Source organism: Lissotriton vulgaris, chromosome 2_2, assembly GCF_964263255.1.
Source record: "Lissotriton vulgaris chromosome 2_2, aLisVul1.2, whole genome shotgun sequence".
NCBI classification, from domain to species: Eukaryota; Metazoa; Chordata; class Amphibia; order Caudata; family Salamandridae; genus Lissotriton; species Lissotriton vulgaris.
In genome coordinates, this window is record NC_141688.1 from 45372385 (window position 1) to 45516563 (window position 144179).

Consider the following 144179-nt stretch of genomic DNA (forward strand, 5'->3'; position numbering starts at 1 on the left):
GTGTTGTTAGCAGGAAAAGGATGGTCCAATTTCAAGTTTTGGCAGAATAAAAAAGTTAGATAGGTCTTACATGACACATTTCTGTTAATTATCTACAAGATCAAGGCGGAAGACTCTTGGGTGTCTTTGGCCCACTGTCTGTCAATACTTGGTCAAGGTAACCATAGACTTTGGGGATTGAGCAGGGCACCAATGCCAAATGCCACCCAACCCATAGATCAGGGATTTTATATGAGAAAACACCTACCCAGGAGACCTTTTGAACTGCTCTAATTAAGTATCCCCCACCAAAAGCTATATAGCAAAAGGATTCTTGCAGCACTGAAGGTTCACCACATCCCACTGAGCCCTCTTAGATTTTCCCTGGGGCTGGAAAGTGAAATGGTGAGTGATAAGATAACCCGATCCTTATGTGCCACCCTAACTTTGGCTTCAGTGATTCGTGGTGCCTGTCCTCTGGCTCTATTGTGATTACCAGGCTGTTTGACTATAGGACTACGTGGATTTGCAGTTATCTTTTCTCATGTGTTTTATTCCTGTGATCTGTGGGTCTCTTTATTCATATTGCTGCCTTGTGAGTCTTATCTTTGTAGCTTATGAATCTCTTTGCACTGTACATACTGTTGGTTCTATGGTTTTCACCTCTTTGCTTCAAAAAGATTGTTGGCTATATAGTTGTCTTGCAGCTTTCATTTGTTTTCTTCTTGCTTTCATGTTCTGTGAAGATATGTGTCCATGCCTCTGCTCTGTGAACTTTGCCCAAGTGGCCCTCGTGCTTGCTTATACAGTGGTTGTAAGCCAACACATACAGTGTCTTCTCTTTAGGACCATCCTTAGATACAGGGATGTATGAGTCTATGGGAGTGCTGGAAGACTGCAGCAGGTGTTGTGTTCACTGAACACAAGCCAAGCCATGTGAGTGGAGGCCTAAAAGCCTGCTAAAGATGGATTACATCTGGAATTGTAGGATGTTGCAAGAACTGATGAGCTAATGAGCTCTTGTGTGACTGAGGTAGCACTGATAGTTGTCTAGCAGGCTAATGCATGTGCATGCGTATGGATGAGTACAAAAATTCCAAGTAGTAAAATAGTAAGATTGTAGTGGTCCTCATGAATGCTGACTGAGACACATCCATTTCAGGCCTTGCCATAGCAAGCATTGGTGACAGAGCCCTGACACCATCACAGGAGGGAATTGTCAGTGATGGAGCAAGGTTTCACATATACCGAAACTTGCTTGTACTCAACCCTCTCTAAATAACCTGTAATATATTAACCAACATGTTTTTTTAACTAATAGTTACATTTCACGACATTTCTAGTATCTAGGGGAAGCTTGACAATGTGCTTTTACTAATAATAACTCGAATGTCCTAAAATGGGCGCCTCAATGCGGGAATTTCACTGCGCATGCGTCTGCCACACTCATGTTGTGTGACGTCTTTTCTGCTTGGTGGGAAATCTTTGCTTCTGCGCACTAGTGCCAGAAATGGGCGCTTAAAATCTCACATGCTAATGCTTATGCTGCAGCTTGTATTAAACTTGTTCGTTCTGCTTAACTATAAGCAGAATAAAAATAAAGTATTGGGGTTCGAGTAGAGATAAGTGCTCTACAGTGCATTCATTTATTTTAGTATTCTAATATGTTTCTTTTTGACTTTGCTACTAGCTCGTACTTTGGGCCTGATCACTGACACATCCTCCATCTTGAATGATGCCGTGCACGCACACAGACTCTGAAATTGCTGAAGCATTGGCATTGAACCTCGGCCAAGAAGCATCTTGCCCACGATGTGCCTGAGAACCTCACCCCATGACCTGGGAAAAGGAAGAAGACTTACCAAATGTGTTAACATTGTATGCGAACAATAAAATAATGTTAATGAGTGGATTAAAGTCATGGGATAGTAAATTGTGGGTGGAAATTCAATCAATAGGAATCGAATTGAAATTACATCATCTTAGTATGGTGTGATGACCTCTCCTCGTCTTTCCAACCAATCACTGAAGGGGAACACATAGCAACATTGCAACATTTAGGGGTGGTACATTGCCCTCGAAATGGTATAACTAAGGTAGGTTTAGATTGAGAAATTGTCCAAATTGTCCGAATAGCTGACCTGTCACTGACCACTGATCGAGAACAGAGGTGCTGGCGGAGCACTCTGTCAGAAGAATCGATTACCCAATCGGGGTACTCATTGGCTTTCCTAGAGAGAGGGGTGTGACGCTGGCGTTGCACTTAGCTGAGGTCACCTGTCCTCATCTACACCTGTCTTGTCCCGTGGGCACCTGATTAGTCAGGAGCCTAGCCCTGGCCTTTTTGCCCCAGCCTGTGACCAGGATTGGTCATTGCATCATTCTAGGTAAATATAATCCATGTGGTATATCCATGTGCTACTGTGATTTCTTACAAACTTTATGTCCTATTGGTTATATTCTTTTTCAATTTGACTCAGAAAATCTCTCATAGATAAATGTTTTAAAACTTTCCCAGAGTCTGTGGTTATTATACAAAGTAAATATGTTTAAATACTACCTGTTTATTCTAACTCTCTGATTCACAGGACTTATAATAATGTGACAAGGATTGGTAAGTCTTGGTTTACAGGTATAAGTCCTAAATCGGACCTCTGGGCAACTGATAGGGTGACTAAAATTAGTAAATGGTTAGACAGGACTACTAGTTCAAAGTATGAATGTTATATGGGCCGAATGTGAGTATGGTAAATTGAGTTAGTTGGTCCCCGCGTGCTCTATCAACAGGAAGGACCCGACTGATAGGGATCCAAGACTAAGAAGTCCAAACATTAGTCCTCGTCTGTTTTGGGCACATTCCTTATGAATCTTGGTGTCACAAGCGCATCTTCACCTGGCACAGAGGTGCCGAAGATGGAGAAGAGTTGCTCTACCTTGACCTGAAGTTGCTTGCTGGACAGTAAGTGGACAATGCACACAGAGTCAAAGGTTTATGGGCCACCATCAAGTTACTAGGTTCTGGTAGAAACACACACTCCAGTTACGGGGTTCCTTCCAATGAACGTTAGCCCATAGTTTAGCACCTAGATACCTCTGGGTCATGTTGCGCTTTAGAAATTCTTCATTTCATTTCATAGTATTGCTCCACATTATCGTGCTTCCCAGCCAGGGATCATTGACACAGCCTACCATTTAGGTGGACAGAGAAGGACATTAGTGGTACCTGTTCACACATCTGCTTGCAAGGAAATTTTTGTTTCATGTTTGCTGTACGCTTTCCCTGATCAATTCTCTAATGTAATACACCTTTGACATGCATCTTCTGCTATATTTCTGATTTGAGCTAACATTTTAAAAAGTAATTGGCAATATTATCTGTCCCTATATGTGTCTATCAATAAAGGAACATGGCCAGACCCTGCAGCATTGAATCTGGAAGAACATATTGATGAACTGGAGTTACCCTAGATCATTATAATCTCCCTTACAATCAGCTGATTCTCACCTTTTTCTTTTCATCTTCTGGTACCTCCTCTTGCAGCTCTCTAAGTTCACTTAGAGTTGCCCGTTTTAGATTCAACAAAAAAACAATTCATGTTATTTGCATCATACAATTTGGGCATTAGCTTCACATTGTTCCGATTCTTGTTCTTGTTGTTGCTCATTCGATTCGAAAGTTTCGGTTTCAAGAGCACAATATTTTGCAACTTCACCTGCATAGTGATTGCCCATGGCGACCATGTCATCACCAGACTTACCAGCAATGCACTTTACAACCAATATCTCTCCAGGCTGTTGTATAGCTTCCATCAGATTTAGAATGTATGTCCCATTACCTATTGTTGTACCAGAGGATGTCATGAAATCCCTTTTTGTTCATAGCAAGATGGTGGCGCCAACCCAACTCCAATCTCAACTATCCCCACGTTTCATCACGTCACCCTTCCCCAGGTCTGCTGTGTGCAACCATCAAGTCCCAACAGATCATCTTGGTAGAATGGCCTCAGACTGGGAAGCGGCAAAGCCTTGATAGCGCCCCCATTCCGTGGATTAATACCAGCACAAGGGAAGCTAAGCTATGCAATTAACATTAATATGCTTTATACAATATGGCCGACCAGCATTTTCATTAGGCAAATCCTTGCGTGATACGGGTGCAGCTGTCTTCCCCTTCTCAATGGGAACTGCATGCTTTCTGCATTGCTTAACAGTTTCTGGAGCCAATCAAGTAGCGGGATTCCTTCCAGCTCTGGGGCTGAGCACCGTGCCCATACGTCGTGGGCGCCCTGGCGCCCAGACTCTGCTGCCTGCCAAGGCCGCGCTTGCTACCAGACGACTGTCATCGCGTGCCGCCGAGGCGCTGGAGAGTTCTGCTTCTGGTAGCGGCCCAATAACTCCACATGCCCAGGGCTGGCCTGTTTCCCGGCCTGCGCTGCGCGGGGACGAATCTGTAAACAGCAGGCTGGCGGAGATTTTTCAAAGAAGCGAAAGCAGTCAGTAAATCAGCCGGAGCGTGCTGGCTCTATTAGGACAAGCGAGGTAATGATTGTGGGGTCCTAGCCAAGAGAAGAGTCACCCTTTCACGCGCCAGCGGACGGACCCAGACCGAATGCAAAGCGAGGAGCGCGTTTTCCATCATAACAAGGTACCATTTGTATGAGTTTGAACCTGCTCAGCAGGAGACGGATGGTTCCGGTACTTCGGCGACCTTTTCCTGGAACTAAAACAAGGTCTTGGGTGCATGGGCCGTAGCTGATTTCTCATGTTAAAAAATCTATGACTTTGGGAAGGTGGAAAGTATTATTTTCTCGTCATTGGGAGAGAGGGAGAGATCTGTGATGAGAGCCATCTGCTGGGATGACACCAGAACTGCATCCAGGATAGAACCGTGCCCACAAAGGTGCCCTAGCTTCCTCCCCTCCCTGCCCTTCCCCTGGTAGCATCTAAGTTAGAGGCCTGCTAACACCATTCACTAAGACATATGTTGATTGGTCTAGCAATATGGAAATGTAACTATGACACTAAGGGCCAGATGTAGGAGGCCAAATAGCGGCCGCAAATGCAGAATTTCAGCCTTTGCCATCGCTATTTGGTTTGAGCAATGTAGGTAACTTTAAACCTACTCGCAAAATTAGGAATTGAAAACGCTGCGATTCCTTATTTTGTGATTGCATTAAAGGAATCGCGAATTGCGATTCCTTAAATGCAATATCATGGTTACGTGCTTAGAGGAGCAGGTTCATGGCGGCCTCATCACCCTATCGGTGGCTTCTTTACAGATGAGAGTCTTGTAACCCCAAACTTGTCTCCTGGTGCCTAGTGTACCACAAAAGTTCCTTTAATCCCAGCTCTCTCTGTTGGTGCCTAGGCTACGCCCGAACCCCTTTTAGCCCAGCACTCATGCCGGACTGAGAACCACAAAGAGCCCTGGCAATTTTGTCTGACCAGCCCTCAGGAGGGAGGGGGCTGCAAGTTTGAAGCACTGCTGCTTTTATCACTGAGGACTGATATTGCGGCATAGCTTCAATACAACAAAACTGGCCCCCACCACTGTAAAAACCAGCCTCCAAACTTCCGGCCTCCCGGGTAAATGCCCAATGCCCGCTACAGCCAGTCCTGCTCTCCCCCCCCCCCCTACGGTACAGTCAAGTTTCTGTAACCCCAGTGCCCTCTCTGAATGCCCCCACTTTAACAGCTACAGTGGGGTAAAAGCTTGCAATGCTATAAGGAAGAAAGAAACATGGGTTAATGGAAAAGGAGAAGATGGATGGAAGGGTGAAAGGGAGGGAAGTCAAAAGGAAGGGTGTAAGAAAGGTAGGAAGAGTGACACTATGAATGAGTCCGTGGACAAAGGATGGGGTGGATAGATGGTGATTGGAGGGGTGGATGGGTAAAAGAGTCGCAGGGTAAATGGAAATCTCAGAGGGTGATAGATGCATAGGTAAAAAGATGGCAATCTGAGCATATGAATAGCAAAAAGTATCAATTGAAAAGACTTTATTGATGGACATGTAAATCAAAGGATCACTGTATGAGGGTAAGCATATATGGATTGCTGTTTGCATAGATGATGGATGTGTGAATGGATAGAATGATGGATAAACGAATGAATAGATGACAAAATGTAAATGTGAAATGGTAGATATCAGTGGGTGGGTGGAAGCACTGAAGGAAGAATTTATATCTGCTTTGATGATAGAGGCAAAGTAGCTCTTCTAGGGAGGGTCAGACTCACTTCCTTCACTTGCTTGATGCCATCAGAGATTTGGTTTAAAGTAGGGGGGTCTTTTCATTTTCTGGCTACTCCTTTGTTTGGTGCCAATTGTATGACGTTAAGTCCTTTAACTCCAGCATCCTGTGTTGGTGACAATGGTTTGGTTATACTACCTTTAACCTCTTCGACGCTGATGACGGAACCGCTCCGTCATCAGCCGCTGTGGCGCTGTGCTGATGACGGAGCGGTTCCTTCATGGCTCGCCTGACGCGCCTGCGCGGCGCAGATTCCGTGCCTGCGCTGGGCATTCTATTGAGCAGGCGGGGCCATGACGGAACCGCTCCGTCATCAGCACAGCTCACCCGAGGCTGGTGACGGAGCGGTTCCGTCACCAGCGTGTTAGCGCCGCGCGACCCTCCGTCCCCTTAGCGCTGCGGCGGAATATCCGCCGCAGCAAAGGTGTTAATCCCAAGCTTCTTGTAATCCTAGCATCCTCCCGTGGTGCACAGGGTACAGCCAGGGTTTCTTTAGCTTCAGTTGCCTCTCCTAGTGCCACGGTACGGTTACACTTCCTTTAACTTCAGCACCCTCAATTGGTGCTTATGGTAGAACTACACTACCTTTAACTGCAGCACACGGTCTTTTTTGTCTAAGGCACAGACATGTTTCCTTTAACACCAGTGCCCTCTCTTGTTGTGTATGGTATGACTACGCTTCCTTTAAACTCAGCACCATCTCTTGGTGCCAGGGGCACGGCTACACTTCCTTTAACCCCAGCATTAAGTCTTGGTGCCTAGGAAATGAATATCCTTACTTTAACCGCAACAACGTCGCTTGGTGAATTGGACACAAATGTGATTCCTAGCACCCTCTTTTGATGTATAGGGTACTGTTACACATTCCCTTATTCCTAGTGCCCTTTCTGGGTGCCTATGGAATGCCTACACTTTCTTTAACTCAGCTATATGCCATAGTGACTAAGGTGCTGATTAGGATGTAAGGAACATGTGTTCTATTTGTGGCTTTCTCTACCAAATTGTGAGACCTTTACCAAACTAGGGATAAGGCTATAGAAATACCACATACATATATATATATATATATATATATATATATATATATATATATATATATATATATATATATATATATATATATATATATATATATATGCAATTCACAGTCCTGTTCCGCTGCCTCAAACCAGGACCAAGATCCAATCTGCCACACCGGATACCACAGGTACAGACCACTCCACAGCGCAAGGGTGAAATATTAACAGAGTTTATTCACACGATTTCGCCAGCATGACGCGTTTCGGTCACTCCACGGTGACCTTGATCACATGACGAACAAAACCAATGAAAATGTATATAAAGGGTTACCAATCAACAAGAGGGGCGGGAGAAATGATAGAAACTGAAAAAATCACTTAATGCACATCATCCTGGAGTAGAAAACAGACAAAGAAATGGATATAAACATGCCTGATTATTTACAATCTATAAACTAATTGCAATGTTCATATGTACAATTTATGTACAATCAATCATTTCATAATATCATTATGCCATTATTACTATACATTATGTACATGTGGATCCATCGAGATTGCTGTTTCAATATTTACAAACCCTAAAACGTTCTACGTTTCGTATGTTTGCAAGATCAGATGATGATGCGCAATTATATTTTTTATTCAATATAAATTTTACCCGCTCACAAACCCGAGTCGATTGGCATATAAGACCCCTAACGTGACCACCTAGTGTGCAAAAAAAAAGGGGGGGGAAAGAAAAACCAATAAATCAAGGTGTAATCTGAACTAACCTGAGATTCAGAAAAAAGATCAAAATTTGTGATTGATATGTGACTAGTTTATCAAAATTTTTTTTTTTTTTAACACACTGGTCAAAATTATAAAAATAGGGAGATACTCATGCTTTACCATGTTATACCAATTAGGAGGTTTACATGTGCAAGAGTTAATACAACTACTCACCCTGATCCCCAACACTAAACTAAACGTGACTGAAGTACTTTGCAAAATGGATACCCCATACAAATAAATACCGTAGTATATAGACAATCTCAATCATTAGAGAAAACATTAAGACATAGTGCCTTAAGGGTATCACAACATAACAGTTTGGACATTACTTTTCAGCTGGTACACACAGAATTTGAGATGGAATCGATCAAATGTGTCCAAATTGTAATCAATGATGTATTTGATGGAAGATATATACACAAAAGCGAGGGGAACTGATATAGCAATAGGGGATGAAAACCTCAGACACCAATGCAGTACACAGATGGAATTCTTATATTTTGTGCAGGTTCGATGGTGCACCATGGACTGCCCACATTTCTTACAAGTACAATATAACTCAGATAGCCTTCCCAGAATTAGAAGCCGCTTGTCAATGGACATACGGAGGGACTAAATATTACGCCAGATATTATCAGCATAGCTGTTTCTTATGCCGTGATATTATAAAAAGCAATGAAGGTCCTCCCCCGTATTGAGGCCATTTGGGATCCTCGTGTCTAATAGTAAAATGTACTTGCTTTCCAATTGTCTGAGGGATTTTTCCCTGTTGCCCCCTCTGATGTTCTTAGGGACTCCATCAATTATGTAATAGCTCAGGTGACTTACATTTTTCTGATGTACTAGGCCAAAGTGACGAGCCACAGGGTATTTTTCATCTGCGTTTACTATGGCCCTGAGATGCTGGAGTATTCTATTGAAGGCCTGTAGTTTAGTGCTCCCAACGTACCTGAGCCCACAAGTACATTGGAGCACATAAACTACAAACTCAGATCGGCATGTATAATGCCCCTTAATGGAAATAGGGGAAGCATCAAAAGCAGTTTTGTATTCCTTAGTAGAAACTCCAAACTTGCAGGCCCTACATGATATACACCGATAGAAACCTGACTTATCAAATAGACCCTCCTTTTTGGGGATAACCTCTGGGCTAGATCTTACCAAGGCATCCCGCATCGAGGGTGCCCTCCTGAAAGTTAAAGTTGGCTCTTCAGGTAACAAGGGTGCTATTGTGATGTCAGTTTTTAATAGTGGCCAATGCTTTCTGAGAATGCCTCTCAATTTTTTCTCCTCACTATTGAAGGTGGTGATCAATCCCAATCTATCAGGGACCTCAGATGAACCTTCCTGTCTGGTTCTGACAGCTGTGGTTGTTTTTAGATAGTCTGCTCGGTTGAGCTCATTGGCCTTAGACAATGCCTCCCTCAGGGCCGTGGAGTCATAACCTCTGGCCAAGAATCTCTGGAATGCTTCTGTCTGGCACTTTTTCAGGTCCTCCTCAGAGCTACAAATCCTGCGAATACGCAAGAATTCCCCATATGGGATGCTTTTCACGAGGTGACCTGGGTGCGCACTACCAGCGTGCAAAATAGAGTTGCCCGCTGTAGGCTTTCTATAAAGCCTGGTCTGGAGTCCCTCATTCTGGACATAGATTTCAACGTCCAGAAATTGAATTTTTTCTTTACTTATTTGAGATGTAAATTTCAAGTTGAGCTGGTTCTTATTAATCTCTCTAACAAATTCAATTGCAGAATCCACAGATCCCCTCCACACCAGACAAACATCATCAATAAAGCGCCAAAAATGCGAAATTCTGTTTTGAAATTTGGCCTCCAGAGAACCCCTGAGGACATGTTCCTCCCACCACCCTACATGAAGGCATGCATAAGTGGGGGAAAAACATGCCCCCATGGCCACTCCTCTTAGCTGCTGATATACTTCTTTGTTATACAAAAAGTAATTGTTATTTAAACAGAGTTCTAACATTTTCAGCAGCATGTTACTATGTTGGGTAAAGGCAATGTCACATTTACTTAGAAAATATTTTACCGCATTCAGCCCATCCTGGTGTGCTATGCTGGTATAGAGCGAGTCTATATCTAACGCTATTAATACCGATTCATTGTCCCATAATACATCATTGATTTTGGACAAGAAATGTCCCGTGTCCTTGATATAAGAAGGTAATGCTTCCACAAATTCATGGAGAAAATGATCTACATACCGAGACACTGACTCTAACAGGCTGCCTTGGGCCGAGATAATAGGGCGGCCAGGCACTGGAATTACTTGTTTGTGTATCTTCGGTATCAGATAAAAGAAAGGGGTTATAGGGAACTCGTTTTTCAAAAAGGCATGCTCCTGTTTACTTAAAAGACCTTCACGCCTCCATTCATTTAAATCTTTATGTACTTTGTCCTTGAGGCGCAAAATGTCTATAAAGTTGCCCTTTCTGTAACAGGATGTGTTACTTAAATGACGTTCCGCTTCCGTCGTGTATTGGTCTCGAGGCCAGATGACAGTGTTACCTCCTTTGTCCGCTTTATTAATTATGAGATTGGAGTCACTCCTTAATTTCTTGATGAGTTTGCTGTATTCCTTCTCCATATATCTCATACGTCTCTTCTTACGTGTGGTGTTATTTTGTAGCTTCTTCAGTTCTTCCACCACCATGTCCCCAAATGCATCAATGTTGTCCTTTGGCATTATAGGGCAGAATGTTGACGGTGGTTTAAAGTTTGTGGCACATGGGAGATTAGTCATTATGCCTGCCCTCCTCAGATTTTGTTGAGTCATTCCAGATACAAAATCTTCTTCTAGTGCCAGTTCCTGTGCTACCACCAGAGCTTTGGTATCGGAAATAGAGAACACATTGGAGGGTTGATTGCTACTGACGATGTCGATTGCTTTAGACTGCGCACTGGACAGTTTGAAATGCTTTTTTAACTTGAGTTTCCGTATGAATTTAAATACGTCCACCCTGGTCTGTACATAATTGAATGAGTTTCTGGGGCAATATGACAGACCCAATGACAGAAGTTGCAATTCAGCTTTGTTTAGGTCCACCTCAGACAAATTGATAACAGTGTTACTCTCCATGTTGTTTGATATATGATCTTGACTGTTACAATTATCTGAGAAACTTGTGGTAAAAGGCACAGTGGATGAAAGGGAAATGGGAGGATCTACCATTTCTTTCCTCTTCCTCTCCCTCGCTTTGGTTTCCCTTTGGCGTTTGCATCGTCTCCTTGCACTGCGCTTTTTGTTTGCTGCTGCTCGTTTATCTTTCGCTGTTGCCGGGTTTGTGGTCGCAAGGTCTTGAATCTGTCCTCGACCATAATACCCAGTTCCTCAGAGGGCGTGTATTTAGTGGGTTCCGGACCCATATTGGACCCCCCAGCGATGTTGTCTTCAGACTCACTACCACTGGTGACGGAACTCATCTCAGGTTCTGACAATTCCACCACTTGATTATTGCTTGTGCTGTGAGCTGTTACCTTCTGTGCCATCGCTTGTCTTTTCACATTGTCGAATTTTCGAGCAAAAGTAAAGATTCTACCAGTCTCATAATCCTGTTTGTCGCGTGCAAACTTATATTGTTTCCGCGTGCTGATAGTCTCTTGATGCTTTGCGAGTCTGACATCAATTTCCTCTCGTGTTTTCTTGATAAATTCTTGATCCTTTTCAGCCTCCAATTCTTTGTTAAAAATCTCTATTTCCTGCAAGATATCATTGCGATCAATTTCAGCGTATTTGATCAATAAACTGACCATATTCATTGAAGCGTCAAGGTTTCCTGTTGCCCATTCCTTTAGCATTAGAGGGTTGGGATTTTCGAATGATGGTGCAATTAGTATCCTCAACCCTCTAGGGACCCTGCCCACTTCTTGATATTTCTGCAAGGACCGTTTTTCCCACCATTTTGTGGTCTCAGTTCTGAGGAGTTTTTCCAGCTTTTTTAATTTGCTTTTTAAATCTGTACTTTCATTTTTTTGAGTCACAGGTTCATTGCGTTTGTTGGGAGTGGGTAAGTTTTCAAACATAGCATCGGCTAGAGCCTCCCGGTTTCGTAAGGCTTCTGCCGGCGTGGCCATGATGCGTGTGAACAACCAATTAACTAGAGATGACCGGCTGCTAAAGATTTGCACGCAACCGGTGATCTGTTATAAAGCGCGTTTCCTTTCACTCGTCAAATGGCACAGTTGCTTCCAATAGTACAACAATCCCCATCCGCTGTCTTACCACGGAATTATGCCGGCGGTGTCTCCTCGGTGTCCTCCGACCCACAAGGGACTCACGGACGGCGGCTCCCGGTCTTCCAGCAGTGATGGGATATTTTGCCTGACGAGGGGCTGTCGGCTTACAATACTCCTTCCGGGTTGATTGCAGAGGTGCTTCCGCTTGGATCGCAAAAACCAACACGCCCAGTTGAAAGGAGGGTCTGTAAGGAAGGCAACGATCCAATACCTTCCGAATGAAATGCAATTCACAGTCCTGTTCCGCTGCCTCAAACCAGGACCAAGATCCAATCTGCCACACCGGATACCACAGGTACAGACCACTCCACAGCGCAAGGGTGAAATATTAACAGAGTTTATTCACACGATTTCGCCAGCATGACGCGTTTCGGTCACTCCACGGTGACCTTGATCACATGACGAACAAAACCAATGAAAATGTATATAAAGGGTTACCAATCAACAAGAGGGGCGGGAGAAATGATAGAAACTGAAAAAATCACTTAATGCACATCATCCTGGAGTAGAAAACAGACAAAGAAATGGATATAAACATGCCTGATTATTTACAATCTATAAACTAATTGCAATGTTCATATGTACAATTTATGTACAATCAATCATTTCATAATATCATTATGCCATTATTACTATACATTATGTACATGTGGATCCATCGAGATTGCTGTTTCAATATTTACAAACCCTAAACGTTCTACGTTTCGTATGTTTGCAAGATCAGATGATGATGCGCAATTATATTTTTTATTCAATATAAATTTTACCCGCTCACAAACCCGAGTCGATTGGCATATAAGACCCCTAACGTGACCACCTAGTGTGCAAAAAAAAGGGGGGGGGAAAGAAAAACCAAGAAATCAAGGTGTAATCTGAACTAACCTGAGATTCAGAAAAAAGATCAAAATTTGTGATTGATATGTGACTAGTTTATCAAACATTTTTTTTTTTTTTTGTTTTTTTTTTAACACACTGGTCAAAATTATAAAAATAGGGAGATACTCATGCTTTACCATGTTATACCAATTAGGAGGTTTACATGTGCAAGAGTTAATACAACTACTCACCCTGATCCCCAACACTAAACTAAACGTGACTGAAGTACTTTGCAAAATGGATACCCCATACAAATAAATACCGTAGTATATAGACAATCTCAATCATTAGAGAAAACATTAAGACATAGTGCCTTAAGGGTATCACAACATAACAGTTTGGACATTACTTTTCAGCTGGTACACACAGAATTTGAGATGGAATCGATCAAATGTGTCCAAATTGTAATCAATGATGTATTTGATGGAAGATATATACACAAAAGCGAGGGGAACTGATATAGCAATAGGGGATGAAAACCTCAGACACCAATGCAGTACACAGATGGAATTCTTATATTTTGTGCAGGTTCGATGGTGCACCATGGACTGCCCACATTTCTTACAAGTACAATATAACTCAGATAGCCTTCCCAGAATTAGAAGCCGCTTGTCAATGGACATACGGAGGGACTAAATATTACGCCAGATATTATCAGCATAGCTGTTTCTTATGCCGTGATATTATAAAAAGCAATGAAGGTCCTCCCCCGTATTGAGGCCATTTGGGATCCTCGTGTCTAATAGTAAAATGTACTTGCTTTCCAATTGTCTGAGGGATTTTTCCCTGTTGCCCCCTCTGATGTTCTTAGGGACTCCATCAATTATGTAATAGCTCAGGTGACTTACATTTTTCTGATGTACTAGGCCAAAGTGACGAGCCACAGGGTATTTTTCATCTGCGTTTACTATGGCCCTGAGATGCTGGAGTATTCTATTGAAGGCCTGTAGTTTAGTGCTCCCAACGTACCTGAGCCCACAAGTACATTGGAGCACATAAACTACAAACTCAGATCGGCATGTATAATGCCCCTTAATGGAAATAGGGGAAGCATCAAAAGCAGTTTTGTATTCCTTAGTAGAAACTCCAAACTTGCAGGCCCTACATGATATACACCGATAGAAACCTGACTTATCAAATAGACCCTCCTTTTTGGGGATAACCTCTGGGCTAGATCTTACCAAGGCATCCCGCATCGAGGGTGCCCTCCTGAAAGTTAAAGTTGGCTCTTCAGGTAACAAGGGTGCTATTGTGATGTCAGTTTTTAATAGTGGCCAATGCTTTCTGAGAATGCCTCTCAATTTTTTCTCCTCACTATTGAAGGTGGTGATCAATCCCAATCTATCAGGGACCTCAGATGAACCTTCCTGTCTGGTTCTGACAGCTGTGGTTGTTTTTAGATAGTCTGCTCGGTTGAGCTCATTGGCCTTAGACAATGCCTCCCTCAGGGCCGTGGAGTCATAACCTCTGGCCAAGAATCTCTGGAATGCTTCTGTCTGGCACTTTTTCAGGTCCTCCTCAGAGCTACAAATCCTGCGAATACGCAAGAATTCCCCATATGGGATGCTTTTCACGAGGTGACCTGGGTGCGCACTACCAGCGTGCAAAATAGAGTTGCCCGCTGTAGGCTTTCTATAAAGCCTGGTCTGGAGTCCCTCATTCTGGACATAGATTTCAACGTCCAGAAATTGAATTTTTTCTTTACTTATTTGAGATGTAAATTTCAAGTTGAGCTGGTTCTTATTAATCTCTCTAACAAATTCAATTGCAGAATCCACAGATCCCCTCCACACCAGACAAACATCATCAATAAAGCGCCAAAAATGCGAAATTCTGTTTTGAAATTTGGCCTCCAGAGAACCCCTGAGGACATGTTCCTCCCACCACCCTACATGAAGGCATGCATAAGTGGGGGAAAAACATGCCCCCATGGCCACTCCTCTTAGCTGCTGATATACTTCTTTGTTATACAAAAAGTAATTGTTATTTAAACAGAGTTCTAACATTTTCAGCAGCATGTTACTATGTTGGGTAAAGGCAATGTCACATTTACTTAGAAAATATTTTACCGCATTCAGCCCATCCTGGTGTGCTATGCTGGTATAGAGCGAGTCTATATCTAACGCTATTAATACCGATTCATTGTCCCATAATACATCATTGATTTTGGACAAGAAATGTCCCGTGTCCTTGATATAAGAAGGTAATGCTTCCACAAATTCATGGAGAAAATGATCTACATACCGAGACACTGACTCTAACAGGCTGCCTTGGGCCGAGATAATAGGGCGGCCAGGCACTGGAATTACTTGTTTGTGTATCTTCGGTATCAGATAAAAGAAAGGGGTTATAGGGAACTCGTTTTTCAAAAAGGCATGCTCCTGTTTACTTAAAAGACCTTCACGCCTCCATTCATTTAAATCTTTATGTACTTTGTCCTTGAGGCGCAAAATGTCTATAAAGTTGCCCTTTCTGTAACAGGATGTGTTACTTAAATGACGTTCCGCTTCCGTCGTGTATTGGTCTCGAGGCCAGATGACAGTGTTACCTCCTTTGTCCGCTTTATTAATTATGAGATTGGAGTCACTCCTTAATTTCTTGATGAGTTTGCTGTATTCCTTCTCCATATATCTCATACGTCTCTTCTTACGTGTGGTGTTATTTTGTAGCTTCTTCAGTTCTTCCACCACCATGTCCCCAAATGCATCAATGTTGTCCTTTGGCATTATAGGGCAGAATGTTGACGGTGGTATTATATATATATATATATATGGTATTTCTATAGCGTTAGGCAGCTGAAAGTCGGTGGAGCACTGTACATGACCAGAGGCAAGCATAAAGTCAACAAATAAACGGAGACGGACCTGAGTTTAGGATGGTTAATGCATTAATGACATAATGTCTTTTTTGGATCAATTGTCTTTATTTTAATTTAAAAAAGAATAAATATAACCATAACGTGCATTTGTAGAGTCCCGATCACCCAAGAGCATCTTGGTGCTGAATAACAAATGTTTATTGTTACCTAACTACACAGTACTCATTATTCAACCTCAGAAGGATGAAAGTCTGAGTGGACCCATCAGCATTTGAACCTGTGACCATGAGGTCATACACAGACCCCTAAAGTGGACGCCTTAGTCCACTAAGCCACCAGACACAGCTAATATAGTCCTGTAGTACCTAAAACCCAAACAGAAAACATGATAATCGCAGTGCTTAAAGAAAATGTCTTGGAAAGAGCTGTCATTTATGTTCCACTTGCACGCCCCTGTCTGTAGTGCTATGTTAAGATGTGAATCATCACATTTTTCTACACCAGAGCAACGTTGGTGTGGTCCTGATGAGTACAGGGATATTGTTCCAGATGCACTGTGCATAGATGTAAAAGGCCTGCTATATTGTTTTATTTTCATTTTACATTTCTTAGTCTGCAACATAAATGGGGTGCTGATCGTCTGAATGAAGCAGCTGGTTTTGAAGGGGGTGCGGGCTGGTAAGGGGAGTTTATGGAGTTCCATGAAGATTGGGATGATGTTATCATATTTCTTCGGGCCCTAGATGGGATGTCATGCAGCACGTAAGATGCCCCAAAGCAGTGGGAGGACAAGGAGTAGGGCATTACCACCATTCAGATCTGAGAGCATGAGGGTTTATCAGCATTTCTGCAGTTGCTTTCTGGAAGAAATGGTTTAACTTTCTGTAGAAGAGAGATCTGGTACCAGGAAATATTTTTGTTAAAGTGCTCCTTGAGGGTGAGGTTGGTAAACAGGGTGAATCAAATTAACTTGGCAGGCGGTGAAAGTTGGGGTTCGAAGTTGTCAAGGTTCATGACAGTGAGCCAGGTTTGTACTGTATCTAGTTTATTGTTTTTGGCAAATAACAAGATTTCTATCTTAGTTGTGTTAGGCGTCAAATAGGCACTGGAAATCCAGGTCTGGATGATGTGAAAGCTGTCTTTGATGCATTGAATATCTGTAGAGGCTTTCAAGTAAAGTTTAATTTACTCATTGGAAATTTCAGGTGACTGGACCACATTCAGAAATAGTGATCCAGTGCTAGGCTAAAGGACCTCAGAATATCGAAATACCTTCTTAACAGGCGTGTTTATGTTTGCAAAACTAGGCAACCATGCTGTGCCTTAAATCATGCAAACAAGATGGAAACAAGGATCAAGTTCAGGGTCCTACATGGTTCACAAAGTTGCATATAAACAACTAAACCATGCTGCATGCCAACCAATGACCACACAACCCAATGAACTTTCTAACAGTTGAAACATTAAAGTAGATCATTAGGGGTGTAAGATTCTAACATTTGAAGTGCTTTGAACCCTAACTCGACAACCAAACTACACTACATGCACTTCAGAGAACTACTCAAAACTGATCTCTTCAAATTTGCTCACAAGTAACTGCAAATGCAAAGGCGGTTACCACAAGATATGAGACAGTGTCCAACCCTCCTATTAGACTCTAAAATCTCTTTTCCCATGAGCTCATTTTGTATCTAGGATTGTGAGAGCTTTGAAGTAACCACACAGAGACATTAATACAAAACCTGCAAGTAAATAAACAAACAAATAAGAGAACAATAATAATGAATATAATAACAATAATAAAACAGATACATGTTGAGCTGAAAGGAGACAAGGAGCAAGCACATGGTGAGAAATGTGACAAGCCGCAGTGCATTACAACAAACAGTGGCAGCCCTACTCCCCAGAACCTGGGGCCAATAAACAATATTGTAGCAACAGTGGTCAGAGGCGTAGCTAGAGCTTGTGGCGCCGGGGGCTATCCCTCAGATTGCCACCCCTGGGGAGGGGGCTGGGGAAAAGGACCGAGAGACACGTAGTATTGCCGCTAATTGTTACCTCGATCATGCAAGTTACATGCATACACCAAGGCTACACAGTTAAATACACCGGTGACCGGCAGTACAAAGGAGAACACACAGACTGCCACCATACTAACACTTACGTTTGTGACATTTAATTGCAGCTCTCTCCAGCAGCTGCACCGCCACATATGTAGTGCAATTCTAAAATAAAATATTGTAGCGTGAAGAACAAACTGACGACTTAACGTCAACTGTGAGACAACACATCTTTGCTAACATGGATTTGTATGACTTGGATGCATTTCTCAGAATATGTATCTACTAATTGCAAAATGCTCTGACGTCATCATGAACATTTCTTTGTAAATATGTATGTTTATTATTTGGAATAATTTCTCACATTTGTTTGTAAAAAAATAACTGTAGAGTACTTTAACGTTGTCAGTGTGTGATATAAAATTTCAAATAAATAAATAAAAACGTAGAAATTACCAGCATTCGCAGGGTTCTATACTTTATTGAATGCTCTCTGACACCCCACTGTACAACCCGCGGCCATGTCTATGTTTCTGCAGTTGCAGGGCAATGCCTGCAATGTTCAGCTCATGGTTTGTGCACGTGGAGTGGAGCAGCTGGCACCGGAAGTACAGGTAACAACAGCAGGCCGGACATAAAGGAACTCATAGCTGCCAAGGTTTCCAATTGCTAAGTGTGACATTTATATAATGTCAGCGTAATTATGAGTGACATTTCAACAACTATGAGTGACACTTTTTTCGCAAGGAAAATCAAGCAATAAAAACAACGGAAACATAAATATCAGAAATTACACCCATTTGAGCAAAGAGAACTGTAAGAAGATTTTAAAACGTCAGCAAAGTACTAGAAATGGAAGGGTACATGCATAGCTTAGAGGTCACAAACCCTCAGCAGACTGTAATTTATCTCAAAAAGATACATTAAGCAATTTGATAAAAAAATTAATTTGCTGATAATAGCAGGGTGTGCGGCACCGCCCGTTATTTATTAACAACCTGAGCCTGAAGCTATGTTGCATTGCAAGTCTAAGCAATTAACATTGAGAACATTAACATTGAGACACAATTGATTGATTAAAGTACACATAGCCTAGGGGTCACAACTCGGCTGTAGGCAGTTTTATTTCAAATATATATACTTTTGAGAAAGTGAGCCTTAAAAAGCCTGCGCTATCTAAGAGTACTTGCACCAGTGCGTGTTATGCAGCAGGCTGTAAAAGTAGACTAAAAAATACATATGGTAGCCTAAAAAATACATATGGCACTGCACAGAAATGTTTGCTTTAAAACATACCTTACTGTCACTCGTACTGACTCCTGAAGATGAATGACTCCTTGTGGCAGCTGTGAATCGGATCAGGCGCGCAGGTGCCACGATGGGAGAAGCTTAGACAGCTCCTATACTTCTGCACAGGTTTCAGGTTCGCCAGCGACTCAGAAGGCCTGCCTCACTCGAGTAAGCCACAGGTAGGGCTGAGGTCATGGGTCGAGTCACCAGGAGGGATCACATTACCATGCTGCTTTAAGCCGCTTTCCGCGACATTGCCCAGCACTTAGCAGGCTGTTGACCAACTTAATTTAGCTGCGGCCCGCCTGTCCCGGATGGCGTGTGGCTATAGCACGCAGAGCTGCTAGCGCATAGAAGCGGTCTCCATGGGATAGACGAGTGCTCATTTATTCTTTCTCTAAGCTGTGTGAGGAATGCAGGAACTTGTTTTCACCCCTAGAAGGGCACTGGTCTGTTTCCTCTCAAACATGCGGAAAGGTGACACCCATTTACCTCTCTCGCTCTGTTCGCGGTGCGACCAAGGAAAACAGACTTCAAACCGCTTTCAATAAAAACCCATAACCTACAAAAACAACCTCCGTTTCCCCCAGAACACGTTTATTATGCCTATAGTGACGTTGACTATTCGTAGCAATTGCCCCACCTCACTGTCAGGGCCAGTGTTGCAAATAATCTTTTACCCACCCACCTCAGGGGCATTCATTTCTTTTAATGCCTTTAGTAAGCTGAATGCCTGTGCTGCTTCCCTCCTCCCATCTCCGACCAAATTATCACTGGTGACATGAAGTCATCGTGCATCCATCAACAGGTTTTAATGTGACAAACAAGTGCATTGTGGGACCTCTACTCCTTAACTGCTGCAGTAGAACCAAATGACTCACACGCTTGTACTGATGACGTCCCCCAAATTTCAAAATTTGAGAGAGCTTCGGGCTTAATTTACAAAAGGGGGTTGGTTACCTGCAGTTTGTAGGTTCGCAGGACGTAGCCCTTGACAAAGATCCGGCTGCCTGCCAGCTGGAAGCTGCTCACATTGCAGCAGCACGCTGACACTGCAGCTCCCAATCATGCGTGCAGCGTGCGTACGCACAGGCAGCAGTTGAAAGCAGGTGAGTTTGCTTGCTTGCACTTCAAACTGTGCCGCCGCGCGGGTGCAGCACTTGTGGCCCGTTGCAGCGGCATTTTTAATTTATTTGGGGGCTGGGGACACTGACTGACAAAGTGTCAGGCAGCGAATGTCCCCAAATAAATCATGAAGGCCGCCGCAACAGGCCACAAGTGCCGCGCTTGCCGCCTGGGTCGGTCATTTGTTCATTCAGTGACAAAATATTGAAACTGAAAATATCGCCGTACAGAAATATCGATGGCAAAATAATCAACATTGTATCTTTATAATGTAAATGACCAAAAATTAGGTTTGAAAATATTGTTGTCACTAATATCGTTGTCAAAAATATCATTTTTTAAAATATATATAAATATTGCATATATTAATAAGTAAAAGTAAAATAATGCACATTAAATATATTTAATTAATTTAAAAATAAATATAACAATTATACTTATTTACAAAATTAAAACACACATAATATATATAATTAAATATATTATTAAACTAATAATTTCAATCGATATTATAATGTATTAATTTATTTTAAATGTAAAAAACACCCAACAGCAAAACAATTAAAAAACATACCAATTTAATTACAAATGAAAAAGTAGACAACATAAAAAGTTACAATTTATTAAAAATACATTACAAATTAAAAACATCAATGATTATAATTATTATTATTTTAAATACACAAAAACATATTAATATACATTTAACTGTAGAAACTAAACTATAAAATTCCCAAAATATTTCCTAAACTATTCCTTCTCCAATTTATCCAACAGTAGGGAAAGTTTTGGATTCATGAGGGGTAAAATATACTGTTCCCTCTGCAGTCAGTGCAACATGTGGGAAAGTGTTGGATTGCACAGGAGTAAAGTTCATTATTCCCACTCCAATAAATGGAACAGCAAAGAAGGTGTTGGATTGCGGAGGGGTAAAATTATTATTCCCACTCCAGTTACTGCTACAGTAGGGTAAGTTTTAGCTTTCAGATGGGTAAAATGTACAAATTCCACCCCAGTCAGTTCAACAGTAGGGAAAGTGTTGAATTGTGGAGGGGTAACATTATGGGGCAGATTCCGATTTGGGAAAAAACGCACCGAATAGCCATTCGGAGCGTTTTTCCCGTATGAATCGTACGGGAAAACGTCCCCCGTACGTACGACGAAGTACGATTCGTACCAGGAGCCGTACTCCGTACGAGTCGTACAGAGACCGTACGACTCTAATCTCCATACGATTCTCCCTCGGAACCCGCTGTACGCGACATCTGTACGGTTCGTGGCTGGATTTTACGACCCAGCAAGTAGGATACGTGTTGGGTACGCACCGTAAGACCTTTTTTGTACGGGAGCTGAAAACAGCCGTAAAAGCAGAGTTCGCGCTGAAACAGGTACGGAACGGCCCCCCGGGTACGGTGCGTACCCCCCATGGTGCGTACCCCTGCGATCATGGGGTGTACGAGCCGTACCCCATGTACAATTGATGTACCCATCGTACATGGAGTACGGCTCGTACACCCATCGTACATGGGGTACGGCTCGTACACCCCATGATCGCAGGGGTATACACCGTACAGTGTGTATGTATTTGTGTGATTTTCCGTACGACTCGCCCTTACCTGATGTGGACCGTACGAATCGCGTCCTCATACCCCGGTCCGGATCGTACTCGTCGGATCGTACGGCATGTGTACGAGTCATACGGCATGTGTACGAGTCGTACGGTTCACGGTGTCAGCCTTGCAATATGTACGGATCACGACGATTCGGACGGATTCACGGAATACAGATCATACTACGCGACTCGGATGGACGGGTACGATTCGTACGGAGAAGGCTCCGGATAAAAATCGTACGGTCGTTTTTTTTCCTGAATTGGAATCGACCCCTTAGTATTACCACTTCAATCAGTGTAACAGAAGGGAAAGTGTTGGATTGTGGAGAGGTAAAATTTACTATTCCCACTCCAATCAGACCTCTCCAGGATGTTGAGGCTTTAGGTTGCATAATATGCGGCCAAAAAAAGCAAAGTTTGTCACCCAAAGCCTCAAAATTTGCGGTATTTTTGCTGTGGGTAAAAAATTTGCCTGCCACAAAAATACTGAAGGCTTGTGCTTTGCTACTGCTGAAGACTGTGCTGTATCACAGTCTGTATTGTTGCAGATTCTGCAGCAGCACAGCTCCTGGAACTGGAGGGTGTCTGATGCCAAAGAGAGTAGATTACCTACTCTTCTGTAAGAGTGCAGTGGAGGTTGGGGGACAGGAAAGCCTTTCAATGGCCTGGAGGGGGCACAAAAAATGTGAGGTGGGCTGCAGCCTAATTGCCTAATTGCTCAGAAGGGGCTAGGTGCATTTCAAAGCCAGGTGACAGAGGAATTTAACACCTTTGCTGCCTGCTGGCCTCTTGCTCACCCTCCATTTACTGGCTCAGTGGCAGAACAGAACCAGTAAAGAGGGGATGAATGGCAGTTTAAAAAAAACATATTGCAAGGCACGTCTTTAAAAATTGCGGGATTTTTACAAATGTCCTGAAACATTGAAATCGCTTGGTGGTCTATCCAGTTAGAGCAATGGCAGGTCACGTTTGAGATGACAGAGGGGGTGGGGAGGTTAAAATGTACTATTCCCACTCCACGCGGTGTAACAGTAGGTAAAGTGTTGAATTGCGGAGGGGTAAAAATTACAACTCCCACTCCAGCCAGTGCAACAGTAGGGAACGTGTAGGTTTGTGGAAGGGTAACATTTACTACTCCAACTGCACTCCATGCAACATTAGAAACAGACTAATTCACTTCAAGAAAATAAATAATGTCAAAACTATAGTAAATATAAAAAAAGATTTACATTTTAAATATCTATATACATATTTTTTTTTGAATAAACAAAATATATATTTATTACAATGTTCAATACATATCATAAATTAATAAAAATATTATTTTAATTAAAATACCAATCTATGACCCTTAATATGATGTCAGGCAGACCGCCACCGACAGGCCGCCTGTGTCAGTTCGCCCGATATACTGGCCATTGGTCCTGCCGATGCATTTCAATGCAACTGGTCGATCGACAGAGGACAGGGGGTAGGACCACTGCCTCTGAGAGGATCCAAGATCCTGTTGGGGAGGCGGTCGGGATCCTAACCCTGCGATCGAGGCGGTGCCTGCGCAGGCCCCACCGTAGGGATTAGGATGTCCCTATCCAATTGCCTTTTTATGGCGGTCTCTTTGCCATGAATAGACAGATGGAAAGGGACTTTGAGGGCCACAAGCAGGGCCCGTCCCTTGTAGGCTACTGTTCAGTGCGCAGGCCCCACCGTAGGGATTAGGATGTCCCTATCCAATTGCCTTTTTATGGCGGTCTCTTTGCCATGAATAGACAGATGGAAAGGGACTTTGAGGGCCACAAGCAGGGCCGGTCCCTTGTAGGCTACTGTTCAGTGTCACTGGGGACACATACAGTGCCCCAATGCAAATTAATGCACGGTAGGCAAGGCACCATATGGTGCCTGGCACAAGGTGCATGATTATTTGCAAAGTGCTCTAGAACCCTGCGACTTGTGCTGCATGCCTTTTTTTCAGGACCGCAGCACAAACCGCAGGGTTACAGAACACTTTTCTGCCTGCAGGCACATCGTAATTGTGCGGTTGCACTGCTGCCTGCCTGTCAGGCGGTCCCCAGACTGCCGGGGTGGCGTGCGGTGGTCCGACCGTCTGCATCATAATGATGCCCTGTATTCTCAAAATAATAACAATGAATACATACAATGATATTTACAATTAAAAAGCATAACACAATTAACACATACAATAATAAATGATATAATTTACTATTTTTAAATTTGTTATTACTTAAATAACTTCCTACCCAATACCTCTAGAAACTACACAATACCCATCTAAAATGAATAATTACATTTATAATATTTACATATTTTACCTAATTAAATATCTATTAAAATATTTATCATAATTAACTAATAATAAAATAACTATATTTAAGTACCTTCCCACCCATATATCTGTACAGAACAAACAATCCACACTTAATATATCAATTTAAATAATCTTACTAGCAAAATTTACAGAATTAATTACCAATTAAATAACTAATATGAATAACTAACTAATAATAGATTCATTGTATTGAATTCATTTTCCACCCTTTACCCATACAAATGCACCGACTCACACCTAATACATAGCTTAAACAGTTTCTTATTTACACATTGTACATAATTAATAATAATAACATATTTATTATAAATTAACAATATGTATTAATTAGTTTAATTAAATTCCTACATGCCCTTTACCCATACAAAAGCAACACATACCCAAAAAAAGGCATTACACAATTTACATAATTAATAATTAAGTTCTTAATATTAATTCAACATAAATTCTTAATTATTTTTAATTAAGTTATTTTCCACCTTTTAATCCTTCAAAACCCATGCCCTCACCTGAAGCTTAACTTAAAAAAATGTAATTAAACAAGTAACGTAAATAATTACCAATTAAATAATTACTATTAATAAAAAATAATCATTAATTAATTAGAATTAATTTACCTCCCACACTATACACCCACAAAACCCACAACCTACACGTGAAATGTAACTTAAAAAATAATAATGATATAATTAAGGTAAATAATTGTCAATTAAAGAATTAATATTAATAGAAAAATTATTAATTATTAATTATAATTAATTACTTCCCACCCTATACCCCAATATACCCCACATACCGCAACAGTACTGAAAATCAGGTACAATTATTTAATTACATTTCAAAACTACCGAAAGTTTAAAAACTATATTAAAAACATTAACAATAATGATATAAACAATTTATAACATATACAATTAAAATATATACTAACATATTTGAAAATAAATAAAAAACAATATTATTAACAACAATATTTTTGTAAACAATATTAATGATTTCGATATTGTTAATATCGGTATAACTTACTTTAAAATAGATATTCTTGACTACAATATTGTCACACACAAAATTTCTGCATGGCAATATTTATAACTCGATATTTATGTCTGACGATATTTTAAAAATGACATTTTGTCTGAATATCATGGGGGTCATTAGGATGACTGACGGACTTAGTCGCCGGCCTGGCGGATCGCCACCGCCCGCATGGCAGTGGCGATCCGCCAGACATCCTAATGGGTCCCCATATTTGTTCTGGGTTTCCTCCACCCTCTTCTTAATGTTGTCATTAACCACAGATGGAAGATTCACCCTCTTCATCCAACCAGGTGTTATCTTGGAAGTGCAACTCTTCCTTTCCATAAACAGACACACGTGTTAGTGTGGAATGTTCCGATAACTCCAGAGCATATCCTCAATTTAATTTGTGCAGTCCAAACCAGACTCAGCAGCCCACTGCAAGCACTCCTTCAATACACAATTAAAGTGTTCCAAGAGACGATATTCACAGCGATCGTAAACTGCCATTCTCTAATGATGATACCCTGTTTTTGTATTTTTATTGAAATTCCTCTGCAACAAAATTCAGACCATTTTCCGACACTAACCACTCTGGACACCCACCTCTCTTAAATACTTCATCACAGAACCTTACTATTTCCGATGCTCTTATATCCTTAGTGAAAGCCATTTCCGGCCACTTAGTAGTAATCCTCTAGTACCAAGGCAATCCAAACCTCTACAATCTAAAGGCACACATGTATCTATCCCCACCCTCTACCTTGCCCTGGAAGGAAATTCTGTAGCTGTGATGGGCATCTCAACTCTGGTATGGGGCGTATCCCTGCATACACGTGCAAAGCCATCCCGCACAAATCTTTCTATATCCCCATCCATTCCTGGCCACCAAAAGTCTTCTCACGCCCTCCATTTCATGGCAGACAGGCCACCATGTACTACATGCCGCAACTCCATCAACTTTGAACGCATCGCACCTGGAACCACCAACCTTCCGCATCTCCTGACAATATCATCCACCACCGTCAACTCAGTCTAAACATTCATATAATTCTGACGAGTCTACTTTATTGTCCCCATTGACCTGTGTCAAATTCGAAATGAGAGTTGGAGCCCTTTATCAGTTGACAATGCTTGCTTCCATTCTTGTTCAGAAATGGTACACCTACATTGTACATCCAACCCTCATCTTCTGGCTAAAGCTGACCTTGAATAGGCAAATGTGACAATCTGAATTTACATTTTTCATACCCGGAACATATTTAGTGTTAAAGTTATATTCTTGCAAATGGTCTAACCATTTGGAAATTCTGGAAGTTGACTTTACAGCACCCATGGTTGAAAACAGTTCTAGCAGTGGCTTTAGGTCTGTACGTAGCTCAAACACATTTCCGTAATCATAGGTTTTAAAATGTTGTACAGCCCATCAAGCCAAAGCCACCTACTCTGTGGTAGAGTATGTTCCTTCAGCTCATCTTAAAGTCTGCGATGCAAACAGAACCACTCTCTTGTGGCCTCCCTTCTGCTGCATCAGCACAGCTTCAAGCCACACCCACTGGCATCTGCTACCACTATGGTCTTGTCTTGGAGTCAAAGGGTTTCAAAACCACTGCTTTGACAATGGATCTTTGACATCCTCAAAGTCCATCTGACAGTCCTTGGTCCATTCATACTTTTCTCCCTTCTTCATTAGTAGGTGCAGCACCTAAACTTTATCCAAGAAGTGTTTCACAAACTTGGAATAATATTCTGTTAAACCCAAAAAACAGCAAAGCTGTTCTTTGTCAGAAGGTAAAGGTTCTTTTTCAATAGCTTCGACCAATTTAGGTTTAGGCCAAACATAAACACAAGTCAATGTGTGCACTAAGTACTCCACCGCCTGTACACAAAACTTGTGTTTATCCTTGCTCACAGTCAAACCAGCGTTTTACAGGAACCCTATTTAGCACATCACTGTGCCCCAACTTGTCAGGATCCCAAACCAGAATGTCATCTTGGAAAAACATTTCATTAGGCATACCCTTCAGAACACACTGCATCATATGCCGAAACACCGCTGATGCGGATACCAAAACAAAGGGCATGCACACAAACTGAAACGCCCCCTCAGGAATTATGACGGGGGTAAGATGTTTCTACTTGCCAATACAACTGGGCTGAGTCACTCAGATAACTATTTTAGTTTAATCACCCCAACTGTATACAATCTATCCAACTCCTCTCTCGACTGACTTCTCAGTTCCAAAGGCACATTCCTTTCCATATGTACTTTAGGAAGACATCCTTTCTTCAGAATGATAAAATGTTAAAAAAAAATAGGCACCCTAGACGGTTAGCAAATAACCTGGGATATTAGTTGCTCCAAAACTCACCGATACAATTCTCAATGTTGTTGGAGAGAAGTGCTTGGTTAGGGTGATTGGGATTTAAAATGATACCAAGGGCTTCCTTCTCCTTCCATCCCAACATCGTTTTCCCTCTCTCAACCACATACACATTTGCCAAAGCAGATCGTCCCTTATACTTCAATGTACCCATGAATTATCCCAACAGAGGTAGTTTAACACCACAGTAACCTTCGGGCTCAGTGTCTGCCGGGCACAACTCAGAGACAGATGTCCGTCTCCACATGAGTTGATCTGTAAGGGTGTATGGTCCACATGAATCAGCCCACATACACATTTTCTCACAATTGATCTTTACCTTACCTTTTGGAGGACGCTATCCCTCCTTAATGTCTCCAGCCACACACTGCTGTTGGCTGCTGTCAAACGCCTGTAATTCACCACCAAAATCTCCACTTCCCCCTCGTCAGATAAATTCTCGTTCATACTTGACCCACAGGCCATATCTTGCACCATATTATCATTCTTATTGCCACTGCATCAAAATCAAACTTATGAAGAGGGCAGCCTCTAGACAATGCATGGAGACAGGAGCAACTCAGGACACCATCCCAGAAGACTGGGCCTGGATCTCAACGGCTCTGCACACCAAAGGGAGGACAAATCCCTTGCACACAAGAAGTTAAAACAAGAACAAACCTTAGATTAATAAGCTGGAATGTTGAAGGCCTCAAATCAACCTTAGCAAACAAGGAGGCCATAAGCCTACTTAAAACAGGAGACATTTTATGTTTACAGGAAACATTGACGACATCACCAATCCCCATTAAAGACTTCCAGGCAATACACACTTTAGCCTGTAAGAAAAACATATTTGGAAGATCTATTGGTGGGGTATCAATCTATGAAAAATTGAACCTACACATACAGATGGAGGAATGTCCCACAAATTCACCCGATATCCAGATCATCAGCATAAATGGTATAACGCTAGAGGGAATTCCAACCACAACTGCAGTAATTAACCTATACATTAACCCAAATAATAAGACAAAAACAGCGAACATAAGGATGCTCACTAGCCTAATTAGAGAATATCTCTACAAAAACCCAGGCCATGAATGCATTATCACCGGGGACTTCAACATGAGAGTCCTGTGCCACTTGGCCAGACGCAAAGGAGATAAAAGCCAGAACATTATGGAAGCTTGCATCAATTAATTCAGCCTGGAGCCGGCAAATCAAGTGGTGCAGCCAAATGCAAAACCACAACCAACTTTCAAAAACATCTCTATGCTGGACTACATCTTTTTGAGGCAGGTCTTACTGAGGAGGTGTGAAGACTATAAAGTGATTAGCACTACCGCGAGTGACCACCATCCATTATCCATCCATGTCAATATAAGCACAACAATGTACTTTGAACATTTAACTGCGGGAAAGAAGCTTCATACAACCATTGATACCGCACCGATAAAACGCGTAAAATGGGGACCTATAAGTCAAGAGAAATATTACACCTTGAAACAGGCCACATGCATAATCAGTCCACATTTGGATATCATTATGTAATTATCCAAAGCTTTGACCTCAGAAAAACAATTGGCACACAAAGGAAAATGTCGTAGCTATGGCCAGCCAACCTCGCTGACTTCATAGAATTTAAAGAGAGCAAAAAACAGTGTCGCTTGGCGGAGCAACAGTATCGGAGCAAAAATTGTTCAATGTCAGAATCACTACTGCAAGCAGCCAGAAGATTGCATAAAAACAATGTCCGGCATTTGAAACAGACCATCATAGACAATAAATGGAAACGCATTTACGCATTGCTTGCTCCCAGTAAGAGCAGGGAATTTTGGAGGTATGTCAACAACCTCAATGGTGGAAGCTACATACACAATGCGGTACCCGCTGAAGAATAGGCAGCCCATGCAACAAGGCTATATGTCGATCAGGATAAATCCAGGATAAAAACTGTGGTGGTTGAAAACTATGGTCCAGAAGGACATCACAATGAGGATTCTCATTCTCAGTGAAAAGACAGTCCTGAACATACTGAAAGGAATAAGGAAGGACGGGGCTCCAAGTCCTAATGGGTTACCGGGAAGCATTTTTAATGAAGATCTGGCCTTTTGGGCCCCCTACATGTACTGCCTATTTAACTACTGCTATAAAACTTCTGAGGTACCAGACTTTTGGAAAGGCTCCATTCTGCAACCGATCTATAGGAAAGGCAATGCCTCACAGCCAGAGAATTACAGATTAATTGCTCTACTAGACGTTGACGGGAAGGCATGGATAATTGGCAATCAAATAATTCTACAAAACCAGACAGGATTTCGGCCGAACTCATCAACAGTGGACAACGCCATTGCAATATCATACCTGGTAACTAAGGGAATAGAGGGCGTAACTCCACCCCTATATGCCTGCCTCGTCGTCTATAGTGCTGCTTTTGATGGCATCGACCACAACATATTGTGGGCAAAACTTGCAAAATGGGGTATACCGAGGAAACTTCTGGTGGCCGTTATGCCCCTCCACACCACATGGGTCCGCACTAAGCTCACACAGACACACGCAACCACCAAAATCTACACAAACAAAAGGCCACAACAGGGATGTGTGATCGCACCAACACTGCTTAACCTATATACTACGGACCTGGGAGTTGCACTTTTGATATCCAAAAGTGGGTAACCTCAGAATACCAATCATGCAATAGGCGGACGACCTGTCATCCTGGACCAAACCAGAATAGGCATGAAAAGGGCCTTGGAGACTCTTCATCTTTACAACTGGGAAACCAAACTTCAAACTAATGCAAACAAAACCAAAGTATTGGTTTTTGGACATAAACCAAAAAAATCCTTGCTGGGCTGGAACATCGGACCACTAAGAATTGCAACTGCAAACAAGTATACCTACCTGGGAGTACAATTCTCAGATACTGGTAGAACAACACTCCAGGTCAAAACACTGGAGACAAAAACGGCCAAGGTCACACACGCCCTATGCAAAATACACTAGAAGGTTGTGAGCCACTCAACGGAGGGTATCCGAAGAGTAATACAAGCCAAGCTATTTTCAACAATTAGCTATGGCCATCTGGTCTTCCCGGACTTATTGTCCGATAAAGTGGAGCACTTGTATATCATGGCTTTCAGAAAGGTCTTTAGGCTGCCATTCTCGACAAGGCAAACACTGATCCGACTTGAGTTTAATTTAACATCTATGGACATAGAATGCAAAAAGGATATAGTGAAGCTGTATCACCATGTGATCAAGGCTAGCCCGGGCACCTTGAGGGACACAGACAAATCTAGTCGATGGGATAGGTACCTTGATTCAGCTAACAGCACACTATGCCTATTCGCTGACTACAGAACGGTACTTCAACTGCCAATGGCTAGCCTAAAAAACCTGTTAAAAAAACAGGGAAAGATCATCCCAAGGAACCAGGATGTGGAAACTATCAGAGCCATCTGTGGCGCAGAGGACCTTGCCAAATCTCATGAAGTCACTCTATGCAAACCACACCTGAAAGCCGATCTGGGCAGACAAGCTCTTCAAAACGTTCTGAAGACCAGGTGGCTAATTTTACCAATAAAGGACTAAAGGGCACATTGGAAGTCCACACCAGCTGGAAACAGAGGATGTCGCCTTTGTCAATATCACACAGAATCAGCAGAGAATGTAATCTGTTGTTGTCCAGCCTTGGTAAGCCCGAGGCGTAAATACTTAAGGACAATGTTCAACCAAAATAAAGTAAGAACATGCAAGGAGGCAATAACGTTCATATATTCTACAACAGTACCTATGGAGCTTGCACGTGCCGGGAAGTTCTTTGCCGGTGCTGGGAAGACTTTATGTCAAACTCAATGAACAACAAAAAAATAGTCTAATAATCAATCTACCAGCCGACTATTACCATCAGTGATCTCGCACTAAGTCCAATGGTCAAGATCATTGCTATTTTCGCTGAGCAATAATATCACTGCATGTTATGGCCATTAGTGATCTTGCACTAAGCCCAAACAGCTAAGATGAAATAATATTAGGGCCTTTCTTGATCAACAGATGTATATATTATTAGATGTTTCACCATTTAAATACAACCTTATTTTTAGATGCTTATTTTTACTAATCAATTGTTTTAATTATGAAAGTAACATGTATTGTATTTGTAAATGATTTTAGATAATCATACAATAAAGTATTAATTCATTCATTATTGCCACTGCGAGCTTCCCACTTGCACATCCTAGAAAAATTAAAAATTTTTTTACACTTGAAACATCTGGCTTTAGTAGCCGACAAAAGTCGGACTCTGCCAAATGTCTCATAGTCCCACAACGAAAATAAGAATGTTTCGCATATTGCCCCTTAGTTGATACCTTACCACTGCTGCTATCCTTCTGTGAGCTTGAGGATTTCAGCGTTTTTTTTACCTTCGTTAAGTTCCTTCACTAATCTCGACATGTTCTCCATTCGTCATGTAATAGTGATAGTTTTATCTAGTGAAGGATCCTTCAACTTTGATAAATTGTCTTGTATTTTCGAACTAATTGTTCAATTTATAAATTGGTCTCTTATAATGTCCTTGTGTGAATCCTTGAACAAGCACGTAACCGCTAAGGTTCTCAATACAGAGACATATTGCTCTACACTTTCTCCCGGTAGTTGAGCAAGAGAGAAAACTGTATGTCTCTCCACAACAATGCTGGTTTTCTTACCAAAATTCTCCCCTAAAGCTCTCATGGCATCACTATACTTGTCATCAGGCACCTCATCGTCATCATTACTTTCATTGCTAACAGGTATAGAAAAGGTTTTCAGCACATTCCTTTCATCCAAATACAAAATTATGCTTCAAAATAGCCAACTTCCTCTTCGAACACTAAAACATCACCTCCCACCACCTTTAAATAGGTTTCAAACGACTTCCTCCAATCCTCTCATGGCATCACAGTGCGACTTGGGCTTTGCAAGAACTTAGGAGGAGGTATTATTGAATGTGCCTCCATCTTGAAAGCTCACTTTAACAGGTTAAACACAAGCAAAACTAACAAACTAAAATAAGGAAAGTTGTTGCCATTGTCCAGGATCAAAAATAACAACCTAAAATAATTAAAGTTGTCACCATTATCTTTGCCAACACTGTGCACCAAATTTGTTGCTTCAGAATTGAACAATAAACTGAAATACCAAAAGTAGCCATGGTTGTCACCCAAGTTTACCCAGTTAACAATGAATCAAAACAACAAAAGTCATCACCGTTCACTGTTTTCTGTGCTTTTTTTTTCCTCTTGCTTTATTCCTATTGCACCCCTGGAATTCTTCTTTAAACCATGCTCTCGGCACACAGAAGTTGGGTACTCTTTCTATGACCATGCCACATGCATGCACTTGCACTACAGAGATTCTTCGCCTCCTTCACACTCAAAACACTGAGGACTTTAGTCCTCTCTCTATGATCATGCCACAAGTGCATGCCACCAGTGGTTCTTAGAGTTAGAAATGGATTCAAAGTCCTTCTACAATGTCTACGGAAACGTGGGTCGAGCATTAACTTCCCCATCACTGTAACAAATGGAAAATATGTCAAAACTGCCTTCCTCAACAACCCTCATGATGGCCTTAAACGCAGGTGAGATATGGCTATTAACTAAATTTGAACGTGCTGATTGCATTAACTCGAGCGCCACAGCATAGGTGCAGAGTTGTTCCACCTACAGACTGACACCAAGGACACAATAAGAGGCATCACTTGAATATAGACCGCCGGGACCCCGACCGGCTTTCTGCTACACCATCTCCAATCTCATCACCCCCCTAGCCATCGGCTTCTACCACTACGTCCTACTCAGCGACCTCAATTTCCATGTTGAGGACCCCAACAATGCCAGCTCCCCCACCCTCCTGGAGAACCTGAGCAACATCAGCCTCACCCAAGTGGTCACCAAATCCAAAGCTGGACACACTCTCGACTCCATTTTCCCCTCTAGCGACAGAATCAAATTCAGCCACGTCACAGAACTCACCTTGGCCGACGACTTCGTCGTTCACTTCACCATCTCCGATTCTCAGCACACAATTAACAAGCATCACATCTCTTCCCACCGGATCACTAAAAAATATCGACCTACAGGAATATCGAGTCATTAATATCGAGGGCAAGAATATCGACATCCTATCCACAACATCGTAAATACAAAAATATCGATGTTAAAAATATCCTTTATTTTTCTTTTAAAATATAATTGTAAAATAAAGTAAATAACACTAATAAATAAAATCTACATAGTTAAAAGTATCTAATAATGTTTAACATTAATAAATAATACATATATAATAATAATACATTAATTAAATATATACAGTAAATATATAATATATATGTACTGAACAATAAGGTGTAATAATTATTTTACTAATTTATAAATTAATAAAATATATTCTAAATTACAAATACATTTACAAACATAAAACAATAATATAAATAAAATGTTAAAACTATAAAAAATTAAATATACTTTTAATATTTTTACAATTAATTATATAAAACGTTGGATAGCGTAAGGGTAAAAATTACTATTCCCACTCCAGAGAGTGCAACAGTAGGGAAAGCGTTGGATAGCGTAGGTGTAAAGATTACTATTCCCACTCCAGAGAGTGCAACAGTAGGGAAAGCTTTGGACAGCATAGGGGTAAAAATTACTATTCCCACTCCAGAGAGTGCAACAGTAGGGAAAGTGTTGGATAGCGTAGGAGTAAAAATTACTATTCCCACTCCAGAAAGTGCAACAGTAGGGAAAGCGTTGGATAGCGTAGGGGTAAAAATTACTATTACCAATCCAGAGAGTGCAACAGTAGGGAGAGCGTTGGATAGCGGAGGAGTAAAAATTACTATTCCCACTCCAGAGAGTGCATCAGTAGAGAAAGCGTTGGATAGCGTAGGAGTAAAAATTACTATTCCCACTCCAGAGAGGGCAACAGTAGGGAAAGCATTGGATAGCGTAGGGGTAAAAATTACTATTCCCACTCCAGAGAGTGCAACAGTAGGGAAAGCTCTGGATAGCGTAGGGGTAAAAATTACTATTCCCACTCCAGAGAGTGCAACAGTAGGGAAAGCGTTGGATAGAGTATGAGTATATATTACTATTCCCACTCCAGAGAGTGCAACACTAGGGAAAGCGTTGGATAGCATAGGTGTAAAAATGAATATTCCCACTCCACAGAGTGCAACAGTAGGGAAAGCGTTGGCTAGCGTAGGAGTAAAAATTACTATTCCCACTCCAGAGAGTGCAACAGTAGGGAAAGCGTTGGATAGCGTAGGGGTAAAAATTACTATTCCCACTAGAGAGAGTGCAACAGTAGGGAAAGCGTTGGATAGAGTAGGAGTAAAAATTACTATTCCCACTCCAGAGACTGCAACAGTAGGGAAAGCGTTGGATAGCGTAGGAGTAAAAATTACTATTCCCACTCCACAGAGTGCAACAGTAGGGAAAGCGTTGGATAGCGTAGGAGTAAAAATTACTATTCCCACTCCAGAGAGTGCAACAGTAAGGAAAGCGTTGGATAGCGTAGGGGTAAAAATTACTATTCCCACTCCAGAGAGTGCAACAGTAGGGAAAGCGTTGGATAGCGTAGGAGTAAAAATTACTATTCCCACTCCAGAGAGTGCAACCGTAGGGAAAGCGTTGGATAGCATAGGGGTTAAAATTACTATTCCCACTCCAGAGAGTGCAACAGTAGGGAAAGCGTTGGATAGCGTAGGGGTAAAAATTACTATTCACAACTCAGAGAGTGCAACAGTAGGGAAAGCGATGGATAGCGTAGGGGTAAAAATGACTATTCCCACCTCAGAGAGTGCAACAGTAGGGAAAGCGTTGGATAGCGTAGGGGTAACAATTACTATTCCCACTCCAGAGAGTGCAACAGTAGCGAAAGCGTTGGATAGCGTAGGATCAAAAATTTCTGTTCCCACTCCAGTGAGTGCAACAGTAGGGAAAGCGTTGGATAGCGTAGGGGTAACAATTACTATTCCTACTCCAGAGAGTGCAACAGTAGGCAAAGCGTTGGATCGCGTAGGAGTAAAAATTAGTATTCCCACTCCAGAGAGTGCAACAGTAGGGAAAGCGTTGGATAGCGTAGGTTAAGTTAAGTTAAGTTAATGACATTTGTTAAGCGCCTGGTTGCACAGAGAACAGTGCGTCCCCGCGCTGACAATCCTACCAACATCTCTTCAGGTAAAAATTACTATTCCCACTCCAGAGAGTGCAACCGTAGGGAAAGCGTTGGATAGCGTAGGGGTTAAAATTACTATTCCCACTCCAGAGAGTGCACCAGTAGGGAAAGCGTTGGATAGCGTAGGGGTAAAAATTACTATTCCCACCTCAGAGAGTGCAACAGTAGGGAAAGCGTTGGATAGCGTAGGGGTAAAAATTACTATTCCCACCTCAGAGAGTGCAACAGTAGGGAAAGCGTTGGATAGCGTAGGGGTAACAATTACTATTCCCACTCTAGAGAGTGCAACAGTAGGGAAAGCGTTGGATAGCGTAGGAGTAAACATTACTATTCCCACTCCAGAGAGTGCAACAGTAGGAAAAGCGTTGGATAGCGTAGGTGTAAAAATTACTATTCCCACTCCACAGAGTGCAACAGTAGGGAAAGCGTTGGCTAGCGTAGGAGTAAAAATTACTATTCCCACTCCAGAGAGTGCAACAGTAGGGAAAGCGTTAGATAGCGTAGGGGTAAAAATGACTATTCCCACTCCAGAGAGTGCAACAGTAGAGAAAGCGTTGGATAGCGTAGGAGTAAAAATTACTATTCAAACTCCACAGAGTGCAACAGTAGGGAAAGCGTTGGATAGCGTAGGAGTAAAAATTACTATTCCCACTCCAGAGAGTGCAACAGTAGGGAAAGCGTTGGATAGCGTAGGGGTAAAAATTACTATTCCCACTCCAGAGAGTGCAACAGTAGGGACAGCGTTGGATAGCGTAGGGGTTAAAATTACTATTCCCACTCCAGAGAGTGCAACAGTAGGGAAAGCGTTGGATAGCGTAGGGGTAAAAATTACTATTCCCACCTCAGAGAGTGCAACAGTAGGGAAAGCATTTGATAGAGTAGGGGTAAAAATTACTATTCCCACCTCAGAGAGTGCAACAGTAGGGAAAGCGTTGGATAGCGTAGGGGTAACAATTACTATTCCCACTCCATAAATAAAAGCTTTTTTAAATAATAAAAATATAAACTAATAAATAAATATAAACCATATACAATACCTATGCATAATTATAAAAAACATGATTAGCTAAATATATTTAACCAAAAATAAATGTAAAAAAATACCATTTTATAATATTTAATTACCAATTAATAATTAATTAACAATTATATTATTAACAAAACAATTAATTTAAAAACATTATTACTTAATTACATTTAAATTACTTCCCACCATAATCCCCTATAAACCCACTACCCGCAACAGAACACATTTATCTATTTATGAATTAATTAAAATAATTTACCAATCAAGTAAAATGAATAACAATTAATTAAAATTAATTCACAATTAATTAAAAATAATTTATATCTACTAATTAATAATTATTTAAACATAATTAAATAACTTCCCACCCTATTCCCCTATAAACCCACAACCCGCTGCAGAACATCTATTTCAATTAATTAATTAATTAAAATGAAATACCAATTAATTAAATTTATTTACCAATTATTTAAAATTATTTATTAATAACTAATAATTAATTTTTAATTTAACATAATTAAATTACTTTCCACCGTATTCCTCTATAAACCCACAACCCGCTACAGAACATATTTATCAATTAATCAATTAATTAAAATGAATTACCAACTAATTAAATGTCATTACCAATTATTTTAAATTAATAATAATAACTACAATTATTAATTAATTTAACCTAATTATATTACTTCCCACCCTATTTCCCTATAAACCCATAGCCCGCTACAGGACATATTTATCAATTAATCAATTAATTAAAATTAATTTCCAATTAATTAAAAATAATTACAAATTAATTACAATTTATTAATAAATCCTACTAATTAATAATCAATTTAACATAATTAAATTACTTCCCACCCTATTCCCCTATAAACCCACAACCAGCTCTGGTACTAAAACATATAATTTGCTTATAAATAAATGTAATAATATATAAAATTAATACACATATAATATTAATTATTTTAAATACTTAAGTAAAACATATAACACATACATAATAAAAAACAAAAAAATAATACAAATATTGATATTAGTGTCATCGAAATTAGTAACATCAATATATATGCTATTGATATTACTAACTTCGATATTACTTACATCGATATGAAGAATTTCGATATTACTTACCTTAGGGTCGATATTCTGTCCAACGATATTTTTGACATCGATATTTTGCACTTTCGAAATTTCAAACACGATATTTTGGTAGGTCGATATTTAATACTCTATATTTTGACTGTGTACCCTTCCCACCGCAGCTGGGGCAAGGTAACTGAAACAGTGGACACAGGCCCTTAGCTCCATCCCATCCAAAGCTTCATTGCACCATGACCAGGCCATAAAAAACCTCTCTGCATGGCTCGCCAAATGCACCAACAGGGTCGCCCGATGAAACCAGCAAAAAAAAACAAAAAAAAAACATGCCAGCTGGTAGACTCCACAGCTGAGAACCACCAAGCATAACTACTACTGAATCAAGAAACAATGGCACGCCGCAAGAAACCCCTCTGACAGAACTGCTTACATACCAGCCCTCACTAACTACCACATGTGCATCAATGAAAGGGTAATTGTGCCGTCAAGGGTTTTGTTGAACTGTAGAGTATTCAAAATTATATATTATTTTGTGGTCCTAAGCATTTGACAACACTGATGCACAATTTGTGTCAGACAAAGTTTTTAAACAAATAGAGCTAATACCAAACGGTAATAAAAAGAGAGAGCAATAGCAGGGTGTATGGAAAAGTTCTGTTTGTTTTAATTATTCACAAAACAAAAATAAAATATACATGGGTTCTCTGCCGAATTGCTGCTGCCTGTTGAACTGCGAGGATCGCCTTCGACCTTTGTTTAACCAGGACCGCCGTTTTAAGTGAATTTCATTTAAAAGTGATCGAGGGCCTGCAAATCGCTTAAATACACAGAAAACTGAAGTATAGACTGTCTGTGCATTTTCATCAGCAGCGCTACTTCCGAAGTCACACAGGGAGATATAAAATCAGTTGATTCCTGTCTTTACAGATGATTGTACTCATCGCTACCATCTACTTGAATTTGAGGCCTATTAAACCTCCATGAGCTTCATTTATCTATAAGAAAGGGTATTCATGATTTGATTTGTATGTCCTGAGGATGGTCTCCATAACGCAAGTCTAGAGACCGAAACGTCGACTGCGCTTATTCCACTGCTTTTAATGATATAACTTGTAAATAGGTGGATAAGCTACAACAATTGCTGCAAATAGGCTGTTTTATTGATATTTTTTCCTATTGTAGCTTTTGCAACAAATGGTATACCCATGTATATTTTATTTTTGTTTTGTGAATAATTAAAACAAACAGAACTTTTCCATACACCCTGCTATTGCTCTCTCTTTTTATTACCGTTTGGTATTAGCTCTATTTGTTTAAAAACTTTGTCTGACACAAATTGTGCATCAGTGGTGTCAAATGCTTAGGACCACAAAATAATATATAATTTTGAATACTCTACAGTTCAACAAAACCCTTGACGGCACAATTACCCTTTCATACCTACCGCCCAAGCCCTCAAGGGTATATTGGGTTGCTCATTCTTAGTTGACACATGTGCATCAAGGCAACCAAGAAAGCAGCCATCACAGTCCGCATTAACACAGCGGCCAATCGCACTAAAGATTTCAAGGAATCCTCCAACCTGGCAGCCACAGAAGGCACAATCCACCCCTCCCAGGAACTCTCAGCACTCTCTACGACTGCATCCACAGCAAGATTGCCACCATGTACAGCAACTTCAACCCAGAACACTGCTCACACCCTTGACTGCCTCGATCTACCTGCGCACAAAAGCAGACTGATCCCTACTTGGACTCTGCTCACCACTTAGACCACCACGGCCAACCTGTCATCCATCCACTCCGGGGCACCCATCGACCCCTGCCCCCACAATCCCTTCAACCTCAGATCCAACCCAATCAGCACGGTACACATCAGCATCATCAACACCACCATCACCACAGCAGTCTTCCCTGAAAGATGGAGACACGCAGAGGTAAGGCCCCTCCTAAAAAAAAATCAGTTGACTCTAGCAAACTCAAAAATTGTCAAAGATCTCCTTGCTCCCTTACCTTGCCAAAGTACTTGAGAAGGCAAATCAACAGCTCACTGAATACCTAGAATACAAACACCTACTTGACGCCTCCCAATCAGGATTCCATGCCAATCACAGCACTGGGATTGTGCTCATTTCTGCCACAGACAGCATCAGAACCCTCCAAGACTTCAGGGAGAAATTTGCCCTGATACTCCTCGACCTCTCTGCTTCTTACGACACCGCATCCCACCACACCTTCAAAAACAGACTCTACAACATCGGCATACAGCAAAATGCCCTCAGGTGGATCACCTCCTTCCTTTAGAGGACAAACACAGAGAATCAGGCAGTCTCTCTTCTCATCCAAACCTAAGGACATCACATGTGGCATATCCCAAGAGTCATCCTTCGGTCCCATCTTGTTCAACATCTACATGATCCCGCCCACAGACACGAGAAAGACCATCACTCAGGCCCTGGTGGGCGGAGTTGGCAGAGGGCCGCTACACAGAATTCCACAGAGTTGCCTAAAAATTTAGTGGAACTCCACTCTGCTCCGCTCTACTCCGCCCTTAAGCATACGTGGAGCGTTCCTGACCCCCAGACAGCCATCAGCTTTACAGCTTCTTTCCCGGGTATGGTGTTCTCCGCGGTGCCTGGGCTTTTCTCCTCCTGGTCTCCTAGGTGCAATAGCAAAACCCCTAACAGTATGACTTGCGAGGACTGCGTATGCCCACACATGCGCGCATGCATTGTTCTCCCAAGACGTACAGCGTATAGGGTTTGCTTTTGCATAGAGAAGACCAGGAGGACGACAGCCCAGGCACGGCGGTGATCACCTGAACCAGGTAAGACCTGGTCCTCCTCACCCCTTTACTCTTTCCACAGAGTGGGTGGCAGGGGCAAACTCCTCCATGCTGCCGAATCTGAGTTTATGCTGCACTCCGACAAAATTCTGCTGGCAGAGCGGCATTGACCATCCACCCTTCCTCGTCACTAGCTGCCCCAACTATTGCAATGCTGTCTATACCAACATCTCCTCCCTGCTACTCAGAAGACTCCAGGTCATTCAGAGTGCTGCAGCCAGACTCACCTTGGACCTCCCCAAACGGACCCACATGACCCCCCCACCTCAGAAACATCCACTGGCTCTCCATCCAGGAGAGATGTCAGTTCAAGTTCCTCAAGCATATCTACAAAGCTTTACATGATCAAGGACTGACCTACATCAACTCAACCACCGACTCAACTTCCATCTAACCGCAATACACCTGAACACCTCTACTAGCTCATGCGCACCCCTGCATCTGTCACAGCCACAGCAGAGTACGCCCCTTGTACGTCACCACAAATACCTTCAAAAACCTACCCCTCCATCTTCGAATGGCACCTTCCCTGGCGGACTTCACAAAGAAACTCAAGATCTGGCTTTTCAACGCAGACTTTTCATCCACAGCACTCGGATACCCCTACAGATACCCCTAGGGGTAACAGTGCTGCACTATACAAATATTGATTGTTGAGATGAAACCTACAATTATTCTCAACAGTAAGGCTTGGAGTCAGTACTTCTCACTAGTGCCATCTCTTGTTTTAAAGTGCCATTCCTTTCCTTGTCATCCAGAAGATTGTCAGTACAAGTATAGGTTAGTAGCACTATCCATCTGGACACTACTAACACACTTTAATTCGGCGGGCTAAAAGAGAATATCTTTCTTTTCCAAGTGGAAGAGAAACTCAGCTATACGGACAACCCTAAAGAAATAGAGCTCCTTCACCCAACCCTATAGCCATTTCTCTAGTTCCCTTTCAATGCCCAAATCACCTCCAATGTCCTCAATCTCACACAGAAATACAACTCGCAACAAGCCTTAGTGACAGCACAACAATATACATTAGGATACTCCCTCTAGTAAGCCAACCAAAGCCAACTAGAAGGTACAAAGTCCAATGGTTGCAGCTATAGTTCAAACAGCCTTTAAAGATCTACACACTGTGAGCTAGCACATCACTTTAGGAAAAACATATTTTCTGCATTCCCTGTGACAAACTCTTAACAGGCTAGAGTGATAAAACGTTATTGCGTGATTACTTAAAATCTTTACAAAACATGTTTGCATTAAAATACACAGTTTTCCTTTTCTTTAAAAAAAAAAAAATGAGCAACATATAAAATTCCGCCCAGGAAAATAACTAAAATCAGGCACTATCTTGACGCCAGAAAGGTTCCTAGTGCTAGGAGCGAAAATACATCAACAAAAGCGATTTCACTTTTATGTTTTAGTTTAGTTTTGTGGACTTACTATACATGAAAAGATAAGCCTAATGGTACAGTGATGAAATTATTACACACAGATATATAGTTCAGAATCTCTTGCCTCAATGGCCTTCATATCTGCCATATACTGGAGCCAGAGCTAGCTATACCAAGTAATTACCATTCTGCATACTGTGAAGTAGAGTGTAGGAGGATAGAGTACCAAAGTGGAGGAGTCTGCACAGAGAAAGTAACTCTTCTTTTTCAACTTTCCCATCATGTAATTTAAGTTATCACATCTCATTGAATGAGCAGGAGTGCACTGCATCCCTTCCTTCTAATATAATCAGGGGAAGCCCAAAGATGTTGGTAGGGATTATGAGCAGCACCACATCCTTCTACTTAATATGCTGGTCGAGAGGTGGGCAATGTAGTTTGCTTAACCTGGGTGGAAATAAAATAATCTCAATTTTGTTGGGAGTCAAACTACAAGATATTGGACCCTAGTTTGTTAGTCCTAAATAATGAGAGTGTCTGACTTATGAGTCTTCTCTCGAGTTCATAACTTTCATGCAATATAAGCATAAGTTTCAAATAATAAAAGCTAACATTTGCTCTGATTACACCTATGGTGCCAGTGTTCAGCTTGGGTTTTATACAAACCAATGTGTTTGCCACTAGGGCAAAGAAAGAACAAGAGCCCATCTACCTGGGCCAGAATGAGAAATTTCAGAGCTCAGTATTGACAATGAAACCTGCACCTCTTCTTTATCAGAGGGCAGCCTCCAGCACAGGATTGACCTCCAGTCACTTATGCCATCACACATTCCTGGACATTCCACAGTAAGTTGTCCTCCGTGAGATTGGATATGAGGTGCCATACAACCTCTCTGTCCAACACCTTCTCCATGAAAATCACCACAAGGAAGGCAATAGATATAAATTGAGACGAATCTACAGAATTTCTGTTGAGACCCTGCCCTTTGTGTAGGGTTATCCCCAAACATTTTACCTTCTTCCTTGTATTCTTTCTGACATGTTTTTGTTAGCTTTAGGACTCTGGCTAATTTACCACTGCTAACCAAGTGCTAAAGTGCATATGGCTGAGATACCCGCCACCCCCTCTCAACACAATCCCCAAGAATTGGGAAACCGGAAACAGTTCTTGAACTTTTGGAAGGCGGGAAGGGAGTTACCCTTCCCGGCCGTATTTATTAAAATATGAAACAAAATCAAAACATTAAAATAACAGTTTCATATCATGTACAATTTCATATCCACATTACGATGTTTGGCTAACCTTAACATATATCTAATACAAAGGTTCTCCTAGCCGATACTAACATCCTTACAAAAATTGCATTTCAAATTGAAATTGTACATCCTAACGTTAAGGGCCAACGGCAAGGTCGTAACCGGTGTCAGATCCCTAAACCAGAACTCCCCCCTCACTTGTGAGGGGCGGTCGCACAGAGGACTTCACCTCGTGTGCCATACCAATTTCCCTTGTCTTGACGGGGGCCCCTGTTAACTCGACGCCATGTACGTGGTCGTCCGAGGACTCGTGTGAGGTGTCTAGAAGGTAGCGTAGACCCCCCTCCCCACCCTACACAACTTACCACATCTGCCGTCGCAGATGTCCTGGCCCCGGGAAATTCCCAGGAGGGGCCCGTAGCCCCTCCTATCCAGGGAGGGGCCTTGACCGCCTTCCCTTTCCTTTAGGCGTCCCGTCCTTAGAAGGGACCGCCTCCCCGTTGAGGGGCCAATGGCCACCTCCCCCCGGGCGCTCCCATCCTTAATGGGTGACGCCCGCCCCTAGGGATCTTCCAATGACTGCTCACCGATCATGACCTTACCGCCCGACCAAACAATAAATACGACAAGATCAATGACTAAAAACAAGAGACATACCTAATTAAAACGAATCACGTCTCTACCTAAAACATCTAACACATACTAATCACTCTGATGAAAGTCTTTAATAAAAGTATACGCACAGAATTATCCACTTTATTGCAACCGAATCATAAACTTTATTCAGAAACAACCTGCAAGAAAAACCTAATACGAAAAAATGAACTTTATACCACAACAACTTGCTGTCTTCCGGGGATGGTGGGTGGGTTAAAAAATGGCTCTTCGTTCCGTCTCGAGCTCACGTGCAGCGAGGAGGTGCAGCTTCAGAGCACAGGAACAAGAGGATGCTTCCTTGGCTTGTGGCTCCTTTTATTCTTCTCGGGGGGGGGGCGTGAACCCGCCCCCTTCCGCCTCCCTGGGCGTGGCGGACGGCTTCGGTGTCTAGGACAACCCACTCTTGGGTGGGAAAAAAGCGCGCCCCGGCTACGCCGCTTCGGGCATACCAGCCGAGACGCGCCTCCCGCCCAAAATGGCTTCCCGGGGGGGATCGGGGCACTCCACCATATGTTCGGGGGGACCGATTGGTCGCCCCTTTCCATATGGCTGAGATACCCGCCACCCCCTCTCAACACAATCCCCAAGAATTGGGAAACCGGAAACAGTTCTTGAACTTTTGGAAGGCGGGAAGGGAGTTACCCTTCCCGGCCGTATTTATTAAAATATGAAACAAAATCAAAACATTAAAATAACAGTTTCATATCATGTACAATTTCATATCCACATTACGATGTTTGGCTAACCTTAACATATATCTAATACAAAGGTTCTCCTAGCCGATACTAACATCCTTACAAAAATTGCATTTCAAATTGAAATTGTACATCCTAACGTTAAGGGCCAACGGCAAGGTCGTAACCGGTGTCAGATCCCTAAACCAGAACTCCCCCCTCACTTGTGAGGGGCGGTCGCACAGAGGACTTCACCTCGTGTGCCATACCAATTTCCCTTGTCTTGACGGGGGCCCCTGTAAACGCGACGCCATGTACGTGGTCGTCCGAGGACTCGTGTGAGGTGTCTAGAAGGTAGCGTAGACCCCCCTCCCCACCCTACACAACTTACCACATCTGCCGTCGCAGATGTCCTGGCCCCGGGAAATTCCCAGGAGGGGCCCGTAGCCCCTCCTATCCAGGGAGGGGCCTTGACCGCCTTCCCTTTCCTTTAGGCGTCCCGTCCTTAGAAGGGACCGCCTCCCCGTTGAGGGGCCAATGGCCACCTCCCCCCGGGCGCTCCCATCCGTAATGGGTGACGCCCCCCCCTAGGGATCTTCCAATGACTGCTCTCCGATCATGACCTTACCGCCACAGGCCGGATAGTTGACCGGCTATCCGGACCCCCCACAAAACTCCTACCTAAAGGTCATGTTGCAAACTCCTTAACCAGGCTACGAGGTCTCCTATTAGTAAAGAATTCCCCACCGGGACAAATGGACCCCATCCTCTAGATACATATTGTCCCCCCTGATGGAATCGAATGCAAAGTACTGGTACGGAACAGTCTACCAAGCTTGTTGTTAATCTTTTTCACTGAATGATTTATAGCAGACACTGAATTAGCCCCCCGCCACACCTTTCGTGGAATCATATGGGACCATGCAATTGTGCACCCTGGAACCCTCCTCGCCAACCAACTTACTGTGGATAGCATCGCCTCGAGAAGCAGTCGTCTACCAGTGGTCACCAAATCATTGCCCCCAAGATGTACTATGATTATAGCTGGCGGTGACCTTGTCCGCCCTAACAAACCCTCAAGAAAAGATTGAAACTGGTCAATACAGAGCCCGCCCCTTCCGTAGAAGGTCACCCTGTACCCGTATTCCCCAGCTGTGTGAATCATGTCACCTGCTTTGAATACGTCCCCGGCACGCCTCACGTATGAGTGGCCTACGACCCACACCACTTTTTCATCAGCCGGTGATCTCTGACCGCTGGTTCCCAGGTGTCGGGCCGACTGCACAGTCCGCCCCGCCTCGTAGGTTTGCGAAACTGTAACCAAACAAAAAACAAGAAGCGTGAGTACATGATATCAGCTTCACAACATGTGCAATCGCACATATCTTTTGTAACAATTCGAGGACCAACGCCCCAACTGTTTCACTTTTTCAACACTCAGACCCCTGGCTGTAGCCTCTGTAGCAGCCCCTATCCGGAAGGAATGAGTCCCAAACTCGCCCGGGTTCAGGCCCGCGGCCGAGATTGCCATTGCAAGCACCCGCTGGAACTGAAACTTCGTCAGTGGGGTGGCATCTGCATGCCTCAGCAAGGTCCCTCCCCATGATGCCGCCCTCTGCGCCAAATATTCCTCGACACATGCAACCGGGCACATGGGAGATCCGGGGATCCGCTGGACTACTACACTATCCCCGATCGCGCCTTGATCGGTCTTGGACCTGACAAACGAGACAATCATCGTCTCCCCCTTTACTTGAACGTGCTCTCGGCACAGTCCACCCCCCGTATCCTGCTTATTCTTTGCCACCAGTTCGCTTACCCGCATAGCCCCATGAAATGCTAATGCAAAAGCGGCCCGGAATAACACTGTTTCTGCCTGGGATGAACAAGTAGCAGGAAGTACGGACAGTAATAGGGCCAACCTATCCAGACCTATCGGGTGCCTAACATCTACTCTGCGACCCTCAAGGCATTGCCACCCACGCAGCGCTTTCTGTACCAAAAAAGACGCTGTAGTAGGGTCCTGGATCCCATGAGCCCGCGCCATGAAGGAAATGGCAGCCCGATGCCTCTGGGCCGTGACCACCGATTTGCCTGCCCTGCGTAGAGACAGTAAAAACTTTATGACAAATTCTTCCTGACCCCAAAGCTCTCCCCTAGCTGCACCCAAAAAGGACCAATAGGAACGGATCGCCCCTTCATATGCCTTCCTTGTCCTGGGTGCTAAACTCTCTCCCACGAGGTTTTGTAGTTCGGGGCACCGAGAGACCAGAGAGCTTCGGGAAATGGTGCCGCCACCGGGTCCGCTGTGGGCAGAAAACCCCAGAAGGCCTGCATACGGAAACGAGAAAGCGCATCAGCAGCCTGATTCCGTACCCCTGGCACATGCCTCGCTCTAAAGAGCACGTTCAATTGCATACATAGTAAAACAATTTCCTTGAGCAACCTCAGGATCCACTTGCATCGTGCTGCCTGACTATTGATACACTCAACCACGGTCATGTTATCAGACCAGAACACCACAGAGTGATCCCTAAACCCCTCAGGCCATGTCTTCAAAGCCACCAGAATAGGGAACAGTTCAAGGAAAGCAATGTTACTTGTAAGTCCACACTCGTGCCACCATGACGGCCATGTTTGAGCCGACCAGTGATTGCCAAAGATGGCGCCAAAGCCTATACTCCCCGCCGAATCTGTCCACAGCCCCAACTCTTCGGAGGACACCGCCGGCTTCGTCCAGACAACCCGACCATTGAATTCCGCCAGGAATGCCAACCAAATGCGCATGTCCTGGCGAATCTCGGCCGAGAGCCTCGTGCGGTGATGCCCCTCTTTAAGACCGACCATGGCTTGTGCAATCGAGCGGGAAAAGGGGCGGGCCATTGGCATCACTCTAAGGGCGAAATTCAACTGCCCCACAGTCTGCTGTAATTGATGCAAGTTCACCTTAGTTTCTCTAATACATGCTTCAAGGTAAGCCCTAAATTTCCGCACTTTTTCTTCTGGCAAGCGGAAGCAACCTTCTTCGGAATCGAGCTCTATTCCAAGAAACTCGAGCGAAGTTGAGGGCCCCACAGTCTTACCTGGTGCTAATGGCACACCAAACTGTCTCATCAAATCACAAAATTCATCTAGAGCCTGTGCACATTCTGTGTCCCCGGCTGCCCCCAGAAACAGAAAATCGTCCAGATAATGCATGACATGCTGAAACCCCGTAATCCTTGTGAATGCCCATTGCAGAAAACAACTGAATTTTTCAAAATAAGCACACGATATGGAACAGCCCATTGGCATACATTTATCCATGTAATAGTGCCCCTGAAACATAAAGCCCAGGAGACGCTGATCATCCGGGTGTACCGGGAGCAACCGGAAAGCGGACTCGATGTCGGATTTGGCCATCAGCGCTCCGGGCCCCAGGCGATTCAACATGGCGACTGCATCATCGAAGGATGCGTACCTCACCGAACAAAGCCCTGGGTCTATTGCATCATTAACTGACAAATCCCTCAGTGCTGACAAATTATGTATCAGTCTAAACTCACCCCGGTCCTTCTTGGGGACCACTCCCAAAGGTGAACAAACGAAATTAGGAACTGGTGGCGTGTTGAATGGTCCTGCCACCCGACCCCGGGCTACTTCTTTCCCAATCTTTGCTTGCACCACCGCCGTATTATGCAGGACCGAGAGTTGGTTCCTACACTGTGCTTTCCCCTGAAAATTCCCCACCGGGATGCGGAAACCGTAAGAAAACCCATCTCGCAGCACCCCAGCGGAGACATAATCAGGGTATTCGCTGAGCCAAGGAATCATTGCAATGGTATCAACCGGTGTAGGTAAAGCCGCCCCTTGGACTATGTCAGACCTGTTTGGCGCTTCCCCTACTGCCGTTATCACCAGTTTTGGCTCTGCACATGGTCTCGGGATGCGAAGACTGTCCACACCCCCCACATTCATGTCTAAACTTGCATGACCCGTGGGGCCTCGTACACTTTCCCCTGTTAAAGTTCCAGCATACCCCTTTTTTACCTGTATTGCCGTTCGGCTTTGGGTGATGCTCGTTACTTGCTCCTGTCCGAAAGGGCGCCCCGGATGATTGGTGGGAAAGTTCACCCCCGCCCCCCCCAACAATGGCGCCTTCAACATGCCTGATTGTTCCATCTTTTGCCAAGAAATGGAGTCATAACAATCCCACGTCAGAGACGCATCAAACTCTTTGGCCTTACGAAAAATATTATCATAACAAAACCACTCATTGCCACCATATGTCTGCGAATATTCCATAATACGTGACTGGTACACAGGTAACTCGGTCAACAAATCGGGTCTCCGTTCCCCCATAATTGAAGTGAATATGCTAAATGCTCTACCCCAGTTACCTATCGTCTCATCGACTCTAAAGGCGGCCATTTTTGCGCGCCAAACACTCGGATGCATGAGTTCCTTCTGAACTTTCACATGCTCGATCTCATAGTGGTCGGTTAGTAAGGAGAACATGTTTACGTATTTCTCAGCCCATATCCGTTCTTTTAACTCCATCGGGATATGCTGAGCCAATCTCTCCCTTCTCGAGGGTACCGACCCCTTCCCCGCAATCGGCATTAGCTGCTTACCTGAGCTAGAAGCTGTGACCGCCGTTGCTGCCGAACTTGTGCCCGCTGCGGGTTGCTCTACTGGAGCCTGCGGGGAAATAAACGGACAAGGAGGTTTCGCGGCCTCTCGAGACTGCCGCAACTGCCTCATTAATTGCTTGGCTTCCTCAGCCGTGTCCCCCGGAACCACGGGACGCCCGCTGCTATTACCCAGCCATGCCGCCAACTGAGCGGCTAATTCCGGGGGCATGTCCCCTTCGTCCACTGGGGTAACCACAACGGGGATCTGCTGACCCTCGGCAGGAGCCGGCGCGGGAATCTCCGCTGGTCTAGGAGGGCTCATCGGGGGAGCCTCCGGAACTGGGGCCTCGTCTTCGTTTGACCCATTCCTGGCCCTCTTCCTTCTGCCGGCCGGGGCTCCGTCGGGCTGGGTCTTTTTGGCCTTCCCGCACCGTCCCTGGCCGCCATTTTCCTTTTCATCTCTGCCATGTCCTTCACCAACATCCGGAGCATCTGGTCAGTGCTGACCTTCTTTGCGACTCTCTTGCCCGGCATGATTTGCAGTGCTAGAAGAGAAAAGAGAGAAATTACAAATTTCAAAAATGGCTCTTCGTTCCGTCTCGAGCTCACGTGCAGCGAGGAGGTGCAGCTTCAGAGCACAGGAACAAGAGGATGCTTCCTTGGCTTGTGGCTCCTTTTATTCTTCTCGGGGGGGGCGTGAACCCGCCCCCTTCCGCCTCCCTGGGCGTGGCGGACGGCTTCGGTGTCTAGGACAACCCACTCTTGGGCGGGAAAAAAGCGCGCCCCGGCTACGCCGCTTCGGGCATACCAGCCGAGACGCGCCTCCCGCCCAAAATGGCTTCCCGGGGGGATCGGGGCACTCCACCATACGTTCGGGGGGACCGATTGGTCGCCCCTTTCCATATGCTGTCTGTCTAAAATGTATTGGTGATTGGTTTATACATGAATGGCATATTTAATTAACTGGCAAGTCCCTAGTAGAGTGCACTAGGTGTGCCCAGGGCCTGTAAATCAAATGCTACTAGTGGGCCTGGAGCACTGATTGTGCCACCCACATGAGTAGCCCGGCAAACATGTCTCAGACCTGCCACTACAGTGTTTGTGTGTGCAGTTTCAAACTGCCATATCGACCTGGCAAGTGCACCCTCTTGCCAGGCCAAACCTTCCCTTTTACTACATGTAGGTCGCTCATAGGGTAGACTCGATGCAGCCACATGGCAAGGTGCAGTGTATTTAAAAGGTAGGATATGTACTGGCTTAATTTATGTTTTTCACTATTGCACAAACTTTCTTTCCCATAGGGTAATAAAGGGATTACCTTGAAATATCTTTTAAGTGTAATTCCCCATTGGGAGCTGATAGAAACTTGGGGTCTCTGAACTCACAATTTAAAAATTCATCTTTGGAGCAGCTGGTTTTTAAATTGCATGTTTGAAAATGTGACTTTATAGAAAGTGGGCGTTTTCTTACTTAACCATTCTGTGCCTCTGCCTGACTGTAGAATAAACATCCGGGTTGGCTGACAGTTGGGCCCTTGTGCATTCACTTTAGACGGTCAAACAAAGGGAGCTGAGGTGTGCCTTACATATCCTGAAGTTTGAAAACTAAGGAGTTATGTCCGTACAAGGAGTGGGGGAGGCTGGACCCTATTTTTAAATTGACAAAACACAATTTGCCAACACCCACCTATTTCTTTAGAAAGAAGTCAATTATTTATGAGCAATAGGACAAACATAGTTTCTTTATATTTGACCTGGTATATTTATTTATACCCATCAACTTCAGTATTTCTATTATTTTATACATTTTTTATCAGAGAAGGACAACATACATTCACTTGTTCACAATAAATCTGTACAATACTATCTACAAAACACTTAATATATACAATTCGATTATACACTTGACAAACATTCTACATGTAATACAAAACACAAACAAAAATTGATTCAGAATACTGTTATACAAAATGATCAAATCAATGTTCATACAGAAAAAGAAGAGACAAAGTCAATGAAGGAAGGAGTAATAAATTATTGTTTGAAACGTTTAGCCTTATAAATAACTCCCTCCAATCTGCCTGGATTCTCTGTATGAACATTGATTTGATCATTTTGTATAACAGTATTCTGAATCAATTTTTGTTTGTGTTTTGTATTACATGTAGAATGTTTGTCAAGTGTATAATCAAATTGTATATATTAAGTGTTTTGTAGATAGTATTGTACAGATTTATTGTGAACAAGTGAATGTATGTTTTCCTTCTTTGATAAAAAAAGTATAAAATAATATAAATACTGAATTCGATGGGTATAAATAAATATAACAGGTCAAATATAAAGAAACTGTGTTTGTCCTATTGCTCATAAATAATTGGCTTCTTTCTAAAGAAATAGGTGGGTGTTGGCAAATTGTGTTTTGGCAATTTATATATCCTGAAGGGCAATCACCAGGCTCATGGGCCTTCCTGAGCAAGAGTGGCTCACTGGTTAGAAGCGGCAGACCATGATGCACAGATCAGGCCCGGGACCAGGGTTCAATTCCCGACGCGGCAGGGTCTTGGGCTTAATGTCTGTGGACTCGATAATTCTCTTGCCTCAGCGCCTACTCTAATCATGGGTCCCACGCTGCGACTCTGGGCAATAGCTTGCTTAATCTCCACAACAGCCCCTACAACGCTGGGATGCCTGGCTTCACCTTGGGGGTGCCCAGGAGGGCATCTCACAGGGAGAGCCAGGAAGAGTTCCACAGCGTTATACAGCGCCGGGACGCCCCGTTGCTGGGGCAGCTGTGCGCTTAACAAGTATACTACATTTACATTTACATTTACATTTAGGCGTTTTCACTGACACACCTGAATAGAGCTGTGCCTGTCCTCACACAAAACTGTCTCCACCTCCTGCAGTGTGTCTGGAGCCAGGTCAGGGAACGGCAGGGTTGTGTGCATTACAAAGACTTTCCTTTGAAGTTTGCCTACCTCAAAGGCAGAAAGAGATATATGTATTGGACCTCTGACACCTCAAAATTAGAACACTTCTGGACTGAGGACATTCTGCCTGGAAAAAAAGCTGGAAAAGTTGTCAGGAGGGACTGCCACTTTGCTGTTTGCTTTACTGTGTTGGCTTGCCACTTGCTGCTTCTGTCCTGAGATTGAAAGGTATGGACTTTACTTCTGTATCCTGCTTCCAAGATTCCCCAAGAGCTTGAGTAGAGATTGCCTCATGTTAAGAAGTCTCAGGGCCATCACAGACTTCACCTGCCAGTTCCAGGGCTCTTCTGCTGAGAGCCCTGACTTGCCAAGTGGTGACAAATCCAGTTCTTGGGCCCTTGGAAGTGAATTCTGGTGATTTCAAGGAAAAATCCATGCATTGACTCCCAGCGCCTTTCCGATCCAGTGCATCACTGCAAAATATCGAAATTCCTGGCTCCATCATGCAGCACATGATGGGTGATCACTTGTAGAAGAGTCTCTGATCTAGATATCCAGTTACTAATTCAAAGTATTAATTGTGCATTTTAAACACACTTTACAATTACATGCAAGCTTCCTCATGCACATCCATTAAGAAAAGACTGATTGTTTATATAGAACATGAAACTCACCAAACGTGTATTTGTAATTCTTCATACACACTCGTTTCTGCATTTCATTTAAAAAAGCAATTACTCTGTAACAGATTAAATTGGAGTTTTCTTGCAATACAGTACTAAAACCCCATTCCGTGGGGAAATTTCCAACTGATTCAACAATTCTTTCAAGTATGCCTCCTGCACAGTGGAAAATATTTGGGCAGATTAACAACATGTGCTGGTGAGGCCCGCTGATGCAAAGTTACCTCCTGGGCATTGAAAAAATGCCCATATCATTAGTTAGGAGTAGGGTTCAGCTCTAAGTGTGTGAAAAGTTATTCTGTTCCTTAGTCACGGATGGATGTTCAAACATACAACATTAGATTCCAGGATCTTTTTTCAGTTTTTATATTATATTTTACCAATTGATTTTGCCCGGGGGTCTCTTTGTCTTGAACATTGCTAGATCCTTACCTTCATGTTACATATCAACTTAAAACCTCATGGTTGAATTCAAAGCATTCCTGAAACGTTTTCAAATTGCATTTGAACTAGCATACCAAAGAACACCGCTATAATTTCACCAGTAGCAGCCCGTGCATGTAAGCACGGTAGAGAGGTGGGGCTTGGTGGGGGATTCGACAGACGACGACGAAGGAAAATTAAATAAATAATTAATTTTCCCTCAACGCAGTCGGTCGAATACACCCCCACCACCACCACCACCTTAACCTGGCCCCACTGCGCTTACCTGCACAGGCCACTTCTGAATTTCACCCGGAAGCCGTGTCCTAGTCCGCTTATGTTTGCGGCATGCGTGATCGCAGCAAAAGATGAAGTAAATCATACTAACAGTGATGGTGACTCTGCCAGCGCCTCACAAGGCTATAGGACAGAGATGCATTAGGACAAAGCACATGCACTTACATAGGGTGTCCCAAGTCTAGGTGAGATTCATAGTTGGTGATGGAACAGGGGAGAGGAGAATACTGTACAGCAGATGTCAAATTGGAAACATGGTTAAAAGAATGTGGTCAGGCTGTGCCCCCTTTAAAATCCCTCCCCAAAGAGATTTGGACTGAAGAGTATGAACCAGCTACCCGAGCCACACATCATAAAGTTGAGCAACAAAGCCAGTTGTACCTCGCAGTGGAGCAGTCTGTCGGTCAAAACCATTTCCAGTCAATCAGATATGTAAATTGAATACTTTATATGTCAATTTACGACATTAGGTGTCTCATACACCAAGGCTTTTGTGACTTTAAAAGTAGTAACTTGAGGTGATAATCATGTCCTAAGATTGGAATGATTCTGTTGTAACGCAAGGCATTACGAGTGTTGCTTCCATTGCTGTGGCACTCTAATACAGACAAAAGCATAACTGATCTTCTCAGCGATGCAGCAGACATGACAAGGTAACAGCGTTCCTAAAAACACAAAGAGACCCTAATTACGAGTCTGGCGGGCTGAGGATCGCCAAATTTGCGGGGCGCAGCGGTGCCACTCTAGCCACTGTAGCATCGACGGTCCGACCACCCTATTAGGACTTTGGCGGCCGGACCACCATTGCACCGCTGCAGCCACGAGAGAACCGATGTTCCCTGGCGGTCCCGTGGCTGTCTGAGGGCCGCAATATGCTTGGTGGTACCCTGAGGCATATTACAACTTTCCATACTGCCAAAGCTGTCATGTAGGTTCTTCATCCACGGAAAGGATGGTGATGAGGAAAGAAGGGGGGCATACAGGGCCCCTCTTGCCACTGTGCACGGGGGACGTTGTGCCCATCTGTATTTCCTCACTCACAGTTCCTGCACAGGAAGATATGCACAACATGGTGAATTTCTTCCTGTGCAGGAATGTCCACTGGCGGTACTGCGGCAGTGCTGTTTCAGGCGCATTACGCCGCACGCCAGGCTACAAAACACCTGTAATCTGGTGGGCGGCAGTGACGCTTGGCGGTGCGGGTCACGTCAGTGGCGAGCCACAAGCCCTTGCACTGCATAAAGTCGTAATAGGGACCAGAGTAGGAAATTCAACTAGAAGGGTGAGGGAGACAAATGGCCAAGATTTTTCAATGTCCTCAGACAAAGTTTCCACTACAATCTTGCAAGGCAGACCTCAACGGAGGGAAATGAAAGGACTCCTTGAAAGATCTTTCCCCTATGGTTGGGTAGCAAGCTCTGAGCGCATGAGATATATTGTGAGGGTTGTGTATTTTAAGGAGTGCAAAATACAGAAAAAGCAATACAATTAAAAGAATATAGATAGTAAGGTCCAAACTAGGTTGATGGAATGAAAAAATCGTTAATTAACTTCTCAAAAAATTTAAGAAAACCAGTGAAGGAAAAATGAATAAAAATGTATTTAACTGCTTCAAGTAAGCCACTCGAGTCAACTGCTGAACTGGAAATATGTGGAACACATTTTTATCGAATCAGGAAAAGTGTTGCTACAGATCTTTTCACTATTTTGAATAAAGTCAAATTTGTCTGTTAGGTTTGGCTTGATGAGCAAATTTATGATAGGACTTAGAACTATTTATAGAGCTCGAACTTCACTGCAAGCCACTCATGACTTTATTCAAGCAGACCTTATTGAGGTATAATATACTTGTTTCATTTTCTGGAATGAAAAGAATAACCTTCCTTTCACAAAGTTGACTTTCTTTTGGTGGCGCTAGTTATGAGGCTGCCAGATATGTTGAGGGATTCAGTCATCAGTTATTCATTTGAGGTCTAGGTGAGTTTCCTGTGACCACAGGCTGAAACCTAGAGCTCAGTTTAAGCCCGGCTTCAAGTTGTTAGATCTGCTTATTGCAACTTGGCATGAGGAAATTTGAGTGGACAAAAAAGATCTAACAGCTAGATTCATGAAGCATTTTGTGGGCGCAAACGGTGCGAATCGCTGAATTCGGCCGTTTGCGCCAGCAAAAATGGAATTTGGAATTCATCAATGGGTCATGAACTCGCAATTTGAAAAATCGCAAAAAATTTCGATTTTTCAAATTGCGATCGCATTTAAGGAATCTCAATTTGAGATTCCTTAAATGCTATTCATGAAACCATTAAAAAATTGTGATTTCGCAATTTTTTCCCGCTATTTACCGCGAAGTCTGACTTTGTGGTAAATAGCGAAAACTGAGAAAAATGCACTTTTGTGCATTTTTCTCAGTTGTATGTTACACACACACATGTCCTTTGGACATGTGTGTGTGCAACATAAGTCCAAATTTACATTTCAGGGGTGCTACAGGGTGTCCTTTGGACACCCCTGGCACCCTTGAAATCGCATCCTTATTTGCGATTAGCAAATTGCTAATCGCAAATAAGGAATAACTCCCCATTCATTCCTATGGGCCTTTGGCCTTTGGCCCATAGGAATGAATGGGGAGTTATTCCTTAATTGCGATTAGCAATTTGCTAATCGCAAATAAGGAATGTGTAGGAATCGCAATTTATTTAGCGATTCCTACATGAATCCCGTTTTGCAAGTCCTTAATAGCGATTCCTTAATAATCGCTATTAAGGACTCGCAAAACGGGACAATGATGAATCTAGCAGTAAGTGAGGTAAAGTGATGGTGTGAACTTCAAAGGTAGTGGTGGTGCGCTCTTCTCTTTCAATCGTTCTCAGAAGAATTGTAGGTTTTAGTTTTACCATTACGTGGTATTGAATGCTGCTCGACAGAACCTTACATTTGATAATTTACTGAGCTTGATTTCTGCAAACTTCGGGTTGATCTCTTTCTCTTTATCTTGCTATCCCACTCCCGTTATTTATTTCTCTCATTCCTGCTGTAAATAGCCAGGCATTGCAAGAACTTAAATTACAGCGATTATTGGATGTTCGCTACTTCCTGAACTCCAAAGGCACCATATCATTTAGACCTCTTGGCGTCTGCTGATAGACAGCAGGCACAAATTACACTGACTGAATGCTAGCTTTGCTGAATATGAAGATTACCTAATCTTGATTTCACCTTGTTAGAAATGGGGTTTCTGGTTGACTAGGGTATGCACTTAAGCCAAGTACATGGCACCACTCTAGTAGGGATAAGGGAGTTTTACACCCAAGATAACCCCTGTTCACCCCCATGGTAGCTTGGCAGAGTAGTCATGTTTATCCCAGGGGCAATGTGTCAATCGTTTGCGCATCACATACACACACCAGTGATACCCTGGGCACACCATAAAAAAAGAGACTCCATACAAGGTTATATAAAAATATCACTGTATTATATAGAAGACACATAACCATAAATCACTTTGTAGCATGCAAAGCACATTAGATCACATTCACATAAATCACATTGCCAACTAGGCAATGGTCGCGATATCACACAGGTCAAAAATCACTTTGCCATAAGGCAAGCGTCATAAGTAGCACAGGTACGGCAATACATGTATATGGGCCCAGTCATGGGGCCATATACATGGTAAAACATGTATATGGCCCAAGTCACAAGAACATTATTACTGTGCACGCTCACTGTACGTTATGGTGCAGTTCCCCAGCATAACATTACTGGTCATTCTGATCATGCAGGAGACAACATTAGGGCATAAAATACAGTAGTTAGGGGGTACCTCAATCTTTCGAATTGCATAGAGCAGATCGCTCTGTACTTATAACATGCCTTCGGTGCTGTGATTCCCCCACATAGGCCACAGGGCCACCTGCCCACCTACTGCAGTAAATTGGCAATTTAGGAAGAGACGTAGGGCTCAGGCTGCAGGGTTGCCTGTGTGCTACCCCCGGGAGGGTGGGAATGCTTTAACCAAAGGTGCTTCCCCTTGCAAGGAGAGTTGCAGCTACCCTAATCCATACCTCGGGATTTAGCACCTCTGTGATAACTGGCCGAAGTCACACCGACCTGGTTTGCAGGCGCTGACCTGCATGTTTGGGCCGCCAGCCCGTGCCTTGCTTCAAAATGAGGATGTACTTCCCCAAACAATATGGCCGAGTGGGACCTCTGTCGAGGCTTCCTCCCTGCTTGGAAGACTGGCACTAAAGGTGGGTAGGGCTCACCTTGACTTTGGCTGCAACCAGCAGGTCCTTGACAGCAATGCCTCTGCTGCTACATGGACCGGGAGTATTGAGGGCTTTTCTCTGCTGCTGACTGCAGCACGGCTGCGAGGCTCCCGGTCAAGTGGGAGTATACTCGCTCACATCAGCCCTTGGTGCAGCGTTCTGCTGCATGGGTCGTGAGGAAGCTGAGGAACACCATAGCTCTTCACCTGCCACCAGCTTCAGGCACATTGCTAGCTGACGCCTAGAGCCCTTGAGGCACCTGCTCCACTAACATGCAGCCGCCTGCGGTCTCTCAGCATGTCCTGTAGCAGCAGGGGCGGGACCCAGAGCTGGGCTGTTCTTGGTCATACTACGAAAGCACACAGGGGTTGCTAGATCAATGAAATCCTCTGCAGCGCAAGGGAGTTCAGCACAACACTAAGGATTTCAATGCAAAGCGAAGTGCCAGAAATCCCAGAGTAACACGAAGCACCAGAAATCCTAGAATAAAGGGAAGCTCCAGAAATTCCAGAATAAAGCGTTCTTGAAGGCTTCTTTTTAAACAGGAAGTGAAGGACAATCCAGTCCTTCTCCTGCTCCAGAAAGGTGCAGCAACTGCAGGCTGGCCCAGCTCTCTTACATCAGGGGCAGCGTTCCTCACACAACTTCCATCACTCCTTCTAGGCAGATTACTTTAGGGTCCAGCAAGGATCTGTCTTGAATTTGTTTATCTCTCTGACATTTCGAACAGGAGGAAAGCACACACAAGCCCTTGGAGATTCTTCCCAACAGAATACCACAACAGGGCAAAAAGAGTAAGTCCTTTTCCTCCACCACAGACAGAACCAGCGACTGTAGGCCAACCCACCCCTCACTCAGAAAAGGCAGTGCTCTTCACACAGTCCTTCTGCTCTTCTTCTTGGCAGGGTTCTCTTGTTTCTTGAAGCAATGTAAAGTCCTGGGCCATTCAAAAGACTGGAGCATAGTATCCAATGCATTCTCCAGAAGTCAATGTTCCATTGCTTATCAGGGATTCAATCCGAAGCAATCAGCGGTCCGCATCAACCAAGCCGCATCAGCTGACTAAAAGTCCAATCTTTTGACTGACCCCAATTCTATTAAGTAAACAGAGACTTCACCACTGCATCCTGCCACGACTCTTCTAGCGTGACCTAGAGCCCACACCTTGAAACGACCAGTGGGTGTGCGATTAGGCCTCACATCCTATAAGGTTGACCTACCCAGTCCAGATGAAGATCCGCACAGCCAAGGCTTAAAAGTACCTGATGGCTATAAGACGGATCGAAATATCGACGAACGCCCCACCCAGCTAAGGGCCTGGACCCTGCACCCACCCCCCATGTGCTATACAAATGATACATTCCATGTATATCAAGAAACATTGTAAAATACTGCATACAAATTGATTTTGGCCAGGCTTTGTAGTCCTTCTGTATGTAAATAATATAAAACATTTTCTCCTATGTCACCACTTTGAGTTTACCTTCCTACCACGTTTCACTTGAGCACTTTTCTCCTTTTGCACGCTTTCTATCTCCTTGAGCAACCTATTCCTAATAACATGACGTGTTTAAATATCGGTCTCACCATCTTGAAATAAAATATTTGGTGATTTCAATTACAGGGAGTTGCACATGTTATTTCCTTTTCTTTACAAATGATGCATTAACCCCTTCAGCGCGGCACACATTTTTGCGCTTTGCTAAAGGTTCTATTGAGCGGGCGGGGCCGTGACGGAGCGGTTCCGTCATTAGCACAGCCCAACCAGCGCTCATGACGGAACCGCTCCGTCATGAGCACCGAAGGGGTTAAATACTAAAGAACTGTCGCATTGTTTAAAATAGCTCTAGAAATAGTAGATAAATATATATATATATACAAGGGAATTGATTCATGTTTCTCTAAATACATGTCAAGGACCATTGTTTTTTTGTATTACCCCATAAACTATTAGCATTTGGCAACGTTTTTAATTTCGTAGTTTACATACTTAACAATAATGTTTACTATAAAGTATTTATATCACCATATATATATTTTTTATTAACTATACCATTTTTTTACAATATTTAGTGGCACACATTTTCTAAACATATATTTTCATCTACACATTTTTTAATAAGAATATGTTTCAATAATCACAACAATTTTATTACATAATAGTTTATTTTTAGTAACAAAATTACATTTTCCAGTTATAGGACTTTTAGTGTACAAACATTTTCATAAGTAGTTATTACATTTTATTTAAACATGTTTTAAAATAATTATTTCACACATTTTCTTCACATTATTTTTAGGTATGTAATATATTAAAAAGTACTGTAAAAATGATTAGTTTTTGATTCCAAGAATTTTGAAATGTACATATGTACCTTACATAAATGCTCCAGGAAAAGTAAAAAAATCGAGGAAAAAAAATCATTTTGGTTAAATAAATAACATCTTTTTCCTTGGAAAAAAAGCATCCAGATGAAACACAGTAGAAATGCATTAGAAAAGATCATACACCCATAAAAAACGCATACCAAATACATAAAAATAATATCAATTAGGGTGTCAATAAACCTAAAGTAAATAATACAGATATCAAGAAAAAACAACAAACTAAAATAACAATAATGAACAAACGCTATTCAAATTCTTAATATCTCTCCCCTCCAAATACTAACTAACCACTTAGAATGGGACTGTAAATGACTCCCAACCTAACGGGAGAGAAAGAACTGGAAACCACGACCCGTGGCCTCAAACAACCCTAAAGTAACTAATACAGATTACACTAAGAAAAAACAATATAATAAAATAACATTAATTAATAAACACAACTCTGGCTCTTAATACATCTCCCTCCAAACACTAACTAATTCCTTAGAAAGTGAATGTAAATTACTCTTACCAAAACCGAACAGTAGGAAAGAGAAACCACAACCGTAGACCCCATGAACAGCTCAAAATGATGAAGACAGAGTAACAAATCAAGGACCCAGTAATAAGCTCATGACAGACAATGACTATAACATCCAGTAGGAAACAATGGGTGGAAAAAAATATATATCTTTTAATTGATACTTTTTTGGAACAGCCTTTTTTAGATTGTGAATTCATTACAGGAACTTCAGCAACAAATTCGTAAGTGTAATTTTAATTTATATATTTATTTTATTGGGTGGGAAATGTTGATTTGTGGATAGTGTTTATGTTGTGTTATTTTTTTAATAAGCTTTTTAGTTTGATTAAAATCTAAAAAAAGAACAACACTTACCTTTTGCTCACCTCATCAACGACTCAATGATGCAAGGAGCTCAAGTGAGTGGTTTTCTTTTTTTTATTTTCGCTCTTCGTCGTCTGTTAACTTTAACCCTCCCTATCCCCTGCCCCACCGCTCTTACCAGCACCGGCAGCGACCACCTGGCGCTGGAACCAAAGGAGCCCTTTTGCAACGTCATCAAGAGAAAATGAGTAGAAGGTCATGGGTCTTGTTTTATCACCATGACCCTGGACTAGAACACCTAGAGCAGATGAGCAGAGGGAGGAAATCAACCTTTCATAGTTTCAAGAAGCTAGAAACAATAGAAAAATGTAACAACATATTGAACTAGCAAAGATCCTTCAGGAAGTTGACAGTGCCCAGATCCTTCTTGAAAGCCTGTGAAAAGATGGAAGGCTACTCTGTATACCTGTGGGGGTGACAACACTACATGAATTTCCCCGCAACAAATGTAACTGTACCAGTATGCACAGAGATGAAAAAGAAAGCAGAAAACAAATGTGCAAGAGTTATCTGCAAGCTATCCTGGCTGATGACGGCTGATAGCCAGAAACCAGTCCTAGGATGCTTGATTCCGGTCCAGGGAAGACATGGCTTGGCAGTTCGAGCTGGACTGTTCCCATGAGGCACATGGTCAAGACTGATTTGCATATGGCCATGTCTGAACTGGGGTGGCGTGGTGAGCAAAATAATGTTGGATTGAACCCAGATCGGTGACTGGGGGTGAATGTTTTGCCAATGTGCAACATTCCGTCCATCATCTTGTGTGTTTTGGAAGAGTTATCCTTGCCACAGTGACCAATATACATGACAGAATGGCAGCAAGATTTAGTACGACAGAAAACTGAAATTGTCAGGTGATAAAGGGATAAAGCAGTTTGGGTAGGTAAGTGGGGTCACTTTCTATCAGGAGTTAAAACTGTGTGCATAATCCACAGTATAGAGCAGGAGGCCATGGAAGAGTACAGAAAAGGGAGGACTGATGTACCTAGGGCTCTTAGCTCAGAGCCTAGCCAATTGATGTATGAAAGAAATGCACTTATCTAGCCGCCCAGAACCTCTGCCAGCCACAAAAGCCAGTGATTGGTTCTCTGAATGCAATGCGGTCAATGTACTAACACAGAAGAACTCTACTGCCTTCCTTCATGAGAACAGATGAGAAAGAGTGATTAGATCCACCCGCACCACTTTAACCCTTCTACCACATCACCGCCACAAAATGAGCTATGGCACAAGGCCAGCAGATGGCTAACTGTGCACCTAGTTGAGAATTAAAGTGTTGTAAGGAAATGGCAGAGACATCAAGTAAAGAATAAAGCCCAGCATTAGGGGCTCCCGTCCATGGAATATACCTCAAGATTGGAAAAAGCAGGTGCAGGTATATTGAAGGCTGGGTCAAGAGCACTAGCAGGGAGTTCAAAAAATATTTTCTTTAAAAAGGTACTTTCGACACTGAGTGATTGAATAACCTCCAGAAATGGAGGAAGGATCCTAAATATCTGAGTCATTCTAAATTGGCACAGAGAAGCCATAAAGCATAAACTAGAATCTCTGGGGCAGGGATTGAAAGACACCCAGGAGAAACGGAGATGCCAGATTAGTCATTTGAAGGGCAGGGTGTGGTATCTCCCTCTTCCTGCCTCCCCCGGCGGCTCTGCATGTGATGGTGCTGCTCGCGGTGACATCACTTAGAATGTCACCGCGACCAGCGTTCCAAGGCGAGCGCCGGGGACACACTGAGGCGAGGGCAGTTCATGAGGCTGTGGCTGAGGTCACGGGTGTTTATTACTTAATAATAAACAGTTCCTTGGAGTTCACCATCCCGAGTCCTGTTCTTCATTTTGTGAATTCCACACTGGCGACGAGGGTCAAAGCCAGTGACCTCAACACGCCGAGAAAACACGGCCGCCGAGAGAAAATCGGAAAAGCAGCAGCAGACGCGTGTGTTCACAGCCGGCCGACTGGGAAGTAACCTGACACCTTTAATAGAACTGTAACGCGAGGGGCAAACAGATGAAAGGAGCAGCACAACAAGGGGACGAGACGTCGACTCGAATGAAGACAGAGGAGTCGTAGGTGCCTGGAAACTAACGTGAAAGTCTGCTCCTGACAGGCGCGCAGGAGGTGAGGTACAGCTGTTTGTGCCCCAGCGCGCTGAAGCCAGACCTTCCGCCGTTGTGCGTGGCGAGCCATCAAGTTGTGTCATGACAAGGTGAGGTACCCCTTCCTGCGAGCAATTGTAGCGCCACCGGAGCAGTGTCATTAAGCAGGAGTCCGGCGCAGTGTTCCCAGCCCTGCTCTTCAGATTTTCAACGCGCGCTCTATTTGCCAGCAGCAGGGCAGCGTTGAGTATTGTTGGCAAAGGGGCGTTTGAAGCCTGGCCTCGGGTGGTGAATTCCCTCTGCTTCACTGCCCAGAGCCCCTGCGTTAGTGGCGCGTGGCTTTCAGCACACAGGTGTGAAGAGCACACACGGAGCAGCGCTAGTAGTGAACATTAGAAGTGTAATCCTGCCGCTTTGGATGGTGAAGCAACGCGGTTTTGGGCTGTTGTCAGACCTGAACTTGCCAGGGCTGCAGAGAAGCTTTAGGCGTATTGGCTGTTTAAAGGAACATGAGTGGAATACCCAGGGGCCCCTGAGAGCGCGACGTGGAAGGAGAAAGGGGCCTACGAGCGCAGCGGAGTGGCGTTTCTCTGTCAGACTAACCCATCCTTGTGCCTGAGTGACTGTGGGTCCTACTGTCAGGACGGCGTGGAAAGTGGAAAACCATCTTGTGATCGCACTTTTGGGAGCACTGCAGTGAGACCACTTTGTTTGGAGTACTGTCCTGACATTCTGCACCAAGGAAGCATCTCCATCTTGTGACCTTGAGAGCAATGTATTGAAATTTTGGAGGGACAGGTTTTATCTTTCTTCGTGTACATTTTGGCAAAGTGGAAGGTGTGCAAGGGTGGTTAGATTTCTGTTCCCTTATAGTGTCTCCACTGGTGGTTCAATTCCTTTTCCCTCTAGTCACATTTAGTCAGCTCAGATTTCAGGTTCTCACTGAACGCAGTCTGCTACTCGAAGGGTAGGTGCCTACTTGAAGGTTAGAGCTTCTTTCTGTCTATTGTGTATTTAACATGCAAAGTGTGACCCCTCCACCCTTCTTCCTGACCAGCCCAGGGGACCCCACCATCCTGTGGAAAAAATGGAAAAAAGTGTTCCTCAATTATGCTACTGTGTGTGGGCCCAACTTGGGTCTAGAAAGGAAGGTTGCATTACTGGCTTATTACTTGGGCGCAGAGGGGGAGGAAGTCCTAGACCATCTCCCGGATTTAGGGGCACAGGAGGCAAGGGGTCTTAATGAATTTGAAATTAGTCTAAAGAAGTTAGACTTGCACTACCTCCCCAAGACCAGCACAATTATGGAGAGGTACCATTTTGGTAAGAGGGCACAAAAGGATGGGGAATCTATAGAAGATTTTGTGTCTGAGTTGAGGAAGTTAGCTGCAACGTGTAAGTTTGGGGGAGCGAGCGAGGAGAGAATTAGGGACCAGTTTGTTTTGACCTGCAGGATGGAGCGAGTGCGTGAGGAGCTTTGGCTTAAAGATGACCCGCCATTGAGAGAAGTCCTCATCATAGCCAAGCAGGTAGAGCACATGTTGCAGTGTGTCAAGGAGATTAAGCAAGATGCAGGGGAGAAGAAGAACGATGACAAGACCAATGTCAGCGAGGTGGTGACCGAAAGTGAGACTGTGTCTGTAGTTAAGGGTCAGAAGGCAGTAGGAAAGGAGCAGAAGGAAAGCAGACCGGGAGGGTCATACAAAGGTACCTGCTACAGGTGTGGGAAACAAGGGCACCTAGCCAACGACAAGGAGTGTCCCGCCCTCAGGTTCACATGTAACAGGTGCGGTAAGAAGGGCCATTTCAAGCAATTTTGCAAGAGTGGGCAGGGGGCCAGTAGACAGAGTAGAGACAGAACAAATGTGGTGAGAGACGAGTTTGTTGTGCAAGTACAAGAGTTGAAGGCGCCAGGTCCCAGAAACCCCTTATGTAACGAAGTTACAGCACAGGTTGAAGAGGAACAAGTTGATAGTCCCAAAGACACCATAAAAGTTGGGAATGTTGACCTAGATGCATTGTTTGACTCTTGTTCTCGTATAACTATCATTAATGCCAAGGAGTTCTCACGTGTGTCCAAAGGCAGGATAACCTTGAGGAGGTTAGACCTGAGACCAGGAGGGTAAGCAGGGCGCCCCATCTCCATGAAAGGGTACTTCCTGAGTAAAATTGAGTACAGAAACAGGTCTACTGTGTCCAAAGTATATGTGTCCACTGTAGGGGACAACATTTTGGGGTGGCGTGCTCAAAAGGGGTTAGGAGTGTACCTCAATCCCAACAGCAATCCCCAGATCTTGATACAGGAGATACAAGAAGGTGAGGCTGACATCACAAGAGATTTTGAAGATGTGTTTAGGGAAGAGCTTGGGTGTTTGAAGAACTACTGCCACAAAATCAAATTGAAGAAGGACGCCAAGCCCGTTGTGGCAAAAGTCAGAAGACTCCCCATAGCCATTCAGGAGGAGGTCAGAACTGAACTGGAGAAACTGTGCAAGGCTGGAGTTATCGAACCTGTGGAGGCGACCGAATGGTTGGCGCCCATCGTGGCAGCGAAGAAGAAGGATGGGTCAGTCCGGCTCTGCATTGATTTGAGGGCACTCAACAAAGAGGTCGTCGTTGACCGATACCCCTTGCCTAACATCACCCAAATGATGAGCATGCTAGAGGGTGCCAAGGTGTTTTCCACCCTCGATCTCACTTCGGCCTATTTCCAGATAAAACTTCACGAGGAGTCTCAAGAACTCACTGCTTTTGTTACACCCATGGGTGCTTACAAGTTCAGAAGGATGCCTTTCGGCCTAGTCTCGGCGGCTGCCGTCTTCCAAAGAATCATGGGCAACATCCTGAAAGGCATCCCTGGCGTCATGTGTTACCAGGATGACGTGTTGGTGTTTGCTAAGAACCAAGTTGAGCATGATCAGAGACTGAGATGTGTACTGAGGAGATTTTTGTCCCAGGGCCTCACCGTGAAGAAGAACAAATGTGTATTTAGCTGTGCCGAGTTGGATTTCCTGGGTCACAAGATCACAGCAGAAGGCATACGTCCCAAGGTCGAACTCCAGGACACCATTGTGAATCTGTCACCCCCCAAGAACAAAGACGAGATCAAATCATTCATGGGGATGTTGGAGTTTTATGGGAAGTTCATCAGAAACTTAGCAGGCAGGACTTACGCCATCAGGATGTTGCTGAAGAAAGAAAGCGAGTTCAAATGGAGCCAAGAATGCCAGAGCGAGTTCGAGGATGTAAGGAGAGCTCTTGCGGGAGCCCCTAGTTTGAAGTCTTACATGCCCGGCCGGGCAACGATCCTTACCACTGATGCCAGTGCAAAAGGGTTGGGAGCGGTTCTTACCCAGAAAGGTGCGGAAGGAGAAGAAACTGTGGCTTTTGCCTCAAGGTCACTCCAAAAATCTGAGAACAACTACTCAGTCATTGAAAAGGAGGCATTGGCGGTATCCTGGGCAGTAGGCAAATTCAGAGACTTCCTGTGGGGTACGCAGTTCACCCTCCGAACCGACCACAAACCGCTGGTAGAAGTGTTCAGCAAGAAGGGTTTGGATGCCATCTCCGGTAGGATAAGGCGTTGGGTGGTCAGTCTCCAGGAGTACACATTCAATGTTGAGTATGTCCCAGGAACACAAAACCTTGCAGCTGACTGCCTGTCCAGGCTTGTCAGTGATGTAGAAGCAGGTGAAATGCGAGACAAAACCGATGAAGATGAAGAAGGATACATGGTTGAGAATGTCTGCACCATCCAGAAGGCGTTGGGTGAAGAAACGTGGAGAAAGGCACAAGAAGAGGACAAGACCATGGAAGAAGTTTGCAGAAGAGTGAGAGATGGATGGAAGCACGGGGACAAACGTGATGAAGACCTGCGGCCTTTGCAGGCTGTTAAGGACGAGCTAACCATCGTTGACGGATGCCTGTTCAGGGGAACAAGACTCGTACCACCAGCTACTGTGAGAGACAACCTGGTCGAGCTAGCTCACGAAGGGCACTTGGGTATCACCAAAACCAAGCAAGGGCTCAGGGAGAGTTACTGGTGGCCGAACATGGACTTGGCAACCGAAAGGAGAATCAGGGAATGCATCCCGTGCTGCAATAGTGACAAGGTTTTGAAGCAGCAGACTCCACCCATGGTATGTAGGCCGCCCCCGTCAGGACCTTGGGACGAGTTGGCGTTGGACATCGTGGGCCCAATGACTTGGGAGCTGCGGACACCTTACATGCTGGTGCTCATGGATCTGTATTCTCGGTGGCCGGAGATAAAACACGTCAGTGAAGTCACGACAAAGACCGTCATCGGGTTCTTGCAGGAGGTGTTTATCCGAGAGGGACTCCCCAGCAACATCCTCACTGACAACTGAGTGCAACTATGCTCAAAAGAAATGGAGGACTTCCTAGAAGAAAGAGGCATCAGACACAAGCGATGCGCACTATACCACCCAGAAACCAATGGCATGGTCGAACGCTTTAACAAAACCATCAAGGAGAGCATCCAGCTGGCCAAAGCCAGTGGCATAAGTTGGAAAGAAGAAGTGTGGAGGCGCCTGGAAGCATACAGGTTCACGCCACATCAGACGACGGGCGTCACCCCGTTTGAATTGCTCCGCGCAAGGACACCCAACACTAAGCTTGCCCCAGGGTGGATGGAATGGAACAAGGGGTGGTCAGACCGAACCAAAGAAAAGGACAGCCTGAGGAAACAAGAACAAGCCATGAGGGTGACGAAAGAAGGTTATGACCAACGCAAGGCCACGCGAGAAGGGGGCTTCAAAGTAGGTGACAACATCAAAATCAGAGCTCCCACAGGGAAGGCAAGCTGGTCAGAGTACAGCAGTCCAACAAAAATCACTAAACTTTTCAAGAATGCAGTCAAAACCCAAGAAGGAAAAATATGGAACCTAGGGAGAGTTGTAAAGTACCACCCTCCAGTAGAAGTCCCTGAAGGTACAAGGGGGGGGGAGAGTGGTCCAAGACTGGATAGCGGGTTAGCCAGCAGGAGGCCGTCGGGCGTCCCTCTCCCAGGCCACAGGCCCAACAAGAGAGTGATCAGACCTCCCAGACATTTCAACCAATATGTAATGATGTAACCATTGATATTGCTGCCTAATGTAAGCTTTTCCTCTATTTCAGTTTCCTGCTCATTGTTTCATCTAATGTTTTCTATTTCTGCAGGGAAGGGGGATGTGTGGTATCTCCCTCTTCCTGCCTCCCCCGGCGGCTCTGCATGTGATGGTGCTGCTCGCGGTGACATCACTTAGAATGTCACTGCGACCAGCGTTCCAAGGCGAGCGCCGGGGACACACTGAGGCGAGGGCAGTTCATGAGGCTGTGGCTGAGGTCACGGGTGTTTATTACTTAATAATAAACAGTTCCTTGGAGTTCACCATCCCGAGTCCTGTTCTTCATTTTGTGAATTCCACACAGGGTTAGGGGTTTATTCCTCCCTCCCACTAATACGTTTTCCCAAATTACAAGAGAGAAGTCTGAAGCGCCAGAAGAAAAGGAGGAGGGTTTGCTAGACTTTTATAATGTTTTAAAACCGATTGTAAATGCTGGTGAGCACTGTAGGAGACCCATGAAGATGGAGCAGCGCCAGTCAGTGGCCTGGCCAGTGGGGGGCACTGGAAAATACAGCACAGGCTACTTCAATGACAAGCAACAGAGTGACTGACGTGAGGAAAACATGAGAATCTGACACAATGACACTCCACTTGCCACCCTGAATATGGTCGTACTCAGCACCTCACCATTTTTAAGGAATGCATTGGGCTCGCAGTCCGACTTTCACTCGATAAAGTCTATAGAAGACCGCAAGGATTAGAGCAAGGGAAACCAAGGGAACACCCCAACTAGAACAGCCTCCTTTCTTGGGTGGGGAAGAAAATTAAGACATTAATAACATTACCCATGTTGAACCTGAAGCCCTTCTGTCCCTATGTCAATTTCCAGGACAAATGTGGTAGGTTTAGTCACCATCCATGTTGCCTGGTCCCCAGCTGACCTAATTAATATCAAAAGTCAATTCTTCAATATACAATAAAACTCTCAAACTTTTGTGAATAATTGAAAACTGTATTTGACTGTACAAAGGCAACTAGACTGATGCGAATCAACTGTTAATTATGATGCCAAGTGCAGCTTATGAGAAAAGGCTATTTGGAAAAGCACCCATAGATGCGGCTGCTCTGATTGCTGCAAGGAATGCACTTTTGGACGCCATTATTTTAGTATGTCCTGTGAAAGCTGTCTGAACCAAAAGTAATAGTTACAAACAGAACCACGTTCAAACTCCTGCTGATTATCTGAATCATTACAAAGATGTGTTTGCTTGTTATTCTGGTATTGCCAATGCTGCTGGAAATGCTCAAGAAGCTGTTACTGCAGCATTTCTTCAGGGACTGAAAGTGCAGAAGCCACTGTGAACCAACCCCACCGGAGGACAGACTAAAAACCATTCTGACTTGTAACAAATCCTTGCATTGCTGTGCAAAAGAATTCTCAACTAATGTTAGAATATTCCTTTAATGGTGGTATACATGTATAATGTGTAGGTAAATATGTACACTGTGTATGTATGTTGTATTATATTGCGTTATTCTAATTAAAAAGCAACAAAGCATTGAATAACCCACACGCTCATGTACTTGCATGTTGAATGTGAGGCAACACTTGAGATGTGCACCTGAAGAGTACTGCATACATTCATACACAATAATTTACTGAGCATAAAATAATAATCACATGTATATCTGCTGAGCCTTTGAGTAACACATTAAGTAAAGAAGTAATTCTTGTTAGAAGCTATGCATTTATTTTGTTATTATAACACATCAAATTAATTTCAGAGATACCTTAGTGTTATGCTGTATAAAGTGTGTGATCATGCTATATTTCTATAATTTACCTACGCCGAAGAAGTATTGGATAATAATTACTGGCTCGCCTTTGACAAGGCTGAAGGCTGGTTCTTCCGCCAAATTTGTAATCTAAATTCTCTGGCCTCCCCTCATGTTTTATGCTTGGAATTTGGTTTAGTCTCCTCTTTTATTTTAGCTTTGTCTGCGGTCCTGAGGTGGGGGAACGCTCTCCTCTGGGGAGATGAGGGCTCCACCAAGGCTGCCCTCAGAGTGGAAATTTTTGACAAGCTAAAGGATTATTCATCATTTTTTAGACCATTTGCATATGCAAATGATCTATTTGGGCTCAGTTTAAATAGTAATTCTCCTATGCCAAAGTCTGCATTGAAGCTATTCATAAAGAACTCTGTAAGCTCTATTAGCATTGCAAGAGATATTGCTGTAAGTAAATCTGAGTCCCAAAATGAATTGGTCTGTGGTAGTGCCTTGGGGAAAAGGCCTCCACCTTATTTAATCTGGAAGCACCCACATGGGACTAGAAAACTGATGCTTCTTTTGAGAATTAATCTGTTGCCCTTAAGAGATGTTATTGCCATGTGGGATAAAATCCAGAAAGAGGAGAGAATTTGTGAATTATGTTATACTAAAATCCAGGATCTTAATCATGTTTTATTTGTGTGTCTGGGATTACAAAGGGCAGGGCGCTTGTTTTTAAGACCATCATTTATAAAATTTAATATTCATTCAACCCAGGAGGCCAGAAAGTTTGTTTTATCGCTGTAGTGATTGAGCCATTTTATATAGAAACAGCTCGATTATGACCGTTGCCCACTACCATCTCAGTATATTTTGCTCTAATATAATGCTTTGTAGGCCTGCATAATATGAACTAGCTGTAAAGTAAGACTGAATAATGTTCTATCTATGTCTGACTGTATCTTGCTCAAAGGCAGGGCTTGCCTATTGGCTTTGGCATACTCTCATGCCATCTTGCATACTAATTCGGACTCTTTGCAGGAATATGCTTAAGCGACTCCATTTTCTAAGCTGTCGCCATCTTCTAAGCTTTTCTGGGTGAGGAGTCATGTTTTACTTCTCACTTGTTTTCCGCACTTTGTATGCTGGTAAGAACCGGTTCTTGTCGGAGGAATGTGCCCGCTCTGCCCCGGAGTCATAACAAACGCCTAGCTAGCTGATGCTGTGGCCTTAGCGCGGAGTTTCTTGTGTTGTTTTACTGAGTGGCGTTGTTTTCCCGAGTTGTTGTTGTTGTCATCACTGGTATTGATTCTTGCGTTGTTGTTGCTGTTTGCAAGCTCTCCGGCAAATGCCATATATGTATAAATAATCATTAGTATTAATCCTTTCTTGGGTAAGTATTGTGAAGTGTTATATCCTTTTGGGTCCTGAGAGGGGATAAGGTAAGTATGCCCTGGTGATTGGCAGAATTATCAGGCCATTACAATCGCCACCAAATGAAATGGTCTGTTATAGGTTACTCCAATTTTTAAAAACTTTTTTGGCTCTTTGTTAGTGTTTATTTAAAATCTCGCTATTAGTTGCCATTACTTTACAAAAAGTATATTCACCCTTCTGCTGCATTTTTTAATCTATTGTTGTATTTTAGGGAAAAAAATGAAATATGTTTTATATTGTATTTAAAATTGTCTGTTTTATTGTATTGATGCATTTTGTGGACCTCCGTTGGAGTTCCTTTTTCGAATAAAACTGTTTGTATTTTGTATTTGCCGAACCTTTCTGTAACATATTAAGAAAAGAAGTGATTCTTGTTAGAAACGCTATGCATGTATTTTGTTATTAAAACACATCAACTTAATGTCAGGGATACCCTAGTGTTATGCTGTATGAAGTGTGTGATCATGCTATATTTCTATCAGCGCTTTGCAGCAGCTGCCCAACTGCATGAGTGATAAGGGAAAACCACTGATACAATAAGCACTACCACACTCCACAGAAATGCACAAACTGCATGTATTGCTGCCACAGGCAGCGTTTTAAAACTGAGATGAAACAAGCTCATATCATTTGAAAGTTTCACTTCATGCTGCGGTCGCTCAGACAGTTCTTTTTTTTTTCCCTGCTATACGTGGCAATAGGATGATCGCACTCTGGTGCATAACATTGGAACATTGGAATCAAGTGTATTTAATACAATGGGGCCGATTCACAGAACTAACTTAAGACAAAATCCTAAACTTACTACTTTTGGTATTCACAGAAGTTAGGATTTTGTCTTAAGTTTGTCTTAAGACAAACTTAAGACAGACTTAAGACAGACCTGAGACAGAATCCTAACTTAAGTCTGTCTTAAGTCTGTCTTAAGTTTGACTTAAGATAAATTTAAGACAAAATCCTAACTTCTGTGAATACCCAAAGTAGTAAGTTTAGGATTTTTTCTTAAGTTAGTTCTGTGAATCTGGCCCGAAATCCACAGGCTGATTCCTACATTACGGATTCTATTTTCGTTTAGCCATAGCAAGGTTCCAAATGAAACACATGACATAAATGCTGTCTCATCACAACAGGTTGTAAGAAACCATTTCTCGGAGCAAAGCATCCTAGGCTGTAGGGCAAGCATGTCCAACAGTGGCCTGTAGGACTAGATACACAACAGACTTTCAGAATAAACAATGACTTTGTAAATGATTCTCACTCAGATTCAATGTATGCAACTTTATCTTATGTGTATATCCTGAAAATCTGGCATGGATTTGGCCCTTTTGCACATTTAGAACATAGGAGATGGCAGTACCTGTGAGACTTCAGGTTTTGGAAAATTTATCACACAACACCATTCCACCATTCTCAGCCTTAAACATCTGGGCTGTCAACGTACAAGCAGAATCAAGTCTTCCTTGGGTATTGTGTTTGTTATAGCTATAGTATCAAGCTCACTATTCTGGGATAAATAGATGTCTTGGACCAAACAGGTTTTTGTTTTTCAAAGGGCTAGGAGCTTCGGTGGTGTTTCCTTTACCAAGTCAGGTTTGACTCAGCACAGACTTGTCTAGCTTGTGAGACTTGAGATATAAATAGCAAATCTTCCTTTCTTGTCACTGGCATGCTGTAAGAGTATCTCCAGATGGTCACAGCCTGTATGGTCGTGTGTGTGCTATATGTTGTTTGATCGTGTCCTCTGTGTCTAAATATGTATGTATGACCCACAAACTTTCAGGAAGGCTGGCATCTTGGTGATAGGCTACCAACTTCTAACATTTACCATTAGCTGAGTGGACGTGTGTGCAAAAACAATGACACTTTTTGCTGCCAATACTTACCTTTGTTGCAAAGTACTTTGGAAGTGAGTGTTTTAAATGGCAACCTCTATAGTTTGGTTATAGTTGTTTCTGGGCATTTTGTTAATATTGTGGGAAGCAAAAGTTGATTATGGCAAGAAGGCTGATCCACTGTCATGAATGAACAAGCATTTGCAATGGAATAGGTTTCTCAGTTACACGAGTTTGAGCTATTGACATTGCAAATAACAATGCCTTTTATTTTTGCTTTCGTGTTAAAAACATAAATAAAAAGCATTGTCATTTACAATGCCAATAGCTTAAACTTGTGTAACTGCGAGACCTATTGCATTGCAAAGGCTTGTTTTTTTTTAGGGAGCAACTACTGTCTCTTAACTGGCCTGGGAAATACTAGAAGCTGATAATACTGGGAGGAGTAGACACCCTTTTCCTGTTCAATTCATCCAGAAAGGGTCCTACATGGGAGGGAAGTGGATGTGCATGGAACTGTCCTTTTGGACTACAAAGACCCATGAATCCATTTTGAATCCTCTGTGCCAGAGGGATTCATAAAACTGGGGAAAGAGAAAGCTTGTCAGATAGGATGAAGACTGGAGGCAGACCCCAGAACATTAGTGAAGACCAGGGAGTGCACTAGGCTCCAATAAAAAGAACGAGAGAGAATAAAGCCACTCTGAAATGCAATGCTGGAATCCTCCCTCTTACTAACTCCATTCTTTTCTAGAAGTGTGCACATATGGGGTTATGTATCAAAGAAGTGAGGGAAGTACAACTCCTTTAGGACTATTTACCTTGCAAGACCCACTCAGGCAACACCCGACTCCACCCACCTACCTGCAGCATTTACAGCACAGTGACATATAACCAAGGAGCTATGTGTGAAAAGAAATGCTCCCCTGAAACCAGACAACCCATAAAAAGTCAGGCTGGAAGAATATACATCTCTGGCCTAGAAACAGAGTACAAATATGTGATGGCCTCCCCAGAACAGTGTTTGAGGCACTTCTCATTCATCAGTGTGAGGGGGACCACAGCAGCAGACTGGAGGGGTGGTGCTTTTAGGAATCAGTTTCCTTCTTTAGTTAGAAACACAATCTCAAGTCCTGCTACAGCTTTGCTTGGATTAAACCCGAGAGGGGTTTGAAGAAAGGGTCTATCAATGAGCCGAAGCGGGTACTGAAGGTGACCCCAAAATAAGAACAGCATCCAGAAGTCCAAAGAGAGAAAGCTGTGCCAAGAAGCAAGATCATGAAACAATGAGGTAATAAGTTGTCAGGTGATATGTGTTGACCTTCTCTCCACTGCTTCTGCACCATTTAGTATTTACCTTAGTAGGCCCATGGGTCATCTTCAGCAAGTGCTATCCCAACGTAGAAACCCCACTACCTAGAGGACTTGTGAGTGTGTAATTTCCTGCATGCCATGACTTGTGTCGGAATGAACCTAAACCGCAGAGCTTCTGATGAAATTTCCAGCAACCAAAGCATGTTCATAGACCACTTAAAGATGGTACCGGTGTGACCGAAGGTCAAACTCTGGAATTCTGGTGCACAGGCACTGGGTGACTTCTCTAATCCCCTGTCGGATACATGTAACAATCTCGCCTAAAAATCTAGCATTATGATTTGTTTGGAAATGGCTCTACACCCATTTTAGTAGTTGGTTTGGGTGGGCTCGCATGACCACCTTCGTAGGTCACCAACAGCTGCATCACCAACAGATGTGGAGGACGGCAACTGGCATTACCCATGGTCACTGAAGCCGCTTTATAATATGTTCTCTAACAATGGCAGCTTGCAAGCGAAAATCGCTGTCTGCCTGCATGCACTGGGTCAGAGCAGAAGAACTGGCTGAAATATATCAGTTGTGGCCAGCACACATGGGCAGCAATGAATGGTGGAGAGCATAACTGTAAAGAAACGCCAACTAAGCAAATAAATTTGGGAGTGCGCTTGTATGACCGTAGACGCAAGGGGAAGGGTGATGCAGAATTGGACGGGTGCAAATTAGTAGAAGGGGGACTGCCCGGACGACAAGTTCCAGAGTGCACCAAGACAGTTATTTAGAGACCGGAAGAAACTATGCAAGGGCAGCCTGCATACACCACAGCAAGAGAAATTGTCAAGGTTGGGGCAACCTTACTACAGTAGCAGGCACGCTGGGAAGTCATCAGTGCATGAAGGTTTTGAGTATTCCCTTGGAAGCAATTAAAACGTTACCTATGGAGAAAATGGAATTTGAGGCAGGCTCAAAAAGAAATAATAATAATTAAAAAAAGGCAAACGTTTACTTGCAGATTTAATTTTGTGCTGGGAGTAATTTTATGACCTAGTGTTTCAACACAATTTCTATCATGCCTTGCAATCCATTTCAGGACCTGCTGCAAGATCCGTACCTTTGTCTTCATGCTGCACTTCACTGTGGGCTCTGAGGTCATCGTGCCTGTGTCGCTAGCCCGAAGACGAACTGGAAGAATGGTAAGAATAGGAGGCAGAACTGCCACGATCTCTGGACGTAAAATACTTTATTATTGCCTTGGTCGGCAGATCCGCTGTCAGATCTACAAACAAGCCATCACTGTACCTGGTCATGTTAGTGAGGGATGTTTTATCCTGTCCTGCATGCCGCACGCTCCCTGTGTAGTGTAGTGTAGTTCCTATATTCCCAATAGGCTCTGCGCATTGGAATAATATCTCCTATAGATTAGATGTAAGACTGAGGTCAACTAGGTCTCTATCGAATATACTAAACTTAATTGTGTGTGTGCCAGCTAACTCAGAGGTCACTAGAAACTTTCTCGAATACAGAAGAAGGGATTAGTTTCTATCAACCGCATAAACATGAGAACTTTGTTTCCCAAGAATAAGAATATATCTCTCAGAGTCACAGAAACAATAGTCAATCGTGCATGCTCCATTTCTACAGAGGTACAGAGAAATAGAGAGATGGGCGTTTCCAATAAAAGGGTTTATTGAACAGTCTTCTTTCTCATGCAAGAGAGGTGAACTGCTACAATCGTTATGCAGAATGCAAAGTATAATGCGTATAGTGTAAACAGTAATATGAAATAATACTGTAAGAGCATTGTATGGTTTCTAAGCCATACAAAATACATATATAAATAACATAGTCTAAAATACTCAACTGGTGCTTCTAAAATACGCCTACCCCAATGTACCTAACCTTAGTCTAGTACGAGAGAAAAAGTAAGTATTTGTCGTTTAGCATAGGTTTCGTTTTTCTTGCCAAGAATCTAGCAAAGGTTTCTCTAGGTTCTAATCAGCTCCATACCTTGTTTAGAATGAAAGAGGTCTGGTATCTCTGTCTGGGGACTCGATTTTTCCAGACCCCGCAAGGGGAGCCGGAAACACTAGCTGGATTCTCGGCAGGAGAAAGGCAGCTTCCTGATCAGTGCGTCAGCTGGATATTCGGCTTCCTCGGCACTTGCTGTAGCGAGCTGCGTCGGGCAAGTAGGTCTTCGAACTGCTCTGAACCACAGTATCTTGCTATAGCAAGTGAAGGTATATTTATACCTTGAAGGTGCTTAGGGATGCCATAGTTTGACATAAAGTCAGGCATATCAACGTCATGAATGAACCCCTAGGGAATAGTTGTTCATTGTAAAGTAACTGAGTTCTTCAAGAAATCAATATTCAAGCAAGGGGAAGTTCCCTAACGGCTTAAGCTGGTTTTCCAAGAAATCGTTGTGACGTTTGGTGAACGGATGGAAGTAGCCATGCAAGTATTTGGGTAGCATGGGCTATTCCTAAATAAGGGCTGGATTTCTATGCCTATATAAGGGCAACAAGAATTGTACCTATATAAGGGTATGTATCGGGAAAATCCATTCGGAATCTAAAACGCCATACAACACCTGGATGCGGCTCTATTGTTCTGTGTGTGCGGGGATGGTGATTGCAGAGTGGGTGGAGTCTTGCCATGCGACGACTTGCCGGTGTATGGCGGGCCTTGAGCAAAACAGGGAGGGGATAGGAGCGGCATGTTCCACACTGGATTCTACAGATGCAACATCTCTGCCAAGTGCGTTATTGGAAATGATGTTGGTCCCTCACACACACTCGCGCACACCCTTTCCACCTCACAAGAGCAGGTAACGAGCATTGGCAAACACAGGTAGTACACCAAGACAAAGCGTTGAGCCGGAGGCACGCGTTGTATTAGAACTACGTGATGGCGCTTTAGAAAACAAAACATCAAAACAAAATGTAAACAGTGAGATCGGCAATGTCCAAACACACAGCTCTGACTTGTGCAGCCAGGATTATCTGTCCCCAGTAGCCCCATCCTGCAGTGCGGTATCCGGAAGTCCGGGTAATAAGATACAAGTGTTCACATATGCAGGAACAGGACAGGCTGTGGGGGTCATGGGGGGGGCGCAGAGACAGTGAGCAGGCACAGAAGTAAAGAAATAGAAAAAACATCTATTTCTTTGAAGTGGAGAAGTGTGGCTCACTGGTTAGAACGGCAGACTTTGAAGCAGAGATCAGACTCTGAAGCAGAGATCAAGCAGAGATCAGGCCCGGGACCAGGGTTCAAGTCCCGACGTGGCAGGGTCTTGGGCTCAATGTCCGCGAACTCGATAATTCTCGCCTCGGCGCCTACTCTAATCATGGGTCCCACGCTGCAACTCTGGGCAATAGCTTGCTTAATCTCCACAACGGCCCCTAAAACACTGGGATGCCTGGCTTCACCTTGGGGGTGCCCAGGAGGGGCATCTCACAGGGAATGCCAGGAAGGATTCCACAGCGTTATACAGCGCCGGGACGCCCCGTTGGGGCAGCTGTGCGCTTTACAAAATACACTACATTTACATTTACATTTTTCTTTACTTTTGCTATAAACGCGGCACCCGCGCTTTACTTTCAACATTGAAAGAGAGTGGGCTCAAAACATTTGAGCAACTCAAGGAGCAGTTAGGGATTACTTACTGAAAGCCCGTTGGAATATGCAACCTAATCCCCTTATTGAAGCAGTTAGGAAAGAGGCACGAATACCCTAATGTTTGGTACAATGCCTAATGATCTGGCAGCCCATAGCTGTAAATGGAATAATAGATTAGGATGTCAGGGTATACAATTGGAGACCTCTATTGACTTGGCTGGATGACTTTTTTTTGTCTGCCAATCTTTATGCCCAACACTACAAAACAGTCTTTAATTTATACACCTGATAAAATTGCTAAGGGGGGGGGGGGTGCACGAGGGAAAATGTTTTCGTTGTGGACTCTTAATGCGGCTGATGTGGTTCATGTTTTTTATTCATGTCAGCAGCTAAGCAGGCTATTTGAATATATGGATAAATTCCTTACAGAAATTTTGGGCGAGCCTGTACATTTGTCAGCTATTCAGACCCTGTTGGGAGTAGAGATGGGCGCAACAGCAGACATGGTACCTAGCAAATCAGGCTATTTAATTTTCTTAGCCACAGCTGTGGTTAGGCTTTGTATCGCCTCTAGCTGGTTGCAAAAAGACGCCCCTTCATTTGAAGCATGTAGGGCAAGGTTCCTTGCTATGTTTAACATGGAGTATAGTTTATATGCTCTTAAAGGTAGGCGGAAAAATGAAACTCGGTCTCCAAATTTGGGACTCAGTTATGACTTATATGGACATATACATTTTAGGTTTCGGTACGGTCCGCTGTCTTGCTTTGTTTATAAGTGTTCATTTCCTTTGCTGTATGTTATAATCCCTTGTTCGTAGGTCCTTATATATACTAATACTGCTGCTTTACTGCTTTACTTTGATCTGTTTGGAACTAATTACTTATCCTATATGTGCTGTGTCTTCTTTTTTTGTTGGTTGCTGCTCTGTACACATGTATTGTCAATAAAAAAAAAGTAAAGCGCGGGTGCCGCGATTATAGCAAAAGTAAAGAAATAGATGTTTTTTCTATTTCTGTACTTTTGGTAGAATCGCGGCACCCGCGCTTTACTTACCACATTAAAAGTAAAGCGCGGTGCCGTGATTATACCAAAAGTAAATAAATAGGAAAAACCATCTATTTCTTTACTTTTGGTATAATCGCGACACCCGCGCTTTGCTTTTAATGTTAAAAGTAAAGTGCGGGTGCCGCGATGATAGCAATAGTAAAGAAATAGATGTTTTTTCCTATTTCTTTACTTTATTTATAATCGCGGCACCCGCGCTTTACTTGCAATATCAAAAGTAAAGCGTGGGTGCCGCGATTATACCAAAAGTAAAGAAAAAAAAAGCACGGCCCACCGATTTCTTGTCTTTATGGGGCCCTGTGTTTGAAACACATGTCCCCATACAGATAAGAAATCGCTTACGACAGCCGTAATCCAGGTGAGGCCGCTCAAGTGGGATGACTCAAAAAGAGAAAAGAGTACGTCACAAAGAGCTCTTTCCCAATGGCTGGCCACCGTTTAGCATAAACGGTGATGCAGGCCAATGGGAAAGAGGGGCGGGGCTTAAGACCTGCTAGTGAAAGCTACCTCTGAACATAAAATCTCACCAGCTAGACTGCGCCTGCACAGCCTACGCAGGGTCAACCTAAAAAAGATGGTCTGGAATGCAGCTAAGAGCATGTGCCAATGGCTGAGAATAATTCAATCATTCCTTCCATCACCTTGTTGTTTTTGTAGTAGATGCCCTAAGTACAATGGTTATGGCTGGTTGTGGTCAAGTGCTCACTGTGCCAGACTCAAGCTATACCTCACTGGTGAAACCTAAGTAGGCCAAGACTGGTCTGGGGTTGCTTGTTTTCCTATTTGGAGGGGACTGGTTCTTGAAATTCCAGCTGGACTGTTCCTATTAGAGCAGGACCAAGACTGATTTTCATAGGGAGCACAGCAGGCAAAAAACGATGGTCTGGAATGTGGCCCAGAGCAATTACCAGTGGCTGAGATTAATTCAAGCATTCTCTCCATCACCTTGCTGTTTTTGTATGAATAAAAACAAAGGTGCTTTTGTGTACTGAAATAAGTTTTTAGGATTGCCATTGACACCTTTTTGGTTTCTGGGAAAAACTGAATGAATTAAATGAACCACATGAAATGCCAGAATCTACCCAGTTCTCTGGTTCGTCTGCAGAGTGGATTTGGGAAGTTTGTATCACCCAGTTTTGCTTCACAAGTGGACTTCAATTTTACCGCTTTGGCTAATTGCCAATATTTTTTACCCACCTCTAACTGCAACCACTTACAAAGTCAAAAATGTCATGCTACTCATATACGAATATCCAAACCAAATACAGAATACCCACCGCAACATTGTTATTAATAAACTGCTATAATTTCAGGTCTGCAGAATACATAACATCTTATTGTTGTTCATCTTAGTAATATTCTCACCCCTCCTCAATATTCCTTTGCATGAAAGTTCTAGAGCCCTGTGTCTCCCTGCCAATTATTGAAGCTTTGACGGAGTGGCATCATCTAGCACTCAACTGTTCTCTTCTCAATACTTTTGATTTCAGCACTTCAGAATTTTCAAAGAAGAATAAGCTTCTTGCAATTTAGGTCCTCGTTTATATTTTGGAGGTTTCTATCGCTCTGAGAAAGTGCTGACGTCCAAATTTAGAAATGTCTGCAAGGCCCAGCGGATCTTTCTAGCATCGGCAGGAGCTGCAGCCATGGCAGATCCTGTTAGTGCATTGCAAGTTTAACCCCTTGCATGCTGCCGCGATTCTGCGCCTAGGCGGCACATTTCGATCATGGGTGCGGTCATGACGGCCTGGAGCCGTCATCAGCACACGAGCACTGTGTGCCATGACGGCTCCCGGCCATCATCAGCATGCAAGGGGTTAATATGCGGCTCCATCAACATGACAGAGCCGTACGGAAAACTCACCAAATTGTTTTTATTTTCAAAAATGGAATCTTAACGCAGGACTTTTTCCCAATGCCGAGGAGGACCTTGAGCACATTCAATGCCGCTTACTGCCAGGTTTTTCTGGAAGTGGCGGGTTTTGAAAAAGGTTATATGTCGCCCATCTAAATTAGGTAGGTGGAGATATAGCCAAACCATTGAGAGCCCTTATTCCAGGAGTTGTTGGAGAAGTTTGATCACAGCAGAAAAAGAATAGTCTCTGCCATCATCAAACTATGGTCTGACCGCATTTAAATTGGGCATTTAAGGTATAGTCTTGGTGGGAGTCATCTGTTGCAACAGTTCTCTCTCCGCCAGGATATAAATCGAGCCATTTGATCGTATCAGTATAATACTAATCCCATACCATGCCGATAAATTTTGGACTACAATGTCTTCCCCATTTTGATACAAATGTTTCCTGGGAGATCTGCTCTGCAAGGGCACTGAGAAAGGTAATTGCTACTTTTTTCATTAACTAGCTCAGGGCTTCAGGTGGATACTTGGCCTGGCGGCTTGAGACCGTACAAAGTTAATTAAAAGAATGTTCCTGTACACTATGAAAACTCTGCTTCGATACAATTTATCTAGCTTTTTGACATTTCCAGGCCTACAGAAATGTCTTCTTTTTCACACAATATTTAGCTTTTTACATTATACATAGAGAGATGCAAATTCTAGTATGCACAGCTCATCCAATTGGACGCAGTGCTGTACCTCAGCCCTCCATATCCAGTGCCTCCTTGATGAACCCGCTGCTCCACGAGGTGCTCTTGTGGAGCACTTCACTCAGTGCCCCACAGAGGTGAATCCAGCCGTACTGTCATTAGACATAGCACACTGTGCTGTCCTACGGTGAATTGGTAATGCATGTCAGGACCTTGCCTTCTGCTCCCGTGCAGTATCTCTTTAAGTGCCCATTTGGCCTCGTGCCCACTGCTAAGTCTCATCTTGTGCTCTGATTATGCACATCATCCTTCCCACCCTACCCCACAGGGCTAACCATTACTTTAAGTCTGTGGGTAATAATGTCTGTAGGTTTGTCGGTCTTTGTTCACTGTGTGTGTACATGCTTGCAGGTGTATTTGTGTGCATTAGCGAGCATGCACTATAGGAAGGAAAAATAAAACAAATTAGTGTTGTCAACATTTCTTAATTTGAAATGTATGTTAACTGCGCTTTATCTGTGCCCTTATCTTGAGAGGCCAGGACTTATTTTTAATCATTAGACTTTGACCTATAGCGCGAGAGATAAAGGATGAGAAGGGGAAAAGAAGTTGGAAGGGATAGACAGGAAAACAGTGATAAAGACAGGATGAAAAAGATATTGCAAGGATGAGATAAAGACAGAGAACCTGCAAGAGTGACTAGAAACCTAATAGAAATCTTTCAGGCCTCAAAGCTCCGAAAGCCTTCCTGTTGGAAGAGGGTGGTGTACACACCCTACAGCCCCCAGTTAATTGTTGGGGTTGTGGGCTACATGAGCTTGTCTGGCCTTCCACACGGCCTGCCCTACTCATGGTCATGGTACGCATATGAGCACTCCTACTTGAGCCTGGAAGTGAGGGTGCCTTTGCTGTGGTACCTCAAGCCTTATATGGTGGCTGTAGGGAAATATTCTCTGCTCCTCCCCCACTGCCAAAGCTGTTCGTGGTGCTGCAGCATGGCTTCCTAGCTGCACAGGTACTGCTTTGCACAGTTTATTTGCACACGCTTCCCTTTCTCCAGTCTCAAGTTCAATGAAGAAGATGGAAGCCTCCCAGGGTATGGGCTACATGCAAGTAAGATAGAGGATTACAGGAGGAGTTGGGTGCCCCGTGCTCCAGATGAACCCACTCTCTCTGGAGCACGGGGCTCCATTCTGTGTGAAGTAGTGAAGGACCTCCTGATTTTGCCAGTACTCTTAGCTGATCAGAGGTACAAGGGAGTCTTCATAAGAATTGAACTGAATACTTCAGACACAATTATCAAAATCGATCCAGCGCCTTGAGACCCTCACGGCTGATTAGCGCAATTTATAAACCCCTGATTGATTGATTGATTGGTTGATAATACTTTATTGGGGCAATTTAAGACTCATTTGTATTTACCTACACAACTTCACACAGAATTACAGGATCACTCAAAGAGAAAGAATACTTTGTCCTGAGGAAGTCTGCTGTAACATGAACAGCTAGAGACGAAACACATGTTGGCAAAGGGGCTTCGATATTCACAAAGAAATAAAAGAACTACTGATACCACCATATCAGTCTCATCTCTGTGTGCCTGGATAATTTTTTTTATTGTTTCTGGAACCTTTCCTGTCCTGATTGAGGAAGAATGGATGGCTCTTCCTTTTCCTGAGCACCAGATGATATTTGGACATTAATCTAATAGGACCTTGAATTTGTCTTTACTAATATGGTAGAGTGCACCATCTTTCCCAGCCATCTCAACCCATTTTGTTTTGGATACCTAACAGTGTTTAACAACTTAAGGAACCCGAAATTCAAGAGACGAGATAAGAACGTTTAATTCTATCCATGGAGGAGGCTCCGCGATCTTTACATTTGGAGTGAAGGAAGATGCCCCATGTCCTTGATGAGGCTGTGAGAGTAATTCTTTCTAAAAATGGGAACAAAGAGTGTCTTTCCATAATATCTATATATTTTCATAATTGCTAAAAAGGGGTCAAAGAATATATTTGCATACATTTGCTTAAAGCCATCTTGAGGATCAACTGCCTGGAGCCATGCTGTGAAGCATCATGCTCTGAGCATCTCAGCGGTCTAACATATATGCGGGTGGGAGCACCCTTGCACTACCGTCCCTGCTGGGCAGCATTCTTGTCTCTTGCAGTTTTGTGCTGCTTTGGAACATAGCATCTTGTTCGTCTATCTCCTCATCACATTGCAGCATCCCGGGAGGTCATATCGCCTGTTCATCCTCCATGTTCCCCTCTACAAACATGCAGAGCAGATTCTTGCTCTTATCAAGGGGGAGGAAAGGTCGTAGTTTTCATTGGCCCCTTTCAGCAGTCTGCTGGCTACGATCAGACTGTGCAAGGAGCATAACAGTCTGTCAAACCGAACGAGACCTGACCTACGATCTCTGTAGTTAAGGAAGTGGTTAATTGAGAATACACCAAAACACAGGGTTCTACCCAGCGCCGGTGGTGTCAGAACTGAAGGCGCTATATATGCGTGACTTATGCAGTTTAGTGTGGTGATGTGGACCACCACACTAACATGAGTTAGACTCACCACTGATGCGTGGTACTCTGCAAGTTACACACGCAGACGAAAAGCACGCACACATGAACACACGTATTAACGTCAGAGCAGAGTTCTTTCAATCACGTTTTGTGCGCTTCACTTCAGCCTGTAAAATCTATCATCATCGACTGTGTGGTCTTATTTTAATTCAAGTGCACGCCCGAGGAGCCGTTTTTCTCCCTGAATAATCAAACAAAGGTATTTTACAAGATGCACTGGGAGAGGAGATAAAGTGGAATCAAACTGATGTTTTTTAATTCAAATTTTCTAGGTAACTGAAGAGGAGCGATTGCTCAGGAGGCAGTGAAACTGTCTGCCAGAGTGCAGCGACCAGTCGTCAAACCTTTAGGTTTGAAAATACTTTCTTTCACCTGATTTAGTACTGTACAAAATAGCTTACAAATACCTTTGCTTGGAAACATGGTGTAGGGTGGCGGCACAGCAGGTACATAGCATGGACATATTTGGTAGGAAAGTGGAGGCTGCAGTCAGTGGCGTAGCTAGCCCTTATGCGGTCCATGCTTTTGCTGCCCGGCTACTGGTAACAGCGGGGAGAGGGGGGTGCTGGTGATACCTGCGCAACCTGTGACGGTCACCGGTAAGTGCGGGGGGGGTCTGGGAATTCCTCTGCGACCCACAATGGCTGCAGGTAAAAGCAGGGGCAGAGGGGCCACTGCCCTGAAAATTCATTCTGCCTGGGACGACCGCTCCCTCTTGCTACACCACTGGCTGGGGAAAATAGGTAGTATGGTATTTTTCATAATAGATATTGGATTGAGAAGGCAACACTTCTGTGGGGAATTGGAAGAGGCAGAAGGAACATTAGGTATGCTTCACCCCACAGCACTCCTGCATCCCTCCAGATAGGGTGTGGGATTTAACCTGGTAGGTGGTTATTTATTGAGGAGATTATACACAATATAAAACTGTAGATGGCTCTCTATCAACTAGGGGGTATTTTTAACTCAGCCGTTCTTGGTGATATCACAGGCAACTCACGCATAGCTCTCTTTATATTTGACGTCACTAAGGAACCCAGGTTCATATTTACAAGCGGATTATGCTACAGAAACTCCACTTTTATCAACATTTCTGTAGCACAATGCCTTGCTCCACATTTACAAAACGCAAAAAGAACAACTGATAGACAGAATGCGGAACAATGTCATACATTCACCCCATTACAGAGATCTGGGCCTAAATCCATCATTTTTTTCCTCACCATTTCATTCCAGTTTGAACCCAGACATATGCAAATCAGAGTTGACCCGGCACCCAATGGGAACATTCCAGCCCGAACTGCCAGCCCAGCTCCTTCCTGTACTAGAAACTAGCATCCTTGGACCAGTTTCAGGCTTTCAGCCCTCATCAGCCAGGACAGCTTGACTCCAGTGGCATGGAGAGCACGGAACCCACGTCTGGGCATACCCGTCTCACTCAGGGTGACAGATGCAAAAAGAACAACTGACGGACAGAATGCAGAACAATGTCATACATTTACCCCAGTACAGAGATCTGGGCCTAAACCCATTGTTTTCTTGCTCACCATGCCATTCTAGTTTGGACTCAGCCATATGCAAAAAAGTCTTGACCCTGCACCCAATGGAAACAGTCCAGCCCGAACTGCCAGACCAGGTCCTCCCTGGACTGGAAACAAGCATGATAGGACCGGTTTCGGGATTTCAGCCCTCATCAGCCAGGACAGCTTAACTCCAGTGGCATGGAGAGCACGGGACCCACATCTGGGCATACCCGGCAGACCCGGCCCACTCTGAGTGACAAATGCATAAAGAACGACTGATGGACAGAATGCAGAACAATGTCATACATTCACCCCAGTTCAGAGATCTGGGCCAAAATCGATCGTTTTTTTGCTCACCATGCCATTCCAGTTTGGACCCAGCCAAATGCAAATCAGTCTTGATCCTGCACCCAATAGGAACAGTCCAGCCGGAACTGCCAGGCTGCCTCCTCCCTGGACTGGAAACAAGCTTCCTAGGACCAGTTTCGGGCTTTGAGGCCCTCATCAGCCAGGATACCTTGACTCCAGTGGCATGGAGAGCACAGGACCCACTCGGGGTGACAAATGGAAACCGGTTCCCTTGGGGAACAGGGTCAAGATTGAGTTGCATATGGCTGTGTCCAAACTGGGGTGGCCTAGTGGACATAAGAACAATGGATTTAACCCAGATCTTTTGACTGGGTAAGAATGTTTGCATTGTCAGCATTCAGTCCATCATTTACTTGCTGTAACACTTTTTGCCCTAAGTGGGATGGGTATGCCCAGACGTGGCCCCCTTGCTCACTGTGCCACTGGATTCAAACTAGCCTGGCTGAAGAAGGTTGACATACCTTGAAACCGGTCCCAGGATGCTTGTTTCTGGTCCAGGGATGACTTGGCTTGGCAGTTTGGTCTGGAATGTTCCCATGGGGCACAGGGGCAAGACTAATTTGCATATGGCTAAGTCCAAACTGGGCTGGCATAATGGGCAAACGAACAATGGATTTTACTAGGGGTGGGCGGCCAGCTACGCTCCGTGCACGGAGTGTGCGTAGTGCCGCCTACTCCGCATTTTGCGTAGCGGGCGGCACTACGCACGCTCCGCAGACGGAGCGTAGCTGGCCGCCACCCGCCTCCCTCCCGCCCTCCCTAAATACTTTAATTAAACGTTTAAATTAATTAAAAGGCACTTACCTTGCCTGCTGCTGCCCGCCGCGTCCCCGGGGCTCGCTATCTTGTTTGCTGCCGTCTTGTTTACTAATGCGCATGCGTGGGCGGCCGCGCATGTGCATTTCTCACGAGAAAATGCGCATGCGCGGCCGCCCGCGCATGCGCATTAGTAAACAAGACGGCAGCAAAGAAAATAGCGAGCCCCGGGGACGCGGCGGGCAGAGGCGGGCAGCGGCGGGCAAGGTAAGTGCCTTTTTAATTATTTTATACTTATAATTTAACGTATTTAGGGAGGGCGGGAGGGAGGCCTGTGGTGCGTAGTGGGGCTACGCGGAGTGCGGAGGTGGGCGTAGTTTCTCGCCCACTTCACGTAGCTCCGCGAAGCCCCACTACGCCCACTACGCCCAGGGCTAGATTTTACCCAGATCTTTGACTGGGGAGAATGTTTGCATTGTCAGCATTCTGTCCATTATGTGTTTGCTGTAACACTTTTTGCCCTAAGTCGGATGGGTATGCCCAGATGTGGGTCCCTTGCTCACTGTGCCACTGGACTCAAGCCAGCCTGGCTGAAGAAGGGTGACATACCCTGAAACCGGTCCCTGGATGCTTGTTTCCAGTCCAGGGAGGACTTGGCCTGTCAGTTCAGTCAGAACAGTTCCCATGGGGCACAGGGCAAGACAGATTTGCATATGGCTGGGTCCAAACTGGGGTGGTGTTGTGGGCAATAGAACAATGGATTTTACCCAGATCTTTTGACTGGGAGAGAATATTTGCATTGTCAGCAGTCTGTCCATCATTTGTTTGCTGTAACACTTTTCACCCTAAGTGGGATGGGTATGCCCAGACGTGGACCCCTTGCTCACTGTGCCACTGGATTCAAGAGAGCCTGGCTGAAGAAGGGTGGCATATCCCAAAACTGGTCCCAGGATGCTTGTTTCCAGTCCAGAGAGGACTTGGCCTGGCAGTTAAGTCTGGACTGTTCTCACGGGGCACAGGGTCAAGACTTATTTGCATATTGCTGGGTCCAAATTGGGGTGGCATAGTGGACAAAAGAACAATGGATTAGCCCAGATCTTTTGACTGGGGGAGATTGTTTGCATTGTCAGCATTCCGTCCATCATTTGTTTGCTGTAACACTTTTCCCCCTTAGAGGGATGTGAATGCCCAGATGCGCGTCCCTTGCTCACTGTGCCACTGGATTCAGATTGCCTGGCTGGAGAAGGCTGACAAACCCTGAAACCGGTCCCAGGATGCTTGTTTCCGGTCCAGGGAGGACTTGGCCTGGCAGTTCGTTCTGGATTTTTCCCATAGAGCACAGGGTCAAGACTGATTTGCATATGGCTGGGTCCAAATTCGGGTTGCATAGTGGACAAAAGAACAATGGATTTAACCCAGATCTTTTGACTGGGGGAGAATGTTTGCATTGTCAGCATTCCATCCATCATTTGTTTGCTGTAACACTTTTCACCCTAACAGGGATGGGTATGCCCAGACGTGGGCCCCTTGCTCACTGTGCCACTGGATTCAAGAGAGCCTGGCTGAAGAAAGGTGGCATACCATGAAGCCGGTCCCTGGATGCTTGTTTCCATTCCAGGGAGGACTTGGCCTGTCAGTTCGGTCTGAACAGTTCCCATGGGGCACAGGGCAAGACAGATTTGCATATGGCTGGGACCAAACTGGGGTGGCATATTGGGCAAAAGAACAATGGATTTAACCCAGATCTTTTGACGGGGAGAGCATGTTTGCATTGTCAGCAGTCTGTCCATCATTTGTTTACTGTAACACTTTTCACCCTAAGTGGGATGGGTATGCCCAGACGTGGCCCCCTTGCTCACTGTGCCACTGGATTCAAGAGAGCCTGGCTGAAGAAGGGTGACATATCCCATAACTGGTCCCAGGATGCTTGTTTCCAGTCCAGAAAGGACTTGGCCTGGCAGTTCAGTCTGGACTGTTCTCATGGGGCACAGGGTCAAGACTTATTTGCATATGGCTGGGTCCAAATTGGGGTGGCATATTGGACAAAAGAACAATGGATTAGACCCAGATCTTTTGACTGGGGGAGATTGTTTTCATTGTCAGCATTCCGTCCATCATTTGTTTGCTGTAACACTTTTCACCCTAACAGGGATGGGTATGCCCAGACGTGGGCCCCTTGCTCACTGTGCCACTGGATTAAAGAGCGCCTGGCTGAAGAAAGGTGGCATACCATGAAGCCGGTCCCTGGATGCTTGTTTCCATTCCAGGGAGGACTTGGCCTGTCAGTTCGGTCTGAACAGTTCCCATGGGGCACACTGCAAGACAGATTTGCATATGGCTGGGTCCAAACTGGGGTGGCATATTGGGCAAAAGAACAATGGATTTAACCCAGATCTTTTGACTGGGAGAGCATGTTTGCATTGTCAGCAGTCTGTCCATCATTTGTTTGCTGTAACACTTTTCACCCTAAGTGGGATGAGTATGCCCAGACGTGGCCCCCTTGCTCACTGTGCCACTGGATTCAAGAGAGCCTGGCTGAAGAAGGGTGACATATCCCATAACTGGTCCCAGGATGCTTGTTTCCAGTCCAGAAAGGACTTGGCCTGGCAGTTCAGTCTGGACTGTTCTCATGGGGCACAGGGTCAAGACTTATTTGCATATGGCTGGGTCCAAATTGGGGTGGCATAGTGGGCAAAAGAACAATGGATTAGACCCAGATCTTTTGACTGGGGGAGATTGTTTGCATTGTCAGCATTCTGTCCATCATTTGTTTTCTGTAACACTTTTCGCCCTAACAGGGATGCGTATGCCCAGACGTGGGCCCCTTGTTCACTCTGCCACTGGATTCAAGAGAGCCTGGCTGAAGAAAGGTGGCATACCCTGAAACCGGTCCCTGGATGCTTGTTTCCAGTCCAGGGAGGACTTGGCCTGTCAGTTCGGTCTGAGCAGTTCCCATGAGGCACAGGGCAAGACAGATTTGCATATGGCTGGGTCCAAACTGGGGTGGCATAGTGGGCAAAAGAACAATGGATTTAACCCAGATCTTTTAACTGGGAGAGAATATTTGCATTGTCAGCAGTCTGTCCATCATTTGTTTGCTGTAACACTTTTCCCCCTTAGAGGGATGGGTATGCCCAGACGCGGGCCCCTTGCTCACTGTGCCACTGGATTCAGATTGCCTAGCTGAAGAAGGGTGACATACCCTGAAACCGGTCTCAGAATGCTTGTTTCCGGTCCTAGGTCCTAGATCATCCGAAGGGACCGCATCAACCACACCGGAGGAGGCATCGCCATCGTCCACAGAAACACCATCGCATCACAACCAACACCGACGACACCCTCGAAACCGCCGAGCACCTGCACTTTCAGGTCCACATCAACCCCAAGAACACCCTCAGAGGCACCCTCATCTACAGACCGCCGGGACAACGCACACAATTCAGCGAAGACATCGCCGACTTCATCAGCCCGCACGCCCTCTGCTCCGCTGACTACATCCTCCTCAGGGACCTCAACTTCCACGTGGAGAACAACAACGACCGCAACACCACCACCCTGCTGGACAACCTCACCAACCTGGGACTCAAGCAGCTGGTGACCACCCCCACCCACTACGCCGGACACACACTCGACCCCGTCTTCTCATCCAGCAAGGACATCGCCTTCAGCCACGCCACCGGACTCCACTGGACGGACCACAGCTGCGTCCACTTCAGCTTCGCAAGGACCACGATCCACCAGCACCAGCAACAGGCTGCACGCAGGACCTGGAACAAGATCACAGCCGACCAGCCCGCGACCTCCCTGAGCATGAACCCTCCCGCCAGCACAACGAACCCTAGCCAGGCGGCCACCAACCTCACGAAGTGGATCAGCGACTGCGCAGACGAGCTCGCCCCCCTGAGGACCCCGCCCAGCAGACCCGGTAGCAAGAAAGCCCCATGGTTCACCGACAAACTCAAGAGCTCCAAGAAGAACTGCCGAGCCCTCGAGAGAACCTGGCGCTGAGACCCAACACCGGACAACATGACTGCCCTCAAGCTCGCCACCCGAAAACACCACCAACTCATCCACGCCACCAAGAAAACTGCATTCAAGGAACGACTGGACAACAACGCACACAACAGCAAGGAACTCTTCAACATCGTCAAAGAGCTCTCCAACCCCAACGCCGGAAACAACGACATCACCCCTTCGCAAGACCTCTGCAACTCCCTCGCCTCCTACTTCCACAACAAGATCGCGGACATAAACAACAGCTTCAGCACTCAACCGACGAACACCACGACCGAACCACCGCCCCCCACCACCACCCTCCGCGCCTGGACTCCGATCAGCACCGAAGACACCGTCCGCACGATGAACTCCATCCACTCCGGATCTCCGACTGACCCCTGCCCTCACCACGTCTTCAACAAGGCCGACGCTGTCATCGCACCCCACCTGCGGGACATCATCAACACCTCCTTCGACACCGCTACCTTCCCGGAGAGCTGGAAGCACGCCGAACTCAGCGCTCTACTCAAGAAGCCATCGGCTGACCCCAGAGATCTGAAAAACTACCGCCCCATCTCGCTGCTCCCGTTTCCTGCAAAAGTCATCGAGAAGACCGTCAACAAGCAGCTTGCCGCCTTCCTCGAGATGAACGGATCCCTCGACACCCCTCGCAGTCTGGCTTCCGGGCCAACCACAGCACCGAGACCGCCCTGATCGCAGTCACCGATGACATCCGAGCGCTGCTCGACAACGGAGAAACAGCGGCCCTCATCCTCCTCGACCTCTCCGCGGCCTTCGACACTGTCTGTCACCGTACCCTAGTACAACGCCTCAGCAACGTCGGAGTCCAGGAGAAGGCACTGGAGTGGATCATCTCCTTCCTCGCCGGAAGGACACAGAGAGTCCACCTCCCTCCGTTCAGATCTGAAGCCACCGAAGTCATCTGTGGCGTCCCTCAAGGCTCCTCGCTCAGTTCAACCCTCTTCAACATCTACATGAGCCCCCTCGCAGACATCGCATGCCAGCACAACCTCAACATCATCTCCTACGCCAACGACACCCAGCTGATCCTCTCCCTTACCAACGATCCCGCCACCGCCAGAGCCAACCTTCACGAAGGGATGAAAGAGGTAGCCGAATGGATGAAGAACAGCCGCCTGAAACTGAACTCAGATAAGACGGAAGTCCTCATCCTGGGATCCTCACCCACCACTTGGGACGACTCCTGGTGGCCCCCCGCCCTAGGCAGCGCACCCAAACCAACAGACCACGCACGCAACCTGGGCTTCATCCTGGACTCCTCCCTCTCCATGACCAGACAAGTCAACGCCGTCTACTCATCGTGCTTCAACATCCTGCGCATGCTACGTAAGATCTTCCGGTGGATCCCCACCGAGACCAGGAAGACGGTCACCCAGGCCCTCGTCACCAGCCGTCTGGACTACGGCAACACCCTCTACGCCGGAACCACCGCCAAACTCCAGAAGAGACTCCAGCGGATCCAGAACGCCTCAGCACGACTCATCCTGGACATCCCCCGTCGCAGCCACATCTCCGGACACCTGAGAGACCTGCACTGGCTCCCGGTCAACAAGAGAATCACCTTCTGTCTCCTCACCCACGCAGTCAAAGCCCTACACAGCCAAGACCCAGGATACCTCAACAGCCGCCTCAACTTCTACGCTCCCAAACGCCAGCTTCGATCGACCAGCCACACCCTCGCCGCCGTCCCCCGCATCTGAAGAGCCACCACAGGGGGACGGTCCTTCTCCTACCTCGCCGCCAAGACATGGAACTCCCTCCCCACCCACCTACGCCTGACCCAGGACCACCTCGCCTTCAGGAAGCAACTCAAGACCTGGATGTTCGAGCAGTAGCAGATCCCCCTCCCCCAGCGCCTTGAGACCCTCTGGGTAAGTAGTGCGCTATATAAATGCGATGATTGATTGATTGATTGATTAGGAGGACTTGGCCTGGCAGTTCGGTCTGGACTTTTCCCATGGAGCACAGGGTCAAGACTGATTTGCATATGGCTGGGCTCAACTGGGATGGCATAGTAGGCAAATGAACAATGGATTTAACCCAGATCTTTTGAATAGGGGAGAATGTTTGCACTGTCAGCATTCCATCCATCATTTGTTTGCTGTAACACCATATTTACTAAATGGCATTATGCCACATTTTGGGGTTTAACAACACTTTGTAAATATGGCACTCTTTCATGCAGATTTCTGCATGAAATGGTCGTGCAATTGGTGTTGCTGTGGGCATTCCCCCGCAACACTGATTGCTTTTTGACACTGCTCCAAATTTACAAGCATGTGTAAATCTGAGGCAGCACTAAAAACTAGTGCCATGCAAGAGAGGTGCTAGAATGGTGCAACAAGGAGAAATACTTTTATTTCTACTCTTTTTTGTTCTTTCTATGTGTGCTGCACACACATAGAAAGAGCAAAGCGTGATTAATGATTGTTTATGTGCGGAAAGGTATAAATTCTTGTGCATAAACAATCATTATATAATGAAGATTTGCTACTTCTAGTCTGCAGCACACATAGTAGTAACAAATCACCATTATTGATTGTTTACATGCAGGAAGGGACATGTTCCTGTACATAAACAATCATTCACTTTAACACAGGCACCCTTTCACTATGGCGCAAGGGTGTCTGTGTTGGCACTATGCAGCTATTCTTTGCACCATCTCTAGGGAAAACAGAGAGGTGTGCTGTATTGTTGCAAAGAAGGTGCATCCTTGTGTTTTGGAAATGGCGGAGTTTGGCGATGCAAATTTTGCAGCAGGTGCACGCTCCACCATTTCTTTGTAAATATTGCCCCGTTTGTCAAAAACATCCTCGTTGTTGAAACAGATCTATATACCATATCTGGATTAGTTATAGGAGTGGGTTAGGCTTATTTTTTACCTTCACACTCAGGTAAAGTATGGAAAATTCATCTTGGTGAGCTTAGGGGTAGATTCCTGACTTCACCATAGGTCCAATTGTAGAACGTCTTTCCTGCTGCAGGATGTCCCATGGCCAAGATATCCTGTGCCAAAAATCCTGATATGAGCTCCTACCATGGCAGATATTGTACTGAATTGTAATTGCATTCATATAGTGTTTCATACACTTGGAGAAACCTTGAATGCCATTGGCGATTGGATAGGGAGAGCGTAGTCTGAAGCATTTTGGTGTCGAGTGGAGTGCTTAATTTGTAAACAAATGAGTGCCGGTGCCCAAAGCTGCATTCAGAAGCACACAGGTGGCACTATTAAATGTCATTAAGCCAAATGGTAGTCTTGACTCCTCCTCAGACTTCTTTTATCAACTACCAAACACACCCTTACTCTTTATCGCTCTCTTGCAGGATCCCGCTTCCTCCTTTTGCTACTGGTTCTCTGTCTTTCTTTTTCTCCTTATTTCCCCTTTGAGTGTGTTTTCCCTCTCTTTCTCTCGGTCAATGGCAAATGAGAATAAATAAGTGATGGTTTCCAAAAAAGAGTACCAGTGGTTCCCACCGGAAAACACTGGATCAAATTAAGCACTGGTCGAGTGTAATTGACTCGAGTGGAGCCTGTTACACAGAACAGAGTTGCAGTACCTAGGCAAGAAGATGGGGGAAGCAAGTTAGGGAATCACTGAATGCACTTCACATTAATTGATAGTTGAGCCTAGATAAAAGGATGTGGGCTATAATGTAAATGTAAATGTGTTTCGATTTATATAGCGCAACACTTTAACCCAGGGGTCTCAAGGCGCTTGCTTAGGGAACCCGTCCTGGTATTCCCCTGTGAGATACCCCGGCCGGGTATCCACAAGGTGAAAGCCAGGCATCCCGCCGCGAGGGGCCGTAGTGGAGATTAAGCAAGCTATTGCCCAGAGTCGCAGAGTGTGACCCCGTGAGTCGAGTAGGCACCGGCGCGAGAATTAACGACTCTGTGGATTTTTGAGCCCGAGACCCGCCGAGGCAGGGAATCGAACCCTGGTCCACGGCCGATCTCAGCTTCCGGGTCTGCCGCCTCTAACCACTGAGCCACGCTTCTCCTATAAAGTGTCGCCTGGGTGGGCAGTGTTTTGGTGTTGTGTTTGGCTGCCATGCATGCATAGTCACATTTTTTCCATGTCACTTTGATACTGTAGTTGCACTTATACCTGTGAGCAAAAGATGCATATGATGTTTATCTTACATCCTAGACAGGGCAAATGTTACAGTTCCTCGCAGGGTTTGAGCCACAGAGGAGCAGCATGCAGGAGTGCACTGGGTTACAGGCATGCTTGGAAAATCCTCTTTTGAGCCCATCCAGTAGCAACAGACCCCTTGGTATGCCCACGTTACAGGCATCCATGTAAATTGATGTGCATTGATCATGCAGGAGTGACAGGTGAGAATCCACCGCCATGTAGTGGGTGTAGGGTCTTGCTACAAATCACGACAGACCATTTTTATCTTTTAATGGAGCCTTTATTATGTGCTACTGCCCTCGTGCCTGTCCCTACTCTAACTGCCCCTTTCTTGTCTCTGCTCCTCCTCAGCCTCTGGCCCTCTAGCTCCGCCTACTCCCAACTGCTAGAATGCATCACCACAATATTACATCTCCCTCCCCTCTTGTTAACAAAATGAACTTAGCATCCAACATATTTATAGTTCCTCGATCAGCCATACGGGTCAGCAAGCAGTTTGTTTGAGCTATGGAGACGCGTCTCCGTTTCCGTTGTCTGGCTTTCTGTCGCCATGACGAGAGCATCCTTCACTGCAAGAGTGCATCTTTGCAATTGCACGACGTCTCGTGTGATCTGCGTATGCTCAGATTCGTGGTGGTTTTCAATCAGCTTCTGGGTGATCCACTCACCTTCAGTGTCTGAGGTGACTGTGAAGGGCTCAACTTGATATCGGCAATCTGTCTTCCTTTGTGACTCTTGTTCGATTGACGCTCGATCTCCTTTCTGAGGGGATAATGTTCTGGTTCTCTTTGAGCACCCGCATGTACTTTTACTTCTTTTTGTCTTGTCCGGTTGAAGGCAACACTGCCCTCCTGTTCAGAGTCATGTATGTCAGACGGTAAGGTACTATCTGAAGAGATCGTCTTGGTTTGGTTTGGGGACTCATTTGCTGCCTCTGGTTGCCTCATCCACTCCCACTCGCATTTGGGACTGGTGAACCCTTGGACCATCTGTGCATATGTATATTTCTCTCTCATCCAATGATGATCTGTCTCTATTGACACGTCTGGCTTTCCTTGCAGATTGACTGGCTGGTCCTTTTACATCTGGTGAGTAATGTCCACTATATCTGTTTTCCTTTTGTAGGCCCTTTGAGTCAGCCTCGCTGCCCCCATCAGGGGTGACGGTGTATTATTTATGTCTTGATATACCTGTGACTGACATGACAGGTTGTCTTGTGGAGTGATTGAGTATTCAGAGACATTGGTGTGAGACAGGTTGCTCTTGATGGGAAGAATGTCCCTTGGTTCTATGGGGTGTTCGGGTGGTTGATGCCATGGCCGCTGTCGGGACCATGACTCGGTCGACTCGAGGGATCGAACAGACGTGCTTTCTGAATCGGAAGAGTCTTTTGCTGTTTTCCTTTGAGAATGTTCCTTTGAGTGTGTCCTGAATGGTAAATTTCTGAGATAGGTTTTGATCCCAGGGTGCTTCATATTTGCCTCTCTCACATGATGGTAATGACCTCCTCTCAGTTTCCTCGTTATCTCGGATGTCATGGATGCGTTTGTCTTCCCCTTTCCGGTGTCTGAGTGAACTAGTCCATCTTATGCGGTTGGCTTCTTCTTCCCGCTTGCTTTGTGCACTGACATCTGTGCTATGGGTGTGATGTGTTCTACTGCTTAATGCTTCCTCTGACGCATCTACAGAATTTGGCGAATAGTGGGATGCTCGGGGGTGCTTGTGTGCCGATTTCCAGTGTTGACATGATTGTTCCCATCTTCTGTAGTTTGTATTTCTTGCCCGCTTGTTGGGCAGACTGCCATCTTGTACAGGGGTGAGATCTGTCCCACTTGATGCTTCATCCTCTTCAGAATAGTTTGTGCCATGCTCTGAATGACTCCTTGAGGTTGTGTGAGTGAGACTGTCACAATCCTGGATTGTCCCGGTCTTTTGTATTGTTGACTCGGAGTATTCCATGTCCCTTTGTCTCTCCCGCTGTCTTATCTCTGGTCTGCCTTCACCCTTCCTCTTTCTGGTTTTGTTTGTTTCTTGGGTTTTGTTCCCAGACATGAGGGATGTCTCTTTCCTGGTATCTTTGTGTCTTGCATTCGGGTGCAATTCTTTTGATATGTCTCTTGCTTTGACCCGCACTCCAACTTCGGCCTTTCTGATGATTTCCTTTAGCGACCAATGCCCTCAAATGATCTTGCACTCAGTGTTAGATTTGAACAGCCTTCGACTATCCAGGGCCGAACTGCTTCCTCATTTGTAAATGTATTGAAATGGCAGCATGGTACCAAACTTTGCAACCGGGTGATGAATTTTGGCAATGGTTCTCCTGGTTCCTGCCGTGCTGTGTTGAAGGCGATGCGATCACCATCCACGTCTGCCTGTGCATGGAAATAGGCAGGTAGCTTCTCTTGGAGTCTTTCGTAGGTCTCTGTGTCCCTTTCAGGAAATGTTCTGATCAAACGTCGGCCCTCATGACCTACCAGCTGGAGGAGTAGTATCAGACATTTTCTATCTCTTCGCTCGCCAGTTGCTTCAAGAAAATCGTCCAGTGATTCCAGCCACCGGTTGCATTCGAGACCCAAACTCCTAGTGTCGGTCTGTGTCACTGGGGACGGCACTTCAATGCAGGGATTGGACCGTTGTGTTGCTTTTCCCACCTCAATGAGGGAGGAAGATTCTGATCTGCTACAGTCACAGGACTGTTGACTTTGCTCCCGTCTTCTTCGCTGACTCTTTTCAGCTGAGATCCTTGGTATGGTTGTTTCCTTTGAGGTTGGTAAGCTTCGCAACTGTCTCGATATGCGCCAGTGAATGAAACTTGGATTTCTTGACTTCAGGATGGCCACCACTCAGCTACACTATGCTTGACTCGTGGCTCGCTTTCCTTAGAGTCGCATGTTAGCTGGAGGTGGTTGGTGGCTCTTCCGCGATGGTGCCTGGTACATTTGACATCTTGTTCGCTCATGTGACTCTTTCTGGACTAGTGCAGGTTATCCAATCACTTCGTTGATTAGAGAAGGCTTCCTTGACATTCATCTACTCATGCTTCTGAATCATTTATTTTCTTAGCGCCCGTTACTTTTACTTGTTTGTCTTCACGTGGTGCTGAACGTTTACTTTGGCACTTGTCTTTGCTCGTGCTCGTTACATTCGGGATCTGCATTTGCTTATGTTCGCTGACTTCGGAACATGTGTTCATCCGTGCTTGTTCATATTCAGTGCAATCTTCGCTTGTTTCCGGCACTGGCTTGTGCTTGGCGCGCTGTAAATCTTGCATGTGCCAGTGCTCGTTGCTAACAGTTACTTTTGTTCATTCCCCTTCTTGTCACTTGTATTAGTGCTTGTTTGTGTTCACCGTTGTCTTTACTAGTCTCTAGCATTTGCTTGTGCTTGTTCTGTTGCGCTGTTGTCTTCGCTTGGTCCTTGTATTTGCTTGTGCTTATTTCATTTGGCTGATGCATATTCTTTCATTATGTTTGCCACTGCTTGTTCGCTTGCGTTTATCAATGTTTGCTCCTTCACGTTTGCTAACATTTGTTCATTTACATTTGCCAATGCTTGTTCCTCCAAACTTGCCAAGGCTGGTTCCTTATTGTCCACTTGCAGTTATCAATGCTTGTTTTATTTCAGGGACCACCAATGCTTGTTTGGTTTCAGGTACCAATATTTGTCATATTTCCGTTACCAATGCTTGTTTTATTTCCCCTACTAATGCTTGTTTCATTTCCTTTGCCCCTGCTTGCTTGCTTGATACTTGTTTTGTCTTTGCTGATGCTTGTTTGCTTGATTCTCGCTTTTGCCAATGCCAATGCTTTCGCCCTGCATATGGTCAGATCATCACCTGTTGCAGGGGAGAATAGCATTCCCGGGGCAAAGCGTATCTCCCCCCGCTGAGTGGCAGGTCGTGAGAAGCTGGAATAAAATTAACACTGACACACTGGTCTCCACTCTAGAGAAACTACCCTCTCCCTTTAATAGACTATCAGAGGATGACGTTGAGACGACTAGCCTTAAACTGTCATAAAAACTTAAAAGCGCCATTGAAGTAGTGGCTCCAGCTCGAAGGGTAAAAATCGGAGATAAGGGTAAAGGTGCGCCCTGGTTCAATGACGCACTGAGGCTCCTGATACGCTCCCTACGCCAGAGTGAGAGAGCCTGGTGTAAGGGGTATGATCCCAGTACTCAAGCCATATATGCTAAAGAGTTCACCATCTACAAACAAGCAATCAGGGCCAGGAAAGCTGAATTTTATGAAGATAGAATCGCGACAGCACTCAATCCCCAGAAAGAAATCTTCATGGTCCTGTCAGAACTGAGGAAAAAGAAGGAACAGCCCCCCTCCTTCTCGCAAGAAGACTGCCAAAAATGTCAGTCATTCTTTACCATCAAGATAGCAGACCTCCTGACAGAAATCAAGACCACCCCCTGACTAGACTGCCTGGGAGTCATCACAAGAACCATCCCAACAGTCACTCAGGCCCTAATCTCACTGCCCCTACTCACCAAGGAAACGGTGAAAATAGTGATGGGTCGAGTCAAATCGGGCTCACCGGGAGACCCGTGTCCTCCGAGGATTTACAAACAAGCCTGGTTGAGTCTGGAGGATAACATACTATCTCTCCTGAACAGCTCATTTACAACTGGACAGGTTCCTTCCAACTTCAAGGAGGCCCGGCTGATCCCTCTCATAAAAAAGGCAGGGGCAGATACTAAGACTTTGAAAAACTACAGGCCCATCTCACAACTACCTTTTTTAGCTAAAATTATGGAGCAACATGTGTTGCCCACTCTCTCACAGCATCTTGAAAACAACCTCCTGTTGGAACCCAACCAGGCCGGTTTCAGGGCCCATCATAGCACGGAATTGGTCATGCTTTCCGTGCTGGACGACCTGAGACTCAGAGCAGATAAAAAAAACCTGTGTGCCCTGGTTCTGTTAGACCTCTACGCGGCATTTGATACGGTCAAGCATGACCTACTGCTGTCGCGGATGTGGGACCTCGGTATCCAGGCACCGCCCATGCCTGGCTGACATCTTTCCTTGGCGATCGAGTTCAGAGAGTGCAATTAGCTGACCTGGTATCTGAGGCAGTGGGTATCACATGTGGAGTCCCTCAGGGCTCAGCCTTGTCACCCCTACTGTTTAACGCCTACCTGCAGCCCCTGATTTCAGCACTAAATCAGATGGACTGCAGCATATACAACTACAACGATGATACGCAGATCATCATCCAAATTGGCAATTCTCTAATGGCATATCAGAGAATGCAAAACATCCTAAAATTTACTGTCAATTGGATGACGGCCAACTCATTAAAAATAAATCCCGACAAGACCGAGGTGCTTGCAATTACGACGGCATCCAGCCCATGGAATGATCTCTTGTGGCCCACTGAACTAGGGCCCTCCCCAGTACCAGCAGAAGCAGTGAAAAGCCTAGGCCTATTCATAGATGCCAATCTCACTATGTCAGCCCAGGTCTCAGCCGTAGTGGGCACATGTGTGGGCCTAAGGAGACAACTGCGTAAGCTCTCCCCCATTCTGACGGTTGACACGCTCATAAGAGCAGTATCAGCTCTGATCCTGGCACGTCTGGACCACGGCAACATCCTGTATGTCGGTATCCCTCAACAACTGCTGGTCAGACTACAGATAGTCATGAATGATGCTGCCAGACTATTCTTCAATAAACCAAGAAGGACCCATGCCACCTCTCTCCTTCACAAGCTCCATTGGCTGCCGGTAAAACAGCGGGCTATGTTCAAGGGCCTATGCATTACGCATAAAGCCTTGTACGGGCAAGCCCCAAAATACATCAAGGAACGTCTAGTTCCGTACGCTCCCAGCAGGAACTTACGATCGGCAGATGCTGCACTCCTGGTCTGCCCTCAGTTCAAACTATCCTCCCTAGGAGGGCGTACTTTCTCTTATACAATCCCCAGTGCATGGAATAATCTACCAGAGAGCTTACGCAAAGAAACAAGTCTACTACCCTTCAGGAAAAAGCTGAAAGCGGTGCTGTTTCGGGAGGCATGGGGCGTTGTCTAACTGGCCCTCCTAACAGAACTGTGTGCACCCTCTGACAAGCGCTTAGAGACCCCCGGGTGATAAGGCGCTCTATAAATCCAAAACACAAATACAAATACAAAAAATACTTGTTTGCTTGCTTCTTGCTTTTGCCAATGCTTGTTTTGTATTTGCCAAGTCTTGTTTGCTTGCCTCTTGTCTTTGCCAATGCTTGTTTGGTCTTTGCCAATGCTTGTTTGCTTGATTCTTGCTTGTGCCAATGCTTGTTTGCTTGCTTCTTGCTTTTGCAAGTGCTTGTTTTGTATTTGTCAAGGCTTGTTTGCTTGCCTCTTGTCTTTGCTAATGCTTGTTTGGTGTGCACCTGTTACAACGCATTTTTTACAACGCACTACCGTTACAACGCATCTATTACAACGCAGGTACTGTTACAACTCATGTTTTTACAACACATTTTTTTACAACGCAGGTACCTTTACAACGCATACCATTACAACGTAAGTATTGGTAAGTATATAATTATTTTAAAATGTTATATGTTTGGGGTAAAGGGGTATTTTTAGGGGTTAGGGTCAGTTTTGGGTTTTAGGGTAAAGGGGTATTTTTAGGGGTTAGGGTCAGTTTTGGGTTTTAGGGTAAAGGGGTATTTTTAGGGTTCAGGGTCAGTTTTCAGTTTTTGGGTAAAGGGGTATTTTTAGGGTTCAGGGTCAGTTTTTAGTTTTTGGGTAAAGGGGTATTTTTAGGGTTCAGGGTCAGTTTTCAGTTTTTGGGTAAAGGGGTATTTTTAGGGTTCAGGGTCAGTTTTCAGTTTTTGGGTAAAGGGGTATTTTTAGGGTTCAGGGTCAGTTTTCAGTTTTTGGGTAAAGGGGTATTTTTAGGGTTCAGGGTCAGTTTTCAGTTTTTGGGTAAAGGGGTATTTTTAGGGTTCAGGGTCAGTTTTTAGTTTTTGGGTAAAGGGGTATTTTTAGGGTTCAGGGTCAGTTTTTAGTTTTTGGGTAAAGGGGTATTTTTAGGGTTCAGGGTTAGTTTTCAGTTTTTGGGTAAAGGGGTATTTTTAGGGTTCAGGGTCAGTTTTCAGTTTTTGGGTGAAGGGGTATTTTTAGGGTTCAGGGTCAGTTTTCAGTTTTTGGGTAAAGGGGTATTTTTAGGGTTCAGGGTCAGTTTTCAGTTTTTGGGTAAAGGGGTATTTTTAGGGTTCAGGGTCAGTTTTCAGTTTTTGGGGTACAGGGGTAAAGGGTTAAACTAAATTAAAATTAAGTTTATATTAAATTAATTTATAGAAAATAAATTAAATTAAATTACATAAAATTATTTTTGGGGTTGAGGGTCAGTTTTGAGTTTTTGGGGTACAGGGGTACAGGGTAAAAATAAATTAAAATTTATTTTAGTTTAAATTAATTTTTTAAAATTAAATTAAATTACATTGCATTAAATTATATGTTTTAAAAATAATTTACTATTATAATATTAATATTAATATATACTTACCAATACTTACGTTGTAATGGTATGCGTTGTAAAGGTACCTGCGTTGTAAAAAAATGCATTGTAAAAACATGCGTTGTTACAGTACCTGCGTTGTAAAAGATGCGTTGTAACGGTATGCGGAGTAAAAGTCCGCGTTGTAACATCATATATCCGCTTGTTTTGTCTTTGCCAATGCTTGTTTGCTTGCTTTTTCAATGCGTATTTATGCTCTTTGCCAATGCTTGTTGATCCCTTAAACTGACTGACCTGAAAATGGCCACTTGCAATCTGCACATAGGGGATGTCTTATTGGCTGCCTGATTCAAAGATGGCCGGCGCTCTGAGAATCTCGTTTCCCACGAGATCTCAGTCTTATTCAGACCTCCAGACTCACGTCTCTTTACTCGGCACTCATCGGCAGCTGATTTCCAAGGCAGACAGCACTTCCAAACACACCCGGGAAACCAGCGTGGCAGGTAGGATCGGGGTGGGCTCCTGACCTCCGTTTCTTCAGCAGCCCGCCACTCCTCACGCATCCGGGGTGAGCACCCAGTCCAAGAGCTCGGTCGCGCTTTTCCCATCGGGGCAGATCCAGCGCTCGACAGCGCTCACCAACTTGGGCTCCACGCGACCAGCCGATCGCGGAACAGGGGACATTCACCGCTGGCCTTCTCACTTTCGGCTGCGGTTTCCTTTCAGCACACGTGTCACAACAGCGACTTACAGCGTGTGCAGCGCGGGACGGGTCACAAGTCTATGTGGGCTTGGGAGGTGATTAGCTGCACCATCTCACCCTCGTCGCCAGCTGTAGTGTTGTGCTACAAATCACGACAGACCATTTTTATCTTTTAATGGAGCCTTTATTATGTGCTACTGCCCTCGTCCCTGTCCCTACTCTAACTGCCCCTTTCCTGTCTCCGCTCCTCCTCTTCCTCTAGCCCCCTAGCTCCGCCCACTCCCAACTACTAGAATGCATCACCACAATATTACAGTGGGTACAGGCAGACATTGAATATATCTTTACAGCGCACCAGGGGTGAGGCAAGAGCAGCCTATGTGCATGGACTGGATACAGGTAGCCTTGACAAGTGATCAATATAATCCAAATGATCTATGAAATCCACCCAGGGATGTGCTGGGTACATGCAGGTATGTTAAGTTATATAAAAAGTCCCTCCTAGAGTGACCATGTGGTAACTGTTATAATAGATACTCCCTTACGCAAACCAAGTCATCGCCAGTGTTATAATAAGTCAGGACGTGGGTTAAAGAAGAATAGATCGTCTCCACTGCTCCACAACACATCTGCAGTGTCGCCTCATCTGCGCATGCCCAACTTTCCAAGGCACGCTCACAGGCAACTGTCGGAATGTTCTAAAGTTATAAAGGGAAAAGGGGGAAGGAGCATACCACTATAATTAAACATTATTAGAACCGTAACTAAGAGGTATGCACAGGAGAAATACAGTCCTAGTAAAAGCTCTTTCGAGACTACGCAAGAGCGAAAAGAAGTAATCCGCAGTTGTGCTCTGGTTATAGGCAGTGAGAGTCCTGTGGCCTGATTGTGCATGTCGACCCCTCAAGGCTAAGTAGCATGCGAAGCAAAGAGACATACAAATGAAAAAGTTTGCAAATCAAGGACGTTATGGCAAGCTCCTTCAAGTTACACTGAGCCCTTTATCATTGGCAATTAATAGCGCCAGGCAACTTAAGTTATTGAAAAAGGCAACATAGGTGCATCCCACATGAGTGCACCGGTTACAGGTCGCCCAGGTGTCTGCTCTGTTGGATCCACCCATAACCGACAAGGGATCAGCCACCAAGATTGCAATGGTTGCCGGCAGCCTGTGTGGGTGCTCTGCAGGGAGCTCCCAGGAGCGGCAGATGAGTAGACCAAAGGGTTGCGATGCTTATCGGGATATGAGTACGGAGTGGACAGTATGGTGGCACGAGGTTATAGGTGCAGGGAGGGGTGCAGCAGCACTGGACATCTCAGTGCAGGGTGGCGGGAGGGCTACACTTGATGATGGGTTCTGGATAAATAGATAGGGTACTAATAATGGGGGGCTGCAGTCTACTCCGAAAGCTTATGAAGTTTGAACATGCAAAATTGCTAGTCTCAAATCTTTGTACTTTCAGATGCTCCTAGTCCCATATACAGTCCCTATTAGAAACACACTTTGATACATATAGTAAATCACTGATCCAGAGTCACGATGGTGTGAAATAGAACACCCTCAAACTTGACCTCTTCTTAATAGCAAATGGACTGCACCACAACTAATACTATACAACACCATTTTCTGTAATAAAAGATATTTTTCCACCTAAGTCTTGAAATTCGGAGCAAGCATACACCAGATTTGATGAACTACAAACAAAAAAGACATCTTGAATAAAATCTGCGATTTTAAACGTCAAACTAGGGAAACTAAAAATAATCATGAAATGCTATTGCAAAAAAAACTAACTATGAACAACTGAAGGCTTCAATTAATTATTATTAATATAAATATAAAGGGGGTCATTATGATGGCGTGAGGATCGCCACCGTCCGAGCAGCGGTTGCGATCCGCATGCCATAACTCCCTGCCCGACTTCCAATTACCCTCGCCATATTACCATGACGGGGGTCCTGCAACTGACGGTAAGACGGTCTGCCGCTTTTCCACTGGCAGGCAATCGTCACAATTGCCTGCCAGGTGGAAAAGGCTTACAATATGGTGGCGGTGCCTTGCAGGCACCGCCATCCATATTATGGTGTGTGCGGTGGTCATGCCTTTACATGGCGGAGGCTCCGCCATGGAAAGACATGCAGAGAATGTCATTGGGAGCCCGTTGGGGGCCCGCGGGATGTGGGTGGCTGCACTGGGGGGTACATATGGTACCCCCCCTTCATAGCCATACACAAGGTGGTAGGCCTTGCGCGGTGCCTGTCACGTTGTGCATTGCAATGCACAACGTGACAGTTAATGCACAACATGCACCTTTAAGATTGTGGCAGGTGCTGTTTACAGCACCACCCGCCGCAATGTTAAAGGCAAGAATGTGCCCATAAATGTGGCGAGTGCATCCTAATTTTCCTCGTGGGACCGCTGCACCTTTGGAAGTCCCACCCGCCATCGTAATGGTGCCCATAGTGTTTTTATTTGCAAGCATTGCACAATTGTTTTCTTTTATATAATAATAATAAAAACACATTTTTATTGCTGATAATAACCACGTGATTCCTTTAGAAAGTCATTAAAAACCCATTTTTTAAAAATGAATGGCCACTAGAGTTGCTATACCACTTAGTCGCCTTTTGGTTTTTAGAACACTATAAATGAATATTACGTTCTATTGTGTGTTAAGTGCGGATCCTTTTATGGTTATTATCAGCAACGCACCTTTATTTTCTGGTAAAGGAGGGTATGTATGTATCCACGTTGTATTTGCATAGCGCTTACTCAGCTGAAGGGCAGCGAAGGAAGCGCTGTACAAGGTTAAAGCCAAAATTTCAGTGAGTTATTTTAGGCATAGATTGAAACTGAGAACAGAGGTGAACTATTATAGCATTGTAATGTAATGTTTTTTAAATAGGAGTATCAGCAGTTTTTTATTATATATTGTTGCAGGTTTGTAACAGTCATGTCAGATGTCGTTTCAGATCCTTTGTGCCTAGGTGGAGAAGGCCTGTTACCTTGCTTTTTAGTTTTTTGCAAGTCTTTATCTCCACTCTGATGGTGTCCTGGCTGGGGGCCTGCCAAGAATCACTTGAAATGATGAGCTTGTCAGCCACATAGACAAGGCACCTTGTCAGGATAACCTTATAGATGATGCAGCTCTTTTTGAAAATAGAGTGGGTGGTGTCTGTTGGATAGGTAGCAGGAGAACAAGTGAAGGACATGCCTAGTAAAGTTCAACAGGGTGTGAATGAGTGATTTTCAGCAGTGTTGAATGAGCCTGAGAGGTCCAGCAGCATAGGAGGCGGTGTTCATCTTGATCTGTGTTCAGGAGGCCATAGTCTATGATTTGCAAGGCAGCTCTTTTGATACTACAACATGTTCTGAACCTGGATTGGTAGTCATGCGAGAGATTGTTGATGTGATCTTGAAACTGAGTGTAGATAAGTTTTTTTAATAATCCGGTTGATGAAGGGTAAACGAGTGTTAGAAAATATCAGCTGGCAAAGTCATCAGGGACTAGTGTGAATTTCTTCAAGAATAGGAAGATATGTAAGTATTGAGTTTCTAGGAAGAAGTCTTGAGAAAGGGAGTCCTAGATCACAACTAAATCACATTCTACCTTCAAACAGAAGAAATGTCATCTATACTCCTATACTCCTCCCTTTCTCATCCAAACCACACTTCACATAAGCAAGGGTCCCTCAAGACTCTATTAGCTCACACATGCTTTTCAACATCTGCACAAAGTTATTACCAACAATGATCAACGACTTCAGCTCACAATGCAAATGATATACAAATACATTGGCAACTCACAAAATCTTCAATTGCCTCAGAGACGTTGATCAGTGGATGGCACGGAGCCATCTCAAGTTGAATGTTTCCAAAACTGAAGTACTCGCATGTGGTGATTGGAAAAATTGTGACCCTCTCTGCGCCTGGCCTGATCATCTGGGACTGCCTCCTAAAGTATCTAAGGAAGTAATAAACCTTGGAATTACTATTGACTCCAAGTTATCAATGAATGCCCAAGTGGACAGATACGCAAGTTAAAGCTTCATTACTATGACAATTCTGTGACGCCTCTTCCCCCACCTGGGATTTCCACACAAGGTCCAGGCTACTATCTCTCTTATACTGTCTGAACTTGACACCAATGGTCTCTACCACGGACGGATCATCTTTGTCAACTATAGAATGACTACAATTGATTCAAAACTATACTGACAGACTCCGAATGTAAAGGCACAAACCCACATCTCCCCTACCTTGGGGGCCCTAAATTGGTTACAGTTTGCCAGAAGAACCACCTTCAGGCAGCTCACTTTTATCAGGAATACAATCACCACATACATTCAACAAAGGAACCTCCACTCAAGAGTGGCATGTTGCCTCAAAACTCCACCATACAAGAAAAAGACCATAGATGGTATATCTTTCTCTATTCAAGCAGCCAAACTATGGAATTCATTACCCAAAACTTAAGATCCATGAATAACTATCTTATCTTCTGAAGACTTCTCAAGACTCAGAGTTGGCTCTTTCCTACATAACCACCATACTCAAACACTAATGTACAGTATATGCATGTCTAACATTTTTAATTTGCTTGATGCGGGGCAAACGGCGGCGCTGGTGCTATTAGACCTGAGCGCCGCCTTTGATACCGTATCGCACCCGATCCTTCTGCGTCGATTAGAGGAGGTTGGTGTCACCGGCATTGCTCTCCAATGGTTCCGGTCTTTTTTAGCCAATCGGGCCTTTAGCGTGACCGTCCCGCCTTACCAGTCCAAATACCATCCGCTGGGCCTGGGGGTCCCCCAAGGCTCCTCCCTGAGTCCTACGTTGTTCAATCTATACGTAAGGCCGCTAGCTGAGGTTGTCAGGCAATGGGGTATGGCAATGGTGTCATACGCCGATGACACCCAGCTAGCGGTTACGATCAGCGGGGATGCCGATGTCGATGCCCCCAGGTTCCAACAAGGACTGCGGGCGGTCGCCGGCTGGATGACGTCCAACTGTCTCAAGCTGAACGCTAGTAAGACCGAGGTCATGATTTTTGGCAAACAACCGGAACTTTGGGGAGAGAGATGGTGGCCAGGGGATCTGGGTCCTACTCCCATCCCAGTTGCCAAGCTTAAAAACCTCGGGGTCTGGCTGGACCCTTCCCTTACGTTTGCTTGTCATACCAAACGTACGGCGGCTTGTTGCTTTGGCATCCTGCGCGGGCTCCGTCCAGTGCTCAAGTTTTTTGATGCCCCCACTAGGCAACTCATGATCCAAGCCACTGTCATCTCTAGGCTGGATTATGCGAGCACCCTATTGGTAGGCCTGAACCAGGCAGAGATTGGGCGTCTACAACGGATCCAGAATGCCGCAGCAAGATCGGTGGTAGGATTGCCTAGATCGTGCCCCACCTCTAGTACTTTGCGTTCATTGCACTGGCTCCCGGTGGCCCAGCGGATCCAGTTTAAGGTCCTCTGTGTCGCCTATAAGATTCTGAAGGGGTCCCCAGCTATGATTCTTGCTACTCTTCTGGCCCATTACATTCCAGCCCGAGCTTTAAGATCTGCTGATTTAGAACTAACTGTTGTCCCGCGCTTTAAGCGGAGCAGGGCCGGCGGGCGCTCCTTTCAAGTGCGTGCGGCGGTTCTTTGGAACTCCCTTCCCCCGGCGATCCGTGCCCTTGGGGATCTGCTCTCCTTTCGCCGTGCGGTGAAAACTTTTTTATTCCCTTAGTTTAAATTTGTCTGATTTATTGTTTCGTTGTGTTGTGCAGTTGCCTTGTCGGGCGCCAGGACGCTCCTTGGCTGGAGCATCTGTGCGCCTAATAAAAACGCATAACATAACATAACATAACATAACATATGTATGTATCTAGATATATGTATTTCTTTGTACATATATGTTTAATGACTATGGTTTTTAAAATATTTAGATTTTTTTTATGTCTGCTTAGCAAAGGTATATATTAGTTATGGTATATATTATTTATATATTATTCTATGTTTATCATGTTTTTAGGTCACTGCATAGTTTGTATATGTTATTTGATTAGGTGATTATGGGTCTCTGTTTTATTTATCTAGCACAATATGTAAATATATTTAGACATTTTATGTACAAATAATTCACAGTTAAAATATTTAAGAAAATATAAAATAAAAATAAAAAAATGTTATAAAAATACACAAATAAACTAGCTTCAGGTACAGCAAAATTTGAACATCTGAGATAATACAACTTCAAATCTCAATATATTATCTTCCTTATACATGCATACCCTTTCTATGTAGTAGTGGATGTATATATTAATTACTTTACTCCTACTGTAGAAGAAAGAACAAATATGCCCTACTCTGCCTCACCCTATTCCTCTCTCAATATATCCTCTAATTCCCCTCTCTGACTCATCCCAAACCTCATTCTACTACTAAGATCGTCAAAATAGCCCTTTCTAGCCTCTTCCCTCCAGACTCACCCCACGCCTAGTTTTACTACTATGAGCTCCCTAATCCCTTTCTAGTTTCTTCCCTCTTCTATCCCTTCAATATCCTATTTAATCCAAATAACAGGTTCACATGTTCACCCCTAAAATTAACTCATATTTCTCTTGTGTGTCAGAGAAGCATGCTACTCCCTGAAAAGTGCATTGACGCCTCGTCTGGGGTAGTAACTTCTAAATACATACAATTAAAATAACAAGATATGAGTGGTTAGGGGTGAGAGAGCTCCTTCTCAAAACCCTTTGATTTAGGTAAGACAACATTTCCCTAGGAGGTGACTTCAAAGAAGTCGAGCATGTCGACATGGTCTGCAAGAGGCAGGGGTTAGGATTCACATGACTTATTGCTTTAGCATGGTACTAAATGGTAGATGGGTGACTGTACACAAGGTAGATATTTTTTCTTCAGACTTTTCGACTGACATCAAAGATATAGCAAATGTTGCTTTTGTTATCTATCATGCCACTCAGAACCTCTCAGTGAAAGACACTCCGCTTTCTGCAGTGTACACCATTTGCACATGTATTACTTGCAAGATTCATATATGAGCAAGTATGTATTATTTTGTTTTGTAATTCCCATTTATTATGTGCTTAACAATGCAATCTTTCCAACCTATGGTGATGTTAGAAGCCGTTGTAAAATACCATTGATATGAACAATATATATGTCAAGATGCACTATCAAGATCCATTGGGAGCGATATGTGGTTCCACAATTCTCTGACCTCACTGCCAACCATACAATGACAATAATTTGGTTGGAAAAGGGAAATGTGACAAAAGAAAGAAAGAGAGTCCCTGGATATTGTGACACAGTCTGGTAGCTCAGCTAGGCTTGATCTGTACTGCTGTAAAATTGATAACTAAAGACAAGAAATTACTTTTAGTATTGCTATTAAACTGACTGTGGCATCTAACTTCTGTTATTGTATATGTATACCTTTCAACACCCTCTTTATTTTCCAACCCTCTGTAGTTGAGTGTTTTTCTAGAGCTGAATAACAGTTAGAATCTATGTAATGTCAATAGCTTTATGAGCTATTATGTGTTGTCAAAAGATAACTACCTACAGAGTTATGCAAAATATTCTTCTGTGGTTCAATTTACCTTCAACATAACTAGTTCATAAACTATAATATATTAGGTGTTCAATAACACCATGTAGTTTATCTGAACAGTCTACTGTTACTTGCTTTTTAAGCAATACCTTAATACTAAATGTTTTTAAGAAGATTATTAATGTCTGTATCAGATGAGGTTCCAATTGTTCTTCTTGTAGAACAAGGGCACGATACGAGTTTGTAATCTTTAATGGATGACTCTTTCTGCAAACAAACGAGTGCAATATAAGAGTAAGTCATCCTAATGAATGGCTTCTTGTGAAGACAAGTGCAATACAAGAGTTCACAATCCATAATGAATTACTCTGAAATAATGTTTAGGCTTAAATTAAAAATCCTTAACCCCTTCGATGCTCATGACGGAACGGTTCCGTCATGAGCGTCGGTTGGCCTGTGCTCATGACGGAACCGTTCCGTCATGAGCCCGTTGGCTCATTAGAACCTTCAGCACAGCGCGAGAATTCGCGCCGCGCTGAAGGTGTTAAACATGAAGAGTGTGAGAATGCTTCCAGACTCCACTACATTCTTCCAAGAATATCAGGTTGCAGGGTTTCCAAAATTCTGACTAGTCCTGTCTACAGCAACAATATGTCACAATTACCTAGCAAGGATGCTATCATGAGGACCTTATACTCTAAGTATTGAAGACGGCTGTAAACTATTTCAGATCTTGTGAGAGACCTGTGACTCTGAAAAACATGTATCCGATCTTGGCTTCACGCATGTCTTCAGTGTAGTGTGCCTATCAGAGATGCGTCCCTTCTTTCCTGGTGGAGCTCATATTCCTTGCACCCTGACATCCTGTTCTGCTCCTGAAGACGTCTTTATAGAAGAGATTTGGAGCAATGCGACTCCCCGCACGACCAGCATGAAATGATAAGCGTGTCCTGTGCATTTCGAAGCAATATGTGATGGACAATATGCAGAAAAAACGGTGTTAATTCTCACTGGTCTTGTGCTTTTAAGGGATTAAGATTTCACTTGAGGGTACATGCTTTGTAAATGATGCCCTCTGCTCCATGTTCACCGTATAAAAGTGAGCTTTGCCCCAGTTTTCCAGTTGCAATGCATTAGGAAGATTAACCGACCACACCTGTCCATCAACTCCATACATCTATAGTCCCACTTTCTGCCATTCCAGATTAATTATACTATCAGGCATACTTCCACCATTTAACTGTGACACTACCTGCAGGGGTTTTCTATGACCTGGCAACATTGGGTCATATGAGCCAAGGACTTGGTTTAGGTTTGCTTTATTTCTCACAGATTCCAGGCAGTCACCGGGAGCTGCAGGACAAACCTGCAGTTTTAGACAGTTTTGACAAATACACATCTTGCCTCATTACCACTTTTTACCCTCAAGAAGAAGGAGATCTGCGTCAGAAATTGAACAATGACAAAATCCAGGGATGGTGACAAAAGTAAGGGCTCCTGCTACTCCTTATAGGTAATGACCTAGGCTTGGCAGTCCTACCAGAATTTCAGCTTGTGCATGCCTCCTATAGAGTATGTTGAGCAAGGACATAAACTACTGCAGGTGTTTTCTGATGTTAATGGCAAAGAGGATCACATATATAGCTTGCCTTCCTCAGCATCTTGGATGAGGTGTATGGATCTATTTACCAGTTGCGTAACAAAGGCCCCTGCAGTGCGGGGGTAGGGAGAACTCCAGGGAGCCTCCTCAGCACAGTACCTTGTCCTGAGAGCTCATGAGAAAGTCTGGAAGGAGACAGCAGCATGCATTTGGGCTGAAACCAGTGGATTCTAGTGGATTCCAGTGGACCCTCCTGCATCAGCCTCTTATGTGATTCAATTAATGCTCTTAAACATGCTTTCGAGGGTCCTACTGATTTTTATAGCTGGTGATTACCAATGCTTGGGTGGGAGTTCACTCCACTGATTTGCCTGCAACTGTCCATCACAAGTATTCCTGTTTAGCAAACATGTGGCATGAACTACAAAACGTTTACAGATTGTGTATAATGGTGGGAATACAACTATTGAGCAGTCAGTCGGAAGACGATGGCGTTAAAAATGTTGTGATAAATCTCAAAAAATGTTTTCTGTAGAATCTGTTATTACCAGCATCAATTGGGATTTAATCAGGGATGACTCTGGAAATTCACTGTAGAGGACTCTCCTTGTCAGTATATCTAATACCTAAGCATAATTCCTAGGCCTGTTCAATGGAGAGTATGTAGTAGTGTTCCTTTTCAGAAAGGAATGGAACCGCACAATCAGTGAATGTTTTACACTTGACAATCAGATTGTGAAAATCTTTTTTACACATACTTTTCAAATACAGTTGGGGTGCTATTCTTTCCACACCTACTACCAAAATGGTGCAAAAGACACAAACAAATGATTGTGTTCATAAAGTTTTAAAAAATTGAAAAAATGTTCAGCACACCCTTAGTTTTATCAGAACAATTAGAGACTATGTTTCTGTCAAAATTACAATCCTTTCTTCTTTAGAGCAATGATCATTCCTTAGTTGTAAGACAAGAGAAAAAAATGGAAAAATTCCCATATTCAATCTTGAAGACAGAGTCCACATCACTTGACATAAATATCCAAAGACGCTCCCTGACCATTATTCCATCAAGTCTCATAAAGTCGGAGACGATTTCCCCACTCAATCACAGTTCAAATTTTCACTTGTGGAGCACAGTACCCATCTTTCCATAAATGACACTAACACCAACTTGGACCCCTGTTCATATCCCTTCCATCCGTAGATGAGAATATCTTTTACAGAAATACCATTTCATATAACTATTGTGTCCTCCATATCATTTACAAAAATATTGTCCCTTCGGTGTAGATTTTCTATCATTACCTGCAATGATAACGATATTCTCACTCAATATTTATGGCAGATATTTTGATAACATATCTTGGAGGTTGGAAAGCAGCACTTACTTATTCCATTTGGGCACCTTGAGTGCTAAGCATACCCATTTGATTGAACTCAATATTAACTGTAAATCATTTTGTCCTGCTCCAAGAACACACCACTAGCCTCTCTCTGCAGTGGTACGGGAAACTGAGGGCTCTCCTCTAGGGCGACTAGGTAGCACCTCTTCCAATGAGTACCGGTCCAAGCCAAAAAGGCTAAGCCTCTGGTGGTATTGACATTCACAGCGCTGTACCGCCAGGTGCGCCCCCGTTTTGTGGAATGATCAGGGTATTCTGTGAGTGACGTAAGCCCCAGGTAATAGCTAATGATGATAGAGATGGACTTTGTTACTCATTATGCACTCTTCAAGTGGCAAGCTCCCCAAAAGCCTCATTTCCTGGAGGCCGCACACGAACCACTATATTGCATGCACCTTTTTAATTCCTCCTGGCCAATTTTTAAAGGCTATGTCAGTTACCTAGGCTCAGAGCAAGACCAATTTGGCAATTCATCCCATCATGCATTTCCCTGAGAGGCTGGCGTCATTAGAGGTTGAAACTGCTGCTGGCACCCCTTTTACTACCTCCCTGAGATTCATTTTAACAGACAAAGGAGTAGATTTACAAACATTTTGCACTGGGTTGATGTCACAAAAGTGGTGCTCACCAGCACAAAATGCTTTTGCCTAATTTGCAAGTTTTGCTCTGGAAAGAATCTTAAAAGTATCGCATAGCGGCATCAAGCACTGCTTGCCATTACTTAGCGCTAAGGAAGCGTTACATGGGTGGTACATTGGCGTTCCCACTCTAGTAGGGGCAAAAGTAGGGTGTGGCATCTTGTACTTCCTAGTTTGTGTTGTTATGGTGGTATTGTAAACATGACACCTTGACCATGGTGACGTTCCATCATGACCATGATAATGTTCTACACTGTGTTTCCTAGGTGTTAGAATGTATTTATTTGAATATACAGTAACTCTGACTCAGACTTCTTTCTCCTTGGAATAAACCTGCTTAACTTTTGCCACATCCTTGTGTCCTGCGTCATTCTTCCAGCTGCATAAGGATCTCACACTGGTGTAGTCGGCAGCTGGAAAGAACGAGGACCCAACAACCTCAACAATCAACAATCTCATTTACTTTATGCTGAATTATATGTGCTGGCAACACATATCAAGGTACTGTGCTGTTCTATTTACATAAGGGACTGGGAGCATTTGCCGCATGTATACACCCATTATCCCTGTGTCTAAAATCGACGCGAGCTCGTCCCTCGAACTTTGCCCTAAATTCTGGGAACTTGTTGGTCCTGTGGCACAGATTATTCTAACCGCGTTTTGGCATTAAAATTGGGAGTTGTGCTGTGTACACCTGCAGTGACTTTATCGCACAATTGGCTCATTTTGTGGAGAGGTGATTCATCTCGATAAATTTTAGGAGATGATGCTTTAACTTTAGGGGAAAACACATGAAATTTGCGTTTGTGTATGTGTTTTTCAACAAACTTTACATTGTGTACTTTTAAAGAGTCAAACATAAGACTTGCCCAAGTAACGATGTTCCTCAGCTCGTGCTTAACGCGGACTTCTCCATTCTTTGGGCCGGCGCAGGTTCTCTGTTCCATGTTCCATTATCAGCCCGGATCTTCACGCTGATTCACAAGCGTAAGCTGCGTTTCACATGCTGACAAACATCTTACGTACGCTGCTGCCATCTTCATACGCTGTGTACCATGTTGGTTCTTCACATTTCACATTAAGTATGCTGCCTCCATCTTCATACGCTGCGTTCCACGTTGGATCTTCATATTTATCGTCACATAGCTACTTCATCGGAACCTTGTCTGCGCGCCACGACTGTGACACGCACACATCTACGCACATCATCTATTTGGGTTTGCGATCTCATCGTTCCAAATACTCACACTTTATGAACTTTGGGTGAGAATTTCTGAGCAACAGTTGTTGTTTCTTTTTGTTGGCTCCACGGTAAGCCTTGTCTGTACTCCGGTGACAGGCACACCTTTCTTCATATACTGTTTCATGGTGCATGTTTAGATTTCAATGACTTGCACGTCTCTTATGGTGCTTTGTTAAAGGGCATACTCAGTGGCTTGATGACTTTTTCTTCATATACTACCTGTGTTTTCTATACCTCTGTGCCACATCTGTACACATTTGAGAGTCATAGTTCTCTTCAGGTTTGTCTTTTTAAATTTAGTTTATTAAGTCATGCAGAATGTGTCAGCTCCTCCCTTCTTTTTGACGGAACTTGGCAAACCTGCAATAAAATGGAAAAAATGGAAAAGGGTTTTTGAGCGGTACGCTAAGGTTTGTGGGGTAAGTATTAATGCTGAGAGGATAAATTCTCTTCTTTTACATTGCCTTGGCTCGGAAGGGCAAGATGTTTTCGATCACTTGCCTGAACTTACTAATGCGGAGAGCAGAGATCTCAATGAATTTTAGATCTGTATAAAAAAACTAGACAAGCATTATCTACCAAAGGTAAGCACTACACTTGAATGGTACCAATTTGTCAAGAGACTTCAAAATGATGGGAAATCAGTGGAAATGTATGTCAGCCAGCTTAGGAAAGATGCCTCTTCCTGCAAAGTTGATCAGTTGCTCAATTAGAGAATTAGAGATCAATTTATGTTGCGGTGTAGTATTGAAAAAGTTTGTGAGGAATTCTGGCTCAGGGATGAACCATCTTAACGAAGTGTTACAAGTAGCAAAAGGGATCAAACATTCTTCAAAGTGTGTTGATACATTGAAGAAAGATGTACAAGCTTCTGTACAAGTTGTCAAGGAAGAAGGCAAGACTGTATGAAAAAATTATAACACTATCAAACCTAAAACTAAGCAGTTTTTCCCAAATGTTTCAGGTGTGACAAAGTTAGGCATTTTGCCAATGATAAAAAGTGCCCTACTTTGAAGGTGATTTGTGCAAAGTGCAAGAAAAAAGGTAATCTTTCTGTTGTGTGTAAGAGCAAGTTGTGGGGGTCTAATGTTAAGTCCATCGAAACTGATTAAAAGAAAGGAAGACTTTGTGTGTGGACAAATTGTTGCTCAGATTAATTATAATTTAGAACAAATTATTTCTAATGAACAAAAAACTTGTCCTCTAGACACAATACAGGTAGAAGGCGTATCTACAAAAGTACTTTTTTATTCGGGGGCAAAAATCCCTATAGTGTCCAAAACCTTCATCAAACTAAACTTACCAGAAAGGTTACCCTTCTGTCGGCTAATGGGTGTATGTCACCAGGGAGACTTAGGTGCTAGACACAAGTAGTTCGTCTCCTATCATTCATAAGCAAAATGTTCATGCCATTCTTCTTAATTCTGATGGTAATGTTGAAACACATATTAGAAGAAAATTTCACTAAGTTTTTAGAGAAGAACATGGTTGTCATAAAGATTTCAAATTGCACATTCCTTTACGCTCAAACTCGCAACCTTCTAGTTGCAAAGTCAGAAGTGTACTATTGGCTGTAAGAGAGGAGATGAAGAAAGAATTAGAGAAACTCAAAGTAGGGGGAATATTTGAGGAAGTCACTAGCACTGATTGGCTTGCTCCAGTAGTGGCTGCACGCAAGGCAAATGGTTCATTACGCTTATCTATGGACTTGAGGCAACTTAACAAGTGTGTGGTAGTGGATAAATATCCACTGCCTAACATTTCGGAATTGTTAGCATTGTTGGGAGGTGCCAAGGTCTTCAGTACAATCGATTTGGCATATGCTTACCACCAAATTGAGCTAGCAGAATCTTCAAAGGATCTTACTTTCTTCATTACACCGTTTGGGACCTTTAGGTTTATCAGGATGCCGTTTGGCCTGGTGTTGGCATCATCCGGTTTTCAACATGCTATGGAGAGTGTTCTCAAAAAGGGTAATGGCGTTTCTGTCTACCAAGATGATATTCTGGTGTTCGGTAAAGATCATGAAGAACATGAAAAACACCTCTATGATGTCTTGGGTAGGCTTGAAGCTGCCAATCTCACCATAAAGTTAGAGAAGTTTCATTTTGCGACTTCTTCTATTCATTACTTGGGGAACACAATTTCAGGAGAAGGTATTGCGCCTAAATCAAATTTAATAGACAATAAATCTCACATGCGAACGCCATCTTGTAGAGAGGAACCTATGAAGTTCTTTGGTATGGCTGAGTACTACAATAAGTTTATTGAGGGTTCTGCTGAGCATTGCACCAATATGAGGGGGCTCTTAAAGAAAGGTATTGAGTTCAAGTGGAGTGAAGATTGTAATTGTGAATTTCTTTCTCTTAAAAAGAAGCTCAGTGAGGCTCCTAATCTCAAGAGTTTTAATCCCTCAAAAACCTCTGTTGTTACCACTGATGCCAGCACTAAGGAGTTGGGTGGGTACTCCAACAAGAAGGTGAGAAAGGCATGGAAACCATCACGTTCATATCTCGAGGGCTTAGCGATCCTGAGTCATGTTACTCTGTGACTGAGCGTGAAGCTCTTGCGGTATTTTGGTGCGGGGACTGTCTTAGTCTTATTTACTCCCACAGTCACATAACTGGGGGGGGGGCAAACAGCTTGCTGCAGGTTGGGTTGCAAAGGCGAACACCCCTGCGTGGCCTTCTATATTACAATATGCAGTGGCCCTCGCTATTCACTGTCAGATGCACAGTGCATAAGTCTGTTGCTGTGCAGCCTCCCTCTGTCAATGTCCTTTCTAAATTAGGGGCTTGTCAAGCCACTGTGGTTAGTGCTGCAATTGTGATGCCAAATTATAGCCTGTCAAAATCTGGAAAAATCAAAGCTCCTTTCTCATATTAAAGTTTAGGAGTAGCCAGCTTGATTCTGTGCTGTGTTTCGCACCCCCTAAACGTATTTTGATGATTCTATAAAGAAGAGATTGGGCATCATTCACATTGTGCCTTGAAAAGCATACATACACCTGGCAAGTAAGGGGGGTGTTTAATTTGCAAAAGAAAGAGTGACGGTGCCCGAAGCTCCTACTCAGAATCCCGTGACCAGTGCATAAACGTTGGCCTCTTTACTACCAGACGCTCCTTGTGCATTCATCTCACATTTGCAGGTTTCTGCTTTCCCACTTTGTGACAGTTTTCCATGTTTGTCTTCCTCTCTTTTTCTGATTTGTGTGTTGTTCTCTCTTTTGCTTTTGGGAAATATCTGGTATAGCAAAATAAGTGCAGGTCCCCAGATAAAGTGCCGGTGGTCTTACCAGCAACCACCAGCTCAAATTAAGGACTGAATGGGCCACCCTACCAAAAAGGGGCAGCAGAAGTTACACCAAAATGGAATGGAACGTCCCATGCCCTGTTACATGTTTTCAATATTTAGGTCCTATTTGGTTGTGTGACCCACATGTATCCCTAAGTACTTGAAGGACTTGGGCTGCTACGTCATTCACAAGTACAGGACATGCTTTATCGCTGTGCAGTCTATGGTTCTGATGGAGAAATGGAAATTTGTCTAATCTGTGCTTAGGGCTAAATAGAGTCTGAGGCCCTCCAATGAAAGTTGTAACCATGGGACTCATCTTCAGGGTCTCTCATATACATGAATGTGTTGTCAGTGTACAACAATACTATGGACGCCATCGTGACAATTGCTGACCGGCTGAGAAGCGGTGGACGTACTTTCCGTCCACCGTGTTACCCTCCGCCATGGTGATTTGGCGGGGGGGGGGTAAATGTGGTTGTGATGGTGGGTGGATCGCCACCTCCAGCCGGGAGTTGGCAATCCACCCGCCATCATATTCACCCCCTTGGTCAGTTGTGTGGTGTATATAGATGCTTCATCAGTCAATTCCACCTTAAGTGTGGCAGCCAATGTCTACAATGCAAGAGCAAATAACAGGGGTGACAGTGGGCACCCCTGTCTCGGGCTCCTGCTTGGCTCCAATTTCATGAACTCCATATCCCCTGTTTTGATTCAAGCTTCAGGTCGAGTATGGAGTAACTTAATCCACTGCAGGAGATATGGGCCGAAGTTTATCTCTTCCAATATTTTAAACATAAATTCCTATCCTACTGTGTCAAAGCCTTTCTCTACATCAAGATATGCCACTGCAGTCTGCTGGTCGTCATTGTACAGGTAATAGTTTATGTGTACTAATATGTAGAAGTTAAATATAGTATTGCTATGTGGTATAAACCCTGATTGATCCTCATGCACCAATAAAGGTATAATCATCAGAATCCAATGCACCAATAACCTACCTATACTTTTAATATTAGCATTAATCAAGGACAAATAGCAGAGAGTCATAAGCACCAATCTCTTTGAGATCTTTCCCCGCCTTGGTGACAATCAGAGCTTCCCACATCAGTCTGAATGACAGCCATCATGATTGTCCTCCTTTGCGAACTCCAGAAGTGCCACCTTATAAAATTCAGGAGGTTGTCAGTCCGTTCCAGAAGTTTTTTAATTCTGCATTTCGCCAAGCCTCTCCTTCAATTCCCCACTTATAATTGGTTGGTCTAGTTCCTCTCTAATATCTGGGGACAGCCTTGGAAGTCTTGCTCTTTTCAAGTATTTGGTCGATATGGCTAGTCCCCATGCGTAGATACCATCTGGTGGTTTGTAAAGCACTATTTATAGTGTCCTGCATCATGTGAGTCTGACCATTCCTTGTCTGTAACCACCAGAATACTTGTTTTATTGGTCTTCTGCATCCTTCCAAACTTATTCCTTTTCCTGTGAAGTCTCTGCCTGTTCGCTTTGTGTAAATCCATATCTAGTCAGAGCTTCTATGAGCTAATATGTCTGCAAGGTTGCCCTGGGATTGGGGTGGCTGATGCTTCAGCACTTTCCCCCCATCAGTTATGTCTTTTCAGAGTTGTTCTGCAAAACAACTATTTTGCCAACAGCAATAGCACCACTTTTAAACAGTACTTTTATTGCCTTTCAGCTGTTCTTGTATTTCTTGTCCCCCAATTCGCTCTGAAGTAGTCATCTAACGTCTGATTCATATTTGTGACAAATTTCACATCTTGCAGTCTCCATCTGGGGAATGGAGCCCTACTACTCATCTATTATGCATCAGTCGCAATGGACAGTGATTTGAAAGGCTTCTTCCCCCCCAAAAAACTTCTGTGCAATCTACACACAATTCTTGACAAGGACAAAATAGTCAAGCCAGGTGTAAGAGCCGTGAGGAGGCAAGTTGAATGAATAGATCAAGTGATCTGGGTGTTTAACCCACCATAGAACTACCAGGTGTCGAAGTTGTACAATATTTGCTAATGTATGAGTGAGTCTACATCACAGGCATTGATGTGGGAGTCCTAGCCTGTTCAGGTGACAGGACACAGTTAAAATCACCTGCTCATAAAAACTGGGGACCCAGCTGTGGAAGCACTACCTTCTGTAAGCTAAAGTGGAAAACCATGTCTACCGTGTTAAGGAGCATACACATTTATCAGGCATAACGTCCTGCCATTCAGGTTGCCTCTGAACTTACAGTATCTGCCTTTAGGATCCCGTGTCTCATTCACCATTTCAAACGAGGATTTACCATGTAGCCAAATTGACACCCCTCGGTAATATGAGGCGTGTACAGCTAAATAAATGTGTCCCTTCCACTTTGCTGTCAGCCATTTTTGTTCCAGCAGCATCAGATGAGCTCCTGAAGAAACCCTATGTCAATGTGATGCTGCCTATTATAGGAACAGATTCTATGTCTTTTCATGTAGTTCTTTATTCCCCTCACATTCCACATGACCATTTTAATATACTACATCTCGGTTAACTCACTGGGCCAATCACTAAACCTCCGTCTGTCTCTGTGCACCATTCTTTGTCCTATTTTCTGCTCCTCATATGCTCTATTTAATGGAATATGACCTATGCTGTGTAAACATTCTCAACCTTTCATTCTCTATTGCATGTTCCACCCTTGGGATCCTCTGGTAGCCATGCTTTGGCACGTTGTATTAGCTAAACAGTGAAACATTACTATGCGGTGCTATTGTAGCACCAATAAATATAAAGCTCCATGACCTCTTTCACACTGGGACTGATTCACAAAACTTACTTAAGAAAAAATCCTAAACCTACTACCATTTTAGTATTCACAGAAGGCACTAACTCATTTTGGTATTCACAGAAGGCACTTACTCATTTCGGTATTCACAGAAGTTATGAGTCCTAACTTTAGGACTCCTAAATGCCTTCTGGGATATCCTATTCCTGAACCTCGTTTTAAAACATAACCAGTTCAAAATGTTCCCCTTGCTTTTCGTAGTTTTATTCTGCTAGAAACTGTGCATTAAGGTACAACATTCTGCTTGTGTAATGCTATGAATCTGTTTATCAAAATTAAATTCAGATGCGTTAAAATGAGGTGAAATTATGTAACATTAACATATTGTCCATTGACAATCAATAAAACAATGCTCGAAATAAGAGCTGCCGAAAAACAGCATTATAAAGGCATGGAGAATGTAATAGATGAACATTGATCTGGCTGTCTTGCTACCACAAACACAGCCATACTTGATGCACAAGTAGCTCTTTGCTATCCTTTAGAAACATTCAGGTCCGTCTCTGTTGATTCTATCTGTTTAGATTACAGCGTCAAGATACCCGTAGGGTGACAGTTCGCGCTATATAAGAACGAAATACAATACAATACAATACAATACAATACAGTAAGTATATTCTTTCTCATGTTACACATAGCAACTCACAGTAAGTTCCTACCTGCAATGCAAAACAGAACACGCAAAAATCAAAGTGATATGTGCAGATTGAACGATCAAGAACATATTTCCAATGACATATGGAGTCCCCGACTCAGCTAAATTCTATACCAACCACTTGTTCCATAGGCCCTCCCAGATATCTTGTGACCTCTACCCACGCCCTTGATTATACAGGACTGCCTCACGCACTGTACAAAGGACGCTTGCCATGACCTCCCTTCCCACATCCCACTACCCGACGGCAAACCAATGTCCCGACCACATGTGTTCTTAACCCCCCCTCCATGAACCTCCAATGGTACGTACCAACTCCCAGTACCCCAGCATCCCCAATAATGCACTATACCTATCCCAGGCCAGATACATCGTCTCAACAAGTCCCAAAAATACACAATGATACACAATGTATGACAGTGTGCAGCTGGAATGGTTTGTGGGTCGTCCTTTTGATACCAGCAGCGAGCCGCGCGCTGCCATTCCAGATTTCAGTGTTTGGTGATTAAGCAGCGCTCAGCTTGACAGGTCAGGCTCAGGCGCTATTATGTGTGACTTTGCATTTCCGTGCAGTGATGCGGACTACCACACTGAAATGCATTAGTCTAACGCCTGATGCGTGGCACTTGGCAGGGCTGTTGCTGTTTGTCTTCGTATTATGTTCTTTCTTCTTTTGCCTTTCCAAAATGCCAATAAAAAGATTTAAACACAAAGAGATATAGCTTCAGGCATGAAGGAAGTCTGCAGAGAAGATCCCGCAAAGACGTGCTAAATACCACTAGAATTAAGCACCTACTCCTGGCTTATGTAGTCAACTGATTACGTATCCCGGAACATTTAATCCCACTTTCGCCATTCCAAGCAGGCCCCAAGGTACAAAGTGATATTGGTTAAAAAACAAAAGTTAGGGTTGTGCCTCATAAACAGGTATGTTGTGCATGCTCTTTCAAATAAGCTATTTGCTGGACCCACAGCAGCTCAGATCTTTAAAACAAGTAAAGCTTTCCTACATGTCATTTGGGAACACATCAAAGGGAAATTTAGAAATTAAAGTGGGGTCTAATGTGGATTGTATTCTCCTATTAACTTGCATTGGAGTCTCAGGCCTAAATTGGGAGTGTTTACATTAATGATGATCCTCAGCCACGTCAAACTGAGCACCAGAATATGGTCATTAAAAAGGAAAGCGTGAAACCAGATTACGAAAAGCAGGAGCAAAGGGTATACTGGATACAAAAAAATTCTAAACTTAAATGCAGCAAATTTACATATACACTTCATGTGAACTCATTGAAATATTACATTATTAACATTTAAAATGCATGCTATAAAACAGACTTGAAGAAATGCTTACACTGTGGAAAATCTCAAGCATTTCTCCGAAAAGTAACTATGGAGCTTTGAGGCAGCACGACTTCACCGTGGAACTGTGGGTAGAAAGTGAAAATGTACGTGCAAGGGCGTTACTAGTGTCCAGCTCATATATGGATTTTTATAAAACACAATGGGGCAGATTTACGAGCCCCTTGCGCCACTTTTGCGTCACTTTTAACATGGGAAAAAATGACGCAAAAGTGGCGCAAGGGGCCTGTAAATCTGCCCCATAGTTGTGTTTCACAACACAATCCTTACTAGAACAGTCCCAAGCCTGCAAAACGGTAGGTTTAGTTTGTTTTCAACTTATGGTTGCCGTTGAGAATTTGAAAAACTAATCACAGACCTGTGGCCCTCAGATGGGCTTGGAGTGGGGGTGGAGGGGGGGAGGAGGGGAATCTGTCTGTCCCACTTGTGAAACTCTGCCTCAGACATCCCAACTTTCCCTAAAACAGCACCAGTCTCTGAGCAGGGAATTTCTAAGACTTCTTAATTCTGTGTTGGTATCACTTCCCACCTCAGTAGTAGGCTACAGGTTGTACAGAACACATGCTCGATGCGAACTTGCACCACCGTCCTTTCATCATGGACCTCTATGACAACCTTCACTGGCTACCTGTGCACAAGTGTGCATCCTTTAAACTTCTCTTTTACACTACAGCGCACTCAACAATATCGGTCCCTCCTACCTCAGCAGCAAAATCCCCTTCCAATTCTCTTCCAGACATTTACGTTTGGTGTTCCCCCCACTTCTCCACAAACCTCGCATCTACCATCCAGAGCAGGAGGCCCCTCCTTCTCTTACCTAAACCTGACATCCTTGAACAAACTACCACTCTTTATTCACTCTGCCAGTTCTTTCTTGGGTTTCCGGAATAATTCCGCCTCTCGACCATTTTCGCCCTCCTGGCCTGAATTTCTTCACTGCAGCAGCATAGCCTTTTACGTGATATGTGCATGCTACATATAATGCTGACATAAAAGAACATCACCTCACCGTCAGGGGCCCTTAGATGTCTATCAGTCCCTCCCTTCAACATTCCGCCCCAGAGACTCTTGCCATTGCTCTTTGATCCTACCCAAAGGCCTTTGAAAATCCCTCTTAGATCCCGCAGCCACCAGGTCTTAGAGACCCTCTGCCTGCCTTCCGTCATCTCCAGCCAGCTCTCCAATACCGCTGGTGTGCCCCTTCTGACCAACTCTCATACATCCTTTGGCCTCGTTCAGACAGGCTCCCTCGCACTGCAAGGTGAACACAGATTGTCCACTCAGTCTCAAGGATTCTGCATCAGCGGATAAAGAGTGTGCGCCTCAATAAATGAAAATCCCATCTTTTAAAAAAAAAGTGTTTTTTGTGCGGTTCAGGGAGTCTCATGTTGCAGCGGCAGCTCCTCTGCGATGGCGGAAGAGTGTCGCCCACACCCAACAAAAAAGGCGGTAAAGGGAAAAATAAGACACTCATCTCCTTTTCTGCCGAGTCTTGGGGGGAGGAGCCTGGGGGTGACGGCACTGAGGGGAGTGGTAGTGCACTCCCTTCACTGCGCATGATGATTTGGCCGGCTGTCTCACGCCGGCCAAACAATTATGCTCTGTGAACCTCTCTCCAACCCCAGCTGCACTGCTGGGAATGGAGAGAACAGGCACAGACTGCCAGTCTGTCTTGGAGTCAGGGCCGGACTGGGAACCAAAACCGGCCCTAGCAAAGTGCTCAGCCGCCCCTCCCCGGGGCGGGGGGGGAACAGGGGGGGGTGTCCGCCCAGCGCTTTGCCAGGGTCGGTTTTCGGACGATTTTGTTACAGGGCAGATTTTGCAGCTCTGCTGTAAAAACGGTCCTGTAACAAAAACGCCCCCCAGTGGCCCAAAACCGGCCCCCACCCATGCGGTGCACCGGGGGATTGCCCGGTGCCTGCTACGGCTAGTCTGGGCCTGCTCGGAGGTCAATCCTGAAGATGCGCTCATCTGAGAGCAGCGTCAGGATTGACCGCAATATGGGAGCTAGTGCCTGTTTGTAGCAGCAGGACAGAGGAGCACAATGCGGTCGGCTTAAGGTAAGTTTATTTTTAAAATTATTTTTAATTTTGCCCCCCTTCCTTTGAAAGCCCTTTCCTCGCCGCCGTCATTTCCCCCTGCCCCACTTGTCTCAAACACGGGCCGCTACTGGCATATTTTTGCACTTGCTTAACAGGTAGTCACCGCAACCAGCACTTTTGCCAAGAGGCAGAGCTTTGCTTTCTGTGCTGTCAACTGGGGATAATTATATTTTTATTTTTGTTATATCAGTGCTGAGAATCAAGCTCACTTACGTAGTTAGGTGGATTCTGCTTTCATGCACTGTGCCAAAGCTCCACACTTAAAAGCCTACCTTGTTTTTGCACTGTATCACTAATAAGTAGGGCTGTGCAAAATTCACTACATCTGGTTTTGCCTTATGACGCAAAATACAAATCAGTCATTTCATGCTGTATTGTAGCGCAAAGTGTGCCCTCTGATTAATTTTTGGCACAAGGACCCACTTAAACAAAAGCACCGCAAACAACAGCTGCTCACGTTCTGTTGTTCCCATGCGTTGACTGTAACATTCGCTGTAAATGTTTACCTGGAACTGCACACAATTATGCAAAGTGGTGCAATGGCATCATTTGGGGAATTCCGCATTACAAGCATAAAGCAAAATCCCCAAAATTACACGAGTTATTACGTTGGTGTGATCTCACTTTCACCCAGGCCTATTAATAAGGCACTCAGAATTTTTTGTGAAGTAAAGCCACTTTCAAAATCTTGCCTTTTCAAATAGAACCGCTATTTCGAATCTAGCAATATATATAAGTGATCCTACTTCTTTCTGGAAGACATTCTTGCTCCATAAATAGGAGAAATGGAAAAATGTGTGGAGAAACATAGGGTACTGGGCAGTCGTTTCTCCACTCATTTTCCATTTCTTTTTACATGGTACCCACTGCCATCCCCCCACCGAATCGTCTATAATTAGAATATGAGACAAACACGTTTTCCTCATATTCTCCCTATTATTTATTTATGAGTTTTGTAAAGCACGAACTTGACCCGTTAGGGTATCAGAGCGCTTTACAGGAATCAGCAGTAGTATACACAAGACTTGGAGGGGGGGGGGGGGCTAGATGCGAAGGGATAAAAGGGACAAAGTACAATTCACATTTACATTTTACGAGAAACAAAGGTCCCAAGGTTCATGGAGGGATGCCCAGAGGTGCCAGCAGGATAGTGACTGTGTACTCCAGGGGATGCATTAGAGAGGAAATAGAGCAAGGTCTCTTGGTGAAATAGAAGGCAAAATTTAGGCAAGGAATTTGCCAATTATGAAGGTTTTGGCATCCTTTTTGAAGCGAGCCAAAGAAGGGATTCTTCTGATGGTGAGTGGGAGTAAGTTCCATATTATTGTTGCAGCCCCAGAGAAAGCCCGATTGTAAGTTTTCTTTTTCATAAAACATGCAGGTTGGAGGAAGAGGTCTCTGGTGGACCGCAAGTTTGTGGTTCCTCCGGATATCACGAGTTTCTGGGCAAGATATGCAGGGAAGTTTGAGTATAATGCCTTGTGTGTGATATATGCCCTTTTGAGTTGGATTCTGGCCTGTAGAGGAAGCCAGTTCAGAGCTTTCAGATGTGGTGAAATGTGGTTGAACTTCCTTGAGCCTGTTAGTAGCCTGGCGCCATGTTGAGACAGGCTTTTAACCCCTTCGCTGCGGCGGGAATTCCGCCGCAGCGCTAAGGGGGCGGTGGGCCCGAGCGACGCTCGCATGCTCGTGACGGAGCCGCTCCGTCATGAGCCGCGGTTGAGCTGTGCTCATGACGGAGCGGTTCCGTCATGACCCCGCCCGCTCAATGGAACGTCCAGCGCAGGCGCGGAATTCGCGTCGCACAGACGCGCCGAGCGGGCCATGACGGAACCGCTCCGTCATGAGCACAGCTCAACTGAGGCTCATGACGGAGCGGCTCTGTCATGAGCAAAGAAAGGGTTAAAGGTGAACAGGACACCCAAAACCGTTATATACTAGGGAAGCTTCCAGTCCCGGTACCTCCCCAGTTGGCTTGGACGCCGGCAGAGAAGTACCGACAGACAAGTAAGCATTTCTCCCGAGCCTATCTCTCTTTAGCGGACACACTTAGATCTGTCCACAGCTTTTTAAAGCTTTTTTGAGCTTTTTTAATCTTTAACTCACACGCTGTCTCGAGCGCTGCGCTTGTTGTCATCAAAGCTATAAACTAAGCGTGAGGGCAAAATCCGTTCCGCTCTCGGATTTCGCGGATTTTCGGTAAATCTGTAATCCGCGAACTCCCCCGAATTTACCAAAAATCCGCGAATCCGCGAGCGGCGGATTTGGGGGGCAAAAGTTCAAGCCTTCAAGCTTGAAGTTGTTGTTGTAACTATTTTAGGATGGCGCCGGCAAGCTGCCAGCGCCATCCAAAATAGTTACTAAGTTAGCTTCAACAGGAAGCACTAATAGATAAAATAAAGCAGGTGCTCGAGCACCTGCTTTATTTTATCTATTAGTGCTTCCTGATGAAGCTAATTTAGTAACTATTTTAGGATGGCGCTGGCAGCTGCCGGCGCCATCCTAAAATAGTTACAGCCCAGGATGATGGATGGACAGCTTACTCAAGGGACCCCTGCGCCCTTCGGGGCGATTGCATAGTAACACACACATGGCCGCTGGAACTAGTTGAAGCTCAAATTCAGTGACTCATTCATCAGCTCAAAAACAATTGTGAGCGTCGTTGAGGCTGGGCAGGTGTGCCGCCCTTCTTCCCAAATCTACCGTCGAAAATCAGCTGTGATGCTGGATAGAGGCCTTTGTATCCTTGACTTTCACGAGCGCAATCCTCGTGCTGTTCCTTTGACCAGGAGCTTCTTTCTCTTGATCTGCTGCTCTGATCAGTCATTGACCTTTTAAACACACAAGAGGCATGTGAACTCGCATGGAAGCCCGCCCATTTGGCCCCACTCACACACTCGCGGTGGCTGTGCACCGTCTTCCTGCCATTTACCCACTATGATGGACAGCTCACTCAAGGGACCCCTGCGCCCTTCGGGGCGATTGCATAGTAATACACACATGGTCGCTGGAACTAGTTGAAGCTCAAATTCAGTGACTCATTCATCAGCCCAAAAACAATCGTGAGCGTCGTCGAGGCTGGGCAGGTGTGCCTTCTTCCCAAATCTACCGTTGAAAATCAGCTGTGATGCTGGATAGAGGCCTTTGTATCCTTGACTTTCAAGAGCGCAATCCTCGTGCTGTTCCTGTGACCAGGAGCTTCTTTCTCTTCATCTGCTGCTCTGATCGGTCTCTGACCATTTATACACACAAGAGGCACTTGAACTCGCACAGAAGACCCCCCCCATTAAAAAAATCCGCAAAATCTGCGAATCCGCAAATTCGCAGATTTTGCGGATCCGCGAATCCGCAAATCCGCAAATTCACAGATCCGCCCATGCTTACTATACACTCAGCCCTGAGGATTTCTAAGGACGGGGTCGGGTTCGGCTTCTGTCTACTACATACACGGTTCTCATGTGGGCCATGTTATGAGCATGATTTGTCGACTCATTATCTTTTGTGAGTCTCTGTTCTGCTGTGGAACACACTACTTGGCCAGTTACTATGTGGGATATTTCTTTGGCACCAGGCGTGTTTTACCCTATGATTGGTAGGGAGCTTGTTCTCATATTTGTGTTTACTTGCCCCCTATTTTAGAGCGATGCTTCACTCATTACCTGAGCCGCAGCCAGGTGGGGTGAGGTCTCTACCTCTTACGAGTCTGGTAAGATGTACGCTTTCCCCTTCATGGAATATAACTATATATCCAATGAAGAGTCAATAATACACTATGTTAGCGAGTGTATGGTGTATACTTGCTTGATACACTATGTTATGGTACATGTTTAGTGACTTTCATTCTCTATATATACACAGTGAGGGTTCACCGTCACTCCCACCTAATATCACTTTTCTGTGCTTTCAGTGACACACACGACTTGCGAGGCAAGACACGATGTGGACGCCTAGAAAATTCAGGTGATCTCTATGCTTATGATTTCTTTATTTATCACAGGAATCACATTCTATTTTGTTTATTAATGTTTGTTTACAAGTTCTTGCAGTAGCCACAGTTATATAGGTCCTGAAGAAAGCAAGGACATATGTGTCCATAAGAATTGCTGAAACATGTTGACCTCGCATTACATCTAGGCAGTTATTCTATAAAACTGCCACTGACTATTTTTAATGTTGGAGGAGTGAGTGGCACCAGAATAAAACGTTTCAGTACTCCCTCACCCAATTTTAACACACTTTTCTTTTTACACAATTTTTGCACTGCGACATCAGTCACTCTGTTCCATCTATATTCTCGCAACAGAGTAGCAAGACTATATCTGAGTAGGTGAGGGCTTTTACCACCTTTGTCCTCATCTGTGAAGGACAGGGGCTCTTTCATATTGGTCATAAAGGAATCCCAAATGATGAAGGGCAGTTCCATGTGGTGACTGATGGGTATCCTCAACTGACCGATTGGGGGTCTGAGGTTAGATATTAGACTTTTGATTTAGATATACAGAATAGGTATAGTGGTGGTTTTGGGTGTCCTGTTCACTTTAGCGTATATATTTCTGTGTTGTAGACCCTTTGATACTTGTGTTTAGAAAAGTATTAGTAGGAAACGTGTCAAAGCTTGGTCTTAAAAATTCCCTTGGGCCCCAAAGTGATCGTTGTGTTATTCCCAGGCTTTTAAAGGTGCCAGGGAGATCTTGGGTAAACCCGAGAGGGTGGAGCAGCCATTTTCCAGTCTAGAGATGACAAGTGCCTGGACTGCCATTTTTTAGGTGAGGAGTATCAAGAAAGGGTTTCAGTTTCCTTAGATAGCCCAGGTGGAATCTGGCTAATTTGGCCATCGAGTTGATGTGGTCCCCCATGTTCAAGTTGCAGTCCAGGGTTATTCCAAAGGATTTGGCCGAGTCCACGATGGTTGGAGGGCAGTTAAGGCTGTGATGGCCGTAATCCATACCTTAGTCTCAGGGTTGGTTTTGGGTGGGGAAATTAGAAGAAATTCTGTCTTCTTTGTCTTGAGTTTGAGTTGACTGGAGGAAAACCATTGGATAGTCGAATTCAAGGCTTCATTCAGGGAAAGAACCTTCTCGAGAGAGGAGATCTTGATGTAAAAGTGGATCTAAGAGGTGGGAATTGTAGCTTAATTTTTCACATGTAAAGGGGAAAAAGGTCTGAACATTTGGTGAAAGGGTAGCCAGTATATTGGTCATTTTTTTGCAAAAGAAGATAGCCAGATCATCACATTCTATCTGTGAAAGTATGTTAGAAGGATCGATAGTCGCGGGATTCGTTAAGGATTTGACAATGTGAAATAACATTTTGGGACAATTAAGGGCTGAGGTGATTTTATCAGAGTAGAAGAAGGCCTGGGCAGATGGGCATTCCTTGTGGTACTCTCCCAGGGCATGCTTATATTTCAACTCATCCTGATCACAATAGGTATTGCACTAGGTCCTCTCTAGACACTTACAATTCTTTTTGGACCCACGTAAAGAGTCATTAAACCAGGGCACAGGGGGAAGAGATCTGGGGTTGGTAATGGATTTAAGGGGGAGCACAGACTTAAGGGATGACCAAATCCAGTTATCAATGACATGTGAATCGGTATCTACCAATTGACTAATATCTGGCATAATCGACTGTAAGAGTGAGCTGAGAGTGGTGGATTGAATTTGAACCAGTGCTTCGACCAGGAAGCAAAACCACAAGACTGAGCATTAGGGATACTAGAAATATAAATGAAAATGGTATTGCAAAGTGATCGGTCGAGACCAAAGGGAGCGGCCGTCTACGGACAATCCCCTCAACTTAGTGAACAGAGGGTCAAGCAGATGTCCTGCTGTATGAGTGAGAGAGTTGTTAAGTAGATGAACATACTAGGACTTAAAATCATCCACCAAAGGATGCACAACAACAGTCTGGATCATCAAAATGAATATGAAAACCACCTAAAACATAACATTTCGAACATTTGAGAATAAATGGTGAAAGGGTTTCCGACAGCAGAGAACACCAACTGCTTGCCTGTCCAGGAGGACGATAAATCAAAACACCATAGAAAGCTATATTTTTTATTAGAGACAAAGAAAAAATAATAGACTTATAACATAAAAATGGCAACTTATCCATTTTACACAGGTAGTGTGCCTTAAAAACAATCGAAACCCCACCAACTATCATGTCAGAATATTCCTGTCCTACCAAACTGTACTCCACTGGTAATGCGGCAATGATATCAGGGGTGGAGGCACCATTGAGCCAGGCTTCTTTTAGAATAATGGCATCCAGTGAGTTATCAATTAGGAACTTAAAAACTTCTAACTGATGCTTGACCAGGGAGTGACAGTTAATATTGAGAAAGCGAAAATCATTCTGGTGATCAGTGCATATCCCCTGTCAGCTCTTCAACTACCCTAGATGGTTCTTAGACACTACAAAAGACCACCAGCCTGCATTTAAATACCACCAACTGGTAATTAGACACTATTCAACGGACTCTTAGTATCCCCTTGACAAACTCTTGACATTTTCCCTGCATTACATACTCCAGCTTGCCCTTAAACTCCTCATGTTGGGCCGCAGAAACCCTCAGCACTTATTTAGGGACCTTCACCGTGCTCTTAGTTACCCACAGCTGTCACTTAAATATCACTAACCTGCCCTCTAAAGCTTATTATTGGTCCCCAGAAAAACTCCAGCATGCCCAGAAAGAACACAAACATGCCCGCTACCTTAGCTTAGCTTTAGAGAGCCTTGAGTGGCTCATGGACACCTCAAGCACATATTCAAAGAAACTAAGAATTTCTCAGAGACTTACTGCTGGCCTTTAGACACCCCCTGCTGATTTTCATCAATCTTCAGCTCACCTTCCTACAATGACCATTAAGAACCTCAGCCAGCTTTCAGTCAGCGACAGCTGGTCCATAGACACACCATGTGTGCATTGAAAAGTTTCAAAGAACCCAAATGACCCGCAGACACCTGAAGAAAGATGTCTGAAAGTGCCTTTGGACCCATAGCTTTCTATCATACTCTCCTAGTTGGACATTCAGCACCACATGATTGGCCTTCAGAGACCTTTGGAATGCTTCAGAAAACCTCAACAGATCCTCTGAGACATAGCCAGACCATAGAAACCGTCCTTGAAGCACCATTGGTCACATCCCACTGTCAAATACTGCTAAAACCCCCTATAATTGTCTCATATACCCTCAACCAGCCATCAATGACCCTCCTTTAAAGCTTAGCCAGCCGTCAGACATCACTACTTGGTCATTATCTACCTACAGTAGCACCAGTCCCATCATCAGACACCCCAACTGATCATTTGATCTCTGGAGATTTCCTTCAAGCACCCTCAGCCAGTAACTAGGCACCCTCATTCCTCATCATTTCTCACTGCCACTGTTTATGAGGCACAGACTTGGTGCTGTAATTACCATATGTTTTCTCTTCGAAATATCCCCCTTTTAAAGTTACAAATGTTAATTATTTAGATATTAATGACAAATAGAATGCATGTTCATTTATGTATTTTTCATTGCAACGAGATGTGTACTTCAATATAGTCACAATATTTAATTAACATGTACTCATCATCTTGCACCTCTACATCAACATATTCATATAACCATTTCTTACCTTAGTTTTCCTTACAATACAATGCTATCCATCTTCTGTTCCATTTTTGTTCATTGTTCAAGACCATGTGTCACCCATGCACCTCTTTCCCTTCCACGGGATTGGAAAATGTGTTAATGCCATCTTCGTTTCTTCTAAATGTATATTCTTGTTATTTTACTTTCTATTAAGCATTGATGTGTCATCTTTGTTTTTATTTCGATCCCTCTCATTTTTTTGAAAGTTGTTTCACCTGTAACTCCATTCACAGCTGTTTAACACACCCACACTACTCCTCCACACACTTCTTAACATCTTGTTTACCTTATACTGCCATCTATATAGTGCCCCTCTGTACCCAATTCATGCGCTCAACCATTCCGTTTCCTTGGCGATTTTAAACAGAGGTGCGTACATGTCTTATACCATTCCTCTTCAAGAAACTTTGCAAAGTGTGAGACGTCAATTGTCTACCATTATCAGTTATTAATACTCCCGAACAACCTTTCCTCATAAGAGTAAGTCTCAATTTCTTAATTACATTTTCAGTTGTGATGTTCCTTAAAGATTCAACAACAACCCACTTTGAATGAATATCCTCTAACACAATAGTAAACATTTTTCCTCTCAGATCAAAAATCCATGGGATCAATAAAATGTAAGCACATTTTTCTCCAGTACAACCACTATCATTCCCACTCAATAAAATCATACCTTGTGTTCCATCCTTTAATCTTTTCACACTTTCTCTACACAGTGAGCAATTCTCCAACAAGACTTTCAACTCCTCTTCCATAGCAGGCCACCAATATTTATCTTTAAGACATTTCTTGCTAAGTGTCTGTCCTGAATGGCCTTCATCTGCCAACAAAAACAACTTCTTCCTCACACCTTCGAAAGGTACATATCTCTCACATCTTAGAACTAAACTGTCAGTAGCTCCAATACTGAGTTCTTCCTGTAACTTGACATAATTTCTCAAAACCGGTCTAACGTCACCCTCTTGTCTTCAGCCGACTCTAATGCAGCTCACCAACTCTTTAAAGACATTAATTGCTGTTCTCTGCCACTTTTCCATAGTAATAGACTTAAATACCTATTCCGGCGCAGCTTCAATGCTTGCCACTACACACACCACTTTCTCTACTTCCAAATCTTCATCTCCACCCATGCGTGGCAGTCTAGATAAACAGTCAGCCCACACATTTTCTACCCTGCAACATAATCAATTTTCCACATGTAATCCCATATCTTTGTAGCAAAGTGCATGAAAAATGAGGAACCTTTGTCTGCTCCTCCCACTCCCACCCCCAGGCTCAGGATGTTAACCAACAAATCGTGATCAGTCAGCAAAATCACTTACAAACGTGGCATAATACTCTACCAATCCCATAAATGACTTTAACAAATCCTTCTCTGTAGGGGTAGCAGATAATTTATTAGATTTCAGCAAGCCCTCTTTGCGTTCAACTTCCCGTTCTGAGATAGTATAGCCTAGATAATCTATTTCTTTCAACAAACTTGTATTATCTCAGTGTAAGCCCTCATCACTTAACACGTTTAGTACCTTAGTTAATGAACTATTAAAATGCCTGTAATCAAAATATCATCCTGGAAATAAATATGTTTTCAACATCACTAAATACATTATGCATCATGTGTTAAAAAATGACTGTAGCAGATGCAGTAGATGCCAGACCAAATGGTAGTCTTTTAAATTGGAAGACACCTTGCATAGTAATAAAAGTGGTAATTGTTCTTGATTTGGTATATAAAGCAATCTAATCATATGTCGAGTTTAGATCAAGCCTAGTGAAAAACGTTACTTTATTCATTAATAACACCATCTCTGAAATATTGGGCAATGGGAAACTGTGCACTACTTTACTCTGGTTCAGTGATCTCAGGTCAACACAAATCCTACATTTGTCATCTTTTTTGTTAGTACTCACAACCTGAGAGAGCCATTCAGACACCTCAATAGGTTCTTTTTGCATATCTTTTTAACATCTCCTTCATTTGATTGCCAATCATAATGGACATTTTCCTTACTCCATGTCTAATGGGTTTGCTTCCTCTTTCACTTAATTTCATAAACATACCTCTCAAGTTTACCCAAAATAGATCATTGTTATATTGAACCACCAAGACTTGCTCTTTTGATCTGGGTCAAGAACCGCATGCAAATCATGTTGCTGGACCAAACCCAAAATGGTTGAACGCTGCTCTGACAAATACATCATGCTGAGCGCTTTCCTGTCTTTAAATTAAAAGTTTGTATCCACAAACCCCTCAATAAGTATGGTTTCTCCAGCATAACCCTTAGGTATAATATCACTGTTGCATAAAGTAGTGTTAGGCCATTTGTCTAGGAAAACACTCCTGAGCACAATAGTGTACATGGAGCCCTGATCAACCATTAATTCCTGTAGTAGACCATTCAACGTAAAGACTGCCCTTAGCCTTTGTATCTTAATATTTTTCTTACACTCAACACAAAGTACTATGTCTGATGTACCACTGTCTACATCCACGAATGCAACACTGTTCTTTGAGAAATATTTGCAAACTCTTGTTAGGTGTCCTCTCTTCCCACATTTCTTACAAACGCTATCTCTTGCAAAACGCCGTCTGAAATCTGCAGCATGTCCCATGCTCCCACACTTATAGCAGCCACTGAATTTACTCTTGTTTTCAATAAAAACATTCATTTTGGGTTTAGCATTTTGCGACTTGTAGTATACCTTTTGTTTACTTTTGTTTTCATCTGTTAAAAATTCTTCTTTGTTACCTACATTTACACGTTCCTCTTTATAGTTTCTAATTTTTTCATTTTTTCATACATGTGTCTTATTCTACAATTTTCGCTATGTCAATAGCTTTATGCAGTGTTGGATTTCTGGCTGGCCACAATCTTTCCTGCATCTGTTTGTTTTTACATTGAACTAATAATTGATCCCAAATCATCTAATCTGTCATTGGGCTAAAGTCACATTTAACTGCCAATGCTCTTAATCTCCCAACTATTGGGTTAAAAGTTTCCTTTTCTTTCTGTGGTAAGGAATACAATTTATGTTATTGCAATACAACAATCATCTGTTTACCATAATACATTCCCAATCTTCTTTTTTCTTCTATACATTGATTTTCTACGGGTTGACCATCAGCTCCCAATACTTCTGGTAAACATTTTAAAACCTACTGAATTTCTTTACCTAGATAATTTAATAATAACGTCTTTTTTCTAGACACTGGAAATGTTAAGCCATCAGTGGTGTCAACTTTAGAAAAAAAATTCTTTATTTACATTTTTTTAGGTAGTTGCAGAAACACATATTTTACAGGATTTGTTCCATATTGTCAGCAGTAGCTCCCAAGTTACAGGAGATTTGGCATGCGTTTGGTGCTTTATAGCAGATGTTTAACAAGGGGAGATGTAACTGTAACATGATACACTTTTATAACCTCTAATATGGCGTTGTTGACTTAGGATCGTATTGCAAGTATATCCCTGCCTACATACAGTTTGCTGCTTGACTATTACAATGCAAAACATACCTAAGATTCAATACATTAACTTGACACTGTACAACAGCATGTTACCAATCACTATACACTCATTATGACAATACCTCTTTTGCCATAGAGGATCTCTCAGAAATTATCTAGTCTTTTAAAGCCAGTGATGCCACTCATGTTCCTGATTGAGGCCCTTTTCCACCGTCTCCATGCCTATAATCAAGGCACTCTCCTCTTTCCATAGGCGTAATTCCAGGTTCCCACCTCGTTTGTGCAGTTTCAGTTTTTTTAAACCTACAAATGAGAATGACAGTTGATGGCAGGGATTTTTCAAGAAATGGTCTACCATGGGTTGTCTTGTGTCTGTCTTATGGATATTTCGATAATGTTCTTGAAAACGAGTTTTCAATGGCCGTGTTGTGCTTCCAATGTAGTTTTGCCCACACGGACAATAGAGGAGATAGATCACATTGGTGCTTTCACAGTTCATAAAGTCATTGATTTTAAGTTTTGTGACCATTGAATAAAACCTCTTTTGTGTTCGATTTGCCCAATTTACAGATTGAGCAATTAGAACAAGTGAAGAAACCACTTGGTTGCTGCAGAAAAGTAATTAGTTTTTGTTTGGTCTCCAAGAAGGATGGGCACAGGATGTCTCTCAAATTTTTACTCCTTGAGACACTAAGTTGTGGTTTATTATGTAGAACAGTAGCTATGGTTGGATTGCCAATGTTTGTTCAAGGTTTTACGGATGTGATAGTGTCCATTGTTATACTGAGTGTTGAATCGAACTGCTGCTTTGTGGTCTCTGACTTGGTTGGTATGTAGTAATGATTGTCTTTCAATGTCAGAGAATTGTTTTTGGGCTTTATTGAGGACATGTTCTTTATATCCTCGTTGTCTGAGTCATTGTGTTATTTTGTCAGAATGGATTTGATATTCTTCATTTGAGCTACAGTTCATGCGAGCCCGTCAGTATTCACCTGCTGGAATATTCGGTATAGTGTGGCATGAGTGACTGCTAGAGGCATGAAGAATGGAATTGGAAGATGTAGGTTGTTGTGTATTTTCGTGTGTAGTTTATTGTTCTCTACATACATTGATAAATCCATATATTCAATTTCAGTTTTTGAGATGGTGTATGTAATGTTAATTCCCCACTGATTCAGTGTAAGAGAATTGATGAAGGATCTGAGACTCTTTTCCGGTCCTTGCCATACTAGCAGGATATCATCGATGTATCTTCCCCACATGATTATGTTGCTTGTGATATCCTCAGGTCTTTCACCCCATAACCAGTGTTGTTCCACCTCTCCCGTCAGGAGGCAGGCATATGGGGGCCCAAATTTGCCCCCCATTGCCGTGCCTTAGAGTTGTAGGTAGAAGTTTCCATTGAAAATAAAGTAGTTGTTAAAGAGGCAGAATTCTAGCATATCAAGGATCATACTGTTTCTTGCAGTCAGGTGGACGGATTTTGTCTGTAAAAAGGTCCTTGTTGCTGCTATTCCGTCACCCTTTTTCACTCTTTTTCTTTGGGGTCAACTGTTTGTAATATATATTATTTTTGACAATGTACCATATTTATGTTACAGCCTTGAGAAAGCCCTGGCGCTATTCGCCACATAGGGTGAAACACGTGTCGGCTGTTTTTGTTTCTTGTTCAATAAATAAAACAATTTCTTGGATAACCTCAACAAAAATTAAATGAATTATTTAAGAGTTGAACGGACATTGTAACGGCTCTTGCCAAGATAAAACAAAGACAGGAAGGATTTATCCTTACCATGTGATTAATTTGTCTACTTAAAGGAAAGGAATGCATACTCGCACCTAACCTTAATCTATATAGATCTGTGTAGTGCTTCGTGAAATCAGAGTGTATTTCTAATTGTGTGATAAAAGTGCACTCTCTGGCATACGGATCACTGTGATGGGTGCCCAGACATCATCTGTCTGATGAGCAATGCCAGCAGGCGACCAGCTTTGTCTGTAAGTGTGTGCTGAGTGTGCCCTGTGGTTGGGGCATCTCATCCTCGCTAGCAGATCAAGGTGTTCTGTTCTTTTATTGGTAAGTTGTGGTTTCAATGAGGAATTAACCCCCGCCAATGTTTCAAGGTGTAGTAGTCTATCCTCCACTTTTTTAATGTCCGACTCTATTACTTTGCACATTTCTGTTTGTGTGTTTTAGGCAGTGACCATGTGTTACTACATTGAATGCATCCCACTCGATTAGTCAAGAGGATGCAGTGCCTGTGTTGTCATTTAAATAATTAATGATCTCCAAGCTAAGGGCTTCACAGAATGGTTTATCTTCTAACCTCTCAGGCTGTAAGCACCAACTAGGAATGCCTGCTGGGCAATTATCCCACAACAGGTGCAGTGTTTGGGGATTATAGTCTGAGTGGGTACTGCCAAGATATATTCAGTTTTAGTCACTGCCATCACAATCTCTTTTGTGCAGAGCAATCTGTCTAGCATCGCATGTAGATCGTGTGAGCCTGAGTACAAAGAATACACATTGCCGGTGGGGTTTTGGTGCCTCCAGACATTTACTAGCTGCCTGTGCGCTGCCCAGATATTTAACACTCTCTTTTCTATTCTTGTGGGTGTACTAGGAAGAGGGGGAAGGACCGGTCAAGGAATGTAAATGTAAATTGATACTTGTATAGCGCACTACTCACCCGCAAGGGTCTTAAGGCGCTAGTACGAATACCGCTGTGGAACCCATCCTGGCTTTCCCTTTGAGGCGTCCACTCCTGGGCACCCCCAAGGTGGAGGTCAGGCATCCTTAGCGTTGTGGGGGACGTTGTGGAGATTAAGCAAGCTGTTGCCCAGAGTTGCAGAGTGGGACTCCATGATTGGAATAGGCACTGAGGCGAGAATGATCAGGTCGGTGGAATTTTGAGCCCAAGACATGCCGAGGCGGGGAATTGAACCCTGGTCCAGGGCTAGACCTCTGCATCAGGGTCTGCCGCTCTAACCATTGAGCCACACTTCTCCAATATATCTAGCACACAGTTGTAGTCACCTCCAATCACCCAAGGGACACCATGCCACTCAGAAAGTCTATTAGATAATGTGTCTAGGTAGGTTGACTGATCTGTGTTGGGTGCATATATAAAACCTAGGACTATGTGCCCGCCGACATATCATGAATTCTTCCATATGAAAGGGGGTGCCAGGTACGGGGGCAAAGGCTGAATAGCCGGTGGCGAAAAGTCGGCCTCTCCATCGCCTCTGCAGGTTTACTATTTCGTGGGCTGTAATGTGTGTCTCCTGCAGAAAAAACAATTTGGGCTTGGTGTCTTTTAAGATAGGAATATATGGAGTATTTACAGGATAGTGTTTGAATTCCTTGGACATTCCAGGTGCATACTTTAATGACTGCCATTTTGGTGGTGGAGCAGGTTTCGCTATGCATCAATTCTAAGGAGCATGGCCAGCACAAGTGGGGGGGGGGGCAAGTCAGAGAAGTCAAGGGGTGTGTGTGTTGATGTGTGGTTCCAACCTACATAACTATAGACTGTAACATGTAAAACCATCCAAACTTTCAACTGGTGTGCCTTGCCAATATTGACTATTGGGGTCGGGCAACTCTTATACAAATCACTGCCTCAGCTAAGATCCGGATCTCTCTGGGAATAATGACCTTTGCAGGAACCAGAGTTGTTAAAAGTCTTAGCTGGACCATGGCTAGGCTCTATTGACTTGTGCTTGTGGCTAGTACCTCCACCATGTGTGCTCCAATCTGTTCCAAAACCTTGGAAATTTTGCAGTGGTAAACTCTGGCAGAAATGTCCCAGCATATATACAAGACATATCAAGCCTTTCTGTACTTGCATTTCTCCTGTTTCCAAATGGGCGATCTATGCAGTAAAGGGATCAAGTGCGCCGCTATATAATATCGTTGGCTGTTTGTGGCGTGACCTCTGGCAAGCAACTGGATGCTTGCGAACAAGTGGCCTCATCAACCGACTCCTCACCGCTCACGTGTTCCAGAAGGCTTTCCTCTGACAAAGAATCAAGGCAGCGGCACTAAGTTCAGCTGCAGCCTGAAGTGCCTTACGCTGGTCCATGATCATTTGCTCTACATTTGGACCACAATGCGTTGGCGCTCCTTGCCACCTACTTTTCTTCCCCTTGCCGGGTGCCAGGGCAGTTCCCATGTGCAGTTTTCCCTGTGAGTCTACAGGAGTGGTTGGGGCCTCCCAGCCAGATTCTAGCCATTCCCATGTAGTGGTGGGGGTGCCGAAAAATTGCAATTTGTTTTTGCTACTATCCATAGACATGCTGGAAACAACAATGAATATTTAAGGGTTAGTCTGCGGAGCCGGCACTTTACTTCTAAGAAAGAGTGTCTTTGTTTCTGCACTGCTGCTGAATAGTCTGGGAAGAGCATTACTGAGCTATTTGCGACTTGAATTCCTTGCAACTTCACTGTCTGCTGTAGCATGGCGTCTCTGTCATTATAATATAGAACGCAGAATAGCAGTTGCCTTGGTACCGACCCAGTGGGGAACGGCCGCGCCGGCACCCTATGTGCCCTCTCTATTGCAAAATGTTTCATAAGCGCACCCTCGGGCATCATTGCCTGTATCCAATTTTCAACGTATGTGGCTGCATTTTTACCTTCCTCACCTTTGGGTAGGCCAATCACACGGACATTGTTCCATCTGGATCGACCTTCAGAGTCCTCTGCCCTGCAGTCTAGGATAGGGACCCAGGTTGTTAGGACCTTCTCGGCTTCCTTTGTCCTTGGAGACATATCTTCAATGATGGCCTCCAGCGTATGGGTTTTCTCGGCTAATTTCCGATGATCAGTGTACAGGAGGTTGAGATCACTTACTACTTTGTCTATCTTATTTTTTAGGGAGGTGAGAGTTAGTTCCAACATGCTCCCTAGTTTCTCAACTGCAGCTAAAACTACAACCAATTTACTAGACATGGCATCTGTGGGAGCCACCTCAGACATCTTATCTGCTTTGGTTCATGGCCGTAACGGCTGGCCAGCAGAACCACCAACCCCCGAACGGAGCCAGCCAACATCAAACAAATGCCTCTGTGCTGATCCGAAGCAGTTGATCTTTAATGTGCAGGCCTTAGGTAGCTCCTCCTCTGCTTGTGTCTGCTACCCTGAGATCTGTAAGTGCCCACTTGTTTTGTGATATAGAGTGCCAAGTGTCTTCCCTTTGTTCACCCTAGGAGTGCCACTGCACAGACCTGCCTTCTATACTGGACCAGTCCTCAGTTCAGGTTGCTTTGGCAGATCACAGTTGCAAAATGTCTGTCTGCACTAGCTGTTCCTGGCTCTTGCACCTATTCGATGCAGTGCATGCAGTCAAGAGTGCATGTGTCGACTCATATATTGTGCTTTCCCACTGTTATGGAGCAGTTAAACCCTGCAGTCTGGGGCTGACACCGATTCTTTGTTAGCAAGTAATGCTCAACTTTATTTATTTATGGCATGTTATTTCCTGGTCTGGCCAGGGCCTGTAACTCTGATAATGTTACCCACCTCTGTCACAGTGCCTTTGAGGTTGATAACTCAGGTTCCTGTTGATTCCAAATGGCCCAGCGCAGACATATCTTATGATTAAATGCCTCGGCAGGGGGCCCATGTCTGGTTGGGTCAGGACAGCACAGTGTAGGCCCACTGCCTCGTGGCCCATCTCGGCAAGGTGCGCTCTCACTGACCAGCTCCGGCAGCAGCCATGTTTTCGTGTCGGGCCTCACTTCCATGGCAGGGCCTCTCCCTGCCGCCCACCGCGCACAGTGGATCGTCATGGCCGTCCGTCCGCATGAGTACGAGCCAGCGCCAGGTCGAAGAACCCACTCAACTCCATGCACTCTCGCCCCCGGAACACCGCACTGCAGTCCAGCCTGGCTCGACTAGGAAAACAGGGCGTCGCCGCAAACCTCAATGCAGATCGCCTTCTCTCCCCTGCGACTAAGCTCCCCTGGCCTGATGTCCGTTGTGGGGCAGTTCAGGAGGCTGTGAGTGCGTGTACTGCTTGAAGACTTGTGGCTCTTCACTTCTCCCCTAGGGGGCCGCGGCTCGCCAGATACAGCCACGTAGTATTCACCTCAGGGCTCTATGTTGCAGCACGGCTCGACTCAGTTCTTGACTTCACTTAAGTAGGTGAAACGTAGTCTCATGCCGATCCACTGTTTGCTTTCTGCACTGCCCAACTGTGCCACAGCCTCCGGTTCTGCTAATGATTTGACAATTTACAGGATTTTGAGGGATTAATAGCGGAGCTCTAGCGAGACTGGTCCACCATCTTGGTTTACGTCGCCATCAATTGCTTCAATGTAGTTCTCAAAGATTGCTATCCACTCCTCCCATTCTACATAAGGAGCCTCGCCCTCTGATGAAAATGATGGGGCAGAGTAACCATTTGACTTCGGGCCATGTTTATGAAAAAATATGTAAGAAAAGACAATAGAAAGTATTTCAAATTAATCCTATTTCTATTTCCAGTAGTTCTATTCTATGTCTATCCTCCTTCCGGCTAGCATTTTCCTACGAAGTAGCTTATTGGAAATTCAACCCAAACCAGCTGAATTATGCCAAACGAATTGA